The 144,179-nt window shown below is 35.3% G+C and overlaps 5 protein-coding genes across 8 annotated transcripts; 2 read left to right on the forward strand and 3 right to left on the reverse strand.

The window, feature by feature from the left end:
- The first annotated feature begins 3,043 nt into the window (after window positions 1–3,043).
- On the forward strand, window positions 3,044–11,486 carry LOC128209528 (uncharacterized). Its single transcript, XM_052913581.1, has 5 exons — window positions 3,044–4,336; window positions 4,553–4,690; window positions 4,929–5,194; window positions 6,931–7,176; window positions 7,964–11,486. The coding sequence occupies exons 1-5, from the start codon at window positions 3,241–3,243 to the stop codon at window positions 9,617–9,619; spliced, it is 3,402 nt and encodes a 1,133-aa protein (XP_052769541.1). The 5' UTR covers window positions 3,044–3,240; the 3' UTR covers window positions 9,620–11,486.
- Window positions 11,487–14,709: 3,223 nt separating this feature from the next.
- On the reverse strand, window positions 14,710–47,760 carry LOC128208794 (alpha-actinin-like). 2 transcript variants are annotated; one of them, XM_052912392.1, is made up of 22 exons: window positions 47,523–47,760; window positions 40,515–40,749; window positions 38,998–39,084; window positions 32,245–32,332; window positions 30,204–30,282; window positions 29,125–29,206; window positions 27,515–27,600; window positions 27,167–27,259; window positions 26,371–26,601; window positions 26,008–26,084; window positions 25,556–25,685; window positions 25,140–25,231; window positions 24,764–24,872; window positions 24,417–24,479; window positions 24,061–24,138; window positions 23,521–23,676; window positions 21,362–21,646; window positions 20,980–21,033; window positions 20,509–20,577; window positions 17,626–17,784; window positions 17,225–17,383; window positions 14,710–17,096 (listed from the first exon to the last, which is right to left on the reverse strand). In XM_052912392.1, the coding sequence occupies exons 1-22, from the start codon at window positions 47,625–47,627 to the stop codon at window positions 16,938–16,940; spliced, it is 2,676 nt and encodes an 891-aa protein (XP_052768352.1). In that variant the 5' UTR covers window positions 47,628–47,760; the 3' UTR covers window positions 14,710–16,937. The 2 variants fall into 2 exon arrangements, with proteins under 2 accessions (XP_052768352.1, XP_052768354.1); XM_052912394.1 differs by lacking the exon at window positions 30,204–30,282 and adding an exon at window positions 31,255–31,333.
- A 497-nt stretch (window positions 47,761–48,257) lies between these two features.
- Window positions 48,258–77,233, reverse strand: LOC128208793 (serine-rich adhesin for platelets-like). Of its 3 annotated transcripts, XM_052912391.1 has the most exons (7): window positions 77,036–77,233; window positions 59,119–60,466; window positions 57,097–59,037; window positions 55,830–56,770; window positions 55,423–55,585; window positions 54,964–55,132; window positions 48,258–52,261 (listed from the first exon to the last, which is right to left on the reverse strand). In XM_052912391.1, the coding sequence occupies exons 1-7, from the start codon at window positions 77,096–77,098 to the stop codon at window positions 52,078–52,080; spliced, it is 4,809 nt and encodes a 1,602-aa protein (XP_052768351.1). In that variant the 5' UTR covers window positions 77,099–77,233; the 3' UTR covers window positions 48,258–52,077. The 3 variants fall into 3 exon arrangements, with proteins under 3 accessions (XP_052768351.1, XP_052768349.1, XP_052768350.1); XM_052912389.1 differs by having other exon boundaries at window positions 57,097–60,466; XM_052912390.1 differs by lacking the exon at window positions 77,036–77,233 and adding an exon at window positions 65,064–65,113 and having other exon boundaries at window positions 57,097–60,466.
- Window positions 77,234–88,761: 11,528 nt separating this feature from the next.
- Window positions 88,762–90,315, reverse strand: LOC128208339 (uncharacterized). The gene is made up of 2 exons (XM_052911897.1): window positions 90,170–90,315; window positions 88,762–90,010 (listed from the first exon to the last, which is right to left on the reverse strand). The coding sequence occupies exons 1-2, from the start codon at window positions 90,313–90,315 to the stop codon at window positions 88,762–88,764; spliced, it is 1,395 nt and encodes a 464-aa protein (XP_052767857.1).
- Window positions 90,316–91,267: 952 nt separating this feature from the next.
- LOC128209194 (uncharacterized) lies at window positions 91,268–96,342 on the forward strand. Its single transcript, XM_052913119.1, has 2 exons — window positions 91,268–91,355; window positions 93,582–96,342. The coding sequence occupies exons 1-2, from the start codon at window positions 91,302–91,304 to the stop codon at window positions 95,187–95,189; spliced, it is 1,662 nt and encodes a 553-aa protein (XP_052769079.1). The 5' UTR covers window positions 91,268–91,301; the 3' UTR covers window positions 95,190–96,342.
- Window positions 96,343–144,179: the final 47,837 nt, after the last annotated feature.

Raw genomic sequence — 144,179 nt, forward strand, 5'->3', positions numbered from 1 at the left:
CTTGATAATGTCGTAGAGATCTGGTATTACACCTCGTTGGCCGATGGTATTGCGTATCAGGAATAGATTGAGTCTATAGTCAAATATTTACTTGGTTAAGTTATGTGTTTTCATGCGGCAAAGTTTATGGAAGAACATTAGTTTTCTTTCGTCAATATGGAGTATCATTGGGTACCAGCCAAGAAGCCCCAGTGCCATGTCAGTACGAGTTCGTGAGGGCATATTTTGGCACATTTTCGCTGCTAGCCTTAAGACGCGTTCTATTTTCAGAATGTCAATTTGCGTAAGAGTTGACCATAACTCCGCCCCATATAACAGTGATGGAACAGCAATCTTTTGCACTAAATCGGATAGAACTAGAGGGTTAACGTCGAAGTTCGAATCACGAATTGTCATTAAGGAAAATATTGAGGCTCGTCCTTTTCTTGCTCTTGCTTCAACAGCAAGGCTGCATTTGGACGATTTATGGAGAACTAGTCCTACGTGAGTTGCACTTTCTGATGAGCGAAGGACAGTTTCGTTAATCAGTACAGTGTCATTACAGCATCTGCTTTCTTTGAATACTAGATAGGCACATTTCGTTTCATTAAGTTTGTAGCCCCATTTATTGGCATACTCTGTAACAGTGTTGATCTGGGCCTGAAGTGATGATCTATTTGTACACACTAGCGTTAGGTCGTCTGCTAACGTCGGGTTTCCGGTTTTGATGTCTCCAATGAAGGACCCATATGGGGAGTTTTCTAGGTCACACAAGAGCTTGTTGATGAAAAGGAGATAGAGCCAGGTTGACAGTACCCCCCCTTGGCGGACGCCTTGGAGGACCGGAAATGGAGGTGAGGGCACGCCGTTTGCAATAACGATGCTTTCTATATCCGTATAACAGTTTATTAAGGTACGTAATGTCTTACCACGGATACCAAATTCGTGCAACTTAACAAACAGTGCTGCGTGAAGAACATTATCAAAGGCACCGGAAGTGTCCAGCAGGGCCACATGAGACGGTGATCCATATTCTGCATTTGAGGCTATTGTTTCTTGCAAATTAAAGGAGACTGTTAATGAGCCAAGTTCACGCTGATAAGCGTTCTGTTGAGGGTTTGGAAAATCTTTGCCTTGGACATTTGACCAAATGATAAGTCGATCGTGTACTAATTTTTCAAATACCTTGTATACAACAGGTAACAGCGTTATCGGTCTGTAACTTTTGCATTCATTCTTTGGCTTATTTGCTTTGTGAACAGGTATGATAATGCCCATTTTACAGTCTTTTGGAACGTATGACTTTGTTAGAATCATTGTAAAGAGTTTTTGTAGATACATGCGAATAATTTTTCCACCGTAGATAAGATGTTCATTTACAACTTTATCATGACCGCCGGACTTTCGCTTTTTGAGATTACGTAACAATGTTTCAATTTCTTCAGCGGTTACGTCGCACTCCAGTATATTGTCAGTAGTGCTGTCGCCCGAGCTCAAGAAACTTTGAACTTTGTTGTGCAGTTCTGTGTGGAAGTGTGTGTTAAGATTGTCTGTATTTTTCGGACGAAATACGTTTTCGTAATAATTGCTAAACGCCATGGATATTTCATTGGGTTTGCGCACTGTTATACCCATGGTTTCAATTTCATTTATAGTTTCCTTTTCTTTGTTTTGTTTCATGCGTACCATACTCCAAAATAGACGCATGTCGCATGCGGCCGCATCATTAAGCTCTTTGTAAAATTGTTCGTTGCAAGAGGCTATCGCTGATCTCTGAGTTTGTCTAAATATTCGCTTGAATTCTTTGTATTTGTCAAAAAATAAATCGCCTTTGATTCGTATGTTGCCGTTCGCTAAGAGTTCTTTCCTTGCGTTCCGCTGATTGGTATGGGCTGCTTTGACGGCGTGGTTCCAATATGGCTTTGCACGTTTGTTAAATTTGCTCCGGGGTAGCGCCTGTGATGCCCGTTCTATTGAATTGATTATATGACTATAAAGTATTTCGATATTGTTTTCATTCACTTGAATGTTTGTTATATCTAGACATTTTAAATATGTGTCTAACAAGTCTGAGTAGTTCGTTAGTTGACAAGGAGAACATTTATTCCATGCAATAAGACTTACACTGTTGACCTCGTCTGTGATGACGTCACACTTTTCAAATAAGTCCTTTTGCCATGTGCCGATGAGAAAGTAATCTAAGCGCTTAAGCGTTGGTTTAAATGTGTATGCATTATCGTTATTAAACTGGACAGAGGACATACAGTTTTATGCAGAAACTGTTTAAGTAGCTGTGTACGTGAGTTGCTGCCTTGGTGAATGTCGGAAATGACGTCAGCATTCATGCCCCCCCCCCCCGAAGATGACGATGCCTTCAGAAGTGTATCTGTTAAGAAGACCTTGAATGTGGTCCAGGCACTCTATATAATCTTGAATGTCATAATTTACAGAGGGCATGTAGACAAAAAATCAGATCGTTGATTTTCATATTTCCATTCGAAAATTAATGTTTTATAGCTTAAACCGTTACTGTTTCCATGGATTGTCGCAAAAATGGGCTCGTTCCAAGATAAAAAATAAAAAGTTGCCAAAACGCTCAATCTGTGAGAGTGCAGCTTTAAGAGATATTTTCACTTGAATTGTAGAGCTCTCCAAATGATTTGGGGAGGTCTCTATTTCAGTTGATGCTATAATAAATTCAATTGTAGCAATCTTAAATTGATTTGAAGAGGTATTTACTTATTTGAAGAGCTCTTCAAATATTTGAGTTTATGTAGATTTGGCGTTCCATAAAGAAAAGGCCCGGATTTTGGCATTCCAAAAGGTCACCCTCAATCATATTATTGCTTTCGATCCAGCAACACCCCGGTATTTCATGCTCGTTATGAAGTTAATTAAAGGTAGTACACCAACGTTCATGTCACGTTATGAAAAAAGTATTTTCAAATGATAGTCGTCGACAACAGAATGAAAGTTTAAATTTCCCGCTGTCGAACTTTTTTCCGGAATGAATTCGACAAAACTTTATCCATTACAAAGAACGACAACTCACGTAATGATTTCCTAACAGAACTTACGTTTCGCAACACTGTGATGCAAATAAGAACTGATGATGCATTTCAAACGCTCGATATTGTCAAAAATCCGCACTGGAGATTCAGAACAGTATTTACTCTCTCAAATTGTCACAATGTTTGATCATATAACCGATACGTAAAGTGACTAACGCAATTGATTTCATTCAACTTTTTCAAAACAAATATGGCTGCCATCGAAAATAATGGATTGATTATGGAAGTTACGTCCCATGGTGAACTAAACGTAAACAATGGGGTAAAGGATGACATTTCTGATTCTATGGTCAACAATGATCAGATTTGCGTTACTGATGAAGACATGTTAAACGATGTGTTGTCTAATACACAGGAAGCTTCTTTTCCAGATAGTGTACAGTTGCAGTACACCAACATTTCAGATGAAAATGGGGTCCTCCAGGATGGTGCAATATTAGAGGAGGCTGATGGACAAGTGGTCCATTTCATCACAAATGATGATGAAGATCCTTCAGATAATGCCCAACTAACAAACAATTTTGTTGATGGAAACACAGCAACCTTTGATGGAAATGACACAGAAATTATGCAAACACCAGATCAAAATGTCAATGTGCAGTTCAGTACATTTCAAAACCAACAAATGACCACATTTCAAGCAGCCCCGAGTCAAGTTATAATACAAAATCCCGATGTTACAGACAGTATCCAGCCTGTTCAACAAGTGTTACTGACTCAGTCTGTGAACAAACAAGATCCAGCTCCGTTAGGGTCAAGTTTAAATCCAATCAGAATAATCCAGCAAGGAAACCAGTATACACCAGTGCAGCAGTTGACAACAGACCAATTACAGCAAATCATGCATGTTGTTCAGCAGCAACAAGCAGCTAAAGCTGGTTCAAGTGTTCTTTATAATGCACAGACAAATACCAAAATTGTGTATCGAGTCATATATCCATCTCAATTACACAAGGATTCCGACAACACAGACAGTGCTACACTTGCAAATAGTTTACCAAAGCGTGTTTACAAGAAGAGAATGAAAGAAGAGGAAGAAAAGATTGAAGGTCCGGAATTATCAAAGGAAGAAAAAGAAATGAGGAAGAAAATGCGACCCAAAACTAGATCTGGACGTATATCGAAGCCCCCAAAGCACATGGTATCAGATTATAAGCATATTCATGTGTTAGATTATGATGAAGATTATGATGATGATGATGGTGGGTATTCTGATTTCAAGAACAGTGAAGCAGAAGATGGGGAAGAAATTCCTATTAGAACAAATGATGACCTTGTAACATATGGTAAGTGGTACACTTTTCCATAACAAGCATTTGGTTTACTTCAAGGACTATCTTGTTTGTATTACTTTCCTTAGATATACATTCAAAATACCAAGTTTATTATAACTTGTCACCAATGTCATGATATATCTTGAAAATGTAATTTTGTCAATTTTCTATGAACATGAAGTTCAATAGCAAAGAAATTCACCATTAACTTCAATATTTTGCCTTTAGGTTTAGACAGTTACAAGCCAAAGAAATGGAAGTGCATTACCTGTGGTAAGGCTTACATTGGGAGAGCAGGGCTAGGTCGACATTTGCGCATAAACCCCTCACATGGAGCCATTGATCCTGACGGTGACGGTGATATGGGTAACTAGCTTTGTTGTTCATTGCACACTATTTTAATTACTAAATGTCTTACCAGGTCCTGAATAATTGATACCATATGTTCTTGCAAGTATTTATATCCCTCCAAATGATATAATGTGAACTTAGTGGTCTCATTTATATAGTATTTTCAATAACTACATGGAAAAACTAATACATCACAAGCTCCAACATTAACAGTATATATCCATTATAGCAAGTAAACCTTTGCTTCTTACAGAACCCCCTGATCCAAACATAACACCACCAGACCCCCCAGATGAAAGTCAGCTGGGCATACCTGTGACCCCAAACGGTGGCCTCATTGCTGCCAACAGCACAGGCAGCTTCTCCGAGGACAGTCGAGACTCTGCAGTGAGTCTCACACACACCCAGACTCCCCAGCCTCGGGGTAGGGGAAGGGGACGGGGACGTGGCCATTGGAGGGGAAGGGGAGCATGGAGGGGAGTCGATGCTGCCACAAGGAGAAAGAACAAATTAAAGGAGGTTGGTTTTTTAACTAAAAAATGAGTAATGAATAAGCCCTGTGATTTATAAACAAGTTAAAAGCCTCGGTGCTACTAAGGATTAAATAATTGAAGAAAAAAATATAAGGGAGTATATAACTATGATATAGAGTCTCATGTAATGTCTGATAAATTTACGAGATCAACACGATGCTTTATGCTAGTGGACAGAGCATAGCGCTTTGCAAACAGTTTCTGAGAGACTGGAGAAATAACTATAGAAATACTGAACATTTGCAAATGAAATTTCACATAAAGAAATTAATGAAGCTCCTGTTTCTGTAAACGTAATAATAAATAAATGTGATGCAATTATTTTGAATGAAATCAGTATTTTGAATGAAATCAATGTTGTTGAGTGAAAAATCGCAGATTGGTACTGGATCGCTCATATTTTTGTAAAATGCACTTTTTGGTGTATGACAAAATAAAGTGAGGCAAATCATTATTGATATTTGCTCAAGTATCATTTTTGAAGACTACAATTTTCATATAAGCGTAAGCAGCTTTGTTGTTGCATATTTGGTTGATTGACATCATCACATGATGTTATAAATCTATGGTTAACATGTCAAAATATCATTTTTTATGAAAGTCCTGGTGGTCAGGTGTTAATCAACTAGGTTTTTTTCTTGACTTTACCGACGTGGGTTTGAGCACACTAAAACCAACTTCCTTTTTAATGCTGTAACTGTATTTTTTCTGCAATTTCGATATCATAGAGTAATATAATAATAATAAAATAAGTGTTTTCAGATACATAACCGGGGAAACTATTTAAACCCAAAACGTCTTAGTTAAAAAGTGGATATCATTAGTATATAAAGCAATGTACAATTTTAGGTATTCAGAGAGTCAGGTGATATGCAGATCTGTAATGTGCGTTGTGTGCGCTATATTTAGATAACACTTAAAGTAACTGTTGTTTATATTTTGCATTTTGTAATTGCGATAAATGCATTTTTTGGAGAAAAGGTAAGATGAGTCATTTGGATTTACAAACAAAAAATAAGTTTACATCACTAAAACATAATGGGACTATAAGACAATGGTTATTACATTTCAAAATAGAAACATGCTGCGTTTTAACCAGCAGTGCCTTAGCTACACTGAGGCACACCGAGGCAGCTGCCTAGCATAGCATAGCACTGGCATTCAAAAATTGCAATTCTTAGTTTTGAAGAGTCATCAGGCCATTAAATAGTAAAGTATGTTTACATTAACACTGATCCAAATCTAAAGAGATACTCTCATAGATTGGCTGCAAAATGCAAATAAAAATAACACACTTAAGATTAGTACATTAAGTTAACTGTTTTCTTATATTTCACAATTTACCAATATTCCATCAAATCTAATCAGCTTTTACTTTTTCTTTAGATTTTTTAACTTGCAGTTGGATAAATAATTTTTTACCCCAAAGTTACAGTGTTCTCAATAAGAACCGGCTGCCGGCCAAAATGGACGGTTCAAATGGCAATTGGGCCGGTTAAAATTTGGAAAAATAAACGAATTTTAAGTAAAATAAGAAGTAGCTATTTGATTACTTTACTATTTGAGACGGTTCAACTGAAACTTATTGAGAACCTTGAAGTTATTATTTGAAATTCTGTAAAAGAGATCATGTCAAAACAATCACTGTCCAACATGAATGCTTATTACAGCAAGAGGAAGAAATGTACGTTGAATGCAAGATATACATGTTTCTCATTCCAGATTGTGCGTGAGTGTACAGATGAGGAGCTGATGGAGATCGTGCTGCCTCACCTGGCCAAGGTGATCACACTCTGGGAGTTTCTCCTCATGAAGGTGGAGCAAGGCAGTCCCCCTGGGGACGTACATGTGGACAGTGTCTACCGAGAGTATGAGAACCTCCACTCTCATGTTCGCAATCTCTGCCAGAAATACCTCGAACTCATCCCGCAGTTGGAGCCTGTGCAAGATTCACAAAAAGTGCTTCAGGTGGGTAGAGGTCAAATAGGTTCTAAATATATGTTAAGTCAGAGCTTTTTCTATAGTACCCACGGGTCCAACTATCGACTCCCAAAGCAAAATATATGATATTTTTCCCAATCAAAAGCAAAAAAATCCCAATCAAAAGCAAAAAAAAAGTTGTCTTTTTTCTGAAAGTCTTTACCTGTACTGATTCATTCAACATCCTAATGAATAATGTGACGTAAATTTTTGGGAATAATTGAATTCAGAAATCATTGATTTCATCACATTCAGAGATCTATCAGTACGAAATATTATCTGTTATAATTTAATTTTATTGTAATAGATATATACACCCCAAAGATTGATATTTAAGCCATTTCAGGTCTTTTGAAAGGGAAAAGAAACTAATATTTAATAATTTCCTCATTCGCAGGAGACTGAAAAGCTTGTTCTTATAGCTGTAAAATTTCCCAATTAAGGCATATTTCTGACTCAAAGTTTCCCAAAATTTCAAGGGTCATTTTCCCAAAATGGGCAGAAAAAGCCCTGTAAGTTAATACTCGTATTTTATTAGCATCAACTTTTTGCTTCTGCATATATAGATTGAATGAGTGGGATTTTTTTTTATAGTCATTCAATGCGATAATTTTCGTTGTATGATATACCATGTCATGTTTAAATGTGCTTCTAAATAATAAGATTATCCATTTTGCAATTAATATTGTCTCTGAACTTTTATGTCATTTTACAAATGTTTCCCAGTGCCTCAGTTGACATTGTGTGTACGTGTAGCTATATATTTTGTTTCTAGGTTGACAACAAGGTGATAGCTGAGGCTCTAGGACTTGAAATGGGAACTCACAAGGTGAAGGCCATACAAGACAATGACAGTGAACTGCAGTATAGGTACAAGTTTCTCACTACCAATACAGAATTCATAAAACGCAGTGTACTGAAACGAACTGTTGAAGTCGTTTCACCAGAGGAAATGATCTCACCAAGCAAAAAACCAAAACCTACTGCACATGTGAAAACTAGGAATGTACTGGAGAAAACTGAAGCACAATGTGGTAAAGAATCTGACAATGTTGTCATAGTGACGAATAATAGAGGCTCTCCGAGTAAGGGTGTGACTATGAGCCCCATGATAAACAAATCACAGCCATTGACGTCAAATATTAAGGTACTTCCTCCCATGTCAGTAGTGGGGTTTGGTAATTCTAAGGCAGCTTATTCAGGGAAAACAGTGTCATTACTCTCATCTAATTCATCCACCTCATCTATCGCTTCACCAATCCAGTCATCTACCATTACCTCCTCACCACAGAAAATCATCATAGTCTCAGGGATGAACCAGTCTGGCCTTGGCTCCACAGCCCTCACTAGTACGCCAAAAGTTGTTGGCCAGAAATCTGTAGTAACTTCATTGACTACGGCAGTCCCACTGTCAGCTCCAGTCACCTCTCAACCAGCCGGCCAGATCATTACACTGACCAATGGTCAGGTGAACTCTCAGAGTGGGATTATAATCAATGACAATGGGTCAGCCACTTACACTGTGGCAGATCTTACTAATAATGTTCAAGATGGGAGGCAGAGTATTAACAGTGTAGCAGTGAATTCCGGGGTGCAACAGCAAGTTATTATCAAACTTCCACCAGTTACAAGTACTCAGCAGTTTCTGCAACCAAAACTAGTGCTACATGGGAATGAGATGAACATGTTGAATTCCATACCTCAGAGTGCCAGTGGGTTTGTGCAGCTCAATCCTGGACTACAAACAATTCTTCCTTCAGATGACACATTATCTGTTCAAAGTAGTCCGAACAGTTTGCAGTCCAGTGTTCTGTACACGTTTGCTAATGGAAGTGGAGCTGCAAGTTCTGACAAAGTAGTGCTTATAAATTCAGATACAGTGTATCTAAATGATACAACAGATTCCTTTCCAGTGCTTCAAACTGATATAAACGACTCAACATCACAGAATTCTTATACAACTAGTGATGGTGTTTTAGTAAATGGAAATAGTTCTTCTCAAAGTGACAACAAAAACCATATGGACCAAGAGTCAGGGTCTATATTGAACACTGGAGATTCAGAGCAGTTCCTTACAACACTTCCTTTAGAAGGGAGGGACCATACCGTGGAGTTTAGATCTGACCAGGAGTTTGATGGGGCCAACCTGGATGGTATTGCATGTAACGGTTCTACTGATGATATGGATCCTGGAGCTGTTAATGGCCAAGACGGGCTTGGGGATGATGAGATGGGACAGGTGGAGACAATGCAGGTCCCTGCCGCTAACATCTACCAGACAGAGGATGGGCTCATCTTTATACAGAATCCTGATGGCACAACACTGCAGCTTCAGGGATCTGATGGACAGCCTGTTTCCATGGAAACTGTTCAAGCCCTTCTTGGCATGGACATAGATACACAACTTATCACAGCTGAAAATAGCCAGTAAAATATTTAACAAAAGTGGCTGTGTATGTTCTTAATTTTTTTGAAGCATAAAATTTAAATGCTGATCTGTATTTTTTTCCTTTTTCATTTTTCTGATAAGTTCTTAAAAATTAATTTTCATGAGGCAGATATATGCATGTACTAAATGGTAAGGTTTATACAAACTTTTCAGATTAACTATTGTTTGTTCTTATCAAAGGAAGTATGGTGACTGAACTTTGCCCAACAATCCTGCTTTCAATTTTTTGCACTTTTGACAGCAAGGACCATGAACATAGGATGTCTTATAGTTTTACCTGCGGCATACTTGTTTAGTTCAGTGTCCAGAATGTTGTCCGATCAATAATATGACAAGCCTTTGTCCAATCATCACCAAATTTGGTCAGAATGTGTTTTGGCATAAAATCTCAGCCACATTGCTTGAGAGTTATCGACCTCTAATAATATAAATTGCCTAAAATCAGTCTTGTCCAATAATCACCAAATTTACCCCCCCCCCTCCTCTCTTTAAATTTATATATTACCTAGAATTGGTCTTAAAAGCCTTAATTCAACCATCACCAAATTTAGTCAGAATGTGTATGTGCATAATATCTTGGGACAAGTTGGCTAACAAGCCACATTGCTAGAGTCATTTGTCCGATCAATAACTTTAGAAGCTTTGTTTCGATAATCACCAAATGTAGACAATTGATTTATGGGTAGAATATCTTGGTAAGGTACGATAACAAGCCACATCTTCGTTGTCACTGCTGAGTTAGGACCCTTAAACTGGCTAAAACTATATTTATAGTGTCTGCTCACTCAATTTGGTGTCCTTAAAATAGAACAGGAGTATTTTGCGACATTTGGCGCTCCTGTTTTTTTGTATATTCTTGCAGAGAGTGGTTACAGTAGAGGTGGTGTTAAATAGTGAGACAGAAGTACAAAATTAAAAATATCTTTTGAGAAGAAAAAATATGGATGGACATATGGAAAAAATGGTGTTTTAATATATTATTATATATCAAACTTATTTGCACTGTTGTTGTTTTTTTTGTTAGTACAGGTGATTAGTTAATGGGTGCTTTTTGGCAAGGTGGAAGTCATTTATGATCATCATGTGTTCTTTATGCATAGATCCAGTTGTTAAATCAATTTGTACCATGTTTGAGGGCATGTTCTTTGTTTTCGTCCATATTGGATTGGTTACAAGTAGAATTGGCGTAAGCGGTTTATAACTACTGTATGAAATATTTCCCTGTTCAATTATACTGCATGCTATTTATTGAACGTTGTCCTTGGCAACATAACAGTTACGTCACCCTCAATGCTCGTGGTTGAAATTATACACTAGTGCTCAAGAATAGTCTCAATTACTCCATTAACTATTACTTCAACAGGAAGTGTATGGAATGGATACAGTATGTGTGTACCAAATTACACAGTACATTTATTTATTAGGGAAGGTGTATTCCAGTTCAACTATCAAAAAGATAATTTTTGTTACCTATTTAAAAATACAGTAAACATTGTTGGGATTTCAACCGGCATGTTTGCAAGAGCTAAATCTCATTTAGGAAAAGGGGTTTCAACATCAATTGTTCAGAAATGTTTTGCTTTTGTTGTTTGTATCCTTCACTGATTTGTCATGTTTTCCATGAACACATGTTTATAAATATAGTTTAAGTATGATGCAGTCATGCAAATGAGTAAAATATTTGTACAGTGTACTACATGAATACATTCAACACGGTGATCACATGATTTGTATTGCAATGAAGTTTTGAATATGTTAATGAACTCTTGAAATTGCATTCTTTTATTGTAAAATATACATTGCTTCCTATGTTTTAACATAAATGTAAGCAATAAACTATTTAAAGTATCATTTTTGTTCCTTGGAATAAATGTTAAGACTCTTAAATCGTCCTAACTTTTTTGTCAATGCTGGAGATTAAAAGAACTAAAAGATGCAAACCATTTCAGACAAGAAATTGTTAAAATATTCGTGGGGGAGTACCCCCAATATCCCCCTTCCAACATTTTAAACAGCTTAAATTCCAGTGGTGAAGGAGGAGTGAATGTCAAGTTTGGCCCCTTGGATGAGGATATAAAATATAAAGAGATATTTTTGCATATACATAATCTATAGTATTAACTCTGTTTGAAAGCACACAAACAAGGATGTTTTTCACAATCTAGTGATCTTAATGGGATAGTGAACATGATGATTATGGATGAAATACTCGGACAAGTTTGATGTATGGAAGTTTACATGACTTACCTTCCCTCCTTTATAAATGTTGTTTTCCTGTTATAAGACTATAAAAGGTTGTGTCTGCCGTCCAGGCTCGAGGTCATACTAAGAAGTTATATGACTCTAACAGCTTCTATCCTCTGTTCTGGATTAAGGTCATACTTGGAGGTCAATGGTTTAATAACTGTAATAGCTTGTTAATGCTGCCCTGGCTCAATATCATACTTAAAGGTCAAAGAATATATTACTATATAGCTTTGACCTGCTTTCCCTGGTCAAAATTATACTTGCAGTCAAATTTAATTTGACAAATAGCTTGTTTGCTGTCTTGGCGCCAGGTCATACTAAGAGGTTATAGGTTATATGTCTAGAATTGCTTGTGTTTGCTTTTCTGGCTCTATGTCATACTAAGAGGTCAAATGTTTCAGGACTAGAATACAATATGTCTGCTGTCCTGGCTCATGGTTATACTTAGAGGTCAAAGGTTATAGGATTATTGAACTTGTGTCTGCTGTCCTGGCCCATGGTTATACTTAAGAGGTTCGAGGTTAAAGGACTATAGCTTTTCTGCTGTTCAGGCTCAAGGTCATACTTAAGAGATTGAAGACTTAATGACCATATAGTGTGTGTCTGCTGTCTTGGCTGAAGGTCATACTTTGAGGTTCCAGATTATGACTATAGCTTATTTGCTGTCCAGGCTCAAGGTCATACTTATATGATATTGTGTCTGCTCCATACATTTCTATATGAAGAATTTTGAGTTATGTAAGTTTTAAAGGGGCTGTACTCCGTATGATGAAATAGCGAAAAAGAGAGAAAATTGTCGAAAACTGACATAAACTTGGTATCGATTTGTACTACCGGTATGCATTGAAACTTACTAACTGAAGTACCACATAGTTTACAATTAATTTATTTTTCGCATTTTTGGGGTATTTTTCAATTTAAAAAGATTACTAGGTATGTCTACCTAGTAGAATTCATTCCTTATGCGTGATTGCCTAGTCGATGTTATCACATGATATTACCAAGTTAGGTATATAGCTGAAATATTCCAACCGTTGAGAGAAAGCAGAGTGGATACTACACTGGAGTGCAATTTTGGCGACCCCAATTTGAACCCAGTCTCCGACTCAGATTTTTTTTTACCTTTTTTTTTTTTTACAATTGTGATATCAAAGAGTAAACAATTTTATTAAATAATTGTCCTGAGATTCGTTACAGAGATTGGTGCCAATCTGGTGTACAGTCCATGTAATTGCAAAATGTATGCACCAGCAAGTGCAAACTTGGATGTGGCAGGCATGAATCTGGTAAGCTGTTTAAAGGACTTAATATATCATTTCTGAATGTTCAATTTTAGGGTTAACCAAGATCATGGTCAAGATCACACTAAGATGTCAAGTAGAGCAACATGTTGCTATTACCCCTTTTCATCAGATTCTCTACAGCAAAGGTATTTGATGATTAAATTTCTTGGCATAAAAGTTTCCCAATTTGAGAGGGTGCACATAGATTGGGAAGACTATTTCTTCAAAAGAGTACAATGAATTATGTAAATTGGTCTGTTATGATAAGTCATTTAAAATCAAGTTCAAAGTAACTTGGCACATGTATTGAATGTTAAGAAATGATATCACTTGTTATGTTATAAGGTCATACCAAAATGTCTGTTAAATATCATGTTGGCTGATTCAAATCTTCTCAATTGTGCCTATGATTCCAGTGTGGAAGGTCATAAACTTGATGTCAAATTGAGAATGAACGCATGCATGGTGATTGGTTGCCGTTGATCAAAGGCTTTACTCTTGTAATACCACCATTCAGGTTTGCATAATTATTATGCAATAGAAATGTCAACTGCTTGCAAGACATGATATCAAGCAATAATGAATTATAACTTTTTGTTTTAAGAGTGCAGGTATCCTTTATTTATAACATTTAAATGAAAAAATCCTATCAGACAGATGATAAGGACTTGATTCTGTTATTCTGGGACAGAATACTTGTTTGTGTAACCAAACAGGCCCGACGCTAATTGAACATGCCCTTTGAGTGACATCTACCTTCAAAAATAGATTCTGGTTGTTTCATGTAAACAAAGCTCCATGTGAATACCATGAACTGTTTTAAGAGTTATGCCAAAGGTTTAAAAAAAATCCAGGACTTAGTAGACAATGACAACTACACTGTGACCATTCCTCTTTGAAAAAAACTGTCTTCATGTTGTCTGTAAGTAAAATGTTTGTTGGCCATATCTTAATCTCTTGCAGACATAAACTTATTAATCGTATCAATACAAACATGAGTTTGTCAGCATAAAGTCCAAGTGAAGTTTTATCAGGATATATATCTATCGAGCTACACACAAGTCATACCATTTTACTGGAAAAATAAAGTTGATTTTTTGTGTGCATAAAAATACTTTTTACTTTTTTATCCACAAAGTGGGTACAGTATCACAATGCTCAGGTCAAGTTCAATAGTCAGATGAATTGTCAAAGTAAGGCACAAAAAGAGTTGTGTCCCCTTTTCATTGAATGCAATTAGTTAACCTCTTGTTTTAGTGTAATAATCACAATTACACAGTTCTCGAAATTCAAAACTTTTTAATTTACTTGGAATTTCATCTATGGTTGGTCAGTGATGAGTGCTTCCAACGATGACACATTCAATTTCGTGAAATATATTTCCTCAATTGCGATGAAAGCTTCTGTTCTTTGGAGCTTCCTTAATTCGTGTTAATTTGTTATGCAATTTGTGAGAATGTTCTTTTATATGTTCTTAGTATTTGATCATGGAATATTGGCATATATGTATACATGTAGGAAGTAAACAAGAAAACACAAAAAAATATTTTATACATTTTTATTGTAATTTATTCCAAATTTAAATTACTGGTTAAGTCATGATTCTTTCATCCAATATAAAAGATCGGCTAATGGGTACCTATGTATTCAGGCATAAGCAATATGTAAACATGATAACAGCAGCCAACAGAACGCTATGACACTAAGAGCTTTTGATTAAACAAGAACAAGAATAACAAAGACTGAATACCGGTAGTATTGTAAGATAGTTTTTGAAAGGCACTTAAGAAATAAGTTTGTCTTAACATACATGTATATCTCTTTCGATTTTAAACTGAGAAATTCAAAGTTATAATAATAGTGTAAATATTCATTTTAAAATACACCTCATAGAAACATTGAATGCAGCAAACTTCACATGAGTCCCGCACTTTTTCTTAAGATGTTACAATATCTACAATGCCAGTGCACAATTTGGGCCAAGATGACAACATGAGCCCTGTCTGGTGCAAACAATATTTCATAAGTATTTTTTACCATGCATATCTTCACCCCTGTGCACAGAACATTTTTACTTTTTGCAAATTAAGACTTAAAACCTAATAACACACAGCAGAGGGTTGAAGTTTATAAGTTGTTCACTAATTACACAAAATGAAGTTCAGACTCAAAAACAAACAACCCTATCACAAACAGGAGGAAAGATGAAGAAAAGCCCTCGCAAACAAGCCAATCAATCAGCATCATAATGCCATACTTAGGGAGGCACTCACATTCAATGCCCGATACAAAATGGATGTGTACCCTGACTGGTGGGTTTGTGTGCAAGGGCTCATGTGATAGAATATACTACATCTGTATCAGGTACCAACAATTTCAGTCAACAAGTTCACACATAATGTCAGCATTTAACAAGCAATTAGCTGATGAAATGAATACCCTTAACTTCTAAATTCAAGAAAAGTCAAATATAAGTTTTAAATATTATCTGGTTTTGTTCAAATGTTAGTAACAAAAGTTTAACTACAAAGACTACAGTATAAAAATAAGTTACAGATGACACAAATTTGTACATTTCCTACAAGCAAGGCCTGCCTTCATTAAGTCCTGCACCAGTGTATAATCTCCGTATCTGGTGGCTTCTATTTACTTCCCCCAACACATATACCAATATCTAATAGATTATATGTAAGCTACGTTTATAGAAATACAAGAAGCTATATTTTGGCAGTGCTCATAGTATAAATTATTTACAAAGTGAATCATTTACAACTTAAACGAAATATTTATTTTGATCAAAAATGTATAAAAAAAAAATCTCCAATTTCTCCTACATTCATAAAAATAGATTTGGTATATATCAATTTCATTCCTCTGGTTATTACTCTAATTTGCATTAGCTTCACAAAGCAAAGTCAACTTTCCACCAGTTGTATGTATGTATGTATGTATTTAAAATCTCGGGCCCTACAATCATCTAAAAAAATAAAACTTATTTCAAGTTGGTTTGAAATCAACTCATCTGTGTTCTATTCCTAACAACTTGGGCCTGCTGGCAGATCTTGAATCAAGATCCTGAACCAGTCTACGTGTACACACACTGGGCAAGAGGGAGTAACCAATCAAGTGTTGTGGGTGAGTCAGTCGACTGGTTCTCATACCTGCAGCGTGGACAAGTCTCGTTCATAACCATATCTTGCCTGAGGTTTAATAATTCACCTTGTCACTGCAAAACTGTTGTTAAATTCTTGAAATGAGAGAAGAGCTGGGCTTTAATATTTTGTACTAGAAAACAATGATGGCGTAGAACAATGAGGTTAAAACTGGTTTGGAAGGTTACAAGTCAATATATATATGACAGTAAGTACCAATCCATGCATAGATTTGATATATACGGGCACCATATCTTAGTTACTTGCGAAATGGTGCTTTTGTACCATCATCTGTAAAACCTTCTGCAATATGAAAACATAAGCCTAGTATTTTCCATTCAAATTCCTATCTCCAGTCATTGTTCTCTTTCATTGCATAAATTAATCTCCATACAAAACTGTCCTAGATAAAATCAAGTCATGTAAAATAAATAGTTTTTTTCCCAGTATATGCACGCCAACACACCAGTACTACACGCAAGGTCAAACGGTTATGCCTTAAAAGTCACATGACACATTAAAGGGGAGTAACTCCAGCTGCACTTTTCTATGCTACAGAAGCCATTACAGACAATCAGTTCCCAGGAGACCCTGATACGGGGAAACGGGATATGGAGCTCACAAATCACTCTCGCCATACAGCGCAGTAGAGAAGCTCATGTAGTCCAGGGCCCCGGGTACTGCGTCTCGGCCAGAATAGGGAGCCATACGCTGAATACAGTACTCCGCCTGGTCTGGAGGCAGCTCCTGTCGCAGGATCTGGGCAGTGATGAATGCCTGCAGGAAAAAGAAAAAGTTGGTTAACATGATTCTGTTCTAGAAAAACATACCATCACACACAAGAACATCAATAAGTTGAAACACAACTCAGCTTTATAGAATGAAAGCTGCCAGGCATAGCCTACCTTGTCTCCTGCGAGGATCTTGAATGACTGCATGACTTGCTCAGCTGTGTCTGTGTCTGCGGTCTCCCGTGTCATGAAGTCTAGGAAGCACTCAAACGTCACATGGCCACTGTGGTTAGGGTCAACAATAGACATGATCCTCTGGAAGTCTGCATCACCCTGTAATTCATGTTTAAAATTAAGAGATGAAGTATTTTTACTGTAAACTTATGCCACCTCCTTTTTTAGTATTTCTGTTAACTTATTAGCTGTCGACAACAGACGACTTCCATAAATGCATCTTTTTAAAACTCCTCTACTACAATTTGAATGATGCATGACTCTATCAAAAACCTTGCATCAGTTATTTATTGCGGTTATTGATAGGTTATCTTATGCCTGGATAAACACTAGGGATGTACCTGTCTGTCATCACGGATGTTGTAGCCGAGGGAGACGAGGCAGGCCTTGAACTCCTTTGGCTCCAGGCGACGGGTGCGGTTCTTGTCAAAGTGGTTAAATGAAAGTCGGAACTCGTTCATCTGGTCTTCGCTGATGCCCTTTGAGTCTCGTGTCAAGATCTGTAAATAAAAATACAAGTTGCCTTATTACCACTTTATGTTTAAGCAATAAAATATTTTCTTAAATGCTACAGCATTCAAAACATGTATGTTATTTACAAACTATTCATTTATATTTATCTGAGGACTGTATACAGAACACAAAAGATATTATCATTACAATTCACCACCATCCACACATAAATTTTAAAAAACGAACTACTTGAACCGTTATATTATTTGTTAAATCTGTTTTCATTCAATGAAATGTTAAACACAACAATGTTTTTAAACAAACTGACAAAATATTTTTAACAAATGTCTCCATCTAACTGTAAACAGTCATGTTTACCACAGCTGGCTGAAACATGTGTATAGGGTAATCACAGAAACCTTGTAATGCTTAAACAAGTAAAATATAACATCTCCATGATCCCCTGCAACTGCACTACTGGATTTGTCCTCACATTCCTTTACAGGTGGTATTGATTGAAATTACTCATACCTGAGTTTCCTCATCATGGCTTAGGCTTGAATTAGTAATACTACTTAAATTGCTGTTTCCATCAATGTTGTAGCCCCCTCCAGTTCCATAAAACACTGAAGAATCATATTTCACACCATATCCATAGTTGACACTATCACTGACTAATTTCATGGTGCTGTTAGCATAGTCAAAGGATTTATTACTTAAATTCTCGCCATGGAACAGTGAGTCATTCTCATAATCATGGTTAACAATTATAGTGTCCATGGAATCATTCTGTCCATCAAGGGAACTATAATCATGAGATTTAAAAGCTAAACTGTCACGATTTCTACGAAGTCCATCTAGTATGGAGCTGTCTCCAAAGTCAATTGAGGTGTTTGATGCATTAATACTTTTTCTGATGGTCATATTCCGAAAGCTGAAAGAATTTTCCGTCCTGTTAAGAGAGTGGTTTTGGCTGGCAGCACACTGACACGTGCAGCGGCACTGTCGTGGAGGAAGAGGCGGCGGTGCTGACAACTCGTAGTCTGTTGTATCAAACATGCCGGAATACATCCTTAATACTTAAATCTTTGCCAGCTCTGAGAACAGTTCACTTTATGTATAAATAATATTTCAGCATTAAATTTTCACAATTCCACTGACTTCAATGCCACTCTGGTATTTCACATAGACCAATGTTAAAGCTCACAAAAATGCTTCTGTAGTCATCCAGTCTGAATTCACAACTGATGTTTACTCCCACAGTTGTCTGAATGTATTTTAGTGTTGCCCTTTCTCTAGAAACTGTCAGCTGTTTGAAACAAACCGTCCATATATACCAGTCCTAACTGAATGTGCTCAACTGTACTGTTATCAGAATTATTAATGATGCAATCAATAGAAAATAGCCTGTAAGTAATCTTGCCTGTGATTTTATCATTTAAAGGTTCATTTTCAATACCCCATTATCAACTGATCTAAATCAATTTCAAGTAAAAGATGACATGACAATACAGGACTTAAAACCATTAAGTGCATCCAAGTAAATTAAATTCATATGACAGTGATTAATTACAATGGCCCATTGTGCACATGTATGGCTCACACTACACCAATGTTGATCAGCCATAATTGGTCTTGCAAAAAAACAGTGCTTGCAATTAAGTGACAATGTTAAAAGATTTACAACACAAAATTATCATGTTTACTGAATAAGATCTTGAGTCACACTTTCATCAAGAAAACAATGACATAATCTAGAGGTAAAAAAATCTTATCTGGAAACCATCACAGTTGTTAAAAAGCCTACAAAGGTAATGCAAACATGTCACATCCTTTAATTACCAGCAGTAGTTGATCATTTTCACACTGTTCGGACATACAGCAAATTGCCTGCAGGGGCTCTACTCAAACCACTTCCTCCTTACAGCAAAAAGGAAATTACTCTTCAACAAGGTTTTTAAAGGGACTTAATAGATATAGAAATCTTTTTAAGATGTATCATGGCCAATACTCCCCCCCCCCCCCCCCCCCCCCCCGAAATATTATCGAGCAAACTCTTCCTGCAATGTTAAAATCAACAAGCTGATGGATGTATATCAATATATAGTTTTTGTCATTAAATGTTTTATTTTCACATCTTCTTTTGCTTTTAAATGATATTGAAATGCATCAATTATTGTCAGACATCATTCACTTGCTTCAGGCTCTTGCTTTCCTCTCTATTTCAACAATTTTCTAAACAATACATTCTCATTTTTTATATAGCATTCCTCTTCAATTTCTTTTTCACAATTCATTTTCCAAATACGACTGATTTCAGTTGATGACTCTTATTTCCCTTCTGTATACAGTGACAAACAATTCATTTACATAGCTGCCACAACCAAGACTCCTTTACACAACATTAACAGAAATCCTATTTATTAAAGATTTGGAGTTCAGTTTAACGTTACCATCATCCTAACTGAGATGTTCTTAGGGCAACAGCTGGCATTTATAACATTCACAATAATTACTGCCAACATATTCTTAAGAGCGGACCAAATGTATTGCTATGTACAAATCATACCGAGATCTCATTACACTTCAAGACACCACATTTGAAAATTATCTGTAATCTGAACTGCTATCCTCTTTCGTTATATTGTGCTTCGACACTTTTGCCATTGCCATCGTACTTAATGTTTATTCAAATAATATTTTTCAAACAAATATTTGATGACCTGAGTCATGGACACAAGATACCTTGTGCTTTATGCCATGCTACATACCTGGTTCTCCACTTCGTTGATGTTTCTGGCGATGGCCGTCAACAGCTGCTCCCAGCCAACACGCAGAGTCTGAAAACACATATCAGGTCAGTACGGGCATGTCCAATTGTGGCATTACAGAGGTTGGAATTAGCATAAGCATGAAATCCTTGATTGGTGAAATGTTTGTTGGGCTTACTCATGATTAAACTTTACTTAGAAAGGCTTTTCACAATTACTCGTACCAAGCAGTAGGTGGGATTGGGCTGTTTGACCAAGTGTTACATGTATTTCGAAGATGGATAACAGAAACTCTCTGATTACTTTTCAACTAGTGAACAGACATGAGACTGCTGCTAACCTCAGTATAATTAATTGTTCAAAGAAAACTTCACAAAGCATACATATCAGTCATAAATATTCTGCATAATTTACTGAAACAGTCTGGAATATATAGTTCAGAACAATGAATGTGTTATAAATGGTGCCTACCTCCATGGTGTAGTGAGTGTATCTGTTCTCAAAGATCATGGCCTCCTGAACTTCCTGAAAACAAAAACAGAATGAACAACCGCTATCCAGGAGTTTCACCTCAAATATTCATATAGAATGTACATGTAGCAACATATGAATATATTAAATGAGTATAAAAGAGTTCACTTTGTATTTGACATAACATTTTCAATATATTACAGTCATATTAGAGGTTTTCAAGTGTGTTAACATCTGATTTACATTTCAGTAAACCCTCTATTTTCTATATTTTCATTTAACTTGTAAGTATATAAATTCGGGCAAGGTAATAAGTGAAATTCTTAATTTCTTCCACCATTTTAGTAACACCTGCTACAGTTCTACCAAGCAATGGCCGTACCTGGTTGATTGTTTCAAGGTCATCCATGTGTGACTTGTATTGCTGCACGGACTTCTCGTATTGGTGAAGCTTGTTGAGCTGATCCTCCAGCGATCCCTTCATCTGGATTGTGATCGAAGCCACTGCGTCCAGCTGGTTCTCAATCCATGGGCCAACAACGTTCGCCTTCTGGGCAAACTCCCTACGCAGACGCTCATTCCGCTGCTGTTTGGCCATCTCTTCACTGAGGGTGGAGTCTCGCTGTGGCACAAGCTGGCGAACCTCGCCCCACTTGGACCCAATGTCCTGTGAAAATATGGTTACGGTTACCATATTGGATACTTCCAGAGGAATGTATTGTTAGGGAATTGCAAAAGGAAGTTATTTTTAACAGGCAACATGAGTGATCAAGCTATAAATCTTTAAATTTTGCAAGTGAAGAAAACAAAACCAATTAGTAAACAGGATATTTTTATTGTTAAAATGATTCTTATATAACTAGACATAGTAATTTTTTTTGCATCTAATCATTGGTCTAGCTTAACCGCTTTCCAGACAAGATTAATCTGTCAATAAGAAAACAGCATGCACATTATGAAACATTTTTAATGAGCAATGAAAATGGAATGTTCATGCAATAAAGAAGTGAAAATACTGGTCAGAAGAAAAAATGTTGTATTTGAATGACTCATATTGAAACAAGATAAAAGAATATATTGTTACTGTTAGTGCTACCGGTATTTTAGATCCATCAAAACCCATAATCTCATTTCTGGTAAATCATTTCTACCACCATATACACTTTATTAGAGTTTTATACATATAGGTTAGTACCCCATGTTTCCTTGGATTTATTTATAAGCTAGCTACACACTCAATAATCATGCTCTGACAAATTAATCAAACTACAGTTATCTAGAAAGTTATATTTCAAACAAAAATTAATTAAATGATTTTTTTTCAGAAGGAAGTACCATTTTGATATAAAAATAAAGCTAAGAGACAAGAATCAAGAGTCTAAAGATAAATGTAGTTGTAAATTTCAAGTGTGTTTACACAATTTTCAATCCTCGTATGCTTTGTTAAAGAAAAGTCATTGTGTTTGAAGCTTTCAAGGAAGCAGGCTCTTAGTATCTTACTTATAAAACCTGCTTAAGGTTAGACCGCAGGAGTATTGCATTGCATCATATTAAATAAGGTGATTTCTTATCCAGAGAAACTGTTCCCCATGTATCCAGTTTGAACACCGACCAAAGCTAAGCCTTAATGTTAGACTAAAACCCAACCATGTTTTGATTCCTCACTGACAATTTTACAGCCATTTTTACTATCAATGTTTGAGTGTTTCCATAGTTTTGGCTTTACCTTGTAGTGAGTGAACCAAAACATCACAATACTGATATCCATAAAAGCTACAGATTATAGTACACAACACAGAAGTAGAAACATCAAGCAGTTATATTTGTTTTCTTTGATATGAAATGCATTTAATGTGTTAGCTTTTTATTATTGAACAGACAGCTACTGTATGAAGCATTTAGGATTTGTTTGAATACTATAGCAACCTGATGTTTCTTTCATATTATTAACTAAGCGTTGCTGATATACTAACCTCCTAACGAAGCCAAGCATGAAAATACATACATCACATTTAAATATCAAGCTTCCATTATAACTAGCATTTCTCATGCTAGCATTCAACATGGGAAACTCATTTAAAAATGAACTTGCAGTTACTCATAAGTTATGTATGTCTAATGCTGCATTCAAAAAACTTATTACTTCATATGAATAATACATTCTATTAAATGGCTTATTGAAGAAATGCTTCCCAAACATCATATAAAAGCAATGCTAGCACATCAAGCAATGCACTGCCATTCCTAAACTACACAGTTCAATTATAAATTAAAATAAAAATCCATAATTTTAACATGAGTTAGGGCAAGGAGGAATCTCTTCAATTGAAAACAAAATTCAATTTTCACTACATTTAACTTTGCTAGAGCTTTGAAAGCGTATTATAATAATATAATTTTAATATAATTGTTCAGCTTTCATTGAATAACAATGGCACAAAAGAATTTAATTAAACTTGTTTAAGCAGTAATCTTTAACAAAGAGAGAGACCTCACCAGCCCAGGTGCCACATGTCCCCTCTACACACTTGTCTATCTTACCTGTGGGTTGACAGTGGTGTACGGGTTCTCTGGGTTGTTGATGCCAATGGAGGACGAGAGGCGCTGTACCTCCTGTGAGAGCCGCATGATGGCGTTATACTCCTTGTCAGCCTCTGGCAATGTTGACTTGAACTGCTCATGGGCCTCAAACAACTCCTGTAACAAAGAGCAATTATAAGATGAGTTACACAGTGAAAAAATAAAGGAATGTTTCAAGTACTACTTTCTAATCAATTAAAAGAAAAACATTTCATTTACAATGACCAATACATTGGTTATTTATAAATTGATTGCTCATTGGATTTTTCAAGTTTTAGGGCAGAAAATATCTTGATAAAATATTTGAATTAGTCAAAAATTAATCATTGTTTCAATATTATGATCTGCTGATTATACAGCCTTTAAACATGTTCTTTGTGGGTATGTTTGTATAATAAGTTATCACCCATTGGTTCCCTTGTTTTTTGTTCAGAGTAACAGCAGAGATCACAGATGGAGGCAAGCAGATCATGTGTTTGAATGATTATGTTGTATATGTACCTGTATTTCCTCGGTGGTGTGGACAATAAACATGTCCAGCAGATCTTCCTTAGCTCCATCCAGCCAGTTATTGAACGGCTAAAAAAGGACAGGAAATATGATAACATAACTTACATTGTTTGTTTTGCGAAACAAATGATCACTACAATATCCCAATCATGCTTGTTGGCACAATGTTACATTGAGAAAAAATAATGATCTTATGCAGTGAAAAAAACTGCTGCTATCAAAGAGTACTGCTAATGACACTATTAACAAATATCAATCATCAAGTTTTGATCTAAAAGAAACTTTCAAAATATGAACAACAACAGAGAAACAAAAACCAGTTAAGAGAATTGCAAGAGATGATTTACCGCTGCACGCTTGGCAAATTCCAGGTGAAGAGAGTCAATCTTTTCAAGAATATTCTCTGCTTCCTGAAATGAGAAAAATCAAAGAGCCACAGTGAGATCATTTTCCAGTTTCTTTTTTGTACTTTCAGGATATGCATGTATCGAAATGAATCGAAATATAAATTGAGAACAACATCTGAAATCTTTATTTGTTACAGGAATTAAAACTGCGGACAACACAGCCTACAGATCTTTCCAAAAAGGTAAGCCAAGTTTTCTTACAGCAACCTGCTTTCCTAATTTTTCGTAATAAAATTCAATGATTTTTTTTCAAATTATATCAAACTAATCAAAGGGAGGTAACGTACATCAAGAGCTGTGCGGCGCGATGCAGTGAGGGTTCCCAGTCTGTCCCACTGGTCACAGATCGTCTGGCACCTGGTGTTAACTGCTACAATATCATGGTACTGCAGGGCACTAAAAAAGTTCAATCATACATATTGCTGAATTGAGATTGTTGAATAAAAAGAGCACAGAAATTTGAGTTTATCTAATGAAGTCTTGCTAAAACAACATTTTTGGTCATTATGTACATCTGCTCTTTGAACAATATCCAAGTATATTAAATGAGTTTTACCATGGATCCCTTAATCCCAAACCCGCTATATATAAATAATTTTCCTCATTTAAGAAACACACAATTCTGAAAATTCAGCATTGTTTTAATGCATGATGATTCCATACTTGAGTTCCTGTGCGATGGCTGCTATCTGCTCCACTCTGTCCTGATGGGCTGCCAGGTCACTCTCAAATGCTTCATGCTTCTTCTTCATAGCCTGGAGATAACACAGTTACATTGATGAAACCAGAGGGACACAACTATGTCATAATGTAGACCAACCCCTTCAAATAACTTTCATTACAGTAGATCTATTGTCTAAATTTTATTTCACTAAGTGAACTGTTATAGCATTACTTTAGCAAAAGAGCTACATGAAAAGAAAGTTAACAGCAGCAGAAATCATAATAGTCTCTTGCCTACAATAAAACCCTAAAGAACTCATTTGTGTATTTTCATATCCTATTAAAGCAGTTAATATGAAAGAGTGGGGACTGAATTAAAGCAAAACAGCATGGTTCCTGTAAGAGTAAGTATGTACCTTGACATCATTGAGCCTGCATCGTTTGAAGTCCTGTGACTGGAGCATGTCCTCCTTACCCTCGGCCCAGTCCTCGTGGATCTCACATCGGTGACGGAACTTCTGGGCCAGGTGATCCAGACGCTCTAACCTGTACACATGAATTAGTATTTGGGGATATAGTAAAACCTCATGACATTTCAAACTCTTGTTTCAGCTCAGTCACACAGACCGTATTTCTTTCTCGATAAGTTCACATTTTACATGTTACACACATACATATGAATGTACATTAAAATTAGTTCAATAAATTGTCAGTAACTATTCTTAAACAGCTTTTTTATGAACAAATATCTTGGTAATTGTCTTTATTCATCTCTGTTTCATTTCCTAAACACCAATGTTTTTTTATTAAAGAACAAAAGTTTTTATCGAAAGATATGATTTCCATAACAATGGAATTCAGAACCCACCTCTGCAGTTCTGAGAGAAGCCACTCTTCAAAGCCTTTTTCTGCTGTCTCCAGTCCCTTCCATGCATTTGCGATATCCTAAAGCACAAACAGTGAAACAGGATTAAAACATAAGCATGTTACATAATAAACAGTATAAAGCGATGATTTACACAGTTAGTTTGTCCTTCTTACTCTAACAACATATTAATGGTACGGCAAGTATGTTCTGTGAATTCGGATATTCATGACAGATTTTTTTTTTTTTTTTTTCAATAAAACTTTTCTGAGAATCAGTGACATGAGTGAGACAAGATCATAGAATGACTATCCAAGGTCTACTATACCAGAATAGAACAATAATGTCTGGCAGTAATGTACTTACAGACACCATTTTTCCCTCCGTGGGGAGGTAGGCTGGCCTGTTGCTGAGGCGAAGGCGTGTCTGGAGCGTGTTGAAGCTGTTTTCTAGGCGTGCTTTGTCCTCCAACTTTGGAGGCTTGTGTTTGCGGCGGTAGTCCCTGAACTCATCAAGTTTACGCTGGGTACCGGGCAGAGTGTTGTCTGTTGTGCGGTTTTCCAGCCAGGGGGTTGTCTTCTTGATCCATGCCAACAACTGGAGGTTCAATAATTAGTTCAATGATGTGAGGTTCAACATTGGACTATATTTGCTGCATATGTTTTCATGTTGTTGTTTGTTCAAACATCAAGTTAAAGACCATAACTCTTAAATCTTACTTTAAGTGTCTGTTTCCATGCACATAAAAAAACATTTTTGCTGCTTCTCAATGAATTATGTGAACATAAATGCAGTGATTCATTTTGAATTTGCTTGAATGCATCTTTTGGACTCACTCTTTCAAAACAATTGGTCCTCGGCAAAATATTGAGAGTCCCAGGCAAAGATTTGCGCACATATTACTCAATGAATATGCATCCTGCATATAACAGCTCCTCGGGATATAACTTTTAGTATTGGACTCGGGGAGAGCAGCGAAATGAGTCTCTGTTCATGTACAGTTGGAAATGGACAGAAGCCACCATAGCACAGACATACTAACTCTGTATTATATATTATATAGACCGTTCTGCTACTCCGGGGACACAATAATGAAAGACAATGGTATAACTATCACAATACAAATCATTTCCTACACAAACATTGTACACATGATACGTACGTCGCTGGCAAGGCGCTCATACTCCTCCATGAGTCGCTCATTCTCCTGGTTCACCTTCAACACCTTACAGATACGGTTAGCTGCCGTTTCCGCCTGAAATATTCAATAAAAGTTAATGTAGAGATTATGCCAACTTAAATGTGTTTTTTTGTAATGGGTTTTAATTTTGATTCACTATTTTAGAAATTTAAAGGAATGAAGCAATTTCACAATTTAAATAATACCTAATCATCAGTAGTTTTTAGTTACAGGTGAAAGCATCTTGGGACTTCTTAAATGAGGAGAGTTGATTTTTTTATAATGGTATGCCTATCTGCATTTTTTTTTTCAAAATACATTGTGGTTTACCTGTTGGGCTCCAGAGAAAGCGTGGTAGTATGCGGAAACGTAGGTCATCACTGACCTCTCATCTGGCTTCACTGAGTTTACCATGTCTGAAACACACAACATAAACCACTATTGGTCTTCATTCATGGACATGTATATAAACCCATCGGTCTTCATTCATGGACATGTGTATAACCACCATCGGTCTTCATTCATGGACATGTAAATAAACCACCATCGGTCTTTATTCATGGACATGTAAATAAACCACCATCGGTCTTTATTCATGGACATGTATATAAACCACCATCGGTCTTTATTCATGGACATGTATATAAACCACCATCGGTCTTCATTCATGGACATGTGAATAACCACCATTGGTCTTCATTCATGGACATGTATATAAACCACCATCGGTCTTTATTCATGGACATGTAAATAAACCACCATCGGTCTTTATTCATGGACATGTATGTAAACCACCATCGGTCTTTATTCATGGACATGTATATAAACCACCATTGGTCTTCATTCATGGACATGTATATAAACCACCATCGGTCTTCATTCATGGACATGTAAATAAACCACCATTGGTCTTCATTCATGGACATGTAAATAAACCACCAATTGGTCTTCATTCATGGACATGTATATAAACCACCATTGGTCTTCATTCATGGACATGTATATAAACCACCATTGGTCTTCATTCATGGACATGTAAATAAACCACCATCGGTCTTCATTCATGGACATGTATATAAACCACCATCGGTCTTCATTCATGGACATGTGTATAACCACCATCGGTCTTCATTCATGGACAAGTATATAAACCACCATTGGTCTTCATTCATGGACATGTATATAAACCACCATCGGTCTTCATTCATGGACATGTAAATAAACCACCATTGGTCTTCATTCATGGACATGTGTATAACCACCATCGGTCTTCATTCATGGACATGTATATAAACCACCATTGGTCTTCATTCATGGACATGTATATAAACCACCATCGGTCTTCATTCATGGACATGTGTATAACCACCATCGGTCTTCATTCATGGACATGTATATAAACCACCATTGGTCTTCATTCATGGACATGTATATAAACCACCATCGGTCTTCATTCATGGACATGTAAATAAACCACCATTGGTCTTCATTCATGGGCATGTAAATAAACCACCATTGGTCTTCATTCATGGACATGTGTATAACCACCATCGGTCTTCATTCATGGACATGTGTATAACCACCATTGGTCTTCATTCATGGGCATGTAAATAAACCACCATTGGTCTTTATTCATGGACATGTATATAAACCACCATTGGTCTTTATTCATGGACATGTATATAAACCACCATTGGTCTTTATTCATGGACATGTATATAAACCACCATTGGTCTTTATTCATGGACATGTAAATAAAAAACCACCATCGGTCTTCATTCATGGACATGTATATAAACCACCATCGGTCTTCATTCATTGACATGCATAATCAACATCAGCATCATTTTGGATATTTTAGGTGATGACCTTAAACAAGCAATTGAAGTTCTTTAAAAGTTTCACTACAAGAAGAGTTTGTTGCGACAAGGGCTGGTTACCTTCAGCGTCCAACATGCGGGGGATATCCAAGTGTTTCTCTGCAACATCGAAAGCTGTGTTCAGGTTCTCCAATGGATTGTCCTGCAATTAAAGAGGTAAGAATTTCAATCCAATTGAGGTCTTTATAAACATCACTTTTAGAATGAGATTGAACCTCAAGATATTTATTATAAGTGTTTTTAAAGACATTGTTGATTAAGCTGTATTAGGGGAAAGGTACGGTTATAAAGGCTTGTTTTTGCAGTATTAAATGAGTAAGACATCTCAATCATACAGAGATAACAAGCACTTTCATTTATCTGACACAAACATTACTGACTAAGGCTGTATAGCTGATAATTTTGTTAATCAATTTAAAATAATTAGGATAACTTTGTAATCAGCTAAAGTTCAAAATATCTAACAGAGGTGGAAAAACCTAGAACATGATTAACAAATTGTGCATATGAATTACTATACATGAATAATTATCACTTGCAATGCCTGTTCTTATTTCATAACTTCCTCAACCTGACTTCCACCCACTTCAAAATTGACAGGATTGGTAATTGAAAATCACAGATTAATCGGAAATATATTTCAGAATGTTGAAGTGGTTGAGAGTCAGGGGGAAATACATGTAATATCAGTTATCTGGTCAAACAAGGATGCATATTTCACACACAATAATTTTTATATAATTTGTGGGGTTCATGTCAGATCGTACCTTCATTATTTTATGTTGCTTGGTTAATTTCTGACATTAACCCCACAAATGAACTTATTGTATGAATTTAAATTTTCTGTAGGTCAATGCATCAGACAAATAAGCTGTTGAACAATTCCCACAAATTATCTTATTCTATGAATTCAGAATAGGTCAATGACTCAAGCGAATAAGCTGTTGAACAACTCGCATCTCTACAAGACTATGACATGCTAAAAAGCTGTTCAAAATAACATATAATTGCATGATTGAGATTGTTTCTTCTAAAATAAACCTAAAATCCCAGGATGTAGAAACTGTGAAAGACTTTTCAGTGTATTTTTCCAGAAAGCATTGGTCCAGTGGGAAGGCACCAGTCGATATCTGGCTTACCTTTGACAGTTTATGGTAATCTATGAGCTCCGGTCGGTGTCTGTGAATGAGGGCACAGAAGGCCAACCCATCCTTAAAACTGAAGAAAACAAGCACAACATGCACACACCAGGCAAACAAACGCATTTAAAAGGAAGCAAAAGTCAATTGTAGGAAGTATTTTAACCATTCAAGGCAATTCATGGAGCATAGTGGAGTTTTACTTTGGAATCTGTACGAAGTTGGGAATATCCATAAACCCAAGGACATAAAGCTGAACTATTTTTGGTAGAAATAAAACCAATATGCTTAATGTATTGCCTTTTCCTGCTAAAATCAGCACAACAAAACAGCAGGCCCATAAACACAATTAAAATGGCCAACACCTCCATACAGGTGTGAAGCTGATCTTCAAGCTGGTAACACTGTCAGTCTATTTCAAGCCATGTGCATGGAGATGCCAGCGCATTGTCGTATTTCTAACTAATCTGGATAAAGCATGCTAAGAAGCCCTGACGTTGAGTGCCTTCTACTGTGAGGGCTTCAGGCACCTGATTTCATCTTAAAGCTGCAAACTGACACATCCAATTATTGCCATATCAAACAGGTAAGTGTTTTTTTCAAATTACAGATTATAAAAATAAGGCGTTCTTGATATCACTGACTTGCATATCATGGTAAATGTTTCATATGCACAGTCATCTGTCAGGACCAGAATTTTTTCATGCTTAAATTATAAGGATGTGCTCAAGGACTTGTTACTAAAATAATTTGCAAATTCAAGGCAAAATTGGCCGGTATTACATTCATTTTAAATCATTAAAAAAAACCTTGAGAATTCTGTTTTGCCAAAAAAATCTGTGAGCACATAAATATTTGAGAACTACTCAAAATGCAATCATGCAAATAAAAACTCAAAGTAAATTTAACTCCCATTAATGATATCAGACATGTTAGCTTGGAACAAATAAAGCAATCTGGTTCCCTGCAAAATAAATTTGAAAATAAAATTCAAGCAATGAATGAAACTAGAGGCCTAGGAAGACTCGTTGTTGGCAGCGTGCGTAATTACCCTCGAAAGTTTGTAGATGTCGAGAAGTTCTGGTCTATGTCGGTGAATGAGGGCACAGAATGCCAAACCATCCTTCCAGCTAAAGCACAACAACAAAACATTAGTAGGACATTGTTTTATATATTGTGTGATTTACTTCAAATGGCATAGTTCATTTCAATCATAATTTAACCACAACAAAAAGACTTGTTTCTATAAATGATAAATCATATCAATGTTGATGGATGGTGTGACCGTGTTAAGTCTGACAAAAATGTGGACAGTATTGCTGGACCAAAAATCAATGGTCAACACAAGTTCTCTGGCCTGGCTAGCTAAAATCATCCAGCCTAGCCAGTGGACAGTTCAGTGGACTTTTTTATTTCACAATACTTTTGACAGAAGTATCTTAACAAGCATTTTCTCTTTGTTAAGCAGTGTTTTAGCGCTCAAGGTTGAGTGAACAAGATGTTCAGTAACCTTGAAGTAAACCCTGCCTGGACTGAGAGCTCTCACTTGAGATTGCTCGAAAAGTAACATTGTGATGACCTTGACATTTAGAGGATGCTTAAGCTGTATAACAAGGACAGGCCATAGACAAATGATTTATTTCTTCAAATCGAATGCTATCCTTTATTGAGCTTGTTGTGGCTCAAAATTCATTGCCAAACTTTTCTCCTACATACATAATTGTGTATACCTTTTGCAATTACTGTCATTACAACAAGCATGATGAACGTCAACAATTACAGTCTTCTATAATTTTCACTGTACATCATGTTAGTTATATCTTCGTAAATAGTTTTGAGTAGGTTTATTAATAGCTTCACAGTCAGGGTCTTGCTTAGATGCCTTTTTGTCATATCTATGCAACATTCATAGCCAGTACAGCTTGAAGAATGCTTGGTGAAATAATGTTTGATATTCCCAAAAAACAAAAGTGTGAATACATGAGATTCACTGCCAAGTTTATCGCATTTGTGATCTAAGAATAGAGCCAAGACCACATACCTAAGATGAAAGTTCTGTACATTAACATTTTTGTATGGAGCTGTCTTGCGCTGACACCAAAGTAGCAGCCCCTCTTTTGCAGTCAATTCTGAAATAAACAAAAAGCAACATATAAACAATGTTTACTTAGAACAAAGAATGCACAACACACACCTATATGATAAAAATGGAAAGGGCTGGCATGACCATAGTATCTATGCAAGATTCAAATATTCAGATAAGACATTATCATAGAACAAAATGTCAAGTATGACAGTGCAAAAGATAATAATTATTATATCTTGAGGAAACTAGTCTTTTACAAAGTACTGAGTTAACAATGCAATAAAGCTTCATGGTAATGAAGCATTCCAGTCTCAATAAGTATTCAAAGAGTAGAAGTTTGGTACTCATGATTCATTTTCTACCTTACATCTCAACACTTGCTTGCCAAACTGAACTAATTATAACCTGTCAATATTATAGATAGGAGACTATCGCTCCCAAGGTACCAATGCTATGCGATTTTTTCTGTCAGAATTTACAAATTGGCATTCTTTCAGCACTGAGAAAAGCTAGTGATCAGCAAGAAACACAAGAAACAATACACCTTTATACAACACAGCATGACACAGACAACATGCTAGAGAGAATTGCACTGGCAAATCAGTTTTTTTTGTTGAATGTCTTTTCTAACTCTCAGAAGAGCCATATTGACTTCATATCGAGTTATAATTAAACATATCAATTTCTGCTCATAAGTTTAATGATTTGATGTGTGTTTGAGTAACACAGATTATAATCTTAGCCCAGTTACTAAAATTATATCACTCAACGATATTTCTTTTATTGTAAATAGAAAGCCTTTGAGATAAAGCAACCAACTGGAACATTTAAATGACGAATAAATTCAAATTTTGAGCTCACTGACGATAGAATTATTACACACCAGTGAAGACTGTACACAAGATTTCAAAGACAGGCTGGAAATACCCAATGTTGTAATGTCATCTAAATATTGCCTTATTTTGTTATTGTAACTTTATCTCTTACGGAAATTAATGTTTTAATATCTTAAGATTTTAACAAAAGCAACTTGTTTCAGTGTTTCTTTATGGTCATTGTCACCATCGTGACAAGAGGAGATGACAATTGAGTGTATGTATTGGACATTGGCCGAGTAGGATTTCCCAGTGAACAGCCAGGCCACAAGGCCGATGTTGACAACCCTGTGAATTGTTGTCACTTGACTTGCATTTCATGTTCATGTCAGGGATATTTCACACATTTGACAATGTACTACATGGGCTATACACAGATGAAATAGTAATAAAGGCTTTATAGTGAACATATTAGTCTCAACATTCTGTGAGGATCTGTATAAATTTAACACCATACATACATCAATACTAGAATACTTTAAATTGGGATGCTGAAACAGAATTTAACACCACCTCAAAAATGTACATTGCTTTTCCCCCCAATATCATAGTATGTGCAAAGGACATTTAAACCTTATGGTGACACATATATCACAAAGTGTCTAATCTAGTCAGATCACTTTGCATTCCTCCCATACAAATACCACAGAAGCTTGAATGTAAATTGTAATGATATTAAAATGCCCTAAATAGATACACTCAGTAGTTTGCTGTGGCCTGTAAAGAAAGAGGTTGCTTCTTGCTATTATGAAAATTTGGGGTGATCCTTATAGATTGGATGTTTATCACATTTATTCACAGATAATTTGCCACACAATCATCAATGATAAGTGCAACTATTTGCAGGAGATGGGTATAATGATTGTTGGAGATGGTAATCTTAGCACCACATTCACTGGCAAAAAAGTGGCCAGAATCTGCTCATAATTTATAATCTTTTCCATATCAGCAAGAATGATTTATCTTGACTGAAAGTCTGAGGCAGAACAATTCTCCAGCTTTCATCATAGTTTGGCCCCACATAGCTAACATGAGTGAGACTGAAAATGGACACCTGGTTTGTTACATTATCTATGCATAAACCCCAGCCCCACAGCAGGCAGAGTGGCCTTGAGGATAGACAAGGTCGGGAATACACTGGCTGTGAAAGACAGTCAATTAACATTGTTGTTCATTTCAATAACAGGCTTACAGGTATTGCAATCATTGACAAAATGCTTGCTCCATTCATGAGAATGGAAGCATAATACTACTGAGTTGACATAATAATACATTCAAATTGCAGCTGAAAACACAAACACAATACCTACAAAATACTCCAAATGCCATAGATCTGCACTTGAACCTTTAATACTGCCCTGCAAAACTAGAGCTATCACAGAAGTTATGGATACCCCAAGTTGCTGCCTGGACAAAGGAATGGTTAAATGTTACATTATGGTAAATGAACAACATGACCATGTGCATTTTAAAACATTCTGTCATTGCTATGTCAGTCAGACATAATACTTTTTTTAGACCATTTGTCACTAATTCAAGGGCTGTAACTCTGGGGTATGATAATGGTATCAAGTAACAGTATGGGCTTTGTATCATCATGAATAAATCTCAAGGCAACTGTATAAGCTATTTGGCAGTTTTTTATTGCCTAACACCTTTGACTGCTGAGATGACCAACCTTATGAACCACACTGGCAGAATAAGTGAGGAAAACTGGCACACTGTCATGAAATATGTATGTCATTATCATTTCCAACTGTGAAGGTATCTAAGAGAAACCACAGAAAAAAACATGTGCTGGATATTTTCTTAAGCAATCTTATCTACAGCATGTATAATAGGGCAGATGTGGGGCAGGGGTTCAAATGGAAAAGATGAATACATCTCACACAGAACATACACTTTACAACTACAGCATTTTCACTGTAACATCATAGATTCACTTGTTGACCTCTAGATGCTTGGATCAGAAGCAATAACAGATTGAAATTTGAAATAGACATCAAGAGATCAAGTCTATCAATTTCAGGCATCAGAGTTCACTCACTTCAAGTTCATTTTCTCAATGTTTGCAATACCTGTATGAACATCTTATTTTTTACTAAAACAAAGTTTTAACTGCCTAAAATAATCATATGATTTATGTCTGGAAAATGACTAATATAATATTTATGAAGCGGTATCATCGCTCAGTTGTAAGTTTGACTTAAATAAGGTGACCAGAAATATTCTTATTCAAATTGTAACCATAAGTAGATGTCTAATGATACCATTTACCTACAAGCACATGTGAAAAATAGGTGAAAGATCTTTAACATCCCAAAATGATTCAAAACACCAGATGTATTTATCTAGGGCCATGAGAAAACCTTAAGCCAAAAATACTACAGTGAAACTGCTTTCCCTCGAACAAGCGGTCGCTCGAGAACCGGCGTTCCCTCGAGGTCGGAGTTTGGTCCCGAACTTTTTTCCTTCTATTTTCATATAAAGTATACCCACGCTGCCTCGAAACCTAATTATGTCGAGCAGTCGAGCAATATCCTCGGTCCCAAGTACACAAATCGTGCACAAAACCTTATGGCTCCCTCGAGGTCATAATTTCACACTTTTTCCCGAACGCGTGTTCCAAAATAAATTTTCGCAAGTTGTAAAAATTGCAATGACAGTTGAAAGGCAATTTGATAAGGTGTGAAAAACCGTTTATCACTGTTAACGCTTGACCGATATTAGTTGATATGGGCATTTGAGATGATAATTATGAGAAGTTAATGACGAGAAGTTAATGACGAGAAATTTAAATGAGTAATAAAAATATGAATAAAACACTACCATATCGATCCAACATCGGAATATCTGAAAAGAATTCCTTCTTGTCACTTTGCTTTGCAAAATGGCAAATGAGAAAGAACTTACAAATTGTCGAACACCTGAGCAATCTAGTGAAGGACCCATGACTGGGGGGGATGGCTAGATAAAATACACTGAGAGATATTTCATATCAAACTGGAAAATTGAAAATCGGGTCGTTCGAAACATCGGTTCCCTCGAGGTTTTGGCTCGGTCCCTGGCGACCTCGAGCGATCGCAGTTTTACTGTACTTTAAACCCGATTGATATAACCTATCTTACTTCTGTTCTATATGCAAAATGCTAATGGTTGAAATAATTTTTGAAGCAATGGAAAGGCAGTATTTTTGTTTAATATTTGTCTTTCAAATTCCTATTAATCATAATTTGATGTATCAATTGCATGTGACATGTCTTTATGTACCAAACACATGTGCTAAGTAATTTGAAAATCACTCTATGCATGACAAATTGACAGCTAGGACACAACTATGTCTCAGTGCATATTATGCAGCATTGCATAATGATTCAACTTTTATGTGTAACCTTGAACTCTGAGGAGAGTCACTCGACACATCACCTTTATGTTCTGAACATAATTATATGCCAAATTAAAAAAGAACCCCTCCTTGAATGACAAAGTTACAGCCCGGACACAACAAACAATCCTACAGATGTATGTATGCTGTTCCAATATACTAATCTTGTTATTGTGACCTTGACCTTTGAGGTAGGGATGTTGGTCTTGCACACGACACATCATCTTTATGAACCAAGCACATACCGGTATGCCTAATATTTTCAATTCCCCCCCCCCCCCTCCAGCACAAAGCTACAGCCCTTGCTCAGAAAACTGGACAAATGGACCAAGGAATTTTAATATGCCAACCTTTAGGGGCATAAAAAACAGACATGTTGAAATGATAAAGCATTCTTAATGTTTTCATTTTTATTGCTTTATTTTCTTACTACAATAGTCATGTTCAAAATTCAGCAGCAGAGGCAAGAGTCCATTTGAAAGGGGCCTGCCTTGTCCGTAAACAAAAATGATTTCAACCATATACATCTATTATGAGGTCTTTATGAAAATTATTTAACATTTACCAAGCTGCAGCAGGCTTGAATGCTTAATTTCCATCAAGACCTCCAAATAAACAATAACCTATACATAGAGTTTGAATACTGGTAAGGCCTAAAAAAAAAATGTTGTTTTTTTTTTATTCGGCTTTATATAAGAATATCATTTTCATCATTGGAGAATGGTGTTAAAGTTATCTTCTGTATAAGCATTTAAGGTTTAAACTACATATTGAAAAGCAATTTAAAAAAAAAAAAAATTTTTTTTTTTAGTTTTTTCATTTTTTTTTCAAACTGACTATAAAAACGATAGGGTCGGCGCCTATTCCGTAGGTAGGGTCAGGTAACCCGCACCAAATGTATTTTTTTTTTAGGCCTAAAAGATGCCTGGCATAAAACTTGTAAAACATGGAACAAAAACTCAAAGAGGAATACATAAATCAATTTATAATTCTCTACTTCAGATGTAAACCATCCCATTATAAAACACCTGCACAGTTTGTGAACTTAGCAATATCTTCAATTATGATTCAAAAATGATTCAGAAGTATTCAGCATTTGACTCTCCTAAATATAACCACAAACCTTAGGCCAAAAAAAGGGTAGGCAGGCCTTTTATTATTTGTTGTTTTAGTAGGCTTTATGAAAGATTGTTCTTGTCATCATTTGGGAATGGTGTTTAAGTTATCTTCTGTTTAAAGGTTAAAAGATTTTGAACTACAAATTAAAAACATACAATTTAAAAATTACAATCAGACTATAAAAACAGTACGGTTGGAGTCTATTTTGTAGGTAGGGTCAGGTAACCCGAACCAAACATGTTTTTTTGTGGCCTTATCATTCCCTACAATTAGCATTCCACAGATCAGGTAAACTCTCCTATTGAAAATCATTACTGCAGTACAGAACATTAATTAATAAAATGAATTTGAAGTAAAATCTTTAAACCTGGGTCATGTAAACTGAGTAAATAAACTAGCATTTTATTTCAAAATACATCTTTCATTCATCATTTTAAGCAACCAGGTAATGGGGAGATTAAGTCATCCATTCAAATCTGAAGTTCACTACAAAATAATGGAGACAAGTTATGCACACGTAATATTAGGAATAAAATTTGCATTCCAAACACGAGTTTCAGTTTCACATGGTTGTATTGCAGCTACTTTTGACAGAACACAAAGAAATGAGAGGGAAATGATTAAATTTAAGAAGAATCAGAAATAAAGCAGCGGAAATAGCAGGAGCACTTGGCATTCCCCAGTAGCATAGAAGCCCCTATTGACTCTTAATGATAAAACCTGTGCTAAACAACTTAAAGGCAAGGCCTAAAGAATCTATCATAAGTGTGAGGGTGAATGAAAATTCCGGCCCATATAAGGAAGATAATCTTACTTCTATGGAGAGGAGGGGATATGAAAGTAAGGTAAAATAATTGTGAAAGTATTGACTTGTCGCCTATATGTCAAAATGGTCCTATCGGGAAGCAAACAGTGGCTCTGTGTCACAGATAGCCTTGTGGAGAACGCTGTCGTAACTGTACACCTCTCACATTACTGGCCAAACAAACCTGTCAAGGCTACTCGAGTATTCTTCGTGCAAGAAAGAAGGAACAATCAATGCCTGCATTATATCTGCACATAATTTCAATTTTTCTCTTTTTTATACCAGAAAATAGCATTCAACAGCAGTTGCATGTCACAAAATCAATCCAATGCAATTAAGAAATAAAGTACTAAACATTCAGAAAATATTCTTGCAACAGACCAAATGTGCTATACAAGTGAACAATGTACTTTTTGGGGGTGCAATATTTCTCTCAATAAAGCAGCTCAATGTTCAGCATTGTATTACATTATGTTATACCTGCTATGCAGTGGTTCAATGCTATATTGCTCATGTGGGCTTACCTTCTACTGTGATATCTTGGATGGCAAATCGCAAAATTATGGTCCAGATCATACCCAAGGTCATCTTATTATTACCATCAACAATTTCTGAAAAGAAGAGGACACATGATCATACTTATATGAATGTTAAAACTGACAATAAGTTATGTGAATTACTCACAGATGTGGAATCTTTTACAATAACTTGCAAATCGTATTTTACTGTATGACATTGTAGAAGTGCCATTACATATAGCAAGACAAGAGTACCTGCAGATGATGCAAAAGCCTGTCTTTGACTGACTTGCAAAGTAACGGGAATTCCTTAACTAAGTTGTATTTGTGAACATGGATACCAGCTTCAAAATGATCATGAGTGGGTTTCAAGTTGTGGCCGATTTTGCTCAATATAGTCAAAGCAGTTGTGAAGACCAAGGCTCTGGCAATGCCTTGATATTTTTTTTTCCAAAAACAGACAAGTATGAAACAGGTGCAGTTAGTAAGAATATTTTATGAGAGCATTTATTTTAACTTTAACAAGGATACTATCACTGTTTGAAGCATCAGATTCATTATATTCTGCAATCTGTCTTTCTTGCTTTATTGAACAATAACCAGTAGCTCAAAAGTATAAAGTTTTAAGAGTGTCTTCACCATTGAAGACAACTGAATGGTCTCATGAACAAGATGGCACAATTTAGAAACATTCACGTTTAATGATGGGTAATTATTGGTGATTTTTTTTCACAAACTGTTTTATCTTCCCTTGATATTCTTAAGCAATTGTCAGATCTATGTTTACATTTTGTAATCAAATATTGCTTCTTACATTAATTTACTATTCCTGTCTGGTATTGAATTCACAAAGTATGCTTTCAAGTGTTTATATAGACATTAGGAGTTTTAAGAGCAGATAAACTATCATATAGGGTATTAAGGAATGTATCTGCTACTACTACTACTGACTTGTTGGCTTTCATTGAAGACCAATGTTACGTTATTGTAGTAAAAACAGGCATCCTTTGCAAACAAACTTAAATTACTTAAAAGATTAAGAATTATTAGGTTCTTTACTTGGGCACTTATATCATTCTTTCTCAGTTTACAAGGAGCATAAATTGTATTATTCTCTTTCAGTAACAGATAGATTACTGCAGATGGAAAGAGACCCTACTATTGTGGAGAGACTCTGTGTCAAGTATTTAAATATATCTGTCAAATAATTCACGTACCCTTAAATAAATTTTACCATCATTAATAGACAGTTGGGTGTCTCTTTAAAATGTTTACTATCATTTAGATCATTCAATATTGTCAAGATATAGCTTTAAGCAAATATCCTTATGTTTATATTTATTTGACCTGAATATTTAAGGCTGTCAGTATTGGAGATAGATCTACAGAATTTGTGATGCTTCCAATATACAAAAACTGGTTATATTTATATGTATTGTGTGAAAAGGCTAAAACTTTAGAATCATAGATGTATTGATAAATCTCAATGACAAAAATGTTGTAGTTGACAACTTGACACTCACCTTCTGCACCAATAGAAACCAATTTAACTCCTTTACTAGCTATATAGTCCAAAGCTTTGTTCACATTGGCTATTTTATGGAATCTCATTCTGCCCCTGTCAGGTTTCGGTAATTGTTCACCAGAAATCACTTCAAGTAATAGCATCAGCTTCAAGCCATTTCGAAAGTCCTCTTCTATGTTTTCTATTTGTGTACCAGCTTTCCGAAGATGTGAATTGCACCATGCTGTGAATGTCTGAAATATTAAAAGTGCACTTTAAAATGATGGTAACAGACTTGAGACAATACATTTCCATTGACCGAAACATCAAAATGTATACATGTGTTGTGACATTTACTGTTTCATTGACCTAGATAACGCCAATGATAAAGTATGGAGAATGGATGAGTGTTTTTGACAAGATATTATCTCCAAATGGTCACCAACACAGAAAATATAATACATGCTTACATACCCATCCTTAGATTACAAACTATAGCAAGAGAATACAGTTGACAACAGTAATAACATGAAAGCAAACTTTATGATCATACATAAAGGTACATGGTCCCTGTCCAAAGTGAGAATAAAATGTAGTAGCTCCAGAAAAGTAAACTCTGCCCAAATGATAATGATGATGATGAACACATGGTGCTGGTTAGCCAGTGTGGATAAATAAAAGACCATAATTAAATGCCCAGCTACAATGATTTAATGCTTATGTCACTTACTACCAGTCTAACATTCTCTTGTGTTTCTAATTATTTACAACAACAATAGCAATTCATCAACTTAATATAAAGACAACCAGGAATGTTGCTTTCCAGTAGTCAACATATTATATCAAAAATAGTATTCATAGATATTAATGCCAGTACTACTTGACTCATCAGAGCAGTGTTCTGCCAAGGATTGAAAAAGATGGGGCCGAATGGCCCAGCAGTCATGAAAATTAGGGGCCATTTTCAAAAGTGAAGGGCCATGACCTTTTCCAGGGGAAAAATGAAAACTTTTAAATGAAAGTGTTTTATTTACCCATTATATACATGGTGTAACATCCACGTTAATGAACAGTTTCACATGTCAATGTGTTGTTATGCTTTATCAGGGATGTGACTGACTGATCGAGGGGCACTTTTGGGGTCAAAAGCACACTGCCGTAGAAGAAAAACTGGCTCAAAAGCACACTAGTATCTTTTTTAATCAGCTAAAAAAAAAAAACTTTTTTTTTATTTATTTCTTCTTCTTTTTTTTTTTTGGGGGGGGGGGGGGGGCGCAAGGGCGCGTCCTTGGCAGAACACTGTCAGAGAATGCCATGGAACAATCAACATTACTAGATGAAAGAAGCGAACATCAAATGTACAATCCTTTAAGAAGTTCTGTATAATGTATCACTATATGTTACAGATTGATTTTGGTGATCAACTAAAAAAGAATGGGTGTCCTTTGGCTGCAGGCTGAGGAAGCCTGATTTATTTTCTTTGTAGCATTGAAATTGGACACAAACTTATTTGGTGTTGTTTGGTGCCTTTGTCAGAAATGATCTTCATAAAATTAATGAACAGAATTGCTGAATATTTGAAAAATCCGCAATTGTCATTGGCCCTCACAAAAATGCAAACACCAGGTAAAATATTCAAAATATCCAAGTGCAATTTTGTCTTTTTAGCTCGTTTTCATCGTCAACAGGGGGAAATAATCACTGAAAGTACAACGCAATATTAACTTTATTCTATAATATTTGTGTCAATGAGGAAATAACTAAACTAAAAGAAATCTCAAAAACAGAAATTTACACATTGAGCCATTGATGATGGCAATGTAGGTTGTTGGTTATGCTACAAGTAGATAATAATTATTTTACAGGAATTTTAGAAGCTTTTTCTGGAAGGCTAGATGAACATGTATTTTCAGAAAGAATATCTATACCTATTATATGTACATTTTCTTTTCATCTGACACACAGTTTTTAAAAGCAGTAAGACTTAATGGCTATAAATATGACTGCAATCTCCACACCGTGAAAGTAATAGGTTTGTCAGATTGAAGTGCATTATGCCAGAGAATATTACAGAAGCATCCCTGTGAGATAAATCTGTTTTGGCTGAGTAAGCTATTTATATATCTACAGGAATGTGGAATACCTGATTTATACCTGTGTATTATAATACATACAAAACACATGGGCCTTAACATGAAACAAGTTTTCAAATAATGAAGTGAAATTTAACTGATTATACAACAAAAGCCTATTTTACTACTAAGGAAATTGTTCCGATGAGAAATGATTCATGCAGGCACAATCGGGGACAGATTTGTTCATTGCTGTTCCATCAATTATACCCTCAATAATTCATTTTAATGATATAATAACAAATTGATCATGAAAAAAATGGTATGGCAAAACAAAAATTAATCATGTAGTATTACAGAGGGATATGTACTTATGCAACTTACTGTAAGGAAGTTCTAGGAACAGATTTCGAGACAATTATGTGGAATAAAATATTTACATTGCCATTAACATGCACCATTGATACAACAATAAGAACCTTCCAGTACAAATACATTTATAGGCTTATACCAACAAACAGATACCTATATCAATGCAAGCTCACAAACTCCAGCTTATGCCAATTCTGTTCAGAATATATAGAGACAATGGAACATCTTTTTGGGGAATGTAGACTTGTACAAAATTTGTGGAACAATCTAAATAACCTATTCTTGTCAATAAATATCCCAATTAGTCTAAATATTAAAACCATAAGTTTTGGATTTTTTCAAAAATCAAATTTTAGTCGTCTCATTAATTTCTTGATTGTGTTGTTGAAATATTTTATATACTTTAATGAAGCTTAGAGATATTACTCTAACTTTTACAGCTTTCAAAAACTACATAGGTTTGTGATACAAAATCGAACATGAAATTGCATTCATGAATGAAAAACTAACAGTCCACAAGCAAAACTGGCATACATTAAAAGAAAAATTACATTAAAGCAACACCCTCTAGTACAGTCTTCTTTTTTTTCTTTCTACCTTTTCGTAGTTTATAAACTCTTTATTTACTTGTTAATATTTTTTTTTTCTAGTTTAAAATTGATCTCTGCTTTTTTGTCTTCTATTTTCTTTTTTTATCAGTTTGTTTAACAATAAAAAATGTCTATTCTTTTCTGTATCGACACCACCCTCACTTCTTAAATAAGCATTACATAATAAACTCCATATGTTATACATTACGTATGTTTATGATCAATTGTATTGTGTAATGTGGAATATTTAATAATAAAAAAAAGTACATATCCCTCTGTGGACAGAGGGTGAAAAATGAACAATGACATAGTGCAGTGAAATAAAACACCACCAACATATTCTTTGCAGAGTGGTTCTTGGCATACACAGATGGCCACACATCACTAAACTACAAAATGGCCCTACCGGTATATTACTCTTTTTATTTCTAATTTCATTCCATTTAGGTCTGGCATATATCTTTTAAAAAACAGCTCAATCAATACAGAGATGTATCTTAAAAAATCCTCACTGGTTGGATATAATCATATTATGACTAATATTATTAAATTTCTAAATAACAAGCCCATTTTACAATCTGTCTGCCCTGAATGATGCTGTCTGGGTGTAAGCAGTAGCAAACATTCCACTATCCACATTAACCACACAATATAAACCTGCTCTTGCTGACAGTGTTTCCCTTATTGATTCTTATGGTATAGTTTACCTTAAAAGGCCACTAACATGCACCTTATTGAACATGCCTCTATATTTAATCATACAGGCATTACAAACTTAAACTAACAAATTCAAAACTTATTATGTAATAAATCTAAATACTTTGAATACTTGAACTTAAATATTTTTCTTTCTGAAATGTTGAATATGAACACAGTATCAGTTACAGAGTGTATTATATTTATATCCTAAAAAGATAATTAAATCAATACAGTTTCTTAAGCTGTTTAGATGTATTACATAGTGAAGAGGAATGTTTGGTATGCCTAAGGTAGATAGCTGACTACTGATAAATGTATGTTTCAAAATTTAACAATTTTCAAAATAAAGCCTCTACTGATTTGATGTTAAGAAGCTGCATGCGAAAATTGAATGGTAAACTTTAGCAGATAAAGGCAAACTTGAATATTTTTTCATGTATCTTTTTATTCCAAAATAATACAATTGTGTGTATTTTGCAGTTTAGATTTATCTATTTTTGTGATGATTATCAAGCAGAATGTTCTCTATCAGCTGACTTTATCTGCCACTCTGTTGGAAGTGCTACACTACATTCAAGGTTGATGAGTTTGTCATGGTGTACCACATCAAAGGAACTGTCAGATTAGCAGCCATGTGGAGCAAATTGTCTGGAACTACATGTATATAATTGTGTACTTACCACAATCATACACACATGTTAATGGCATGGAACATGTACACATGATTATATTTGTGTGTTCATGTTTACACAGTCCTGAAAGTGTGTCAAAGTTGACAGGGCATCATGCTCGTTCATTCTCATGAGTTTGAGAGTACTGGAACAGGTGCCCCTTCGGAATCTAGCTCAATAGTTCCTTTTGGATGCATAGTCACTAGCAGTGGTCGAAATAAGCACAACCCCCAAGCCCTGCACTGGTAAAATGTCTTCCGGCCTAGCTCAAATTCTGAATTTTATATAGCAATAGTATAAGAATTCGGGCTTGTTCATCCGAAAGTCTAATTTCAACGACTGCACTAGTGCAGTTTTTTTACATTAGTAATCTCAATAATAATTGATTTGAAAGTTTTGTATTTTCAATTTTACGTCAATGATTTTATTTGGTTTGCAACTAAGTACTAATTTTAGCCAATATGAGCCAGTGGGATTGAAATTCCGCCCCACTCCCTTCCTAAAAAGGATCTCCTCCAGCCAGAAAAAACTCCTCTTTAATTTTTTTGTTTTTTGTTGAGGAGCATTGACCTCTTAACATTTAGCAAATGTAGCAATAAAGTGCTATTCATTGATATGTTGATAGGTTTGTTGAATAAAGGGTTTGAAAACAAGTTGAACATTATAAGAATCATTATATAATAGTATTTTTCCCCCCAAAAGCACTCTTTTTCCCCTAACAAAGGGCCTGTGACCATTCCTAAAAAGTGAACATAAACACTGAGCCATTTTTTTTTTGGAAGCAATCTATCAGTAAGCTTGCTATCACCACAGATGAAATAGTTTCTAGCTCCCTAGTTGTGCAAAAAGTAAAAAAATAATTGTTAAATAAATATACTGCTCGAGCAACAACAACAATAATAAAAAATCAATTTAAAGTAGTTAAAGAAACCCCTACATCATTTTATTAGAGTGTGATGCCATGTATTGCGGGTGAGAGCTAGCAGACAACTGGCAGGTATGTGGGTGGGAGGCTGCCATGTTTGGGCATGCCGTATTCCCTTACATCTCTACCTGGCTGCCTCCAGCTTCACCAGGTATACTGCTACCTGCTGCCACTAGATTTCTGTCTTGTATTATCCACAGTAACAATAACGAGGAATATTGGAATTATGCTTCTTGTTATTACCTTGTGTAATGTCAACCAGTCAGGTTTTCGTTACTGTCTTGAGAAGAGGTAATATTCCCACAACGATTAATGAGTTACAGTAGCTGCTATTTATAGATGCTACAGTTCTTCTATCTAAAATTGCATACAATACAGTTTTCTTCTCCAGCAGATTGAACTACGATCAAAATCATTTCTTGATGAATGCCTTTCCTCAATCAATTAAATAAATTTAAGTTATTGATGCTGCACTTTGCATTTGTACAGTTTGTCCAAGCATATTCCATGTTCAAAAGAAAGTAAATTATTTTTGAAGAACTTATTTTACAAGTGACAACGGTGCCAAAGTACACCAAAATAGCGCCTCCATCAGATTGTCTTACTTGGTCATTATTTGGTAGAAAATAGAGTAAATTTCCATGTGTTTGCAATATAATACAAGAATATACATATTTCATTTATCTTAGTGACCATTCACAAATGTTTGACTGGTAAATGGTAAGCGTTCTAGAAGGAACAAGACGCATATAATGTCTCGGGAAGAAAGTTTTGCATGTTACATGTACAATCCATCAAACACCAGACATTGTGTCTGAAAGGACAGTTTGAAAAGTCACAGATGATAGTCATATATTCAACATTGCCTAAGGTGGTGTATTTCAGTTATGATAAGTATCTTCTTGTCAAGTGTTTACAATATATGTAGGAAAAGGTTTAAGTGTTGTACATTGAAATGCTCCTATCACTACAAATCACAGTGTATGTTGATGGATGATAAAACTGCCAGATTTAAAATATGATATGACAACCTATTAATCTTGATACTGACCTATCGTAACATTTGAAAAGAGAAATAATAAAAACATAAATATAAGATGAATCAAGATAAATAGACAGTTTAATTTTACTAGAAAATTCATTTTCTCTAAATAATTTATAAGTTTAAGAAAGGACATATACTTTGATCACAATTCACACTCTGGTCGGACATTCAGAAATGACTGAGCTACAAGATGGCGACTTCAAACATCAAGGAAATCGTAAAATAAAAAATAAAACATATAGGCCTATATATAAATGTTTAAGAAATAACATACACACTAATTACTGTCTTGACTGAGACTCTAGTCAGATTTTCATAAAATGTATAGTCAAGGACACTGCATGAAAATGAAGAGCATCTCTATATTTTTCCAGAACACTATTTGACACACCAGGCTACAAAACTACATAAACTAAATCTTCGTAAATGATGTTTTTGTCATGCCGCTTTAACCCTGAAGGCAACCCCTCCTACAAATATGGCCGCCATGAAAAATGACAAGCCGGCATTTTAAAAGCTCGTAATAATGGGTGAAACTAGACATTGTCACGTACTTTTCTTAGCAGTTAAGTAACTCTACAGGCTCTTTACGAATTTCTATGCATGTACAATTGTCGAAAGGAAGTGTGATTTATATTATAAATATGACAAACCTTTTTTTGTTGCTTTTCCCAAGCCGGATCTAAAAGTTGCTCGCGATCCCATTCGTCTTCGGGATCCATATAATCATCGGAAGCAGGGTATCCATCGTACGCCATGATTATGGCTATTACAAATCACAGTTTATCCGTTAAGTGGTCCTACAGTGAATAAATATAATTCAAAATAAAAGAAGAGGGGAAGTCCAACCACCCCAACAGAGGCGACGTTATCACGTGACCTCAACCGGAAAATCTCGGAGCGTATCGTTAGCTCGCTAGTGTCAAAGGTCAGCAACTACTACTGAAAAGACTGTACGCGAGATTTACACCTTGACGATAATGATCAACTAATTAACGGCATATGGCAACAATTGCACTCTTATCTCAAAATCATTATGCATGATTATTAATCGAGCAGATACATATCCCTGTCGATATAATAAACGAACACCAAGGATAAACCGTATGTGATATTTAATCTTAATCTTTACAACTTTCCCACATTTCTTGATTCCATCTCTGCTATATCATACAAAAAGGCTGACTGAGACTGACATCTTGGATGCTATTTTCGTAATAATGTTAAGCTAAACCAAATGGGTTTATTTGGTTATCATTTCTTCTTTATTTCCTTTAAAATACGTTTATTAAAGGCACTCACTTATTCCCATTATGTTTGTCAACAGTTACCTCCCTTGATGACCATTGTGGTTTGCAGACTGAACAAGAATCCAAAAAGACAGAACAGACAGTATTTCATTTTTTATTATTTTGTTCATATTGTTATCACAAAGTCAAAATTACTATAAAGACATAAATTCATTTCTCTAAAATACAATATACAAACATTTAACAAATACCATTACAACAATTGTTTCCAATATCTACACTACAGTACAACAGGGAGGGGTAATGACTGTCTTACTTTGTGGAAAACAACACATTCTGTTTCCGCAAATATACCGCAACAATTTGACTATATAAACAATGTATGGTGGCTGCATATTAGACTTACAAAATAAGATACATTCACAGTAATTAAGCATGTGTAAATGTCCAAAATATATGCAATTCTATAACTGAGTTGTTTCTTCTACTCATTTTTACTGCTTACAGTATGTTCCAAGTAGGTTTCAACACTATTCATTGTTTACAATTATGATTACAAGATATGTTGTATTTCAAAGAATTTAGAAATGATCAAATGTGTATTTTGAACACAAATCATATATCTTGGCAAAACTCATGCTGCTAAAAATGATTGAAAAAATATTTGGGCCATGTAAATACTGCAAATATTTTTAAACAATAATCTAGGTAAGTTAGATAGCTTACACGGAGATGATGGGTTGAAAAATGACATGAATTATATAAGAGAAACTATGCCATGATTAATATAAACAATAACAACATAAAAGAAACAAAATGAATCAATCTCAGATCAATGATTCTATGAAATCATGACAGCCATAACAAGATATCACAAATAAATACTTTTAAAAACAGTAAGAACATTTATTATACTGGAACATTTGGTATAGGACAACAGTAACTCTAATTTAGTTCTATTAAATATATATATCTATGGGAAATGTCATGTAACAGCAGAACATGATAGTTATTTTCTACAAACTACTGTAAAGGCATACAAGCACCAGGGTGCCTATTCATACACATTGTAACAAAGGGGGCAGATGCAAACAATTTGGTATGCTTTCCTAGCCTCTTTATATACTATATACACATATTTTTGTGTATATTGTATAGGCTTGGAAAACATAAAATAGTTTGGTTCTGTCCCCAGCTCAATGTTACAAAACCAAATATGGTAAATGCGAAGTTCTGTGCACCACAAGATTGACAATATTGACAATATTCACAATACTAGCTAAATGAATGCAGAAAGGTATATACAATTTGAGTTATTTTGACATGGTAATGTGCAGTATTTATTGATGAACACATGACCAACATGATTCAAAAGGCCAACAATCCTTCACAAACATGGTACAAACTACATCATACAGTTTATTTCCATGCAGGTTCTACAGTGCAGCTTCAACATTTCTTTGGCCAAATTTAAAGGAACAGTTTAAATATATAGTAATTATTGATGGACATATATTATCCACCTTAAAATACAACACTTATGTATGTCTATACATTTTACAGTTATGCTCACTACCTTAAATGAAAATACAATTGAAAAATTCATGCATAATCATAAAACTTAGGTTTCAAACATTCCAAAAAGAAAACTTATTCAGTAATGAATATAAAGAATAGAAGTAAAGTCACATTAAGCAGAATAGTTAATTAATTTAAACAACAGAATAGTTAATTAATTTAAACAAATACAATTTTCCTTTCATTTAATTCATACATAATCTACAAATGACACATTTGAAAAAGGGGGGGGGAGCGGGTAATATATTTAGTTGACAAAATACAATTAGTCAATGTGTACCGTGTTCTTCCTATTTTAATGGTTAATGGATATCTTTTTAATGAATGCATGTAGTGTCATATAAACATCATTAAACCCTAGAATACTGTGTCAGTGTGATACATGTGACTGCTACACTGCAATAGTGGATCAAACTGATAAGACATGTTTCTTGTTTATATACCTTTAAAACTTAATGCATGAACAGAAAGCAACTAGAGTTACGGTACCACACTAGTGACCACCACACGGCACAGTACACTTTCACACAAGATATTATCAATAGTTACGGTAGAGTACATAACAATTATCATTATTATTATGTCAGGCACTAGTGCACTGTATGGTGATGCTGCATAACAAGAATAGGAAAAGTCCCTCTCAAACTGTTCACTGCACAAACTCAGTATGCCAGACACTACTAAACTTCATGGTTACAATGTGTACCAAGTTCCAGAACAATCCCAGTCGTCAAAATTAGCACAAGCCTGCAAGCCCTGCACTAGTAAAATATCTTTTTGGCTTGCTTAAATTCTGATTTTTATATAGCAGGGCTTGTTAAAAAATTTAATGCCAAGCAATATTATAAGAATTCAGGCTTGTTCATTCAAAAGTCTAATTTTGATGACTGCAATCCCTCTTAAATTCTGGATTCTGGACGTAGTTTGCCCATATATAGATATAACGTAAAAATTAGTTTATGGGCAGATGACTCGTCAACAACTTTGCCACAACCGCACAAGTTGTGAAAGGCACAAGTTCACTTCATGGTGATCATATGAACCAAGTTTCAAAACACTTGCCCTTAAATTGTGGAAGTAGTTTGCTCACAAACCCCTATAAAGTCTTAAATTGACTAGAACTGTAAGCCATAGGCTAACGAATACCCCCCACCCCTCCATGTCTAAGATGTTTGCCCTGGAGTTAGGCCGGACAAAGCTAATTTTGCCTACAAGGGGAGATAACTCCAGTCAGGGTCATGTGACCTGTACCAAATTCACAGAGGCGAAAGTTTACAACATGGCCATTAATTTCTGAAAGTTTGATAAAGATTTGTTGAATAATAACAAAGATGAATCCCGGACAGGGCTTATTTTGCCTACTTTAACACATCAAGGGGAGATAACTCCAGTCAGGGTCATGTGACCTGTACCAAATTCACAGAGGCGAAAGTTTACAACATGGCCATTAATTTCTGAAAGTTTGATAAAGATTTGTTGAATAATAACAAAGATGAATCCCGGACAGGGCTTATTTTGCCTACTTTAACACATCAAGGGGAGATAACTCTGGTCAGGGTCATGTGACCCGTACCAATTTCACAGAGGCGCAAGTTTACATCATGGCCATTAATATCTGAAAGTTTGAAAAAGATTTGTTCAATAACGACAAAGATGAATCCCGGACAAAAAAAAACCGGACGGACAGACGGACAGACAGACAGACGGACAACCCGATTCCAGTATACCCCCCCCCCAAACTTTGTTTTGGGGGGTATAATAATTAAATGAAAGGGTGCGTTACTCTTGAGCAAATTGGCCATGTTTCAAGATAAAAAAAAGTCAGACCGCAAGATCCTGTAATGATGATCAGGTGCACCAAGTTTGAAAGGAATCCGCCCAAAACTGTGCAACAGCCATATGGGGACCTTCAAACTTTGTAAGCATGGGCAAAATTTGATAGTTTACCATAACTAAAATAAGATATATAAATAAAGACTAACAATTGTACCATTGCATCATGTGGTTCATTTACATCAGACCATTGTGCAAACTCAATATGAGATTTACAATAAGCCACATTCATCACATTAAAACACTAATTTATTTCACATAATGATATAAAAATACTCAAATCTGAATTAAATTTACTTGATACATTGTGACAAAAATGATGATATTGAAACAAGAAAAGATACAATATTTATGTCGAATGATTAAACATTAGTGATTTTACATGATTGTGTAAGAATAATTATCTATCCTCTATTAATTTATGAGTCATAACAAATTAATTTTATTTTTAATTTAATCTTAGATTTGAATCCCTCAATTAGATAAAAATACACAGATGCAAAAAAGTGCCAGTGCCACACATGGTAGGATATGCACAAGCCAACTCTCACGATGGGTTTTTGAGTACACGTTTTAGTTTAATATCATACACCTGTCTACAGAGGAAGATGGTCTCGGGGTCAGCGTCAACCGGCGGGATGCGGTGGTGGGGGTAGGGATCCTCGTGTGTGGGTACAACGCTGACACGAGGAGGCTGGCTGGACCGTACTCTCTCAACTTCTGCCATGTACCTAAAGTGAGAATAAGACAAAAAATATCATTCTTTTTAAATAAAGTACCATCTAATGAAAATCCTGACTTTAACTAGACTCAATTTGCTGACATGCTACAAAGAATTACCTTGCATAGCCTTACAAATAACCATCAAAGATATATGATACAGAATGTTATTATTTTATTAATTATTTTTTAACCCTTTCATAGATATCAAATATATTTATTAGGGATGCAAACAAATATTCGAATATTCGATCAAACGCTTGGTATTCGAATGTCAAAATAGGTATTCGAATATTCGATGTTTTTGTTGAATTAATAAATTATCAAACTTTTTGCCTACAACTGTCATCTTCATCTGTCTTGTTTTTACAACGATGGACCCCTAATGCCATAGGTATGAACTTGATGACACTATACACGCGTCATATCGGATATATCGCCGGGAGCTATAAACAGTCCCCGTAATTTTGCATTTACTGGCTGTTAGACAAATGAAATAAAACACATTCCAATTATTTTGGGAACATTTAAATGACCATGCCAATTAAGGGTTTAAGAGATCAGCCTTTATACCAATGTTTTGTCTTCACTGCTAATCAAGCTTGGCGATATTGCTCAAATCGCCTTGATGATATGAAGGACATGTGCTAGTTATGTGCTTTAAACTGTTTCCATGTTTTCAATATAACGCTCTTGCGTACAAAAATTAACTGTATGGTTTAACTTTAAGGATATATGTCCTGTATTGTTGTACAATACCTAAGGTAAAAGCGACGTTTAGTCATGGTGTCGTATTCTTTAAATATATTTCGTAAACATCAATCCCAGAACGAGGCTGCAAGTCCCATGTTGGCGCATATCGTCATTTAACCGGGAAAACGCAATTCCCCGATCTTATTTTGCATTGTGTACAAAAATGAACGCAGAGGAATTGGTACAATTTTTTTTTTTGTTAAAGATATATCGCTTTTTCTTGGGATATATTTTGAATATGGGGAAATTCAGAGGCTAATTTGTGGAACTATAAGGGTCTGTCGCGTGTACCGAATACGACCAGGAAGGGTAACAGGGTCCCCGCTATTACGTAAGTGAATAATAATAGTTTACTACAATTCTACAGGTTCATTTTGGTGTTCGAATATTCGATCGAAAAAATTACCGAATATTCGAATATCACTTTTGCCATTCGTTTGCATCCCTAATATTTATGCATGTGGCAAATGCTAAAAATATGAATCACAGAGTTTTTTTAAAATATTCATATAAAAGATTTTTTTATAATTGAAGATGATACTATTGCTTGGAAATAACTTTGCAAACTGTGATTGTCAAGCATGATCGCAATGCCATTTTTCACCAAAATTATATTCAGCCCGATACAATGTGCCCTATTTCTCTTAGCACCCTGACACTCTTTTGCAGCACCCTTTCCTTTTTAAAACCTGGCTAAAGCGATTACAAATATTCTGAAATAAGTAGAACTAGAACTCCACGAGTCGGATGTGTCGCCTGACGAATTATTTACTGTCGACATTATAGCTGTAAGATTGGCATTTTATTCATTTATAGACAATGATGTTGCCATTTAACCCTCAATCAGATATGCCTACAGAATAAGTTTCAGGTTGAAACCTCCTATAGTTTACGAGATATGCCACGGACAAAACCTAAGCAAGAAAATTAACAAAGGGCAATAACTCTAAAAATATGGCAGCAAGAGTAACGGTTCTTGTGCACTGCACTTGCCCTCAATGAGATCTATCTAGCTATGAAGTTTCAAGTTGATACCTCTTATATTCTTCAAGATATGCCCCGGACAAAACTTTAAGCATGAAAATTAACAAAGGGCAATAACTTTAAAACTAAGAAAGCAAGAGTTACTGTTATTGTGCACTGCACTTGCCCTCAATGAGATATATCTAGCTATGAAGTTTCAAGTTGATACCTCTTATATTCTTCAAGATATGCCCCGTTCAAAACTTTAAGCATGAAAATTAACAAAGGGCAATAACTTTAAAACTAAGAAAGCAAGAGTTACTGTTATTGTGCACTGCACTTGCCCTCAATGAGATCTATCTAGCTATGAAGTTTCAAGTTGATACCTCTTATATTCTTCAAGATATGCCACGGACAAAACTTTAAGCATGAAAATTAACAAAGGGCAATTACTTTAAAACTAAGAAAGCAAGAGTTACTGTTATTGTGCACTGCACTTGCCCTCAATGAGATATATCTAGCTATGAAGTTTCAAGTTGATACCTCTTATATTCTTCAAGATATGCCCCGGACAAAACTTTAAGCATGAAAATTAACAAAGGGCAATAATTTTAAAACTAAGAAAGCAAGAGTTACTGTTATTGTGCACTGCACTTGCCCTCCATGAGATCTATCTACATATGAAGTTTCAAGTTGATAACTCTTATATTCTACAAGATATGCCCCGGACAAAGCTTTAAGCATGAAAAATAACAAAGGGCAAAACTCTAAAAATATGGAAGCAAGAGTAACAGTTCTTGTGCACTGCACTTGCCCTCAATTACCACTAATAGTTTAGGAGATATACCCCTGACAAGCGAAAATGGGAAGCGGACGCCGCCGCCGCCACCGCCGCCGCCGACAAAAGTAACCCCTATATGTCGTCTTTTCAGGCGACACAAAAACTAACTTCCTTAACATCAGCATATAACCATAATAATCTGCCATTTCTCACTACCTGCAGTATTCATTATATGTGAGGACATATCCCTTATCCTCGATACATGCAACACCAGTCTCATCCCGATGTTTGGCAGCAAACACCTCGTTTAGCAGATGCTCAGGGCGACGCCCACCCTCAGCATGCTCCGGCCGGTAGAACCACAGGACGGACATCATCATCTCACCTGAAGGGTATGCAGATGATGCAAGATGTTACACAACTTGCAGGCAGATAAATACAAGATGAATAATATACTTTCAGTTTTAAGTTTCTAAACTAGTTTATTTTCCCAGCTATAACATTAATCCATTTATTATGTTGCATTTAACTACATTACATGCACTCAACAGCAGACCCAAGATTTGCACCACCTATGGAATCAGGGACCTGACAACCCCATTTTTTTTGGACAAGTTTTGATAATACATACACCGCTCTTAGTTATAAAAAGGGTTGGGATATTTGCTGCTATACCTGTGGTTGGTTCCTCCCAGAGGTTGGTCACCTTAGCAACGTACGGCAGGTCTCGATCCTTTCTGCCTGCACACACGAGCACGCAATCCTTCACCTGTACGGAGTCCCCGTCCTCGTGGACAATGCCCTGGTAACACTTCCGCTGCACTGGCTGACCATCAAACTGCAGATATAATTATGAAATCAATGCTTAGGCTATGACATTGTATTTGGTACACACCATCAGTACTAGAGAAAAGAACCACTGTTTAACAATTATTTCAGATAATTGTAATAAGTAATCATCAACCTGTCTCTATTTCATATAATGACAAATTTAAAACAAAATGAGACTTTAGAAGTTTATATCAACACTGAATTATCATCTACAGCAGACAATTTTAATGAGTATAAAGGCAGTTACTCACAATGTTTATGACTTTCTTGGATACAGCCTCCCCATCCCAGATCCACCCATGGTGCCACACCTTCACCTCTGCCCTCTCCTTATCCCCTATCCCAATCTCCAAGAACCCCGTCTGACTTTTTGGTTCCTTAGGTCCACTGACTGTTCGTTTAGATTTCTTAGAACCATCCTTTGGCACTATTGGAACTTTGATTTGTTGTTGTTTGTCTTTTTTGACTTTGTTCTCATTAGTTTTATGTGAATGACTGCTAAATTTTACGTTTTCTGACTTTTTGTCCTTTTTTGTATTTAACAAGGAAAGTTTTTTAGCTTTCTCTTTCAGAATTTCAATGTTCTTTTTCTTCTTTTCTATACTAACAGGCTTGTCATTTTGAGTGGAAAATTTAACTTTTTTCTTTTTAGCCTGATCAATAGACTTGTCTTTTTCCCTTTTCACAGGCTGATTGTTTGAGTTTGTCTTTTTGATGAATGTAGATTTTACAACAGAGATACCAGCCTGTTCTAAGTGAAGACAAGGAGCAGATTTTACAATGTCCTCTCTACTTCCAACATCCACAATTTCATGGTCAGAGTGTGTGGGGGAACTAGATGCCAATATTGACACATTAGTTACCTCCCCTTGTGACAACTGACACATCCTAGATAGAGCCCCTGGGCTTGATGCCTGGCTTTGGGGGAGACCACCTACCCCTTTACTAGGTTCCCCGGGATGGCTTGCAGGCTTGGAAAGCTGGTGGGTGAGAGAGGGTGGGTCATGTGGGGCCAGGGTTGTGAGTGAGACAGGGTGAGAGTTGAGGGGAGAGTCATGCGTGACCTGAATTGGGACTGGATGATGCAGGAGGATAGGGCTCTCAGTGGACAGCGGCATCTGGGGCTGGTGGATCAGAGTTGTCTGCCCAACTGTATGGTGGTATGTCCCACTACTGTAGCAGCTCCCACACCCTGAAACACATATGCATTGCTGATTTATTTTATGAACCAACCATATTTATTGTCATGTAAATATGGTTAAACCCCAATGTTGTGTATAATAAATATGCTGTATAATATATGGATAATGAGCACATTTAATGTACATGTATGACATTTTTTTTCATAAATCCTAGCAATTATCTCCTTTAGTAAATTTGGAGTCACATTAATCCATTTTAAAATATAAATGTAACTGGAAAAAACTAAAAGAAATGGAATATAATTACTTTAATATGCCATTATGAGTATACCTTGTCTCAATCTCTATAAGAAGTAACTAAAACAAAGCATCTTACCACAGTGGATGTAAGAGCCATGACTATGGGGGTAGGTGACAGAGTATGTGTTTCCATATCTCTGGCAAGGCAACACCCCACCTAGGCTGCAGTTCTGGCATGATGTATGAAACATTCCGCTGTGCCCACAGCTGCAAGCTGAACACTGAATGCGCCCATGGGGAACTAACTGGCCAACATATGGGTTTGAGTCCAGCACCGACACATGGGATGGTGAGGAGTACGGGCGGACCTCACAGCTGGCATGAGCGGCTATGAAGTGGTTACTAGAGGATTGGATCTGGGCAGGTGCGTTAGAGGTGTCTTTGTCTACAAGCTGCTTGATCCTCCACACCTGGGTGTTCTGGGACGGCTGGCTTGGGTAGTAAGTCGACTGGCAGCACTCACACCAGCGTGGAGACGGCATCGTGTTCTCAACTACAGTCTTTGATTCAACTGCCACATGAGTCCTGGCAGCTCTGAACAAAGCCCCTTTTTTCGCCTTGGACTGATTGTTTTCACAGTTACCATCAGTGTCAGTACTTGTTTCTGCTTCAACATCTACATTTTCACTTGCTAAAGACTCTGAATCACTTCCGCCCGAACTCTGATCACTTACAAATTCCCCCGACAGTTTCTTTTTAGTTTTAACAAGTTCCTTTGCTCTGGCTAGTCTAGCAAGTGCTGCCTTTCTCTTTTTCTCTGCCTTTTCTTCTACAGATTTAGCTACAGTTACTTTTATTGCTTTCTTTATCTTATTGATGCTTTTTTTCTTCACTTCCGTAAATGACATAAGTTTAGCTTTACTAGATTTTGACTCAATTGAAAGCTCTCTTTTATTTTTAACCATACTATTTTTAACACTTTTCTTTTCATTGAAAGATTTGGGCTTCCTGCCCCTCGATGATACATTTCCCTCAGTTTCTCTAATGCTTCTACGTATAACAGATTGAAAAACAGATTCAAAATCATCAGCACTTGCACTTCTTTTCTTTTTAGGAGATATTTCTTTTTTTGTTGGACTGACAGGGACTTTGAAACTTTCAACTGACCCAGTAGAACCACTTTTGGGTTTGCTGTAGAACTTACTAGAATTCAATCCATCTTTTTTTGTGTCAGTAAAAACGGCATCTGAAGATTTCCCCTGCACATTCTCTGTAAACCCTATGTCGCTAATACTTACACTTGGAAATAACCTTTTTTCAGCTGGTGACATTTTGATATCAGAATCTGACTTTGAGCGTTTTTCTAATTTAGGTGTTCTTGGAGCTTTTTCACACAATATATTTACCAGAGTTGCTGCATTTAAACTTGCCTCTCTCTTAGTTCTTCTACAAGCAATAGGAAGTTTGTTCTTTCTTTGTCTCATGATTTTTGCAGCTTTCTTTTCTTCTGGTGACTGGTTTTTTTTGTATTTCTTTACTGTAGATTTAATCCTCTTTATACATTGTTGTTCCTCCTTTTTCATCGCCGATTTTGATTGTTGCTTTTCCATTTTTGCACCTCCACCAATTTGTTCTTGCTCATTCTTTTGATTATCTTCTTGTTTAATACTAGATTTCTTCTTCTCTTTATCTTCTACTTGTTTAATACCATATCTCTTTTTCTCCTTATCATCTTCTTGTTTAACACTTGTTTTCCCTTTCTCTTTATCATCTGCTTGTTTCATCCCAGAAATCTTTTTCTCTTTTTCATCTACCTGTTTCATACTAGATTTCTTTTTCTCAGTATCATCTAATTGTTTTATACTAGGCTCCTTTTTCTCTGTGTCATCTGCTTGTTTCATATATATAGGCTTCTTTTTCTCTTTATTAGTTTTGTCAGTTTCTGATTTATTTAAACATTGTTTTGGTATCTTCTGAATTCTCACTGTACTAACTCCTTTATGACTATCATCTGTTTTACTAGGTGACTTAGGTTTAGTTTCAGTTTCATCATTACTCTTTTTCATCTTTTTACTACCTAAATTTACCATTAAAATGTCAGTATCTTTTACCTTTGGCACGGCTGGAGCATCATTACTCTTTTTCATCTTTTTACTACCTAAATTTACCATTAAAATGTCAGTATCTTTTACCTTTGGCACGGCTGGAGCACAGCCAGCAGTTATTTCCAAATCCTGTTTTTCATCTTTTAAACAAATGATACTTGTATCTTCACTAGCATTCTCTGATTGAGCATTAAAGTCTTTACTTTCAGTTTGTGGGCATTTGTTTTCTTTAGGGCACTTAACTGACAAATCAATTGGTTCAGAATCTGATTGAATTGCGCTTGATGGAAATTCATTTCCTTTGTTCTCCTTTTTGACTAGAGAAGAAGTGTCAGTTTCACTAAATTGAGGAAGGTCCGGACCAGCTGTGTCCAACACAAGACTTCTGGCCGCCCCAGAATGACCACCCCTGGACATGGTTTTCTCTGTTCGTATTCTCTCTATGATATTTTCTATTGAACTCTTCTTCTTGCTTGTGGACTTCATGGAGGGTGGTGTGGCAGCTGGAGAAGAACCAGGGCTGGTCTTCACCTTCTTGGTCTCGGAAAAAGCTGACATACTTAAGTCATCTGCCTTTCTCTTTCCCATCATCAAATTTTTCTGATTTTCAAACAGCCTGTTAGCTACTGATTGAAACATAGATTCATGGTAGGTTATCACATTCTCTGTCACTTTTCTGGACCCAATAGGATGACTTGCTTTGTAACATTGGCTAGATGTTAGTTGGACAACTTGAGATTCAGTGCTGTCATTTGGTTTTAAATTACCATGGCTGTCCTTTATTACACTGCGTTCTTTGGTCAAAGTAGCAAATCCAAAACAGTCAGTATTATCACTTTTGGTAACTTCTTTGATATCCCTATCAATGTCACTCTCTGATTGTAATGGGGTGATGTCTAGTTTATTTTCTTGTTTGTTTGAGAAACAAGATTTTTCATTATCATACAGTTTATATGAACTGATTGGTTTTGAAGAACACAAGGCCAATGGGTCTGAAGATTTAGACAAAGTCAAACATACTGTCGTTGAACTGGAAGTTGTAGACACAGATGACAATAAGATTGATGATGATAATGTTGTTGATGTTGAGCACACAGCTGAAGACATCAACATGGAGGTAGAACTTCTCTCTGATGCAGAGGAGCAAGATAATGCCGATGAAGAAACTAGTGATTTAACGAATGGTGATTTTGTGGCTGTTGTTGAACAGTTGCGTACAGCACAAAAAATAGAATCAGATGCTGATGAAGGAAATGAAGTGGATACACAGGAATCTGTGCCAGCCAATGGGATGGATGTTACAGGTACACTTGAAGCTAAAGGTCTGGATGTGACTGTTCTAGGATAGGCAGAAACTTCTGATGTATTAGAAGGAGTTGCCTTTGTGTCTATTTCTGTGTCCTGGAAAAAGAAGAAAAACATATTAAAAAGGCATTGTAACAGATGAATGAAATATCATTTATGGAATATCATTTATTTCAAGTTAGCAAGCATAACACAATGCTTGGCACAAACAATGGCATTTTATACAGTTTTCACATTTTAACGTCTCCTGCTTTGGTACAAAATTAATATTTGATCTGTATGTAGTTGGGCTTTTTTGAACCAAAATGGGAAAAGTGTATCTTTATTGAATCTGCTTGCTCCAACTTTTCTTGTCCAAAATCTGACAAATAAAGATCACATTGGTGTGTCCTAATGACAGGGAAAAGTTAAATGTCTGGTTGTCAAAAAGAAAATGTTCTTGCTATTTTACAGCTTTTGTCTATATTAGATTAAGTGTCATTCTTTTTCTTGTTTTATAGTATACTAGATAAGTATTTACCTAATTGTGCCATAGACTTAGAAATATCAGTGTGCAGTCAATACTATATATGAAAATTAAAGGAGAAAACGACATGATTTTGTGCTATTCAGAACGCTATTAAAGTTCATGATAATGAATAATTGGTAATCAATACATCCATGCATAACAATCGTTTTGAGAATGCTATAGTAAAGAGAAAAGACAAGTAGTGTTTTGCCATTTTCTACAATCATTCAATCGTTTACAACATGAACATATCTCAACAATGATAAGATAAAGTGTGATAAAGCAAACCTGGACCATTATATGAAATCAACAGTGGGAACAGATGTGCTTGTATATATAAAAAATTATATTAATGTATAAAAGATGACTTAAATTTCTGCTGTGTGGCTATCATTTTCTGATATTTATACCATCTAAAAAACTTCATCCAGAATTCAATTTGATACATCACAACTTAAATATGACTATATGATCAACATAATAATGATAAGCTATTACAACAGTTTGATTTCTGATAAGATTATATCTACCATATTGATACATCCATTTAAGTAATCTTACAATCATAGCAGTGTTGCCAATTTTAATCATGAGTGACCTACACAGGAATTTTTAAAGAAAATATTTGCCTACAGGGCCATATATCTGCCCATCTGCCCCTCAAAAAGTTCCTTTAATTCCCCAAACGCAGAATAAAAAATGCCCTAAGGCTAAACTGTTTAAAAAATTAATAACTACGAATTCTTTCAACGGCAGTTAAACAGATATGAATGTTTAAAAGTGCTGCATTATTTTAATAAAAGGTTACAGAATGTAGAATCATTAATGTTTTAAGTTTAAGTTTTAATTCCCCTATTGGTTAAAAATTCCCTTGCCCATGGACTGGTGCCTCTGCCCTGGCCTAATATCATTCCAATAATAGTAGCAAATGTTTTCCTTTATGTTAAAACAAACCTACACTGGTTATTTATCATACACAGCAACATTAATATTTACCAACTTGACTAGATCATCAATAACCTTGAATGATCTGACACTTCCCAGTTTTTACAGGTAAGCCTATCTACTGGTAATACGCCATAAAATATTCCAATCTTAAAACCTGATACAAGATTCATGTCCTGTTACATTTCCTCCATATTGTTTTTTTCCTCCAATATTCAGAATAAAAAAAGCATATCCACACTATGGATGCTTTAAGCAAGATATGCCCAATATATCACTCGTGGATTGTGATAGATGCCCATGTTGTGTTCAGTAAATTGACTTTTCATACCCTGATGATGTTCACATTATGAGACATACAGTTGAGTGTCATTACCAATATTCACAAGTAAAGCCTCCAATAAACCAAGAGTCTATTTGTCCTTTACAGTATTCCAATGAGTTCAATAAAGCCAAGGGTTCACATTAAATCCTGTGTACCACTGATCACTTAATCAGATTTCCAACAGCATCAGAGATCTTATTGCCTCCATTCCCCCTCTAATACAAATACTGCTTTCTTCCACTTGTTTTCTTTCCTTGGATCCTTTACAGCAAACTGCATTCAGTTTACACAGCCATGAAACAGCACTGCCTGTTGACTTCATATATGTATGAACAGAAAGGCAACATTAACATACTTACACAGCATAATTTGATATCATTGTTTTTGGTATTTTTTCCTCCACCACTTAACAAAAAGACAGAAACTGTAGCAATGCTGATGACAATTGGAGAAGAAATCCGGCTCACAAAATCAATATTGTAACTGCAGAAAGCCACTATGGCAGGAGTCTCATTCTGTCATCTTAAACAGTCAAAGTGAATAATCATGACTTGTAGATTATTATCATTGTTTTAATAGTCCACTAACAGTTCTCATCCTCTGAATTAAGTATTGATTGTTATAACATCCTCCTGGTATAAACAAGTAAAACACCACACAATCAAGATAGTGATGATGAATAATATCAGAAACAGGAATTAAGTTTATGATTTTTCTGTTTACAGCGGAAACCCACATAGAAGTTTGTTCAATGTAATCAGTAACAAAACAAGTGGGAAAACATAGATCTGAGCCAATGTAAAGTAAACCACACTCAACACAGATTTTAAATCCTGCAATAATTAAGTTGATAAAATCACATATTTAGAGACAAACTAACTACTGTATACAATCAATAGTATCCCATTTTCCCTGGCTCAAATAACATGATGTAAAACATAGTAAATGTTTAGTTAGCATGTGAAACTGTCATAAAGCTCTAGACTAAAACATGTCTTCATAACAGTTATCTAATAACTTTACATCCTAAAATGATCTTGCAACAAGCAATGTTTTACTAACTTTGATCAAAACAATGTATATTTAAAGAACCTTTTCAGTATAAGTATGCTACCTGGAAGTTGGATTTGTTATTGATTCCAGATGCTTAAGTATCGTTTTAAAGGAAACTTCCTGAAAAAAAGCCTCAACATGTTTTTGCATTGCCATAACATCATGCAGTCAATATTATTATCAATAAGATTATCAGGCCAAAAAGCCCCAGTTTTGTTACTGAAGACTGAAGTCACAATAATAAGAAATGTGTCCATGTCATAACAGCTTTGAGCTGTGAGCAAGACTTGACCATTCAAATGTGTTTATAATCTTATAAATGTATGTCAAAAGTCACTGGTATTCCCAGTGATATTAGTGTTGATTCTAGCCAGGTTTAAAGAAGGCGGATTGCTGCAGAAAAGGGACATGGTGCTAAGGGTGAAAAGGGAACATTGCATCAAGCTGTGAAGATCTTATATTACAAATTTGACAACATATAAAAGAAATGTGTTTAATTGAAGTAGTGGTTTCAACTGACAGAATTAAATTTTGTATGTATTCATATTATATAGTAGGCTTTAAAAAAACAAAGGAAACATTTTATTATCTTAAGCATTCAATTAAAAAACAGGCAGAATGACTTGCAAGCTGGTCTACATTAGGACAGATAGGTGCAACTGAAACAGGGCAAGGTGCAGCATACTCCTATACCTCAAACCCTATAGTGGTATATTTAACAAAAACCTTGCTATTTTAATTTCAACTGGCTGAGTTAAGGCAGTTTAAGTCCACGCAATGCAAGGCGCCTACATCAGTTTCTGAATGTCTTTCTGAAACATTCACTTGCTCTTGATTCACTTCACCCACAGGGGTGGAGTTCTGTGACTAGTATCCAATCAGATTCAACCCCTAAATGTACTTTATTGTTTTGCAAACAGTAACAACAATGAAGCTATATTTGAAGTCTCTAAAGTGTTCAGTGCAATTTTGTAGTACATAAAACATTAACTTTTTAAGTCATTTCTTAACTTAAAAGCAATTGTTGTAATTTCCTAAAATAACCAGAAAAAAACATAAAACATACAGTGTGTATTTTCAATCAAATCAATGACAATAAGTGAGGTCCTTAACTTAGGAAAATGATTTACGTCAAAAAATGGTTTAAGATGTTACATAAATGCCGGCCCAGTTTTCACAAAATCAAGGACCATAACTATTGTTTTACAGCAATTAATGGCAGGTACACAACATTTACTTTCAATGTTGAACACTATCCTTACCCAGTCTTGATTAAGTCTATGCGAAACCCTTTTGAGGATCCATTACAAACATTTTCCACTTCATTTATCACTTAGTAAAAAGCCATAACTGCAAAAAAACGAGCAAAACCTGAACTGATATTTATAAAATATCTTCATGAACTTGAGTCAACATAAAATTGTCATCCTTTGTTTAAATTTCAATGCCTTAAATATGTATTAATAACTGCAGTTTGCAATTCTAGCTTGATACAACATTTTTTTTGTAAATACTTTATATTGTTTCCTTTGCCATTTTCCATCATTTTAAATGTTGGTTACTCATCTTTTATTTGTGAAAACATGTTACATTATTTTGCCATTGTTACTGTCAATGTTTTATTCATCTGTACCACTGAAAAATCATGAATTACCCACTTTCTGATATTGAAATTAAAGAAATATATAATTGCTTAATGTGTCATATGGTTATCTATCATGTTTGTGAGCAGTAAATATAACACATTAATAATGCACTAATTTGTAATCCATACATAATAATGTTATAAACTGAGGAACTAATTTAACCATGCAAAACAATGAAAAAAAAGGGATTTTCCAATAAACATGAATAATTCTTACCAGGGATATTCTAAACATTTTCAAGTGTAAGTGAATTGTTGTTTCATACAGATAATGACATTAACATTAGTAATAACTAGATTCTTAGTATAGTGACATTATGATTCAGACAAAACAAGGGCTGTCACAAAGACAGTGCTCGACTATTTCACCACTTTTAGCCTGAATTTCTAAGTCACATAATAAAGGGCCATGTTGACAATGACAATTATCTTACTTGGTCAGATGAGTAGGTTGGTTTGAGTATAAATTATAGTTTCAATGCAATATATCATGTAGTTGATGAAACATTGACTTCTGCCCGTTAACATGCAAAACCTTAATCAGAATTTCTAAGTAAAATGATAAATGGCCATTACTTGAATAATATCATATATGCAAAATGGAGTTTAATTAAAAGTAAATTGGATCGTTGGAAACTCTTAGTTTCAATGCAATATGAAAAGAAATTACTGAGATATTAACCGGTGTTAAAATGCAAAACATTAACCAGAATGTTGAAGTCGCACAATAAAGAGACATAACTTGAGTGAATGTGTCTAAAGTTTCAATGCAATACATGATGCATTTGCTGAGATATTGATTTAAATGTGCTTACATGCCAAACCTAGTCATTAACCAAATAGTGATGCCAATACCAATGCCAGGGGGAGTAGTATAGCTCTCATATTCTTCGAATAATAGGGCTAAAAAATCATCTTAAACATGACAACATGGAAATTTTGAAACAAAATCAGGAAATATCTATACACCTTTTAAAGATGTGGAATGGGGCTTAAAAAGACAGTAGGGTATTGTGACAGGAGACGCTGACCAAAGATACACTTGTCCCAGTGAAAACAAAGCAAGTCTTTGTATAACATTAAAGGAAGCAGTCATTTTTTGCCACTCAAAGACTTACAGGAAAATGGTAAAATAGGGAAAGTTGTTACAAAAAATATTTGTCTGTCCAAAACATACGATCAAAGTGTCCCATGTCCAGATTGCTTCTGCTCCTTGGATTGATTTTCTTATGTGTTAAAGTATGTCCATTTGTTGATGAAAATCTGATTGCCTTTTAAAGAAACTAGCTCGTTTGTCATGAATTTGTCCCATATGTGTCAAAACACATATTTCACTAGAATTTGCAAAACCTGAACTGATATTTATAAAATATCTTCATGAACTTGAGTCAACATAAAATTGTCATCCTTTGTTTAAATTTCAATGCCTTAAATATGTATTAATAACTGCAGTTTGCAATTCTAGCTTGATACAACATTTTTTTTGTAAATACTTTATATTGTTTCCTTTGCCATTTTCCATCATTTTAAATGTTGGTTACTCATCTTTTATTTGTGAAAACATGTTACATTATTTTGCCATTGTTACTGTCAATGTTTTATTCATCTGTACCACTGAAAAATCATGAATTACCCACTTTCTGATATTGAAATTAAAGAAATATATAATTGCTTAATGTGTCATATGGTTATCTATCATGTTTGTGAGCAGTAAATATAACACATTAATAATGCACTAATTTGTAATCCATACATAATAATGTTATAAACTGAGGAACTAATTTAACCATGCAAAACAATGAAAAAAAAGGGATTTTCCAATAAACATGAATAATTCTTACCAGGGATATTCTAAACATTTTCAAGTGTAAGTGAATTGTTGTTTCATACAGATAATGACATTAACATTAGTAATAACTAGATTCTTAGTATAGTGACATTATGATTCAGACAAAACAAGGGCTGTCACAAAGACAGTGCTCGACTATTTCACCACTTTTAGCCTGAATTTCTAAGTCACATAATAAAGGGCCATGTTGACAATGACAATTATCTTACTTGGTCAGATGAGTAGGTTGGTTTGAGTATAAATTATAGTTTCAATGCAATATATCATGTAGTTGATGAAACATTGACTTCTGCCCGTTAACATGCAAAACCTTAATCAGAATTTCTAAGTAAAATGATAAATGGCCATTACTTGAATAATATCATATATGCAAAATGGAGTTTAATTAAAAGTAAATTGGATCGTTGGAAACTCTTAGTTTCAATGCAATATGAAAAGAAATTACTGAGATATTAACCGGTGTTAAAATGCAAAACATTAACCAGAATGTTGAAGTCGCACAATAAAGAGACATAACTTGAGTGAATGTGTCTAAAGTTTCAATGCAATACATGATGCATTTGCTGAGATATTGATTTAAATGTGCTTACATGCCAAACCTAGTCATTAACCAAATAGTGATGCCAATACCAATGCCAGGGGGAGTAGTATAGCTCTCATATTCTTCGAATAATAGGGCTAAAAAATCATCTTAAACATGACAACATGGAAATTTTGAAACAAAATCAGGAAATATCTATACACCTTTTAAAGATGTGGAATGGGGCTTAAAAAGACAGTAGGGTATTGTGACAGGAGACGCTGACCAAAGATACACTTGTCCCAGTGAAAACAAAGCAAGTCTTTGTATAACATTAAAGGAAGCAGTCATTTTTTGCCACTCAAAGACTTACAGGAAAATGGTAAAATAGGGAAAGTTGTTACAAAAAATATTTGTCTGTCCAAAACATACGATCAAAGTGTCCCATGTCCAGATTGCTTCTGCTCCTTGGATTGATTTTCTTATGTGTTAAAGTATGTCCATTTGTTGATGAAAATCTGATTGCCTTTTAAAGAAACTAGCTCGTTTGTCATGAATTTGTCCCATATGTGTCAAAACACATATTTCACTAGAATTTGCAAAAACTGAAGTAAATTTGTTTACTACTTGGTGAGACTTATCAACCTCATTTTTCTGCTAATTCAGCATTTCAATATTCAAGCTCGGTGTTTCTATGCCTTTGTTTGATGTTGGCCTCACATATTTTTGAAAGTGCCCCCTGTTTTTAAAGTGAGTGCCCTCTGTTTTTAAAGTGAGTGCCCTCTGTTTTTAAAGTGAGTGCCCTCTGTTTTTGAACTGCTAGACTAGGCACTGATTCACCATATGAACAGCCCTCTGGTCAACTATATCTCCATTCCAATAATGGGTCCAACTTTATTTCTCATACTTATTTATAAAATTGCTGCGAATATATACATTCTTTTATCCGTTTATTCATCTATTATTGCGTAGTTTATCTACCTACCGAAACCCCAGAAGATTACAAAATCCAAAGATCATTTGGTGCAAGTAGAAAACCACTATCCATACATGAACATCGGAATAAACTGTAAACATATCACACAATAGAAAGTATAACTAACTAGGGATGGTAATTGCAGGGCAAAATGGTATTGCAATTTATCATTATGCGATATATGGAAATATCTTAGGTAGATACATGTATTGCAATATATCACAAAAGAGATGTCTTTGACATTTATAAATCAATTATTGTTAATATTTTACATACGCCTTTAGGTAATTCAAAACAGTCTTCCCAAAACGTGCCAGTCATCTGGACATGTCCTGCAAATTTTGTGCGGGAAAATGACGGTCCAGATGACCGACATATTTTGAGACGAATAAATAGCGAAAAGTTACATGAATTGAAATGTCTCTAAAACCTGTACGCTGATTATTTGCCTAAGAGGTAGTTAGTCGATCCCATACTGATATTGACGTCACACAACATTGCCAAAAATCATTCATTTCCGATATGCAATCATGATGTTGATTTGGGGGGATAAACGAGTAAATACGATTCACCGGTAACGGCATTTTATTACAACTGTTTTGATCGGTTCTTGGTTTGCAACAAGGTACAATCAAAAATGTCAGCAATCGATATTATTCGTCTACAGTCAAAATTGCGGCGTTTGGTGGAATAACCGGAAGACCGAAAAAACGAAAGCACCTAAATGGCAGCGGTGCTTAAATATTTTTTGCGAGACTTAGTGTATTTATTTTTATTAAACAACACGTCCATGTGTTTATATGTTGTTGTTTTTTTTAATCAAATCAGGAAATCATTAAAACAAGTTTATATTCATTTTTTTTACTCTTTTTGTATACTTTGTAATGACATATTTGTTCGGACAGGCAAATATTTTTGCCGACAGACAAAATCTTTCGAAGTGCCTGTCCGGTGGACAGGCAGAATTTTTACAATTTCGGGATGACTGTTCAAAATAAACTTATCAATCATGAACACTATGAACAATTGAATAAACATTATCATTAAAAAAAGCTGTCGTAAGACAGCTCGCTCTACTGTATATGTTGCTTTGACTTAGATATGAATACTACAATGATACAATGTGTGCCTGCCAAAACAAATAAAAAAAGCAAATTTAAAAATTAAGAGATGCAGCAAGGTGACGAAACCAGGTGAATGACAGAAGAACTTCTGCCTTTGTTGTGAGATTCAGTTTCAACTTTCTTTTTCGATTTTAAGTAACAGTGACCTTGACCCTAGGGGTCCCAAATGCAATTCCATGGAAATCCTGCATAAGCTCTTCCTACCTGTTTGGTCACAATATAGCTCCCCTAACTTATTCAGTACCAAACAGTTATCTACTTTTAGTAACAGTGACCTTGACCTTGACCCTAGGAACCAAAAAACCCAATCCCATAAAACTCTTCCTATATACCAAGTTTGGTCACAATATGTCAACCCTAACAAAAGTTATTCAGTACTGATAATTTTTCTATTTTTAGTAATAGTGACGTTTACCTTGACCATAACTCTCGGGCCCCAAACACAATCCCATGAACGGTCTCTTTAAACTCTTCCTGTTGACTAAATTTGGTCGCAATATGTCAACCCTAACTTAAGTTATTCAGTACCAACCATTTTTCTATTTTTAATAACGGTGACCTAGACCTTTACCTGAGGGGCACCAAACAAATCATATGAAAGGTCTCCATAAACTCTTCCTATTCATCAAGTTTGGTCACAATATGTCAATCCTAAATAAAATTATTTGATATCATAGGTGAAACCTGTTTAAATATACAAATGTGCCTGTTAAAAGCCGAAACAAGAGGGCCATGATGGCCCTAAATCGCTCACCTGAGTAAAAGAGTTTAACCTTCGTTATCAATATAGCTTGTTTCTCAAAGAAAATGGAACAAGAGCTGCCACAGTATGTGACGAATGCCCTCAAATGTTACATTGACCTATGAACAAGAACATGAAAAGTTGATCTTGCCTTTACCTGTCAAATACATAAAAAATACCACCCATACTTGACAGCCTACACTCTTATGTCCTCATATTCAGCATTCCATTGTGAATAAACACTTAGTGTATATTTCACCTTAGAGGTAGGGACATGGGTCTTGCACACGACATGTCATCTTGGTATGTCGAATATATGTGGCAAGTCATTTTAAAGTCTGTCCATACAAGAGAAAGTTACAGCCCAGACACGACAGCCTATACTCCATGTACTTATATGCAGCATTCCATTGTGAATAAACACTAAGTGTGACCTTCAACTTAGAGGTAAGGACACGGGTCTTGCACGCGACACGTAGTCTTGGTATGTGGAACACATTTGGCAAGTTATTTTAAAATATGTCCATACAAGGGAAAGTTACAGCCCGGACACCACAACCTATACTCTATGTCCTTATATGCAGCACTCCATTGTAAATAAACACTAAGTGTGACCTTGACCTTTGTGGTAGGGACACGGGTCTTGCACGCGACACGTCGTCTTGGTATGTGGAACACATGTGGCAAGTTATTTTAAAATCTGTCCATACAAGAGAAAGTTACAGCCCGGACACGACAACCTATACTCTATGTCCTTATATGCAGCACTCCATTGTGAATAAACACTAAGTGTGACCTTGACCTTTGAGGTAGGGACACGGGTCTTGCACGCGACCGTCGTCTTAGTATGTGGAACACATGTGGCAAGTTATTTTAAAATCTGTCCATACAAGGGAAAGTTACAGCCCGGACACGACAACCTGTACTCTATGTCCTTATATGCAGCACTCCATTGTGAATAAACACTAAGTGTGACCTTGACGTTTGAGGTAGGGACACGGGTCTTGCACGCGACACGTCGTCTTGGTATGTGGTACACATGTGGCAAGTTATTTTAAAATCTGTCCATACAAGAGAAAGTTACAGCCCGGACACGACAACCTATACTCTATGTCCTTATATGCAGCACTCCATTGTGAATAAACACTAAGTGTGACCTTGACCTTTGAGGTAGGGACACGAGTCTTGCACGCCACACGTCGTCTTGGTATGTGGAACACATGTGGCAAGTTATTTTTAAATCTGTCCATACAAGGGAAAGTTACAGAGCCGGACGGACGGACGGACCGTGCGATTTTAATATGCCCACCTTCGGGGGCATAAAAAGAATCAGTCCCGAAACTTCAATTCTATAAACAGTAGGGATGGCAACGAGGACCAGAGTACTCAATCAATCATCAGAGTACCCGAGTACCGAATCACTACTACTCAAGTACTCGAAAGAAAGACATATTGTTTTATAAAATTCACCAAATACACAATTTACAGACTTAAGTATCAGATCTGGCGCATTTCCAAGAAGACAATTTACGGTCCCTCAAATCCACGCTGGGTACACAATTGATCCTAATCAATTAATTGACAGTTGTTGTCTGAGTTGCAAACTGTCAAAAAAGGGCCCTTATTTGCAAATAGCACTGATGTCAATTAGCAAAGTTTTGATAGCAGTACATTTCCTCCGAATTGTTTTGTTTAAGAGTTTTCACCAAAACAATGGACGTTGACGAGCGAATTAGTACCGACCGCTACGAGCAATGATTCCTGAATGGGCGTATTTTTTGCAATGATCACAATTGATTGGTTGATATCTTAATTCAGGAATTATGCCTATTAATGAGGTAAACAACAATATTTCAGTATGAAAAACTGGCATTTTAAATACTACTTTGTAGTCCTAGTAAACAACTAAACAAATTTATAAATAATTTTCGTTCATTGTAATTCTGAATGTTGTTTATTATTGAGTGTAGTCTCGATCATCTAGATGCTCGAATATGATCTGAGTTTTACATTCCATTTAAATTGTAGTATATATGTATGTATAAAATGAAATGAACAGGACAAATTAAGAGCATGAAACAACATTTGTTTTCTTTTTATTGACTTTTCTGTTAAGGTACATAATGACAGTCTTATTTAAAGATGAAAATGGCCGATATTACGACCAACGCCCAAAGTCCAGGAACTATACATGTATGTACACAGACATCCCTCCCAAACCCAACCCATTCACCAACAAGCCTTCAGAAAACCCTGGCAGAAACACTGGTGTTACCCGTAGCAACTGTAGAAAAAGGCCTCCAGTATTTTTTATTTTGTTTTTCGATGGAAAAATCTAAATATTAGTGAAACAATCAATAGATTATAACATCAGAACTAAAGAACAATTTGCCAAATTAAATGAAATTTTATTTGTAATATATAAGTATTTTATCAACATTTTTTCAGCATGTTTTTGTACTCATAGTCATATTTTTGTTCTTAAATATTTTAGTACTAAGTGATGATAAAATTTCAGATGCTGCCAGACCGTATGACAGACACCTTTCTCAAAATCTCAAGATGACTTAACAAATTACAGACATTACGAACCATGGACATTACGGACCAGACATAACGGACCATATTTTGGGACATTACGGACCATATTTGGGGACATAACGGAGCATCTAGAGAAACATAACGGATCATGATTTACAATGTTATGTCACTATTGATTACTGTTTATGGCAGTGTACACCTACAGAAAATAAGCCTAAAGTAAATTTCTTTTTAATAAAATAACCTGTAAAATAATAATGTCCTTGATGAAGGAATTGTGAAACTACTACAGTTAAAAAAATGTAAGAAAACAAAGAAATATTTACTTGTCAACATCCTTTGAGTTGTAAATCCCCCGTACCTCTGAGCCATATAAAATAATTCTTAACAACAGGTTCATCAAACAAAGAAAGTTTTGTTTTAATATCTATATTGACAAGAATAAATATAGATAATAAATGGTTATATATATATGCTTTCAAAGCTTGTTCATTTAAAGTATTTATCACCAGTGTAATGGAACTTAATTCCTTAAGCTTTATATAGGTAACAGAATTCACTGACAATTTCAATAACATCACCATTAATAGACCAATTGAATGTAAAAATGTTTTTCTTTTCTTAAATACACATAATTTAGTTTTATTTACATTTATCTTTAAACCCTATTTGCATGAATATTGATATATAGTGGCTAGTTGTAATTGTAAACTTTCTGCACTGGTATTGAATAACACAATATTTCGTCAGCAAATTATAGTAGCATAAATATTATAAGCAAGAGTAAGTCTTCTTCCGTAAGTCTTCCTACCTTTTTCTACTAAATTTGAGAACAAAACAAAAAGTGTACCAGTGAATCAATTGCTTTAATAAATACACATTATACTGACAACATTTAATCAGTAATCAGTAATCATCGAAGTGTGAAAACCCATCTTGATGGCGCACTTTCACTATCGTCAATTAAAACAGATATGACATGCCAGAGTTTATTTCAGAAAGCAATCAAGCATATAAGAATATATAAATCTACACATTCACAAATGTACAATAGTTAAAACAAATGTAAAATTATAAATAATTTCCCGTGATGTCCGCAAATATGGTATCCCGGAACAACCTGTTTTCGACCGCCTAAGGATTATTTAAATTTCAATCATAAATAAATGATAATAAAAGATAAATGTTTGTGTGTACCATTTATAAAGCAATCATTCATCTACGAAAACAAAAATAAAAATCTCTTTCAATCATCTGTTGTTTACATTTTGCATCCAAAATGGCTGTAAGTAAATGTTTACATATATACCATACAGTCACTTTATAGTTACTTATCACCACAAGAGGGGAAAAGGAATGCATCATCCCTTCTAATGGCTTTCACATGGGTACAAAATGATAAATTCACCCATTATGAACCCTGGTATCACTGGCCCAACTCTGAATCAGCACCCAGTCTTCGTCGTAACTGGGTTGCCCAAAGCCCGGGACAAGAAAATACCATTTCGGACAAGTCAAAATTCCCAGGTGGTTGCCCTAATGGGCAAGTGCATTTTTCCGAAATTTAAATCCCTCATTTTTCCGAAATTTAAATCCCTCATTTTTCATAATTTATTCAACAACAATTCTCAAATCCTGAATTAACTTTCTAAATATTGGCTTTCGTATATTCGGTTTTGATGCACAGAAATCGTAAATGACCCAAAATTGATGCATCATAAATTTAAAGTATGTGTCAGTTTTGACCCAGGAGAATTTCAGTGTAAGAGTCGGTATCATCTGAAAGATTAGCCTCAATGCATGATCTGAATTTAATCTGCAAGAGCCTGAAGTGACAAGTGATTATTGATCTGGAATCTGATCTGTGACCATGTTAATTAGCAGCACTCAAACTCAATAACGAAATATTAAGTCCGCCCATTATGCAAATTAACGGACACCTTCCGCTTTTTCGCTAAGTACGATGATTTTGAAAAACAACAATGCTAAGATCTATTTTGTTAATTTATTTTAAGTTATCTCGGGTTAATTATCTTATAAGTTTTTAATGTGTGACAGAAAAATAAACATTTTTGTAGCACATGGTCTAAAAAGTCTGGGAAACAGGTGCACGCTAGCTTCCTGTCAATTTTAATGAAAGTGAAAGAAGAACTGCGTCAATCATTGTCAGTGTTAACGTTACAGTTAAGTTCTATAACAAAACAGTATTGTTTAACAGTTATGGTAATGCCATTTATGAAAAATACAATGTTGCAATATTGGCAATAGGACAGTTGAATGTTTTTGTCTACTTCCGGGAAAAAAGAAAAACGTTAAAGTGAAACTGAAAGTAAAAGTAAGAAAGATGTTGTTGCAACTAAACAATCGCTGGTGCATATTGGAATTTAACAAGGATGCATTGGGTTACATAACGAACATGAATTAAATAAATAATAAGTTCGTCAGAGTCAGAACATATTTTTCCAAGTTTTGACTCTGGGATATTTTTAACCATCTAAGAAAAGGAAATAAGACAAGGTATATATTCTATTAAAAGTACTATTGATTATTTTTCGTCGTGCTTGAGATTTTTACAGAATTAACCGTGGATCAAATACAGCAGATCTTTATAAAACACTGGAAATTGTTATTATTTATTAAGTTATTGAAACGATTTAATGAAGTATAGATTATTATGCCTGCACGACACATGGACGCTCATTAATGAAATACTTCTTTCGATCGTGGTTTTGTTACTAAAGGATGAATTTTAAGTATTTTGATGATTCTGATGAGGATGAGAGATGACTGAAGACTTTGTTTTCAATTTGCTGTTATCCTTGAGGGAATAAATTAACACTACAATTTGATTTTCGTTGTGTTTTTTAAAAAACTATTTTGGGCAAGTAAAACTATTTTGGGGCAAGTGGTTTTCTTCAGTTACTTGCCAAAAAAAACAAGTGCTGAAAAAAATTTAAGGCAAAGACTGAGCATCTTATGACCTGCCTAGGCTGCAATATGTATAATTTTATGATAACTGAGAGCCCAGTTATAATTCAATATAGTTACCTGTACATAAATTCCATTAATTTTAGAATAAGCAATATAACATATTTTGATGCACTTTTTATGTTGTGCACAATACTTAGAAAACGATAGGGCACAGGTTTTAGGCTCTGGTAGATACGTAAAATCTGGTAAACAAAAACGACACCATTCAAAAAAAGTATTTAACACGTGAAATCATTCTAAATGAATGGTTTAATTTGGCATTAATTAAAAATGACTAATTGGTGTTGTTTCAAGTACAAATGAAGTTTTAAAACACTGGCATTCCCATTCTGTTTCAAATGAAGTTTTCTGACAGTTCTACTGTAATGATTGTATGTATGTATGTATGTATTTCTTTAGACCTTGCGGTCAAGGATAACCCGTGAATGTGCAAGCACTTATTTCCAACGGGGTCCTTTGTTTTTGCTGAAGGGACAGCACGCTAAAGTGACAGTGGTTGGGTGGGATACAAGGAAGTCCGGGTGTGAAACCCTAGCTCTTTTTCGAAGAGACATGTACGTGCTCAGTGTAAAGCACGTACCCCAAGGGGTACAACTTTCCTGAGTTAAACCAGTACTGAGTACACCACTTTTCCAAGCACTACCCTTTAAATGCCGAGCGCCAGGCAAGGGAGCTACTTGTACCAACTTTTAACGCCTTTTGGTATGACGCGGCAAGGGATCGAACCCACGACCTCCCGCTCCGTAGGCGGACTATTAACCACTGGGCCACGGAGACGGTTAACAATTGGAGCTTATTTTTACGTGAAGTGACACAAAACAGAAGTGTTTTACCTATTTTCAGGGGGCGGTCGAAAATAGATTGTGGTAGAAAACAGGTTGTTCCGGGATACATTATAAAGTTTAAACAACCTGCAAGTAAAATTATAAATCATGGTCGGTAATGACCCATATATTGTATGTTATAATGTTTAAAAAAAAACTGAGTAAAATTATAAATCATGGTCTGTAATGTCCTGAACTATAGTCTGTAATGTCCAGAACTATGGTCTGTTATGTCTGGTCTGTAATGTCCATGGTCTGTAAAGTCTGTGACCCGACTTAACTACAACTTATACTTACCAGTCTAGACAACAACTTTAATGACACTGTCCAGCCAGGTAGGAGGGTGTTATTTATTATTTTTTAGTATGTACAATATACATCATGTCAATTTCTAAAGTTTACATTTATTCAGACGGAGCGTCCATCAAACAGTTTTTACGACCTTATGAATATTGATAAATTTTATTAACCACCCTGTCAGTATTTTCGGCGAATTCTGAAGCATCGCTAATTTTGCATGCAATCATTGTTAATACTTCGTCTAAATTCAGTAAATTGCATTAGTTTTTAAGATTAAGATTAATTATACTAGGTAAGAGCAATTATGTTAGTGGAAACGTACCATATCGACCTGCATTTCGATGCTGTTTCCGGGATCACACTTGTTTTCATCGTTTGTCGCCATTTTCGTAGGGATGCATGTTGAAAGTTTCGCATTAAGGGTCAACGATTGAAACAATCTGAATAAAATACACCCTCAATAAAATCACATTTTAAAAGTTTATTCGTATGTTGTAGAAAATGAATATGTCGACTTAGATATCAGCAATAAATTCGCAGCTAATAATCTTATTTATTGCAGCAGTCAATGTTTTCTTCATCCCTTGGTGCAATCTTCTTCACGTTGACCTCCCTTTACATATAAAAACAAAAACAATATGAGACCAATTATTGCTCCCAGACACCACATTTCACGTGTCAGCAAAAGGTGATTATTTTTCAAATATGCCGATCCAAAGGTTCAATCAACATGCTGATAAAAGCTTAAACTGAACAAAGAGATATTTAATTATAAATAAGTTTTGCCCTATGGCAATGCGTCTCGCATATGCAGTATATTTACAAAAATGTTTATTGCGTGATTCCATGCGGACACGGCTCGAATGCGCATGCGGATGATAATGACGACACGTATGTACTAGTAAATCTGTGTTCACGCACGCAGATTTCGGACTTCGGATGCATGGGATGCAGACGACACATAGCATACCGCTCTTTAGGCCTCTTCTTATTTCTTATGAACATACCAGGCTCGGGCCTTAAGCTTTGCTGAAAGTTGGCCATGTTAAAATGCACCAAAGACGCATTAAAATATACATTGGCACTATGTTGAAGAGTGATGTGTAATGTGGCTGATTCTACGGGGAAATGTCAAACATGGGCCAATGCGAAAACCTACCAAAGATTCGCGGGGCAAAAATGAGCCAAATGCCGGGGCGAAAATGTAACATATAATAATGCATAACATTTTCACCCCGACAAGCATTGTCGCATTTAATTGTGTCAAGTGGCAGAGCAATAGAAGAAAATGCGACTATGCGAAAGGGCGAAAATGCGACTATGCAAAATGGCGAAAATGCGGCAATGCAAAATGGCGAAAATGCGGCGATGCAAATTTATCTGATAAATCAGTTGCTAATTGGTTAGTTTTGTGCATTGTTTAAATACTAGATTTCAACCATTTCATTGTTTGTACATTATTAGTCCCAGCTAAATGTAAACATTTTAATCGAATGAATTCGTTCTCCCAATGAACCATTCCTGTTGACAATATTTTGATAAACAATAGTAACCGAATATACCGTGTTATGGAAGATAGTTCATTGAACGGCAAATTTAATATGCTGCAAGAAGAAAATAGAAAAACAACATCATCGACGACCCTAAACTGATAAAGGACTTTAAGAAGTATAGTGGCGAGATCGTCAACATTTTTGTCAGGGTGTTTGTGGATCATAAACACAATTTTGTATATAAACAAGACACACATTGTTTAGGCGTCATTGACACTAAACGAGAGACACATTGCTGAGGCGTCATTGACACTAACCGAGAAACACACAGTTGGGGCGTCATTGACACAAAACGAGAGGCACATTAATTGTTGAGGCGTCATTGACACTAAACGAGAGACACACTGTTGGGTCGTCATTGACACAAAACGGGAGGCACATTGTTGGGGCGTCATTGACACTAAACGAGAGGCACACGGTTGGGACGTCATTGACACTTAACGGGAGGCACACTGTTGGGGCCGAACTGACAATAAACGGAAAACACACTGTTGGGGCTTCATTGACACTAAACGGGAGGCACATTGTTGGGGCGTCATTGACACTAAATGGGAGGCACATTGTTGGGGCGTCATTGACACTAAACGGGAGGCACATTGTTGGGGCGTCATTGACATTAAACGGGAGGCACATTGTTGGGGCGTCATTGACATTAAACGGGAGGCACATTGTTGGAGCGTCATTGACACTAAACGATAGACACACTGTTGGGTCGTCATTGACACAAAACGGGAGGCACATTGCTGGGGCGTCATTGACACTAAACGGGAGGCACACTGTTGGGACGTCATTGACACTAAACGAGAGGCACACTGTTGGGACCTCATTGACACTAAACGGGAGGCACATTATTGGGGCGTCATTGACATTAAACGGGAGGCACACTGTTGGGGCGTCATTGACATTAAACGGGAGGCACATTGTTGGGGCGTCATTGACATTAAACGGGAGGCACATTGTTGGGGCGTCATTGACATTAAACGGGAGGCACATTGTTGGGGCGTCATTGACATTAAACGGGAGGCACATTGTTGGGGCGTCATTGACATTAAACGAGAGGCACACTGTTGGGACCTCATTGACATAAAACGGGAGGCACATTGTTGGGGCGTCATTGACATTAAACGGGAGGCACATTGTTGGGGCGTCATTGACATTAAACGGGAGGCACATTGTTGGAGCGTCATTGACACTAAACGGGAGGCACATTGTTGGGACGTCATTGACACTAAACGAGAGGCACACTGTTGGGACCTCATTGACACTAAACGGGAGGCACATTATTGGGGCGTCATTGACACTAAACGGGAGACACATTGCTGGGGCGTCATTGACACTATACGGGAGGCACATTGTTGGGGCGTCATTGACACTAAACGGGAGGCACATTGTTGGGGCGTCATTGACACTAAACGGGAGGCACATTGTTGGGGCGTCATTGACACAAAACGAGAGGCACATTGTTGGGGCGTCATTGACACAAAACGATAGGCACATTTTTGGGGCATCATTGACACTAAACAAGAGGCACATTGTTGGGGCGTCATTGACACTAAACGAGAGTCACACTGTTGGGGCGTCATTGACACTAAACGAGAGGCACATTGTTGGGGCATCATTGACACTAAACGAAATCACATTGTTGGGGGCATCATTGACAATAAACGAGAGGCACACTGTTGGGGCGTCATTGACACAAAACGAGAGTCACATTGTTGGGGCGTCAATGACACTAAACGGGAGGCACACTGTTGGGGCGTCATTGGCACTAAACGAGAGTCACACTGTTGGGGCGTCATTGACACAAAACGAGAGTCACACTGTTGGGGCGTCATTGACACTAAACGGAAGGCACACTGTTGGGGCGTCATTGACACTAAACGAGAGGCACACTTTGGGGCGTCATTGACACAAAACTAGAGACACACTGTTGGGGCGTCATTGACAATAAACGAGAGGCACACTGTTGGTGCGTCATTGATACTAAACGAGAGGCACACTGTTGGGGCTTAACTGACAATAAACGGGAGACACACTGTTGGGGCGTCATTAACACTAAACGGGAGGCACATTGTTGGGGCGTCATTGACACTAAACGAGAGGCACATTGTTGGAGAGTCATTGACACTAAACAAGAGACACACTGTTGGTGCGTCATTGACATTTAACTTGAGACACATTGTTGGGGTGTCATTAACATTAAACGAGAGATACACTGTTGGTGCGTCACTGACACAAAACGGGAAACACACTGATGGGGCGTCATTGGCACTCAACGAGAGCCACATTGTTTGGGCTCCATTGACACAAAACGAGAGACACACTGTTGGGACGTCATTGACACTAAACGAGAGGCATACTGTTGGGGCGTTACTGACACAAAACGAGAGACACACTGTTGGGACGTCATTGACACTAAACGAGAGACACACTGTTGGGGCGTCAATGGCACTAAACGAGAGGCATACCGTTTGGGCGTCATTGACACTAAACGAGAGACACACTGTTAAGACGTCATTGACACTAAACGAGAGACACACTGTTGGGACGTCATTGACACTAAACGAGAGGCATACTGATTGAGCGTTACTGACACAAAACGAGAGACACACTGTTGGGACGTCATTGACACTAAACGAGAGACACACTGTTGGGGCGTCAATGACACTAAACGAGAGGCATACCGTTTGGGCGTCATTGACACTAAACGAGAGACACACTGTTGGGACGTCATTGACACTAAACGAGAGGCATACTGTTGGGGCGTTACTGACACAAAACGGGAAACAACTGTTGGGACGTCATTGACACTAAACGAGAGACACACTGTTGGGGCGTCAATGACACTAAACGAGAGGCATACCGTTTGGGCGTCATTGACACTAAACGAGAGACACATGTTGGGGCGTCATTGACACTAAACAAGAGTCACACTGTTTGGGCGTCATTGACACTAAACGAGAGACACATGTTGGGGTGTCATTGACACAAAACGAGAGGCACATTGCTGGGGCGTCATTGACACTAAACGGGAGGCACATTGATGGGACGTCATTGACACTAAACGAGAGGCACACTGTTGGGTCCTAAATGACAATAAACGGTAGACACACTGTTGATGCGTCACTGACACTAAACAAGACAAATATTGTTGAGGCGTCATTGACACTAAACAAGAGTCACATCGTTGGGGCTTCATTGACACAAAACGAGAGGCACATTGTTGGGGCGTCATTGACACTAAACGGGAGGTAGACTGTTGGGTCCTAAATGACAATAAACGGTAGACACACTGTTGATGCGTCACTGACACTAAACAAGACACATATTGTTGAGGCGTCATTGACACTAAACAAGAGTCACATCGTTGGGGGTTCAATGACACAAAACGAGAGGCACATTGTTGGGGCGTCATTGACACTAAACGGGAGGCACATCGTTGGGGCGTCATTGACACTAAACGAGTGACACACGTTGGGGCGTCATTGACACTGAACGGGAGGCATACTGTTTGGGCGTGACGAAACTAAACGAGAGACACACTGTTGGGGCGTGACCAACACTAAACGAGAGACATACTGTTGGGGTGTGACTGACACTAAACTAGAGGCATACTGTTGGGGCCTTACTGACACTAAACGAGAGACACACTGTTGGGGTGTGACTGACACTAAACTAGAGGCATACTGTTGGGGCCTTACTGACACTTAACGAGATACACACTGTTGGGTCCTAACTGACACTAAACAAGAGACACACTGTTGGGGTGTGACTAACACTAAACGAGAAACACACTGTTGGGGCCTTACTGATACTAAACGAGAGTCACACTGTTGGGGCTTTATTGACACTAATCGAGAGACACACTGTTGGAGCCTTACTGACACTTAACGAGAGACACACTGTTGGAGCCTTACTGACAATAAACGAGAGGCACAGTGTTGGGGCCTTACTGACACAAAACGAGAGGCACACTGTTGGGGCCTTATTGACACCAAACGAGAGGCACACTGTTGGGACCTTACTGACACTAATCGAGATACACACTGTTGGGGCCTTACTGACATTTAAAGAGATACAAACTGTTGGGTCCTAACTGACACTAAATGAGAGCCACACTGTTCGGGTCTTACTGACACTAAACGAGAGACACACTGTTGGGGCCTTACTGACACTAATCGAGAGGCACACTGTTGGGGCCTTACTGACACTAATCGAGATACACACTGTTTGGTCCTAACTGACACTAAATGAGAGGCACACTGTTGGGGCCTTACTGACACTAAACGAGATACACACTGTTGGGGCCTTACTGACACTAATCGAGAGGCAAACTGTTGGGTCCAAACTGACACTTATCGAGATACACACTGTTGGGGCCTTACTGACACTAAACGAGATACACACTGTTGGGGCCTTACTGACACTTAACGAGATACACACTGTTGGGGCCTTACTGACACAAACGAGAGGCACACTGTTGGGTCCTTACTGACACTAAACGAGATACACACTGTTGGGGCCTTATTGACACTTAACGAGAGGCACACTGTTGGGGCCTTATTGACACCAAACGAGAGGCACACTGTTGGTGCCTTACTGACTCTAAACGAGAAACACACTGTTGGGGCCTTACTGACACCAAACGAGAGTCACACTGTTGGGGCCTTACTGACACTTAACGAGATACACACTGTTGGGGCCTTACTGACACTAAACGAGAGGCACACTGTTGGGTCCTTACTGACACTAAACGAGATACACACTGTTGGGGCCTTACTGACACTTAACGAGAGGCACACTGTTGGGGCCTTACTGACACCAAACGAGAGGCACACTCTTGGGGCATTACTGACACTAATCGAGATACACACTGTTGGGGCCTTACTGACACTAAACGAGAGGCACACTGTTGGGGCCTTACTGACACTAAACGAAAGGCACACTGTTGGGGCGTGACTAACACCAAACGAGAGGCACACTGTTGGGGCCTTACTGACACTAAACGAGATACACACTGTTGGGGCCTTACTGACACTAAACGAGATACACACTATTGGGGCCTTACTGACACTTAACGAGATACACACTGTTGGGGCCTTACTGACACTAAACGAGAGGCACACTGTTGGGGCCTTATTGACACCAAACGAGATACACACTGTTGGGACCTTACTGACACTTAACGAGATACACACTGTTGGGGCCTTATTGACACTAATCGAGAGGCACACTGTTGGGGCCTTACTGACACTTAACGAGATACACACTGTTGGGGCCTTATTGACACTAATCGAGAGGCACATTGTTGGGGCCTTACTGACACCAAACGAGATACACACTGTTGGGTCCTTATTGACACTAATCGAGATACACACTCTTAGGGCCTTACTGACACTTAACGAGATACACACTGTTGGGTCCTAACTGACACTTAACGAGATAAACACTGTTGGGTCCTAACTGACACTTAACGAGATACACACCGTTGGGGCCTTACTGACACTTAACGAGATACACACCGTTGGGGCCTTACTGACACTAATCGAGATACACACTGTTGGAACCTTACTGACACTAATCGAGATACACACTGTTGGGTCCTTACTGACACGAAACGAGAGGCACACTGTTGGGGCCTTACGGACAATTAACGAGATACACACTGTTGGGGCCTTACTGACACTAAACGAGATACTCATTGTTGGGGCCTTACTGACACTAATCGAGATACACACTGTTGGGGCCTTACGGACACTAATCGAGATACACACTGTTGGGGCCTTACTGACACTAAACGAGAGACACACTGTTGGGGTGTGACTGACACTAAACTAGAGGCATACTGTTGGGGCCTTACTGACACTTAACGAGATACACACTGTTGGGTCCTAACTGACACTAAACAAGAGACACACTGTTGGGGTGTGACTAACACTAAACGAGAGACACACTGTTGGGGCCTTACTGATACTAAACGAGAGTCACACTGTTGGGGCTTTATTGACACTAATCGAGAGACACACTGTTGGAGCCTTACTGACACTTAACGAGAGACACACTGTTGGAGCCTTACTGACAATAAACGAGAGGCACAGTGTTGGGGCCTTACTGACACAAAACGAGAGGCACACTGTTGGGGCCTTATTGACACCAAACGAGAGGCACACTGTTGGGACCTTACTGACACTAATCGAGATACACACTGTTGGGGCCTTACTGACATTTAAAGAGATACAAACTGTTGGGTCCTAACTGACACTAAATGAGAGCCACACTGTTCGGGTCTTACTGACACTAAACGAGAGACACACTGTTGGGGCCTTACTGACACTAATCGAGAGGCACACTGTTGGGGCCTTACTGACACTAATCGAGATACACACTGTTTGGTCCTAACTGACACTAAATGAGAGGCACACTGTTGGGGCCTTACTGACACTAAACGAGATACACACTGTTGGGGCCTTACTGACACTAATCGAGAGGCAAACTGTTGGGTCCAAACTGACACTTATCGAGATACACACTGTTGGGGCCTTACTGACACTAAACGAGATACACACTGTTGGGTCCTAAATGACACTAAATGAGAGGCACACTGTTGTGGCCTTAATGACACCAAACGAGAGGCACACTGTTGGGGCCTTACTGACACCAAACGAGAGTCACACTGTTGGGGCCTTACTGACACTTAACGAGATACACACTGTTGGGGCCTTACTGACACTAAACGAGAGGCACACTGTTGGGTCCTTACTGACACTTAACGAGATACACACTGTTGGGGCCTTATTGACACTTAACGAGAGGCACACTGTTGGGGCCTTATTGACACCAAACGAGAGGCACACTGTTGGTGCCTTACTGACTCTAAACGAGAAACACACTGTTGGGGCCTTACTGACACCAAACGAGAGTCACACTGTTGGGGCCTTACTGACACTTAACGAGATACACACTGTTGGGGCCTTACTGACACTAAACGAGAGGCACACTGTTGGGTCCTTACTGACACTAAACGAGATACACACTGTTGGGGCCTTACTGACACTTAACGAGAGGCACACTGTTGGGGCCTTACTGACACCAAACGAGAGGCACACTCTTGGGGCATTACTGACACTAATCGAGATACACACTGTTGGGGCCTTAATGACACTAAACGAGAGGCACACTGTTGGGGCCTTACTGACACTAAACGAAAGGCACACTGTTGGGGCGTGACTAACACCAAACGAGAGGCACACTGTTGGGGCCTTACTGACACTAAACGAGATACACACTGTTGGGGCCTTACTGACACTAAACGAGATACACACTGTTGGGGCCTTACTGACACTTAACGAGATACACACTGTTGGGGCCTTACTGACACTAAACGAGAGGCACACTGTTGGGGCCTTATTGACACCAAACGAGATACACACTGTTGGGACCTTACTGACACTAATCGAGATACACACTGTTGGGGCCTTATTGACACTAATCGAGAGGCACACTGTTGGGGCCTTACTGACACCAAACGAGATACACACTGTTGGGTCCTTATTGACACTAATCGAGATACACACTCTTAGGGCCTTACTGACACTTAACGAGATACACACTGTTGGGTCCTAACTGACACTTAACGAGATACACACCGTTGGGGCCTTACTGACACTTAACGAGATACACACCGTTGGGGCCTTACTGACACTAATCGAGATACACACTGTTGGAACCTTACTGACACTAATCGAGATACACACTGTTGGGTCCTTACTGACACCAAACGAGAGGCACACTGTTGGGGCCTTACGAACAATTAACGAGATACACACTGTTGGGGCCTTACTGACACTAAACGAGATACTCATTGTTGGGGCCTTACTGACACTAATCGAGATACACACTGTTGGGGCCTTACGGACACTAATCGAGATACACACTGTTGGGGCCTAACTGACACCAATCGAGAGGCACGCTGTTGGGGCCTTTATGACACTAATCGAGATACACAGTGTTGGGTCCTAACTGACACTTAACAAGAGGCACACTGTTGGGGCCTTACTGACACTTTACGATATACACACTGTTGGGGCCTTACTCAGTGCTCCAGCCAGGATTTGAAAAGGGCAGGGTGCTTGGTCCAAAAAGGCACTTGTAATGCGCTTTTAATGAGCCTAAATGGGGCACTTGCAAAGTTCAATATTTTGATATTTTGGTACTAGAGCTCTACTTTCATTACTAATTGTTATGATATCCAAAGATGTAGTTATTAAGTCATACTTCTGTATATTTATTATTTTCATACTAATTTCTGAAACATAACCTGACTATATGTGCAGTAATATCAAAATTGGTAACAAACTGTGATTTAAATAGAAGTAAAGAATCATGCTTTATTCGCAGTTTAATCTATGGCATATCAATGCGCAACTCTTTCAACAACAGTGTTATGAATGGGAGAAGTCACTTCTCCCAGTTTTCAGCCTACTCTCACTAGGCTGAAAACTTTGGGAGAAGTGACTTCTCCCTTCAGTCAATTTAGGGAGAAGTGGGGAGACTTTAAGGAGAAGTGATACTTTCGTAACACCTGATACAAAAACTATGCCATAACACACACCTCAGTTTATATAGTTTATATTCACATTCAAACTGATTGCTATAACTATATAAAATGTTCATAAAAAATGTATCATTTTTGGCTCAGCAAAAGTGTATTTGTCAATGTCACATAGTTTATCTCCAAATAGCATCTTAAAATGAAACAAAAACCAAGACAGCTAAGGATTTGAAACAATCAAAATGACTAATAAATGACCTGTCAATATAGTAGGGGGACGAATCTTATTTTGGTACGTTCGGGATAGGGTACGAATGTCACATTCAGCTATGCTGTTATTTACTTGTCTCTGGCTAAATAATTTTAAATATGCTGACATTTAAGAACCAAATGACATTTAAATCACTGTCCTTGATGAAAACTTTACCAATACATAATGGGAGGTTGAGAAATTAACTCGGAAAATTGTTCTGACAAAATGGCGATCTCGCCGATATTTTTGACATCGTAAACAGGAGAAAAATACTGTAAGTATTAAAACTCCACATAAAGCAAAAAAAATAATATGTTTTTGTGTTTACAAATCAATTTTTTATCATGAACATTTCACGAAAACCAATTAAATATTTGGTGATACGTCATGTTATTGATTTTCTTAGCGCCACCTTGCCGATGGCCCGAGATGGCTATGACCGTCTGCTTCAAAAACATCAATGTTTAAAATGTCTGGCATTGTTTGTTCAATACATATATCAATTACTTTTTAACTTCATCAATGCTTGACACGATTTTTCATAATTATGTCGCCTTTTCTATCTCATTTTAATGAACGTATATCATATTATCAGGTTCTTCTCAATGTACATTCTGATTGGTTAACTTTCAATAGCTCCGCCTACCGGCGATGTTTTGGTAATTGGATGACACGGCCCAATTATCGGATTAGGGGATTACCCTATGGCTAATTGCGATGTTTTGACTAATGGGACAGTGGCCAAATACTCGCTGATTGACAGATTTACAATGTGTTAAAATTTTGGCGAGGTCAATGTCGCTTTGATGACACAAATGGGCGATTTATTTGTTTTATTTATCATCAAAGGCGGCTCTGTCAATGAAAAGGGCACAGCGGGGCGTTTGAAAAGGCAGCAGGACGCCATAAAAGGGCAGCGGGGCGCCCCGCCACGCTAATTATGCTTAGCTGGAGCACTGTTACTGACACTTAACGATATACACACTGTTGGGGCCTTACTGACACTTAACGAGAGGCATACTGTTGGGGCCTTACTGACAATTAACGATATACACACTGTTGGGGCCTTACTGACACTTAACAAGAGGCATACTGTTGGGACCTTACTGACACTTAACGATATACACACTGTTGGGGCCTTACTGACACTAATCGAGATACAAACTGTTGGGGCCTTACTGACACTTAACGAGAGTCACACTGTTGTGGCCTTATTGACACCAAAAGAGAGTCACACTGTTGGAGCCTTACTGACACTTAACGAGAGGCACACTGTTGGGGCTTATTGACACCAAACAAGAGGCAAACTGTTGGGGCTTATTGACACCAAACGAGAGGCACATTGTTGGGGCCTTACTGACACTAATCGAGATACACACTGTTGTGGCCTTATTGACACTAATCGAGATACACACTGTTGGGGCCTTACTGACACTAAACGAGATACACACTGTTGGAGCCTTACTGACACGAAACGAAAGGCACACTGTTGGGACCTTACTGACACTTAACGAGAGGCACACTGTTGGGGCCTTACTGAACGAGAGGCACACTGTTGGGGCCTTACTGACACTTAGCGAGATACACACTGTTGGGGCGTGACTAACACTAAACGAGATACACACTGTTGGGGTCTTACTGACACCAAACGAGAGTCACACTGTTGGGGCCTTATTGACACCAAAAGAGAGTCACACTGTTGGGGCCTTACTGACACTAATCGAGAGACACACTGTTGGAGCCTTACTGACACTAAACGAAAGGCACACTGTTGGGGCCTTACTGACACTTAACGAGAGGCACACTGTTGGGGCCTTATTGACACCAAACGAGAGGCACACTGTTGGTGCCTTACTGAAACTAAACGAGATACACACTGTTGGGGCCTTACTGACACCCGACGAGAGGCACACTCTTGGGGCATTACTGACACTAAACGAGATACACACTGTTGGGGCCTTACTGACACTAAACGAGAGGCACACTGTTGGGGCCTTTCTGACACTAAACGAAAGGCACACTGTTTGGGCGTGACTAACACCAAACGAGAGGCACACTGTTGGGGCCTTACTGACACTAAACGAGATACACACTGTTGGGGCCTTACTGACACTAAACGAGATACACACTGTTGGGGCCTTACTGACACTTAACGAGATACACACTGTTGGGGCGTGACTAACACTAAACGAGAGACACACTTTTGGAGCCTTACTGACACTTAATGAGATACACACTGTTGGGGCTTTACTGACACTTAACGAGAGGCACACTGTTGGGGCCTTACTGACACTTAACGAGATACACACTGTTGGGGCGTGACTAACACTAAACGAGAGACACACTTTTGGAGCCTTACTGACACTTAACGAGATACACACTGTTGGGGCTTTACTGACACTTAACGAGAGGCACACTGTTGGAGCCTTACTGACACTTAACGAGATACACACTGTTGGGGCTTTACTGACACTTAACGAGATACACACTGTTGGGGCCTTACTGACACTTAACGAGATACACACTGTTGGGGCCTTACTGACACTAAACGAGAGGCACACTGTTGGGGCCTTATTGACACCAAACGAGATACACACTGTTGGGACCTTACTGACACTTAACGAGATACACACTGTTGGGGCCTTATTGACACTAATCGAGAGGCACACTGTTGGGGCCTTACTGACACTAAACGAGAGACACACTGTTGGAGCCTTACTGACACTTAACGAGAGGCACACTGTTGGGGCCTTACTGACACTAAACGAGAGGCACACTGCTGGGTCCTTACTGACACCAAACGAGATACACACTGTTGGGTCCTTATTGACACTAAACGAGAGGCACACTGCTGGGTCCTTACTGACACCAAACGAGATACACACTGTTGGGTCCTTATTGACACTAATCGAGATACACACTGTTAGGGCCTTACTGACACTTAACGAGATACACACTTTTGGGTCCTAACTGACACTTAACGAGATACACACTGTTGGGTCCTAACTGACACTTAACGAGATACACAATGTTGGGGCCTTACTGACACTTAACGAGATACACACCGTTGGGGCTTTACTGACACTAATCGAGACACACACTGTTGGAGCCTTACTGACACTAATCGAGATACACACTGTTGGGTCCTTACTGACACCAAACGAGAGGCACACTGTTGGGGCCTTACTGACAATTAACGAGATACACACTGTTGGGGCCTTACTGACACTAAACGAGATACTCATTGTTGGGGCCTTACTGACACTAATCGAGATACACACTGTTGGGGCCTTACTGACACTAATCGAGATACACACTGTTGGGGCCTAACTGACACCAAACGAGAGGCACACTGTTGGGGCCTTAATGATACTAATCGAGATACACAGTGTTGGGTCCTAACTGACACTTAACGATATACACACTGTTGGGGCCTTACTGACACTAATCGAGATACACACTGTTGGGGCCTTACTGACACTTAACAAGAGGCACACTGTTGGGGCTTGTTGACACCAAACGAGAGGCACACTGTTGGGGCCTTATTGACACTAATCGAGATACACTCTGTTGTGGCCTTATTGACACTAATCGAGATACACACTGTTGGGGCCTTACTGACACTAAACGAGATACACACTGTTGGGGCCTTACTGACACTAAACGAGATACACACTGTTGGGGCCTTACTGACACGAAACGAAAGGCACACTGTTGGGTCCTAACTGACACTAAATGAGAGACACACTGTTGGGGCCTTACTGACACTTAATGAGAGGCACACTGATGGGGCCTTACTGACACTAAATGAGAGGCACACAATCTGTTGGGGCCTAACTGACATTAAATGAGATACACACTGTTGGAGTCTTACTGACAGTAAACGAGAGGCACACTGTTGGGGCCTTACTGACACTTAACGAGAGGCACACTGATGGGGCCTTACTGACACTAAATGAATGGTACACTAGCTGTTTGGGCCTAACTGACACTAAATGAGAGGCACACTGATATGGCCTAACTGACACTTTAACACCATCAGATACTTAACGAGAGACACACAAAGTCACAATGTTTCGATTTGATTTTACCTGTCTCATAAAAATGACTTACAATTACCCAACCACATTTTACACAAACGAACCTCTGTGTGTTATTTATCGTTTTATAAACACAGTCAAATCATTCCTTGATAACATGGAATTGATATCGAAAGTGCATAACTGATGTTATGAGCCGTTTGCATAAAAAACACTTGTGTAGGAAAATATTTGGTTTGAAAATGGTAAGAAAATTCATACATTAATTCATTTAAAACATATTTCAATGTTTGATTAGGGGCCAAAGTTATTGACGCAATATTCTAATTGGTTTAAAATATCCTGTTTAATAGTATCTATTTATTATATTGTTTATTGATAACAATGGATGATTCCGAAACTACGTTTTTAAGGCCATTAAACTATAACACAGGGATTTTAGACATTTAATTTTGCAACTAGTAAGTGGTTTTGTCATATATTCCATTAGAACAGATCGGACATTTGTTGAGTCTAATATATAAATACATCGTCTAAACACATTTATTTAAATATTTGTCACGTGTATGCACGTAGAAAGTGCAAAAAACATAAACGTTGTATTACATTAATAAGGTATGAAGTACAGTATTGTTGCTTGTTTAATGTATAAATATAAGTATGTTTAAAACGCACTAATGTTGCCCTATTGGAAACAGTATGGTGACAGAGGATGAACACTATCAAGAATAATTGGTAAGAATGCCATCACGAACACATAATGATTCTTTGACATTATACATGTCATATTATGCTTAACGCCATGATGTACAAACAACTATTCGACGAAGTTATTTTACAGAAGGTCGAATATTTAAGGTGTTTTTTTTAAAACGAATATTGTACGTATTCAGCAATATCACGGCTTTGTTTAAGTTTACACCTAGCATTGATTGACATTGTATACAGGCAGTAAAATGACAAACTAGATAAGCATTGTTTAAGTTTACGTGTTCAAGTCAGAAGTGTATGGTTTAAATAACAACTGTTAGAGCGTATCAAAAATATGGCACTTGATAACCACATTCGGAGCTCCTCGGCCATTTTATCGAAAACAACCTCGGATGTATGCAGGTACATCAGTTGAAGTAGTTCGTAAAATTTTGAATTATATCATTAATTAAATGTAATGTTTTAGAGTTGTATTTATTGATCTAAGTTTAAATTGATTGCCAGAGAAGTGTATAATTGCAAACATAATTAAGAATCCCAAGAGTTAAGTCACAAAGTTTAACTGGTAAATAAAATTACTACGCGATCTACTTGCAGCGTACTTAAAGGTACCACTTTTTGAGTATGTAAACCGTCCAAATACATCCGAGGTTGTTTTTGAAAAATATGGCCGAGGAGTTCCGAATGTTGATAACCATTGAAATGTTCAGAGCTTATTGTAAAAAAACAAGTATGTGCATAGTCCGATTCTCTAAATTATGGTATTTAATTTGAATTTACGTACTTCACCCACCCGTTGGAACATCTAATTATTAAAAAATAATTATTAAAGATTTTGAAAAAGTTAAACTTTGAGGTATCCATATGTTTTATAAGTACATGGAATAAACAATACTAACGATTCACGAGTTTTGATAGATTGTATATGTAAGGTAGCTCATGTTTCAAGCATTTACCCCACCCACCTTTTACCCACTGATTTAGATGTAAAAAGATTAGAACTTATAGCTGATGATAATGTTGATATCGCAAGAGATACTGCTGGCGTTCAACATTATCTTATCCAGAACATGATCTTGTGAGGGTATGTTAAATATAAAAAATATATTTAAATCCATAATGTTCCAATATCATTTTAGTTAAGATCGAATTTTCGTGCAGCAATTCGTTTTAAACTACATATGTATCTATTTAGCATACATTACCAACACACAGTTTACAAGTGACTATTTTACTTTTAGTTAACTGTGTATGTGTTAATATTGGCAAAAAGTCTAATATGGAGACCATATTGGATTACATGTATATTAAGTACATTAAATGTATTCGTTTGATACCAAAATACTATGAAACCGCATAATATCAAGCGGAAGATATATGTCTAACTATTTAAATGCTAGAGTTGATATGCAATCTCCCCATTGAGGCAATATCGGATTATGTCACTAACCCCCCCTTTTCTCCGAATTCAATCACATGACAAGTATTAATGCAAAATCCCATGCTTTCCTAAATTAGTGCATGGTTGTGTTCTACCATATGCACCCACCTTGCAATCGGCCTGTTTAAGCTCCGATAAGAAAATTCCCATGCAAAATATTTTTTGAAACATGCAAAACAAGTTATATTTTATATTTTTGATTAGACCAACCACCATGTCACGTTCAACACATTTAAATAAATAGTATTACTAGTAGTACCAGAATGAAGCCATTTATGTAGTTACTCAGAATATCATCTAAAAATATTTATGTTTTCAGGCCCGTACATTTGCTATTCTTGCTGTCATCGTTTTGGTACTTTGGTATTTTTTCTGGCAATCAACTCATGGAGGCGAAACAGATGTCAACTTTAGTCTTGAAAACAATGCACCAACAAAAGACAACGTGTTTGATGATAATAGAAGCGTCAGCGATTCTAGTGATAGTAACACTGTACATAATGAAGTTACGACCAAAGACTTTGTTTTATTAGAAAATTCTCAAAGCACTAAGGATGAAACTACATACAATGTTGATTCACGTTATTCGAGAAATTCACAAGCAAGTGATATAACGTCCAAAAATATTGTGAATGAACCAATACATCCAACTAAGGAAGCACAGACAGATACTGATCTAACTGTGGTATTTGGAAAGACTGAAGTTAATACACAATGTCGAGCAGTCGTTGATATAAACCTTAATGAAGACTTTTCACCAGAAGGCCACGAACAATTGAAGGGAACAGTGAGTGCCGCGAACAAAGAAGAAGCAACAAAGGAAAGTGGTATTGTTAAAGTAAATAATGAACATGACGGTTCAGTACAAACTGACGATCAACCCAATGGCAAAGAAACACTTTTGAGCGATAATGGAAAAGAAGAAACGGTGCTTCATTTTATATGGGTTGAAGATACACCATCAAAGGTCCAAAGTCCAAAGTGCAGTTCCGAAGATACCTTTGTAAAAGGGAAAGACTCTTGTCAGTCGGATACCAGTAGTATATTTCACAAAATTGAAATGTATGCGGGGAAAAGGACTATTATCTATGCATACATAGAATTATTGTTTATTTTTCTTACGAATTTTGTTTACATATGCAAACTAGTAATGGCCATTGTTTGTATGGGGTTGCTAAACTTCTTAGGCCTTGTTGAAATTGTCTGTGATGGCCTTTCCAAAGATGCAGAATTATTGCACCCGTTTCTAGATCATTTCGCTGAGATATGTCTCAATGCATGGGACACAGTTATTTCGTATACCATTATAGTTTTGTCAGACATCATTTTTGTATGCTTAGGTGTTTCAGCGATGGTATTTGCTTTAATAGAAACCAAGATCTTGAACTATCGCATACCAAAGAACCCACACGTCATTGTAGCAGCATTTGGAGAATGGGGTCGCAACAATAAGAGTCACTTGGTAGGTTTGACAATTGCTTCTTTTCCCTACTTGTTCGTTCTTTACTTTGTATCCGGGTTTGTGAGAGGCGTGATTGCCGCGATATTGGGGATGATTGTGACTGTACTGACATGGCTATTGTGTTGTTTTGGCCCTCTAGTTTTAGCTCGAAAGTATTCGGAAGATGTTTACATTGGGTTGGTCTCAATATGCGACCGTTTATATAGTTTAATGAGACGATCCAGTTTCAAATTAAGAAACGGCTTTGAACACATTGTAAAGCCGAAAGCTATCGTGGAAAGATTGCGACAATTATTGTCCGATATTGATACAAAGTTGCTGTTGATATATGACCAATGTTTTAAAAGTCTTGAAAGATTCATAAGAACTTTGTTAGAGAAACTATCGAGCCGATACTTCCTGAATGACCAGGTGCATGGCAGAAAGCCACACGAAAGGAAAAGTAAAAAGCAAATTTTCTGGTAGTATATATATACAACGAAACGTCACAAAAGTTGATTGGACTGTGTTTTTCGTATAAAGTCATTCATTTGATTTGGAGTATTTGGTACATATTATTTTGACTCTATCAATCCATCACGCTATTTGTTTCCATAAATTCTTTGTTTGGTTGATGTTTGTGCATTATTGACGAAAGGGACGTAAAAATTGGCCAGCCAACAATATCATTGTAGAATAAAACTATTGATTAAAAATTTGATTAAATCAATCTTTATGAACAAACAATTGTATGAACTGATTAAAGAAAAAAGAAACAACAGGATAGAACAAACGTGTCTTATACTGTTATTACAAAATTTTGTACACATTTAATGGGTATTTAATAACTTGTTCACATCCTCATAGGCTACATTTTTAAGCTTGATATACTAACATAATGACTTGATTAATCAAAGCTCAGATATAAGTTTCGGAGAATGTTTTGCTCATTTCAAATAATCTGATTTTTAAAAAATAAGTTAACTTGAACATCCAATAACAATAAATAACATGCAATACCTATGGCTGTATCATTGTCTTATTTCCTCCATTTTCTTCATATTAATTTTAGCTTTCAATTGAACTATTTTGTGAACTAGTGTAAGTATGATTAGTGGTTAAATAACTATTCAAATCAATATTTCCGAGTTAAAGTATGAAAATGATTAGTATTTAAAGCGATATGGTATTATTTTGCAATAAAGCAAATAACGTGATATCCACATTTCATTGTGACATCGTGCGCTTTAGTTAACACTTCACTTTAGGATTTATGGGATGTTTGTTATTGTGATAAACTGGTGTTTACGAAATGTCAAAAAGGTTAGAGAAGCCAATTAGATAACATGCATTTCGATAAGTTTACATTAGTTAAAGATACTGGGAATGGGACTTTAAACATATAGGATATTTCTAGTTAAATTTAGTTAAATAAATGAATATTACTCTGATTTCTATGCTAAATCAGTTAAAGCATTTTGAAGTTCTAGTATGATTTCGAAAATATTTCATTTTTATTTATAATGAATCGATTTTTTTTATAATTTACTTAAGATGCTTCTGTTGTACTTCTAATATTCCCCCCAATACAGTAAAGTTTGTCTATTCAGACCATTATATTCTTGCTAATTGTTAAGTATACAATTATGTGAATTTTAAATATCATAAATGTGTTGTTTTTTTATAATAATTACCATTAAACTTGTTATAATTACCTTTAAGTTCTTTTCTCATTTATGTTTCTGTTTTTATTATCGTTACCCTTATTAACTGGAAGTGTATATATCAAAAGCTCGTGTCACACTTAACTCGTAACTAAATCTAAAGTTTATAATTGTTATAATTACAGTATCTGAGATCAAGTTCGTGGTGACCTTCAGTTAAAAATCGGTCTACATTAAATATCTGAAGAACGCGATGGCTCAGTGACCTCAAACTTGGTAGTTGATAATATTGCTCAGTAGTGGTCATGACCAGCAGATGAAAATATTAATTTTGAGGTTAGTGTATCTAAGTTGAAGTTGGTGGTGACCTTAAGCTGAACATCGTTTTCCGATCAATATTTAAAGAACGCTATGGCCAAAGGACACACAACTATGTAGACAGGTTGGTCATGACCAGCATATGGACCCTGTTGTATTTTTAGATCAGTGGGTCAAAGGTCAAGGTCCATGTGACCGTATGTTGAAACTACGCACTTTCTTATTATACATTGAACAACGCTTCGACCTAAACTTCGTAATTTTAGAGGTCCCTGTAACATTACCAATACCGTTACTATTTGGCGTCAGTAGGTCAAGGTCGTGGTGACCTTGAGCTGAATATCAGATTTTGTTCAATTACATTAGATGCTTATATCCAAGTAACTTACACTTGGTATGCTTGTGAACTTCATCTGGATCATTTAAGTCATGTTTCAAAAACATTCGCGTTACTGCGATGCTTTACATAAAAAATAGTTTGGTCTGTTTACAATAAAATGTTAACGTAACTATTTGTATGTACATGTCTTATTTCATTATGATGACTTCAAAAATCTGTATGTACATATATTTAAATTTATCATGAACGAATATCAAATTAATTCAACAAATGTTAAGATGACATTCGAAAGTACAACACACGTTTCAATACTTATATCATACAATATTATTCAAACTGTGAAGTTGTATCCATTCCAATGTTATCATGGTTAAAACAGCTGTACTATCTTCATTACACATTAAGTATACAGAATGTGAGCTAGGTTTTGCAAACGCTTCATTCACAACAATACCGATATACAAGCTTTTTAATGGAATATAAATAAAACAAATGAATATGTGAAGCAGGGTATACAATTGCTAAATACCCTTATTCAAACAAAAGTGGGTTCTTACTGGATATCGTGGGTTTAAGGGTCAATTTTAAACTGCGGCAGAAATATATATTGCTCAAATCCCACAAAAATATGAATATCTATATGGACATTTAACAAAATGAAACAGCTCTCCTAACTTTGTAATGCTCATTGCCGTTCTTGCTAATACAGTTAACGATCAAGTCAAAACAGTAGAACTTTCAGGAAAATTAATGGAACACATAGCTGTGGAAAAGTATTCATGTATATAGACAATTAATATCTCTGTTTCCTCTTGACTGAAACGACAGAGGAATGAAACTTCATGAAAAGGTCTGTTTCATACAATGACATTTTGATACAAAAGGCACAAACGTTCTCTCACATTATTCCTGTACACTCCCCTGGTGTGTCATTACTGGTGATTGCGTAGGAGGAAAACCTCAACAATAAAGCATAGCAGAATTTCAGTCGCAATAAACGTCATATATCCCTGTATTAGACAATTATATATAAACTAGTTAATACGAAAACGTATTTTCATCTTCAGAACACACCATACATATTTATATAAAATGAAATTCGATTTCCGACTCTAATTCAAATATAAGTATATACACCATCAGAGTTCTAGGGTTTTAAAACAAAGGCAAATGATGAACAAAATGTATTCATGTCACTGCATATGTATCTAGATATTCATGTTAAAATTGTAGATACGTAAAACGCTTTTTTGGAATAAGGAATTAAATTTAACTTTCAACAGATTTTCATGAAAGGTAAATATTTGCTTTAAAAGGTAAATATTTGTATTTTCTTCCTGCCTTCTAGATAGTCATAGCAGGATATGAATAGTCAATCAATATTATTTTTTTATATTAACATTTATGTCCTTTATGATAAAACAGCATGGTTGCTCTCTTAGACGTGTCAGTAATAACACCCGTGATAGGTCAATACGCACACTTGTGAACAATTGAATAACTAGCAGACGTTCGTCATATCTGTGTGTAATCCGCTAATTGATATGCATGTTAGAAATTGTATTAAATCGAAACCGCAACTAAATAATTGAAATACATAAATACTAAGTAGTAGTTCCTCAATGTCCGCAAACATTTGCTGATCCTCCATATTTAGACGTTGCTTAAATATCCTCCTACGTATATGCCAATATTGTAGGGAAAGGGAACAATTCCAGATAAAGTGCGATATACTTTTAATTGTGATCAATGATGTTTCTGTACCATTTTAAGACCTGTTTAATGACAAAATATGCAAAAATGACAGACTGTTTTAATAACAAGCTTAAGACAATTGAACAAACCAGTAAGAATATATGACATTTTAATATAATGGCTGATGAATTCCCGACGACCACACGATGCTTTAATTAAAAAGAAATGTATGGAAAATACCAACGGAATTCCAAACTGGTCCACTGATCGCAGACAGGTACTCGCTCAAGATTTTGTATTATGCACTTTTTGTGTTACAGAAATGTGGCCAATCATTAGGAGGATAAAACTAAGACACTTAAAGCTGGAACTCTTCAGCAAATGTTGATATTTGCTCAAATATCTTCGATGAAGACTAAACTATCTTTTCTACTATAACTGTATTTTTTTCGTCAATTTCGATATCATGGAGTAAAATAATGATACACTAATTGTTTTCAGATGAATTACCGGGAAAACCTTTTAAAACCAATAACCGTATATTAAGCAACAAATAATTCTAGGTATTCAGAAAGTCACGTGATATGCCAGTTTCGTAATGACATTGTGCGCGTTAAATTAATTTTTTTCTTAGATTATAGTTTCGTTTTTTTTTTATTGCATTTGTTATCATTTGAGGCGTCAAAAGGGTCAGAAAGGTTAGAAGAAGTCATTTAGATATACATACAAAAAAGTTTACATCACTAAAACATAATGGGACTTTAACTTCCAGTTCTAATCTAAATTTACATATTTCATCTGGAAGGAAGTCATGCTTTCTTTAAACTTCTAATTAAAACCTACATCAATTTTTGTCAATATTTTTGACAATAAAACGACACTAGCATATGACGACTGGACTGGAAAAGCTAGTGCTTGACGACATATAATCTATATTTACACATGACTATTGATCTATAACTGCATTGATTATGTACATATTCTATGTAGAATTGGTAATACCACTACGTTCCGGCATTGTTTCAACAACACAGGATGCACGGTTAGAACAAAAGACAGCAACGAAGAATCACTATGGATTACTGCATGGTAGATAATCAAAATAAATACCAGAAACTCCCGGCTGTTGCATATCATTAAAACTATTGGAACATATAAGAACTTTAGCGGGAACATGCTGTCTACCGATTTAAGTCATTATTTCTATTCATAATATTTGGGTGATGACATACTAGTACTTTAAAATTTATTGTCGAATGAAAAGTGCTGACAAAAAGTGAAAAGGTTAAGAGCAAATTAAGTTATCCGATGTTCAAATAAGGTTTTTGTTTTTAAATGCCATTGGCTGTTATGTGAAATGTTGGTGCTGGATTACCCCATTTATTGTTCTATCTATTGAAGGGTATTGCTATGTAAAATACATGATCGAAAATACACAACAGTAATGTTGTGGCGGTTTGTATTTTTTTCGAATGAAATCGTAAGTGAAATTAGCGATTTTTTTGTATTTATCAAGGTCAAAACCGCATCGTAGCCATACTTTTTACCAGTATGACATTAACATATTTTTACTCTACACATTAAAACCTTTTTAATGCTATCAAACAAATACGGGGTCACCGGGTACCTATATCTGAAAAAACAAGGCAAATCTCAATCTCAGCTCGTTATACCACATAATTGTATAGCATGATTCAACATTTCATATATTTTACTCTTTTTTAAAAGAGATAATTTTGATTAATATATAAACGTTTTTCTACAACTTGTACATGAGACCAATTTTATTATTTTGAGTACAAACCTAATTTTTTTGCGCTATAAAAATCTTTAGACTACTAAGCAATGAGTTTTATCATCATAATGCATATGAGAATGCACTTAGGATAGATTTTTAAGAGAGACAAAAATGAATGATTTTGAATCATGCCGTCTTTTAATGTGAAAAAATCGGTAGAGTCTGTGTTTGAAAAATGCTATTCATGGCTTCGCTTGAATTATTGCCTTTTACCTATGGTCTTGTTATTCAACAGAAATAGAAAACACCAAAAATAGACAAAACACTTCAATTATTATAAATGTTTTCAAATCTTGGAATAGTAGAAATAGCAAACTTCAAATGTATTTGACATTTATTTAATGCACTTAGTCTACTTGATAAACTTCAAGTTAAAACAAACAAAGTTAGTTGCCTGAAAAGTTCGACAAAATGAGAAGTATCACTAAAATGTAAAAAAAAAACAATAAAAAGAATCAGGGATAGCCGAAATCGTGATTCCATATATAAATATAACTTTTGCCTTATAAATTACCATTTAACAATTACTGTATCGTTCTCAGATTTTGAAAATGTAAAATGTGAAAAGGAACAATAAACAATTATTGTTACGTGCTTTCAGTCTTTTATACGACCTTTAGTAAAATTACTTGGCGGAATGTTCTCGTCAGTCATTGAAACAAAACACGATCGCAATGCCGTTTGCATCGAGGAGATGGTCAATTTGCTCTAACCCAACAGCGACTTCGAACAGTAGGTTTCAACACTTCGGAGAGTTTCGTTTGAAAATGCGCTGTTCTGCGCGAACGTCAAAAGAACTACGTATTAATTAGTCGGTAAAAGTGAAACCAATGCAATTTTTGCATAGCGGACTATAAGCCTTAATGTCATGTTTATTCAATATTAATATGTATTGCAACAGCAAAATTAAACTAACGCTGATATATAATTGTATAATTATACTGTACGTTTTATATAAAATATAATAATACAATAATTCATCATCGTAGGAACATTTATTTATCATTGTATTTTTAATGAATAGTTAATGTTAAGCAAACCAAAAAGTAGTCATAAATCATAGAAATTTGATGTCACCGATGCTATAAGCTTTTGGGTTTGAGATATTAATATTTTTTGAGCTGTGACGGGGTCTATGACCTCCGTTCAAAACTACAGAAAAGCACCGTATACGACCGTTCACATTCGTAAGGTGTTGGACAATTGAAAAGCTTGTTTAAGCTGAATCGAAACAAGATTTAAACGCTGGGAAACGGTATAAACGAGTTGTAAGAGCATTACCGACATGTTTCGTTCTTCCAGTTGTCTTTCAATGCACTCTAACTTGGGCAACTGAAAGTATTTAGAAGAAACCGATCCTTGTGTACCTTTTGCCATTTCCAAGTGTTTGAAAGGGAATCCTGCACGTATTTTGCTTGTTATACAAAAAGGTTTTATTTGCATTGTTCAAAAATCATTTAAATCTATGAATTCTCATACAATGAGGACGGGTGTGTTGAATATATTGACTAAGTCGCTGCAAAATGAAAGCCTCGAGTGGATAACCACGCCTTTAGACTCTTATATACCATAGCTTATTTCAACACAATTGCATTTCCCAAAGTGTAGAACTGGCGCTGTAACAGACGCACCAGGCTCGAAATCGCCCACACTGTACTCCAGCTCTGAGGATGATAATTATACGGCAGTCCTCAGAGGAAATAAAACACAGAACACATATATTTAATAGCGACAGATACGCTTGGTGTTGAGTGCTCTTGCACTCCATTATGTAAGCCAATGGAATTTCCGGGATAGACATCTTATTACCATATTTTATGCTACAAATGTAAAGGCATTACATTATAATTGAATTGTTGCATGATTTATTTGGATGTTGTGACTGTCAACGGACATTTTTCGGCCATTATTCGTTAAGCCGTCTGAAATAAACCTGACTTTCTGTAAAATTAAGTGAATGAAAATAAGATATTTAGTGGTCACTATCAACTTAAATCAGAAATTCCATTGGTTATTCTAAAAATTCTAAAAATAGTCAAATGAAATAAAGGAGTATCGGAAACGAGCTCTTTAAATCTCTGAATGTTTAAAAGTTGAATTTTTCATTTCCCCCAGATCATCTTTTAAGGGAAAACACAACTAGTGACACGCTTAAAATAGTAAACACATTGTTTTTAGACTTGATTGGTTTGGTGAAATGCGGTTCTCCTTTGATTTTCTTCCTAGTGTTGAAACCTACTATCAAATATTTAACTTCGAGTCGTGCTAAAGTGATGACCAATTAGAGGACGATGTATACATAGAGGGATACTTCTGACTTACTCAAGTTAATGCATATTTTGATAGGATTTACCTTTTGCGATTTTTTCTTTATTTAGGATTGTTGGGATAAGAGTAAGGTTAGTGCACTTCAACTGGTTTAAATCCCCACTAAATTTACATTTTACTGACTGTTCCAAGGCGGTACCTAACAATCCTTGATAAACATACCTAGTTTTTTTTATAGATAGTATGTATGCACTGTGCTGTTTGTGGAGTTTTGTGCTGTTCTTCCATGTTTCTTGTTAATGAATTTTTGTTTTTATGCTCTATGTCTTTGGCGTTTGCCCTGTGCCATTAAACAGGGTTTATGTTTAAACTTTTTGCTACTGAGCTTGTTTCTGTAGTTTTTCGCATAAATATTACTAGTGAAAAAAGTAATACAGAGTTGTATTATTTTTCATTATGTGCTATTAGTTTGTCAAATATTTATATTGAAATCATATTTTACTCAAGTTGATATTTTTATGTTAAGTAAGAGCGTTTAGTTCCATTTTGATAGAACCATATAACTTGCAGGACAATCAATGTAGTACATATCTATAGAAAAGTGTTAATGTATAGACAATAAATATCTCGGGTCCCTCTTGACTGAAACGATTGTGGAATGAAACCTCATTCAAAGGTCTGTCCACCAGCCATTTCATACAAAGACATTTTAATACAAAAGGCACAAACGAACACAACTGCTGTACAACTCGCCTGGGGTGTCATTACTGGTGACTGCGAAGGAGGAAAACCTTAACCTCAATAAAGCATAGTAGAATTTTAGTCGCAATAAACGGCATGTCAGCCTGTATTAGACACTTATATATGAACTATTTGAAACGAAAACTTCAGAACACTTCATACATATTTATTCAAAATGAAAAAAAGATTCCGACTTTAAATTAAATACTAATTTGCATGTCTTTCTATGACGTTAGTGGTGTAATACTTTTGTATGTTTGTTTGCTGGATGAATTGTTTAATATTCAGCATGTAGTGCGAAGGTCCTCTTTGTTCCTTTCTTGTAGCCGTTTTGACTCGGTACCAAGTTGAAGATTTGTATACACGCATTGGCTCCTTCTTTAAAACATCCGTTTGCATCCCTCAGTGAGACGATTAGTTTGTTGACCGACCTAACATAACAAATATGTACAAACGATTCTTCTGTTTAATCCTTGTTGTTTAGTACCGCCTCCGTTTCATTATTGTTCCGAATTTTTCCTTATGGAAGTGGCCCTCGTACATCAACGACTCCATATTATCAAGACGCATATTACGTGTTTACTAGTTAAATTCACCTGTCACAGTTCTAGGATTTTAAAACAAAGGCTAATGATGAACAAAATGTATTCATGTCACTGCATATGTATCTAGATATTCATATTAAAATTGAAAATACGAAATGACGTTGTTTTTTTTGGAAAAGTTCAACTTTTTAATAGATTTTCGTGAAAGGTAAATATTAACTTGAAAATACGAAAGAACATTTTTGGAAGAATAATATAAAATCCAACTTTCAAAAGATATGCATGAAAGGTAAATATTTGTATTGTATTTTCTTCCTGCCTTCTAGATATTCATAACAAGATATAAACAGTCAATCAAAAACTAGTTTTTTATATAAAAAAATATATCTTTTATGATAAAACAACATGGTTTCTGTCATAGACGTTTCAGTAATAAAACCCGTGATTAGTCAATGTGCACACATGTGAACAATTGAATTACTTACAGACGTTCGTCATATCTGTTTGTAATCCGCTAACTAATATGAATCTTAAGAATTGTATGAAATGGAAACCGCCATTGAATAATTGAAATACATAAATACTAATTAGTAGTTTCTCAATGTCTGCAAATATTTACTGATCCTCCTTATTTAGACGTTGCTTAAATATCCTCCTACGTATATGCCAATATTGAAGGGAAAATGAAACAATTCCAGATAAAGTGCTATATATCATTATCTGTGATCAATGATGTTTATATACCATATTAAGACCTGTTTAATGACAAAATATGCAATAATGACAGACTGTTTTAATAACAAGCTAAAGGCAATTGAAGGAACCAGTGAGTATATAACTAAGACAGAGTTTCATTTAATGTCTGATAAATTCCCGACGACCACACGATGCTTTAATTAAAAAGAAATGTATGGAAAATACCAACGAAATTCCAAACTGATCCACTGATCGCAGACAGGTACTCGCTAATGTTTTTGTAAGATGCAATTTTCGTGTTGCCGAAATAAAGTGTGGCAAATCATTAGGAGCGTTTAAACTTAGACACTAAGAGCTAGAACCCTTTAGCAAATGTTGATATTTGCTCAAATATCGTCCTTGAATACCAAAATATTGTTTATACTACAACTGTATTTTTCGGCAATTTCGATATCATAGAGTAAAATAATGATAAAATAAGTGTTCATATGATTTTCCGGGAAAACGTTTTGAAACCAATAATGTTTTAGTTACAAAATACACATTATTAGTATATTAAGTAAGTAATAATTCTAGGTATTCAAAAAGTCACGTGATATGCCAGTTTCGTAATGTAGTTGTGCGTGCTAAATTTAGATTATGCTTAGATTATACGTTCGGTTTTGTTGCATTTTGTAATTGCATTTTTTATCATTGTGGGCGTCAAAAAGGTTAGAAAAAGCCATTAAGATATACATAAAAAAGTTTACATCACTAAAACATAATGGGGCTAACTTCCAGTTCTAATCTGAATTCAAATATATCATCTGGAAGGAAGTAATGCTTTCTTTAACTCCTAATTAAAATCTACATCAGTTTTGTCTCTATTTCTGACAAAAGATAGACAATAGCATATGACGATTGGACTAGAAAAGCTTGTGCTTGACGTTATATACCGAATGAATATTGTCTAAAATTGGTGAAAAGGTTAAGAGAAACTTAAGTTATCCGATGTTCAAATAAGGTTTTTGTTTTAACATGCCATTGGCCGTGATGAAAAATGTTGTTGCTTGATGACTCCATTTATTTTTCTATCAATTGAAGGGAATTGTTATGTAAAACACATGACCTAAAATACACAACATTAATTTTGTGGCAGTTTGTATTTTTTCGAATGAAATGGGAAGTGAAATTAGCGATTCTTTTCTATTTATCAAGGTCAAATACTTACCATTATGACATTAACATATTCTTCCTCTAAAACCTTTCTTATGCTATCAGACAAATACGGTGTCACCGGGTACCTATATCTGAAAAAACAAGGCAAATCTCAATCTCAGCTCATTATACCACATAACTGCATAGTGTGGTTCAACATTTCATATTTTTACTATTTTTAAAAGAGATCATTTTGATTGATATAGAAACGTCATTCTACAGCATAAAATGTACATAAAATCAATTTTATATAATTTTGAGTACAAGCTTAAGGGTTTTTTTGCGCTAGAAAAATCTTTAGACTACTGTGCAATGAGTTTTATCAGCATAATGCACATGCGAATGCACTGAAGAGAGATTTTTAAGAGAGATAAATATGAATGATTTTGAATCATGCCATGTTTTAATGTGAACAGAAATGCTATTCTTGGTTTCGCTTGAATAATTGCCTTTTACCTATGGACTTATTATAATAAACAGAAATAGAAAACACCAAAATAGACAAAAACACTTCACTTATTAAAACTATTTTCAAATATTTGAAATGTAAAAACAAACTTTAAATGTATTTGGCATTTATCTAAAGCACTTTGTTTTATTGGTAAACTCCACGTAAAACAATGTTAATTGCCTGAACAGTTAAACAACACAACGAGAAGCAACACTTTAAATTGAAAAATAAGATGAAAATAAAATCAGGGATAGCCGAAATCGTGTTTCGACTTATACATATTGGTTTCCCTAACCAATTACCATTACACAGTTACCGTATCGTACCCACATTTTAAAATGTAAAATGTGATAAGCAACCACACTATTGTTACGTGCTTGGCAGTCTTTACTTCTGATTGTAAATATACTTGGTGAAATATTCTCGTCAGTCATTGAAACAAAAAACAACAAATCTCAATGCCATTTTGAATAAAACAGTCCAGTTCAACGATTCGGAAAGTTTCATTGGTAACTGCGCTGTTCTTGCCAACGTCAATGGAACTACGATCTAATTGGCCAGTAAAAAGGACACTAATTCATTTTTTGCATTGCCGACTATGAGCCTTAATGTCATGTTTATTCAACATTGGCATAAATAGCAATAGCAAAACTAAACAGCGTAAGTAAATGTATTGCTAAATATATTTTAATGAACTGTTAAGCACACCAAAAAATAGTTGTAAATCCTGGCAATGTGATGTCACCGATGGGTTTAGAGATGTCCGTAAGTTATTGCGGGAGTTGTGACGGTGTGCACGTCATCCGTTCAAAACAATTCAGCAATGAACAACGTGTACGATCGTTTCCTTTCGTTAGGCGTTGAAAAAATGAAAAACTTGCTTCAGCTGAAACGAAACTGATTCGAACCTAGCTTTAATCACTAAGAAACTAAACATTACCGACATTGTTCTTTTTTCAAGCAGTTGTCTTTCCCTGCACTCTTAACTGGGCAACTGAAAGTATTCAGAAGACACCGATAATGATGTACATTTTCCATTTGTTTGAACGGGAATCCTGCACGTATTATGGTTGTTATACCAAAAGTAATCATAATTATGCATTGTTTAAAACTCATTTAAATCTCTATAAAATGTGGTCGGGCGTGTTGAATATATTGACTTAGCCGCTGCAAAATGAAAGCCTCGAGTGGCGAACGATCCCTTTAACTTTCTTATATACCATAGCTTATTTCAACACATTTGCGTTTCCAAAGTGTTTCCAAACGCTCGAAATCGCCCACACTGTACTCCAGCTCTGAGGGTGATAATTATACGATAGTCCTCAGAGAAAATAAAACACAGAACACATCTACTTAATAGCGACAGATACACTTGGTATTTAATGCTCTTGCAGTCCATTATGTAAGCCAATGGAATATCCAAGTTAGACATCTTATTACCATGTTTTATACTACAAATATATAGGTATTACATTATAATTAAAAAGTTGATTGATTGATTTGGATGTTGTGACTGTCAATGGACATTTTCCTGTCATTATTCGTGAAGGCGTCTGAAACCAACCCTGACTTCCTGTGAAATGAAATGAATAAAAATCAGATATTTAGTGGTCATTATAAACTTAAACCAGAAGTTCCATTAGTTATTTTTAAAAACAGTCAAATGAAATAAAGGAGTATCGGAAACGAGCTCTTTAGATCACTGAATGTTTAAACGTTTAAGAATTTTATTTCCCTCAGATCTTCCTTTAAGGGTAACCCCAACTAGTAAAACGCTTAAAATAGAAAACACATTGTTTTTAAACTTAATTGTTTTGGTGTTATACGGTCCTGCTTTGATTTTCGTTCTGTTGTTGAGACCTACTATTAAACATTTAGCTTCGAGTCGTGCTAAAGTGATGATCAATTAGCTGACGATGTTATACTTCTGACTTACTAGTGAAAAGAAAGTAATGTAGAGTTATTTTATTTTTCATTATGTACAATAAGTTTGTCAAATATTAATTTTGTAATTATATTTTTCTAAAGTCGATATTTGTATTTAAAGTAAGAGCGTTTAGTTGCAAGCCAAAAGAACATTTCGTTTTTATATATCGAAATTTCCCAGCATTTATATATATTTCTTTTGTTTTATTATATATTCATTGTTATTTTCCTCCTAAATGAAGACTTAATTTCAAACCTTGTTAAGGCGAGCTATGGCTTTGTCTTTGAAAGACTTTACCGTACCTCTTAAAAGCTAGCACTGTTGCTCCGGCTTGATTCTTTTAGATTATAGGTACAGATGTTGGAATCCGGTCCTAGAGTACTTGGAATTTAATTTATCAGTTTTATATGTTTTCTTTTAGGCGTTTTTCTTCATTGTTTCCAAGCTGATGCGTGCTCTGATGAGGCGTATGTATTTTAATTTCGTAATTATTGATAAATCATGGGACAAGTTTGAGGTAATTGACATGCTTTCTAACAGTAAGCCCTCAATAGAGGTTGTAGTGAACTATTGTTTCACAGACCGTTCCAAGGCGGTTATCCCATCATTTAACGGTAAGAAATTTAATAAGAGTATATGTGTTTTTGTGTGTTTGGATTTGCGTATGTGCTATCAATATGTTTGTGTCTAAAGTTCATTGTTGTTTGGCCGTTTTCTTGTGCATTTTTAAATTTCGACTACCCTGTAGTGTTCATTGTATTATTACTACCTTCAAGGTCGATCATTATAGTCTAAACGAATGTTCTCAAGTTCCTGTTGATCATATCTATTGACGCCCTACAATAAATCTAATAATACAGCATATGGTGTTTCGTTATATTGTGCATGGTTATGGTATTCCTTTCAAAATGCTGCACTGACTCAGGAATTACCCAACAACATTAAATCACTTATACTTTTCTTTTGACTTGGCATGAAAAGTTTAAAAATTCGATTAAAATTAAGAAATGACTTCATATGTTTTATGAACACCGGCAACACCTGGGAGGATATATGAGGAAAGCAATTCAAAGTTATAATTGAATGTTAAATGGGTTTTTGTTTTTATAAAAAATGAACATTTATTATATTTAAAATAAATTTCAAATGATTGTAAACTCAACAATTAGCAAGAGTACAATGGTCTGAATAAACAAACTCGACAGTACTGTATTGGGGGAATGTTAAAATAGGGCCGGTATTACATAAGCATCTTAAATAAATATTTCAAAATATAATAATAATAATAATATCATATAATTTATGTTTTCAATTACTTATAAAAAGGAAGATATATTTCCAAAATCATTTTGGACTTCAAGATGTTTAACTACCTTATCATAGAAATAATAGTAATATTAATCCATGTATCTAAATTTAACCACGCATATCCTATATGTTAAAAGTCCAAGTTCCAGTATATTAATATTTTAGTAATGGAATCTTAGAGAAATGCATGAATTGCGTGTATATCAAAATGACTTCTCTTACACTTTTTGATTTTTTAACCCCCAGTTTGAAACTATGTATTTTGGTGAACTGCATCTGCTTCCTTTTAGTACATGTTTTAAAAACACTCGCGGCGTTTTTGATATTGTGTATCAAAATAAGTCTTGTCTGTTTGCATTAAAATACACGCTATATTAGCGTAATTATTTGCATGAGCATGTCCTACTTTACTACGATGACAAATGTGTTATTTGGCTTTTTTCATGAACGAATACCGAATTAATATATTAAACTTTAACACATGTTTAGATTAAACAAGAACACCAAGTCTCAATACTTATATCATACAAGAGTATTCCAACTGTGAAGTTGGCTCCGTCCAATTCTATCATGATTAAAGCAGCTGTAATGTCTTCACTTCACATAACGTACCAAGCATATGGCCGAAGTTTTGCATACACGTCATTCACAGAAATACAGATATACACGCTTTAATATTTAATATAAATATAATAGTATGATATGTCATAGACACAGCCCCATAAAATAGTTTATAGGTCCGTGAATATGAGAAGCAAAGAATACAGTTGTTAAATACCCTTCCTCAACCATTAGTGGGTTCATATTGGATATTGTATGATCAAATGTCAGTTTTAAACTGCGACTCAAATATATTTTTTACTCAAATCACAGACAGATATGAATACAGCTACGGATCAAGTCAAAACAGTAGAACTTGCAGGAAAATTAATGGAACACATAGCTATGGAAAAGTGTTAATGTATAGACAATAAATAACTTCGGTCCCTCTTGACTGAAACGGCAGTGGAATGAAACCTCATGAAAAGGTCTGTCCACCAGTCATTTCCTACAATGACATTTTAATACAAAAGGCACAAACGAACGTGCTTTCACACAACTGCTATACAACTCGCCTGGTGTGTCATTACTGGTGACTGCGTAGGAGGAAAACCTCATCAATAGAGCATAGCAAAGTTTCAGTCGCAATAAAAGTTATGTCAGCCTGTATTAGACAACTATTTATAAACTAGTTAATACGAAAACGTATTTCCATCTTCAGATCACTTCATACATATTTATTTAAAATGAAATACAGATTCCGACTTTGAATACAATATTAATTTGTCATTCTATGACGTTAGTTATGTAATACTTTTGTATGTTTGTGTGCTAGATGAATTATTAATTATTCTGTTTGTCATGCTTTAGTCCTCTTTGTTTATTTCTGGTAGCCTCTTGGACTCTGTACCAAGGTGAAAAGTTTTTAACAGACATTTGCTTTTTCTTAAAAAAAAAACCCGTCTGCGATCTAAAAATAAGAACCATAAGCAAACGATTCTTCTGGTTGGTCCTGAATGTTTTAGCTCCGCCACTTTTTCATTTTTTTTCACTTTTTTCCTTATGGAAGTGGCTCTCACGTATCAACGATTCCTAATATCAAGACACATATTACGCGTTTGCTATTTAAATTTACCTCTTTGAGTTCTGGGAATTTTTGATAGTCTAAAATAAACGTTAATGGTGTATTCACTTCATATGTATCTACATGTTTATGTTAAACTTGAAAACACTAAAGAAAATAGTTTTGGAACATGAAATTAAAATTCAACCTTTAGATATATTTTTATGAAATCCCTGCCTTCTGGATTATCATACCTTAACATTAAGAGTCAATCAAAAATTATTTTGTAATACAAACATTTATATCCTCTATGACATGGTTGCTGTCTTAGACGTTTCAGTAATAAAACCCGTGATTAGTCAATGTGCACACATGTGAACAATTGAATTACTTACAGACGTTCGTCATATCTGTTTGTAATCCGCTAACTAATATGAATCTTACAAATTGAATGAAATTGAAACCGCCACTGAATAATTGAAATACATAAATACTAATTAGTAGTTTCTCAATGTCTGCAAATATTTGCTGATCCTCCATATTTAGACGTTGGTTAAATATCCTCCTACGTATATGCCAATATTGTAGGGAAAGGAAACAATTCCATATAAAGTGCGATATATTTTTTTATTTGTGATTTATGATGTTTCTATCATTTAAAGACCTGTTTAATGACAAAATACGCAATAATGACAAAATGTTTTAATAACATGCTACAGACAATTCGACGAACCAGCAGGTCTTATCTACATTTACACACTGTTCTCGTTTAAAAAAGACAAAAGTGTCAACAAACCAAACACAAGAAACATGACATTTACTATTCGTATTTTGGCAATATAATATGCAATATTTGCGTCAAATATCTCATCTATAAGAGAGTTAACTTTCGTACTATTAATCTCCTTCTGAGGTTTCTACGCTTGGTTTCTTTTATTTGGCGATCATATTCATAGTTAACACTTAAGTCGCGGGGAGCCGCCGACACAATTTTTATTAATGTCTACATTCTACATGATGATCAAGGTACCTTACGCTTGTGCCATAAAAATAATGTTGAATAACATATTGCATGAAGGTTTAATCTAAATGTTCGATATCAATATTTCTTTAACTTCGTAGTTCTAGAGTCCAAGTCAAAGACAAACATTTCATTATTAAAGCACTCATACATTGTGAAGATTTTATTCTTTCATGCTTTTCGATGAAATATGGAGTTTTATTGGAGAAATAACAATATTGAAAATATCACTGGAAACTGGGTGTAAAGGAGTAAATAAATCCATTGTAGTAACTTCCCCTTGATCGAAACGAAACCGAGAAAATGTTGCGAATAAATAATTTGAAATTTACAGCTTTACCACTCCTAAAAATGTGTTTTTCTATGAGACTCTTGAAATAAACGATCTTTCACTTAAATCAACAAATATCCTCTATAAACTTCTACCTCTAATTTAAATTTGAATGTTTCTCCTGGAAGGAAGTTATGTTTTCTTTAAACTACTAACTAAAACCTTCATCAATATTTGTCAATATTTCTGATAATTGAACGACAATAGCATATGGACTATACAAGGTAGTGTTTGAGGACATTTGCCCATGTTTACACATGGCTATAGATCTGTAACTACATTCATTATGTACTTATTCTATGCAGAATCGATAGAAAATATATGAAAACCTCTATGTTCCGACATTGTTTCAACAAAACAGGATACTCGAAGAGAAAAAAAAATACAGCTAAGAAGAAACACGATGGAACTGCATCTGAATCAAAATACAGGTCAGAATTTCCCGGCTGCTGCATATCATTAAAATATTGGAACATAAAAGTACTTTTGCGGCAACATGGTGTGTGCCAATTTACGTCGTTATTTCTATTCACACTAATTGGGGAGCAAGCAATAGGGTATTGCGATCGACATTAACGAACAATACATAATCAAAGCGCTGAAAGCGCGGAGGGACGGTGGCCCCGAGATAGTAAGCAATTTATTTAAATGATGACAGGAATTTCAGAAACAAATTGATAGGAACACACAGGGAAATTGAGAGGTGGGGTTCATATGTTTCACAACAACGTACAAGTTGACAGGCTTCAATTTTATTAGGCGTGATATATACATATAGAACATATATATACAGTGCAAGATAAAAATAATGTATGTAGAATATTTTTGAACATTTTAGGGTTGGGACGTTTGTTATTTCGAAGTAGTTGAAAGGGAAATACAGATACACAAGTTGATATGAAATGTATGCTTTTGTATATTTTCATGCAGTAAGTATGCATAATATGGTCATTTTTTAAAACTCACCCAGGCATGTATGCTAAAAGATGTAAATATTGTTCCCAAGGGATAAGTTTCACAATGGAAATGAACATCACGTTAATGTTGAACAAGAGCTGTCACAGAGACAGCGGGCTCGACTATTCAGCCGCTTTTCAGTGCAAGGATTGAAAGGTTTTGGCGAAACATGCATTGTTCATGGTTAGATAAGATTTTAATGCAATTCATGTGGTGAGATATTATCATAAATGTGGTTACATGGAAAATTTCAACCAGAATGTTTAAGTCTAATAATAAAGGGCAATTATTTGCAAATTACAGTTATATTTCTTGGTTATTCAATTACATTGAGTGGTTAAATACCATTCTATAAAGTCTCAATGCAATACATCGAGTAGTTGCTGGTAAATTTACCTATGTGTGCTTACACGCAAAACCTTAACAAAAATTTCTATGTCGAATAATAAAGGGCAATTATTTGCATTAAATGAAACTAGAGCTATCTCACATGGGGAAGTTTGATGGTTGAGTACAATTGTATGAGTCTCAAAGCAATCCATGAAGTAGTTGCTTTGATATTTATATAATGTGTGCTTGTTCACAAAACCTTAATCAGAATATCTAAATCGAATAATAAAGGCCAACATTTGCATTAAATGCAAAGTCAAGTTACCTTACTTGGTTAATTTATAGGTTGGATGGTTGAGTACCATTGTATCCAGTCTCAATGCAATACCTCAAGTAGCTGCTGAGATATTAACCTATGTGTGCTTGCACGCAAAACCTTAACCAGAATTTCTAAGTCGAATAATTAAGTCCTATTATTTGGATTAAATGCAAACTGGAGTTATCTAACTTTGTTGATTCAGTAGGTTGGATTGTTGAGTACCATTGTATCAAGTCTCAATGCAATACCTCAAGTTCTTAATGAGAGATTTACCTATGTGTGCTTGCAAGCAAAACCTTAACCAAGGTGTGACGCTGACGCCGACGCTTGGGTGAGTAGTATAGCTCTCCATATTCTATGAATAGTTTAAAAATTGATATGAAAATACCATCTGCATGCAGACAGAACATGGAAACAAACAACATGCAAATGAAAAGTGTTTTGTACAAACGAGTAGTACAATGTTTTATTTACATATCAAAATCAACGTCATGTAGCAATACATTCAGTTAATGTCGGAAATATGTATGTGAACAAACTATGCATGTTTTGATGAGGTTGGCAATAAACACATGTGTAAATGCACATGAAAAATGTATCAACATTATCAACATATACACTGAAAGAACATGTACAAATGTATGAATGAAACATTTATGTGTTATCAGTGTTTATGCACCATTTTCAATAAAAGTTTCAGTATAAAGCAACAACTGTTATAAAAAATGTGGTAATTGCAGCATTGCTATATTATGATAGATGGTACAGTGCAATTGCAAGCATGTTTAGTTGTGGAATACAAATGAGTAAGAGATGCTTATGAGTAAGAGCTGAGCATCGTTAATAAATATTGTTTGTCGTTATTCAGTAAAATATACATCGAAATTGGCTGATGAAATAAACAGAGCATCCGAAAAGTTTATGGTAAGTTTGTGGTACATCTTGAATTCAAAACAAGTGACAGTTTGTGTGTGCTCCTCCTCATAATGATTTCCATGGCAACAGGGCAATGGTCCATTTAGAACGTCTGAATGTTCTTCGAATAGTGGCTTGAAGGCATGTTACATCACAGCTGAGTACATCAGAGCTGAGTAAATCAATATCATGGTGGCATTGACTTCCTGAAGGCTTCAGTTTTCTGAAAGTACATGTACCACATACATAGTCATTAATATTCATTGCATTATAGAATTAGGAAGTGACTACAACACAATTTTTTTGGAACTTAATAGAAACTTCTATTTTTATTTTATGTGTGCTGAAATTTGTAAGTATTTGTTCATTTTATATGCACACACAAACAGGTCTAGATGAACAAGAGACGTCATTTGAAGGTGAAATGGTGGGAACTGATTCAGTTCTGAAAAATGCATGCAGTTAAAGTATGATGGAAAAAGAAATGCAATGCAATGTAAAGCATTGTATAAAAATAAATATTAAGTAAAACCTGATCTGTTGGTATCTGAATTACATGCAACACGTCAACATTTAATGTTGATGAAAAATATACCAAACCCTAACAATACATATATGACTGATAACTGTGGTCTTGAGCCTATTTAAGCAACATTTTTTCAGAAACAGACTTCAAAACTTCCTGTAGTTCATCTTTAGGCTATATGCAACACATACTGAAAGTTTGGAAATGATATGTTAAACAATAAATGAATGAGACAAATATTAGCACCTGTGGTATTTTCATAAAAAGCAGAAACAGCCATTTCCCTCAAATGGTAAGCTGCAAACCTTTGAAGAGCCATTATTTCCATATGCATCGGAATAATTTGACCAAGTAAAGTTTTCCTTGTAGCTTTCAATGGTGTCTATAGAACAGCACCACAAAAATGGCATGCCTGCTCTTTTAATATTTTTTCTAAGCAAAATAAAGTTTTTGAACTTCTTTTGTGCTTAGAGTTTTATATAAATATGAGGCCTATGCTCTACTGGCTGGGTTTGTGTGGTCAACATCACTGTTTTCGAAAAGAACCAGCCGCTTATGGGTATCTCAATACTCAAAACTGAAGACAGTATCATGTTCGCAAGCATTTATTAAACATTTTTTATACTATCAAGGCCCATAATCTAATCATTTCAAGGCCCATACTCTAGGCATACATGGGCAGATCAAGCTGGTTTTCGAAAGCAACCCAGCTCTAATAGATATCCAAATACTGTACAAGTTTCATCAAGATACAATCAAAACTGAAGACTGTATCGTGTTAACGAGCAATTGTTTACTGACATATATACTGATTTTTTTTAACTATCAAGTCCCATAATCTAGGCATGTATGGGCGGATCTGGCTGGTTTTCAAAAGAAACCGAGCTCTTGTGGATATGTAGATACTGTACAAGTGTCATCGATATACAATCAAAACTGAAGGCTGTATCGTGTTAACATGAATTGTCTACAGATGCGCGGACGCACATACTACGTACAAATTACCATCGCATAAGCTCTACTGGCTAAAAAATGACATAGAACCATACTGAAATGCTTCAACTTGTCAAAATTTTGCTTTTCTTATCCACTTATTAAAGTTATATACAAAGGTAACAGAACTGTTCAGTTAAACAAAAGAAATTTAGTGATAATGTGTTTATAGACAGTCTAAACACCACTTTATGCCAAAGTGTTTGCTTCCGGGACAAATGGCGCAACAAAAGAAATGGCAAGAGAACACCAAAACTGAAAGATTCATGACAACTGCTACTGTTTTCATGTATGAGGTGGCTACATGATGTAGAAAATGCAGAGATAGCATTAATATGCCCATTTTTTACTTTAAGTATCTGTTTTGAAGGCAAGATTTGGCATTAATTTCAGTACAGCACTTCACCAATGTCTATAAGTTGCTTATTTACACCTGATTTGCTATAAATCTCACTCATTTGATCATTTACACACAAACAAGTACTACAGAGTTGACTTACATCTTCATTCTTCTGAAATATTGGATTCAGAGCTGCATCTCCTGGATTCAGATTGCAGGACTACTGCCGGGAGGAAAAAGGCGCAGCTAACTGGAGCTTATAAGCACATCATGATCTGCAAGCAAGACACAAAAGCAATGTTTTACACCTATAAAACAATCTGCCAATACTGTTAAAGTTTGAAAAAGGCCTGTAAACACTCATTTGAGGCATACAAAACCTTTTATGTGGTCATAAATGTGATAAATATGCAGAAAAGCTCATGAATTGAAAGATTTTCAGGACAAATTTTATGAAATATGTAGTCTTTTGGACATTTTCCTATCAGTTTTTAACAATTCAAAGGTTAATCTCATCTTATTGAGTACCCAGATGCATTTTGAAAGCATTAAAACCAGACATGCTTAGAACTTCTTCTTACTTGGAGACGGTATTCCTTTCTCTGAAATCCTTGCTGAGAGCCGGTATGGAAAACCACATGAGACCACATTTTTACCAGCACTGGTTCTTGTCCTTGAAGATTCCCCTGTGGCTACAACAACCAGGCTGGCTATTGAAATAAACAATACATTAGGGTTTTAAGACATTTATAATGTATTGAGGTTGATTTTTTAATGCATGAAGGGAAAAGGCTCTAATCTTTATGAAAGCGGCACACTTTTTATTTCTTTTGCCTTGAGAAATGTCAAGTTTTTCAATGTATAAACTGAATAAATAAATGAATATATATGAATGATTGATAGAATGAATGAATTAATTAATGAAAGGTGGCATTATTTCTTTAAAATAGGGATCTCATTGTGTTGCTGTGATTGTTGAAGTAATATTTTCTTGTCCATAAGCTGAAAATCATATGCACACTAAATAAAACATCATTCTGCGTCAAATGTGCAGTAAGTTTTGTTTTATTGCCCTTAATGTACTGCAGCTCCCAGGGTGATAATTATACGGCTGTCCTCAGAAAAAAAGCCCAGAACAGTTCTATTTAATGGGGACAGATACGCTTGGTATTTAGTGCTCTTGCAGTCTATTATGTAAGTCAATGCAATTTCCAGGAAAGGCATCTATTAAATTACCATGTTTTATGCTACAACTGTAAAGGCATTGCATTATAACTGAGTTGTTGCATGATTTATTTCGATGTTGCGACTGTCAACGGACATTTGCCGGCCATTATTCGACCATAAAGCCGTTTGATATTACCCTGCATTCCTATGAAATAAAGAGAAGAAAATTCAGATGTTCAGTGGTCATTATAAACTTAAACTAGAAATCCCATTGGTTATTGTAAAAATAGTCAAATAAATGAAAGGAGTTTCGGAAACGAGCTCTTTAGATCTTTGATTGTTTAAAAGTTTAAGAATTTATTTCCCCGATAACGATTTTTCCAGAGAAGTAAGACCGATCATCTTTTAAGAATTATCACAATGAGTAAATCGCTAAAACAGTATACACATTGTTTTTAGACTTGATTGCTTTTTGTGTTATTCGGTCCAGCTTTGTCCTCCTTCCTTGTTGTGAGACCTTGTTAAAAATAACGTCTCTCAGGATCGTGCTAAAGGGCTGATCAATTAGCAGACGAATGAGAAATAGAAGGATACTGCTTACTTGGAATGTTCTCAAAAACTCAGTTCCTGTTAGTCATATTTATTGACGCCCTAAAATAATTCTAATAATAACACATGGCGTTTCATTACCATTTTAGGAGTGAACAAATCCGTAGTGAAAAACAACAACACATGTGTAACTCAAACATTGAGGGTAGTCTGAGTATTGGAATATCCGACTTGAAGGTTTTTACTTGGTTTCACTCATGATCTATCCATATGGTGACGACCGTCATTATATCTAGTCTGATTTGCCCCTTCCATCTTAGAGCCGTAACCTAGACACGAGAAGTCTAATGTATGGACCAAACCCTTAATATTACAATAAAAACTTAAAGAACTGGCCAAGAAGTCAAACCTTTAACAATGACATTTTTAAAGGCATATACCAGCGTTGCCTTTAGTTTCAATCATTCAGATTAGAAACATTTACTAGTAATTTGACTAAATTTTAGCCAGTTAAAAGTAACAAGACCATGTAAGAATTTGAGAACATTTAAACATTTTTTTTTTTTAAAGACTATTCCAAAATATTATCCGTCTGCCATTAAGCAACCGCAGAAAGCTTTTTTCATTACTCTTTCAAATATAACCAATACAAACAAATTTAAACGTAGTCATGAACACCAAACAGTGGAGATAGACAATGTGTTTTTATAAATTGCGAAAACAACTAAAAGAAATCACATGGTGTGTGAACTGCATATTGGTCAGATGCACGAAGCATGTCTATACTTGGAAATATATAAGGTATGTAGCGATATTAACATGCAAACCACATCACCTCGAGTATACATGTACACCTTCTGGGAGAGAGAATCCTTGAAAGTCACGGTACAAACGTAAAAAATGCTTTAAGGGAGATTATCAAGGATGCACGAAGCATTTAGTTTCATTATCCATTATTGGTGAATTAATTAAAATTTCTCAGTTATTATTCTACGGCATGATAATTATTGAAATAAACTCGGACGCACGGTTCAGCTTGTTTTCATACTCACGGCATACTTCGCTTAAAATCTCTTTATGCCAAGATTTGTTTCCATCGTCGTACCCTGAAAAAAAAGGTTGAGCTATTATATCAACAAGTGGTGCCACTAATAGCTCTTTAATGATCAGGATTTAGGTCCTTATGTTATGTTAGAAACACATTCAGATTGTGAAGGACTCTCGATGAGGAAAGTGCGGTATATACTGCCATGTTGAAAATGTTTCACGTTAAATGTCAAAGTTTGTATGTATATCACCAGGCACCAGGCTTGAGATTTTTTTTACAGTCATTACATTTGCCCTCAATTAATTTATGATACTTTCAAGGGATCTAACTCATTACGCAGTAAATTATAACAACCGAGTTTCCAATTTTGATAGTGTTATTTAACCGTCTCGTCTCGCTGAGCACACAACGTAATAATTTCACAGATAATTTTTGCAGACCCGGATTACGCAGTATTTTCACAAGCTTTTATTCCCACCCTTCCTCACCGAATAGATAGGCCAGGGTGGATATTCAATATACATTTTAAGTTAATCTTATGGTCATACATCATAGACTTCATTCACACTTTTGATCAGTTATTAATAACAAGTAATCCGATTAGCTACATCGTTCTTAGATCCAATTAAGACCAATATTAAATACCAGTCCAGTTCGTTTTAACCTATCATACCTAATAGAGTCCTTTCATTTTTTTTTTGCTTAAAAGTCATGCCTGTTTGTTTTCATATTATTTTAATTCTTTAAATGCATGTTGTACATATTTTATTGTTCACACTATCAGTCATGCTTTTTACTTTTTGCTATACTGTTATCTTACTATTTGTCTTACATCATGCATTTTGTATTATTTGATTTGTTCTGTTGGAGAGCGTTTAATTTACCTCAAACTTTGTTTCGGACATGTATATTGTTCGTTTGTAACGATAAACGTTATTTAATTTAAATAAATGACAATTTTCAATTTCATATTTCCAACATTGAGCCTTAGAACATGTTTTCACTGTTTCCTGTGACTAATTGCGCGCATATCTCTCTATGGTAGACGAATACGCTATGGTCGATTCCCGATTGATTGTATTTCCTTTTTCAACGTAACAAAACACGTATGTTACCGTTACTGTGGACACAATACATGACCACTCACAGGGAAATGTGTCCTTATAATGTTATGCTATGTGATACATAATTACTTTAGAGATCTGCCGTTGTCATTGTGAACTATTATCGTGTTCTCAAGTCCCACTGGTTTGAAACTCCACGAAGGCATACGTGGACATGTTTATTTTTCATTAAACATTACACATGTCCTTAATTATTACATACATTTGTAATTAGTAACGTGAACAGAAATCAAACACATACGTTTTTTAGTCGATTTAGTCGGCCAGGAGTTATTTTTATGGCTCTAACTGCACCACTGTTTTGAAAGAAAAGGGTTATTTCAAATGTTTTTTGTTTAAAATTAATTTCTATTTTCGAAGAGTCTATTTCATGTTGAACATGTTTTAAGCCTTCTTTGAACGACACAGACGTATTTGAAACATATCTATCAGCCTTAGAATATGTTTGCACTGTTTCCTGTGACCGTAGAAATATAAATTGTAGATTGGGAATTCAGTTAAGCATGTGGTCTTCCAATAATCATTCCCCAATATGCCCAAATATGTTTAAGATGTAGGCCCAGATTATTGTAATAAGGTCATATTAATATAAATAGACCAGGAGTGTCTAATATATGTTGATTCACAACCTTCGCATTTTTCTCGTACAATGTGAACTCAATTATCTTCAAAATCGTTAAGAGCTAACAGACAGAAACATTTCTATATGAGCTCGAACAGTCAAATATAAAAGAGTAAACATGTTTTATGGTACACACTGTGATTAATTTCAATGAGTAATTTGACTATTTCCTGTTATTCCCGAAGGGTCAGTACTATATTTTTAACGACGTGACCGACAGTTATATCATACATCGATTTGTCGTCTTCTTCTGTCTCAATTCTCAGGTCGTCTGTTCGACATTCTGTCGCGTGTTTGTGCCGATTTAACTCCTTTCAATCTTTGTCTTCCTGAACGAATAATGACTACAATAAGCGATGTTAAATTTGTCCATTGCAATGATTTTATTATTTCCTGGATTTCGATCGAAAATATTTTCCCAAAAGCATATCTATATTCTTATATTCTATTATCACCGACAATCGAATTGGATTGCATTTTTATTTTGTAAAACGAAATTTACAGTAAAAATACAATGTGTATTTATTGTTCAATAGATTTAGAGGTTGTGCATATTTAATAATTGCAAAGGCAATTCTATGATGATTTATCGTTAGAGCGGACGTAACTTACGGGCGTAACAATCTGATTTGCACTCCTCTCTCTGAACCGACAGTTATTTGGTTTGTAATGTTTGAAGAGTGATTAAGGGGTAATCTCTCACATTTTTTTACCATTTCTAGTCCGGAATTGCGCAGTTCTGGCGTATTATATTACTTTTTATCTAAAGAATTGAAATAAAAAGTAAACTTGGACGATTTTCTGAATACGCTGGTAATTGCAGCCATATATGAAATATAATTAAAAGTTAGTTTAATGAATCCGAATATTTGAAATGTAGTTTGGAGTAGTTACTGACCTATTCTTGATAATGTTTTACTTATGCTGGAGTCGGGCTCCAGAATCTAAAACAAACAATTCAAAACTACAAAGAGAAAATGCGATAAGTACTTCATACACAATCTTTTATGTGGATCCTGGTCAAAATAGGGAAAAAACTCAGACTGTATGAACATCTAAGTATGTAAAACCAGAATTGCAATGCAATTATTGAAAATACAATTGTCTAATCTTGAATCTCTTGTAAAGCCGGAACATTCACGATTATATTTCTCCTGGAGTTTGTTGTCTGTCTATAGACGAAATAGACCGTATTTAATTCCGATGATGAAAACCAACAAAGGAATAATTGAAACGGAACTTGACCTAATAAAACTCCATTGATGTGAAGGACAATATAAGGCTGTCATCTATGGTTCTATAGGTCTTTTTATTTCATAGGTATTATCGTTGAAGACATTAAGATCAATTGATAATCTATTACTGGTCACCAAACGCCTGCTATCACCCCCCCCCACATTAGCTCTTATTGCAAATTTCTATTAAATGAATTAAAAAGAATTGTTCCCAAGATACCGAAGAACAAATCAATGGCGGGCCACCGCCGCTCTAGAGTCTCTGGGTCGCTTATATGTCTGTGCATTGAAGGAATATGTTTCCTGACACAAGTGTACAAAAGTCGAAACAGTTGGTGTGTCACATAAAGAACGATTAATGATCCCCGCAGAAACTGAGCGTGCATAATAAAAACCTGTTTGGCAGATATTTATCATTTGTACGACGATCCAGACAAAACAAGTTTCCATTGCTACTAAAGAAAGTAATGCTAAATATATGTCCTTCTTCATTGTGCTTTCGCCCGAAGCCTTAACCTACGCAATTTCCATTGCCATTATGAATACGGACCAAAAATAACATTGAATAAACCTCCAACTAATGTGATAAAACCATTGACTTAATATTAATTTCGTGTCAAAAAATTAGAGCGTATAATAAAATTCGATATGATATGATCAAACAAACTAGTAAAACCTCTAATAATGGTTAGTCAATTAACATTAGTATGTTACATGAAATGCAAAAAGTAGGGAGTTTTTTTGTAAATGTAGATCATACTTAGTTTTTTTTAAAGTATTGAGCAAGCTACGGTTAAAATAGGAACATTAATTGATCATAAGTGCAACATGGTGAACGTATATATATCACGAGTCGTCGTATAATACACACACTTTACTTTTTTTTCTGGACCCTGTATTTTATTACTTCTTATAACATACTTCTATAAAATCATACTGTATCAGAACAAACCTGCTTTTGCATGCCCAAGAATTAAGTATCATATGCATGATAAAAATCATGAAATAATTAAAAAAACATGCATTCGAATCCAAGAGTTGTTCATGATTTTTCTTGTAAGATGTTATTCTAAGTTATTTTCTTATACATTATAACATAACATCTAATAATAGCCCTAAAATTATCTGGAATTGCCTTTAATAGAATTTGTAAACGACGAAATAACAGCCAACACGGAAAAAAGCAATGAAAACATGTCCATAACATAACATAAAACGTTTAAAACATTCAAAGCCAATTTAAGTTATACATCACATTGTCGTAAAAAGACATGGTCATAGAGAAATTTTACAGAATTTCTTACTTATTAATAAAAATGGCATTATTTATCACTACCTTAGGTTTTTGATCGTAATACAGATGCAGAGTATATGCAATTACTAATATTTCGTGAAGTTGTTCTAGAATCTGATGACATCGAAGTTATATTTTTTGTTTGCAGGACAATGGAAAAAATGATGTTTAAAGTATTCATTCCTTAAATTATTACAATTGGGACAAAGTAGTAGGAAATGATAGTCATTTTTAATGACATTCATGTTGCAATAAGTACAAATTCTATCTGTTCTTGGGATATTATGAGGTCTTCCCGTTTCAAACAATTAATCGTTAGAGGAAACCCGAAGTGCTATTCTAAATTTATATGTTTGTATTAAGTTTGTTTTCATACCAACGACATGTTTCTAATATGTTTAATTCATTAATATCTTTATTCCAAGATTGTTTAAATATATCAATAATTCTTTGCTTTATGAATTGGATGGGGATTATTCGTTTATCTTAAGGGTTCCATATACCAGACATTCTAATTTCATCTAATACATCTTTTACTTAAAAGCCCAATTTAGTCGATTGTAGATATTAGTGTTAGTGTTAGTGCAATTCTTTTCCATTGCATAAGAATGATTGGAAAGAGAGTAATTATTAAATTTCAATATTCTTATCCAGTACTTGGTAATCTTTACTTTTCGTTCTACTACTATTGGGTGTCTGCTAATTCTCCATATAACGAAGAAAGATTGACATAAAGGATTTTCCTCATAAATTTACAACGAATATATGTCTTCAGCTGGGTGGTATCTGAAAAGCTCTGCACCACAGTTTAAATTGAGACAATAAAATTAACAAATTATGTAAGGCATACATGGAGTGCTGTGTTACGCGTTTCTGTGTTCTATGCCAGTAATCATTCTTAAAGAAAGTTATACCTAAATATTTGAAGCTTCAATCGTTTCTTTTTTATTTTTAAAGGAAAGTTATAAGTAGTTTTTCTACCTCTCTTAATATCATTACATTAGTTTTTGCTGTTTACTTTTAGTTTCCAAAAGGCCACAGTATACTTGTTGATCATTTAGCATCGATTGTAAGGCTACTTGTGCCTGGGCAAAATGATCGCGTCGTGAGAAAATAAAATTAAAACATACTAATAGTAGTATATTCAGTTATAAGTTTGTAAAATATATGTAATCTAGTGATTTCATCGAACCATTTTTCGTATAGATAAAACAACAATACAATTTTATTTTCGAAGCAAGGGTTTTGGCAATAACTGAAGGATATGAATACAATCGATCGTCGATTTTCCTTTTTGAAAGCCAAATTGATTTTCTATGAGGTTTTATTACTACTGCTCCAGTTTGTAAGTCCATTTGGTACATCCAACCAAATGTATTGGACATGTTAATTAAGTAATGTATAAGGTTGCTTCCTTCAATGACAGGATCCTCGTACAAAGACATTCTGGATCGAATAATTAACATACTATTTATTCCCTGTATGTATTGATGTATCTTGGTATTGCTACGAAAATGGTATTTTAACTTTGTATATAGAGAACTAAAAACCTCATTTGAATTTGAATATTATTTAGAAAATATCGCGTCAAGAAGACTGAAAATTGCTATTACAAAATTACGTATTTGTTCCCATAATCTAAGAATACATACTGGTAGATATGATAGACTGGAAAGAAACTTGCGTCATTGTCAATTATGTGATTCTAATGAATTAGAAGATGAGTATCACTTTATGTTTAAGTGTTCATTATATGTTATGTTAAGACAAAATTATATTAAACGTTATTACAGAGTTAGACCTAGTATGTTTAAACTTGTTCAGCTGTTAAATACACAAAATAAATCTGAAGCATTTATGTTAGGTAAATATATATCGGAAGCATTTAAGATTTGTAATACTTTTTTAATGAATATATAAACCATATCATTAATTGTTCATCGTAATAAGTAGTTTTTTTTGTTTTTTTACATTATCATTTAGAATATTTAAATCACGTTTTACCCTTAGGTTATGATATTTAATTCTATTGTCGTCATGTATTTAATTATATATTGAAAATGATTGTTCCATCATGTATACATATACAAATGTCAAATAAAAACCTTTTACTAAATTTGATGATTGCAATAACACTTTTTTCAATTCATCCTTTGTATTGCTTAGTTTAGTTTTAATGCTGATATGTTTATAGGAAAACATAACACACATACTGTTAAATTTACGTGTTATAAAATATGTTCTGTTCTGTATACTTTTTAGTTTGATAGATTTGTGATTTACAATTCCGTTTCATCCTTAAAAAAAGTTGATTATAATATTTATTTAATATTTCACACTACACTGTATAATTGTAATTGTAATATATTTAATATGTATATGAAACACAAAAAACTGTATAGTTTACGTGTAATAAATTCTGTTCTGTTCTGTTCTGATATTGCCTTCAACCTATGTCACTCGTGGATAAAATGAACAGATTTATAATAGTGGTTTATAAACATGCAACATGCTCAAGACTTTGAGATGAAATTACTGTGACAAACTGAGAAATCTTCACACACTTTCAGTACCATTCGGCATTACATGACTGTACTCATACATTGTAGCCGGTCAACACTTAAAGCGTTTTGATTTCATTGTAAAAATGTAAATAAGCATTTAGTAATCATCGGATTAAACCTGTCCGTATCAATCCTATTTTAAACCGAAAGTATCTAGTTCCTCGACGGCTATTAAAATGTAAACACAAATATATACATGAATCTTTTTTATTCACAACGCGTTCATTTTGAAACTATTTGCTATTCTGTGTTTATTATTGCGCATTAATTCGTTAAAAGTTAAAGATGTAACGTTGATGTGCCGATGGTAGATTCCGATTTACGGTTATTTAAGGTTGCAGGCCTAGAAGCCTAAACATATTTATGTTGAAATGCCACATAATATTACTGACTGCTTTAGTGATATAGTAACCTTAATAAATTCACACATTGTAAATGAGCACAATGAAAACTGTGCTTGTATGCATGTCTTATTCAGAAAAATGCAGCAAAAGAAAGAATTAATCAATTCTTATGTTATAACTGCATGATTAACACAGGTATTAATTATAAATGTTAAACCTTTGATAAATAATGATTGAATAAATGAATATACATTTTTTCATTCAAATAAACATGTGTACATTTGTGTTTAGTATTGATACTTATATAGTGAAGTAAGAAGACTGCTTATGTTATTTAAATGATGAGAATCAATAAGAATCCTATGTTTAGAGTTATTCTATTGAAAATTGAGTGTCAGATCAAACTATACCACTGAAGGTACTTCAATGTTTCTTTTCGACTATAAAAGCATTGATTATGGTTACATGTTTTATTTCAATGAATGTTTATAAATAAAGTAAATGATTTAAGCTGCATTTTCCAAAATAATCATGTCTTTAAGATTCCTAAGATTTATGCAGAACATTTATTTATCTCTAAAACTGAAGATGTTATCTGATCAAAATGTTCTGGCTGCAAGACTGACCAGGGCAGAGTTATTAATGGCCCCTTCTGACAAAAATTGGTCTTCTCAATTACATGCATAATAAACACAAAGCTGTGAGGTGAGTCTTCGAAAACTGACCAAAATCCAGAAACCTGGCATAAACTAATTATCGCAGTAAATCCAATATCGTCATACGTCGATCTTTTGGCACTGTAAATTAATATTTACCACAAACTTAATTTGATAAAGTACCCATATCCTTAATTCAGTAGACGGACTTAAGTATTATATATATGCACTTAAGAGAATAATATCATTTCTTATTCATACAAGACACCTTAAACCCACAGAAATACATATCATCTAATTGGATAAATATTTAATGTACCTCATGATTCTTCCTATTATCTCGTGTGTGTTAATCCTAAGTATGATAATCTGTAAAATCGTCTGTTTCAGAAAAAAAAAAACATGTTAAGAACATCGTCCCGCCCAAACCCCCCGGGAAAACCGCAGATGAGCGGCAAAGATTTAAGGAATAGCAAACCAAACGGAATTGGTATTGAACAAATAGCCCCCTGCAAATACATCATACTTTTTTAAATTCCAATACATTATGTATACTAATCAGAGATAATGGTGGGTTGTGATAGAAAGTCATTCGCAAACTAATACTTATCATAAGGATAATAAAAAAATCGCATGAAAATCAAACTTAAATATTTATATGCAAAACTACATAAACAAGCTCAGTAGCCAAACGTTTAAACATAAACCCCGTTTAATAGCACAGGGTAAACGCCAAAGACATAGAACAAAAAACAACAACAATAAATCACAAATAAGAAACATGGAACAACAGCACAAAACTCCACAGTGCATATATTATGAATTGAATGTGTGGATAAAAGTCCTGACGCAACTCACAATGAATGTTTTAAAGTTTTAATAATCTCCACAATATAAACACATGTATATAGTTCTATGGAACACCCATATAAATGATTTATACAGTGTCATCAATCATTCTTGTAGCACAAATGTTTAAGTATTTTAAATTTGTAACACAAATTATTAAACACACTTATTAAAGTGTTCCTTAAAATATATATTTGTAACGCAATGTCCTTACTTAGTTAACACACAAAGTCTAAACTAATGTAAATGAATACCATACAAATTCGAAGTCCTTAATTAAAGTGACCCTTAGGCTTTTATACCCAACATATTGTTGTTTTAAAAGGTGAAAAATGAAAGGAATCTTTGAAATGTCTCACTCAGGCTTAGCTATAAAAACTCTAGCTAGGCCTGTTGCTTAAAGATTATCTAGAGCATAATATAATAAAGGTGCTAATCATAGGAAAAATGTAGACACAAGAAATAACAGTTTGTTTAAGAATGAAGAGCAATTTTGAAACCCTTTAAATGTAAAAAGGAAATAAATACAATGTATCAAATATTGCAAATTATTTAAAGGTTTTATATTATAAAGAATATCAAAGAATCCCTCATAAAATAATAATCATTTTCATACCAAATATGATGAGTAAATCCAAAATTTAAGAAGTTAAAGTACTTATTAAACGAAAGACATTATTATTACTATTATTCAATATTTTGCAACAAAATAAAATGCAAAAAGAATAATCATAATACATATATAACACTATGTGTGTTTATAAAGGATTGTTAGGTACCGTATTGTAACGGTCAGTAAAATGAAAATTTAAAGGGGGGTAAAACCAGTTAGCGTGCACAACCTTACTCTTAAAAACGTAACGTTCCGTCCAAATTATTTTGAAAAAAGAAAGAAAAAAGACACACTCTCGTAAATATAGAGCACTTCAACAGTGTCCTTTGAGTTATTCTTCCTGTCCCCCGCGACGCGATATTTTCGTAAGCGTACATGGGGATCTTCTTAGCCGCCTAGCGAACGGACTTGTTCGGACTTGATGTCACCTGCCATGCCAATGAATGCTATTGTTGAGCTCTTATCTTCCTTATTGACTACTATTTCTGTTACAACGGGTTGCAATTAAGCTCAATTGTGACAATAACAAAAAATGATTATGTTAATCATGAGAATCTTAATTAGTTTCTTTGAACATTGGTCTTGTGTTTACAGATAGATTAAGACTGAATCAATGTTACAGCAGTTGCAATAAGCAAACACTGCCTCGCATGTTTTGATGTTTTGACGCACAAGCAATATTTTACCCTGTAATTTAAACGAAATAATACATACTCATTAGAACCTGCGATGTAAAACGTTTTCTTTTTCAATGATTCTTAGTTCAATGTAGCAGGACTAATCTACACTATGGTATTTGTGAACAGGGCGTATATAAAGAACATTTTTAATAATCATTGTCACATTCCAAGAACATACGATCACAAAAGGTATAATCCATATACTGTTTAAACAGAGCAGTATATCACATAGGAGAGAAATGCACACACATAAATTATGTTAGAACGGACAGAAACATACAATACACAAACTTACCAACCATGCCGAGTTGCTTGGTCTGCCCCGTCATCTCATACAGAGCCCGTGTCCCTGTTGTCCTAGCCAAGTCTGAATTTTGAAAAAACGTTGATATTTGCTGTCACCGTTAATGGGATTTAATTGAAGACAGGTAGTCGAAGGGGAGTGATTTAATTGTTTTAACCGCACGACCCTTTGGGTAGAAATATTGGTTATTACAGACTATCGTACATAGTGTTGTCTTTGTTCTTCGCTTGCTGTGAGTAGGTTTTCCTTTGAAATATATTAACGTCTTTTGAAGTGTACATTTAAAGGAAAATTTTGCAGATTGAGAATTCAAAAAACAATGATGTACCTGTAATTCTTGAAAAATGTTACAGAAAAAGTGTTAAAGCTGAAACTGTTTGTCAATATGACATTATTGCGATATTAACACAAGAGAGTTTAAAATGAAATATCCATATAATTATGTTTAAATTGTTGGCCCAGAGTATTGTTCAATCATGGCGGTGGATTTAAAAACATCAAATGTCCTTTCATGTAGACTGTCAAATAAAAAATAAGACTAAAATATATAACTTTGTCTTGACTATGTAAATGTTAAATAATTTATCTGAGACAACAAATAAATAGCCCAATATATGTGATCATTTCTCATGGTACGAAGCTTACTTGCAAATGGCCTTTCCGGGTTTCTCGATTTTATAAATGAAGATATCGATATTTGGGATATACAGCGATTCTAAGGAATTATAGCTGGACTGGTCGTCTGTTTGTTATTCTGTCGTGTGATCAGGGCGCTGGAATAATCATAATTACAACTAAAACATTATAACAAGAAGCACTTTTAAAATGTTTGCCTTTAACGTCGCACGAAGCTTCAGATGTGATAGGAAGAACACACAAATGTTTTTACACGTTCTGAAACCCTTTAACCAACCGCTTTTATATATATATATATAAGTGATTTAATATGAGTATGCTTGTCCGAAAATATTTTCATTCGCAAAGAAGCGGTTGGTTATATATATATACGAGCGCATAGCCCAAAGTTCGTGAAAAAGCTTGATAAAATGAAAACAAGATGTTTTCATTTTATCAAGCTTTTCCACGAACTTCTGGCTATGCCCTCGTACGTTTAACCTTATTAAAAGTATTCATTGTTGTATTTTCTTCAAACTTATCATAAACATATATATGATTGTAATGGCAATTATTTGAAGTGTTATTATTAAATGTTGTGATTAATGTACCTCTACTTTCTTCCGATACAATTATTTGTATTCAAGGGTACGCCATATTAAAGGCCGTAGTAATCTTTATCTTTAAAAACAGGCATGTATAAAAGTCAGAAGTATTTTTAAAAATATAAAGTTAAACCTTCTGTTTAACCAGAACATTCAAACACTTAAGATGCATGTGCATCAAAGACATGTCCATGATTCCGGACACGAATGTCGAACAGTTGCGTCAGAGACTCTGCCATACATTCAGCTTCATCTATTGTTGCGATACAATATACTTAATGCTTGCCGGCATTTATCATATGTCTGACACTTAGAAAAAGCGTACTGCCTACGCAACTTTCATACTCATTACACACACGATACCAACACAACATTTCATAATTATCTTATTGATGTGATAAAAAACATGACATGTTATTAATTTCCCAGTTATTTAAGAGAATTAGGACGTATAATTAAACTCGTAATTTATCATGATCAAACAAACTATTAAAAGCTATAGAGATAATGAAAAGTCAATCAATTGATTTTTGTTGGTTACGTTTATTACAAAAAGGATTTGTTCTGCAAAAAGCAGAATTTGATATCATCGTTTATTCCAACGCCAAAAGTATTCTATCTTTGAAACATGACGCATACTCCGGTGAGAATAGAAAACGTACTATTGTATGTTCCTGTAATGGCTGGGTTAAAAGTAAATAGCCTGCACTAGCCTAGATAAATACAACTATCGTTACCAATTAACATAACGTTCTTTAAGTATGTATGATTTAATGTTTTGTTTGTAAGAAATACTGCAAGGCTTAAATAGAAAAGTACGCATTTGAAGAAAAATAAAGCATTCTGATTGTGGTAGGATCTTATGTTAGTGAAAAATGATAACCGTGATAGATGATGTTAGTTTATGGCACTATAATTGCATCATTAAATACGATTAGTTGCATAACACATTAAACAATGTTGATAGCATATAACATTCAATAAATGATGAAAGTACACTAACATAGTTTTTGGAGCAATTAACGGCATATCTGTATAACACAATGAAGTTTTGGTTGACAACAATTGAAATATAAATGTAAGAAATAAGTAAATAATACTGTTTATATATGGTACTAGTAATTAATAACAGCCGCTCTTATCTGGTTAGCAAAGAAAATATATTTTGCTAAACTATATACTTTGAATTGCAGCATAGAAGATATTCAAATTCATACAGTGTTGGCCAACAGCAAAAACACGGTTTAAACAATAACATCTTAATACGCTGTATTTTGGACAGACAATCAGAAAGTGATTCGGATTCTACCTTGTTGAAATTGCACGATACACAACCTGCCCGTCTCAAATGCTAGCCTATCAATGTAAGTTCTAAGTCTTGCAAGGGCATGTCAACATTTATTTCATGGATAGTTTCTACGTATATCTTCTCTGGTAAAAACATAACTCTTCTAAATCTATATGAATTATTGCTATCTGCGTACCAGCTTTGACAATATGTATTTTTTAACTTTTTTTTTACCAATCTCTTTTTGCAGTTATCAATATTTTCAGTTCGCCAAATATCAGAGAAACGGTGTGCAATCATAACTTGTGTGGCCAAGGTTTTATTTGTATAATTATGTTTTAGCAACAAAATCGTAAGTCTGAAATACGTTATAATTGTTTTTAACTAAACTATCATCTCCTACAGCAACTATTTTCTCCCAAAAATTTAATAAATTAATTTTCCTACATATTAGCAATGGTACTATTCCTCGTAAGTTTGCCGTATAATGGAGTTAAGTTTTATTTTATTTTTAACTCTGCAAATATAGCGGGAAAATTTGACATCAACATTTCTACGTCCTTGCTTGATTCATACCCAAGATTCATGAGCAGAAATTAAGTACTGAGCCCACTAAGACATTAAAAGGTTGATTATCTGATGAACAGCAAGATCAGTAGTATTTATCATATCGTAAATAAACTAGCATAGATCAATAACAATCGCATTTGAATCAAATTGATTTGTGCAGATACATTCTTTGAAAGTGTATTATCAAACAGTTTTATCTCGAGAGCTTTTGATATGTTTATTTTGATAATCACACATTTTGGTAATGTATATGAACGGATTATGTCAAATCGAAGCCATCAATATCTGTATTTCTTGTAGCATTTACCCGTTCTGAAGTATAATACCCCCTTATTCACTTTTAATTGCTTATCAAAAAGATGGCAGCTGGACGCAGCTTCAATTGTTTCAATTTTAAAAACTTTATCATCCATTTCCAGGAAAGTTTACCTCCGAACTTACAAATTAAGCTCTAAATAACGGTGACAGATGATCATAATCAACGCTTTAATATATAATAAAAATATATACGAAAGGTATTGATGGCGAAAATGTTTTGGCAATTTCAACATCATTTAGTCTTATTTATGAATATTGGGTGAAAGTAAATTATGTAATTATCTGTAACCAATATGAGAAATGTTGTGTACATTCCCTATGAATAGATATACTATGTATTTTTTACATGCTGTTTTCTACTACAGGAAGGACTATGTAAAAACAACAACAGGAAATTTCACATTTTTTTCAATGAAAGTGATGGGTAATATTAACCCAGACATAACAGCCACCGCACATAATAATGATGAGAATACTCGCCAAAGTGATGCCTTACGAATATGATTTTTTTGCTAAAAAGCTCGTTGTTTTGTACAAATATGAACGCTATCAGGGGCGAAAGGCAAACATAGACGACTAAGGGGTGTAATACATGTCACGTTATACTGGTTAAAGATATAATCTGGCGTTTACATTGCTTAAAAGTGTTTTTTTTCATGTCTGCATCCTTCATAATTCTGAGGGAGGGGACATACCCCCGGTCCCATCTCGAATGACATATTCAGAATAGAATATTGAAACAATACATTCGCATATCGATAGCTTACTCATGTGTATGTGCGTACAATCCATAATGCTACAGATACGCCCCCGCATAATGTATCACATTTCAAAACGAAATTCGGTCACACATGTTGAAAGGATATAGACCATACATGCGTTGTGTTCCGATCGAGTAGCTTTTTTCAGAAAAGGTTGCAAAAACAGGTATGGTTTAGCTTGTAATTCGATATCCTTTATAACTTTCGTTAAACACTATATTGTTGTGTTTCCACGACACCAGAAGGAAAAACGTCTCCTACATTCTGAAACAAAATCGAAATGAAATACAGGATTGGCGAAAGCGTGTTTTGTCAACATCAAGAAATACAAATTAAGTATGTTACGGTTAGAGCAAAAGGGTGCCGTACACAGTATTTTTCTGTTCTTTAAAGTCATACGCAAATGCAACAATTTGTATCATATATGGCGAATGCTCAAGCTATTTCAACGCCTTTTATTTCTTAAAGAGTAATAATGACACTACATACAGAGGAAACTGGGTTGCAATCCAAATGAGGTGATGATTTCACGTCAGTCTCAGAGACGAAAAGCTAAAACGTTTCTTTTTATTTTGTTCCTATGAATTGTTCTTATAATCGATGATAATTTTGTCTAGTGCTTTCAAACAAAAGTCTGGCAAACTGACCAATATGTACAAACGTATACAATTTAGATAAGGTATCAATCACCCGTCCATAATATATGAGCCTTTCACTACAGCTGGCGTGTAATGTGTGGCGCCCCATAATTCGTCACCGGTTTACATTTGGATGTTAGACTTCTGAGTTTGTACTTGTAACTTTTCTTGTATCTTTGAATAAAGTTTAAGTAGATTACCGAACTGCTCATGGAAGGTCAGGTTGATGACAGGGTGACTAAAAACATACTGCCGAACCTGGCTATTGGTAACGCCCGCGTAATGAATAATGTGTAACCTAGAGCAACCTCAAACACCCGTTTAATTGTCTAGGTCAGAAAAAGACTCAATATTTTTAAAAATAATTTGTTGGTTTGTTTTGATATTGACAATGTTGCATATGGCAACCTGAATAGCAAGTTCATTTGAAAGTCAGAAACGATCTAAGTGTAATGACAATATTAAAGTTTTGTACAACGCTGATGACAACGTAACATAGGCTTTGACATTGATTTCGTTTTATCTTTCTTTGAAAAAGATAACATCTTAACATGAGAGATACACTGTGTTCGAGAAATTCGCGACGAGGCCGACAGTGTTTGCGCTGATGCCTCTCACTCAGCGCCTGTGGAAGTCAGTGCCCCACACATGGAGCTGGAAGATACCAAACTGCTATTGTAGGTCAGGTTGATGACAACGCAATCACGCCTATCACTCCTGATGGTTGCTAACGCCTGCAGAATTAGCGATTGATATCCAAACACATACTGTAGCTCACTACGAAAGGCAACACGTGGTTTTGCATGATACGGCCAAGTCTACGCAGTGTCTATGCCTCTTATAAAATAATTCAAGCAATGTTTTAATATCATTCAGACGATTAAAATACGTTAAAATGTAAATATCATTGTGTAAAGTTAAGAACAACACCATAACAACGTAAGAAGTGTGTACGTATAACACCCTCTCTCCAATTCCCTTTCTATACACTAAGCCGTCCAATCTATATTCATAAAGTCAAAACAACCAAGTCTGTCAATTAATTTTTCTATTAAACGAGAGCAAGGCTGACTATCAGATCTTAAGCAGACTGCCTAAACTCGGTCCGTAGACCTGAAGATTTAAACCCAATTATATTCTCTCAGATTTTAACTTCTTTGCTGAATATAACCCACACTCCTAACCTGAAACAGACTCAGACTCTGACTCAAAACTACCTTTCTTTTCTTCCTCACTATCAAGTTCCGGATTAGTGTATTATACCTCCCAATTAACCCCAATTGCAGTTGACCATTCAGAACTGTTTCGTAATCCCCCTAAATAGTTTAAAGATATCATGTGATACATTTTACCTCATGTGACAATAATCAATGTATTTTACTGGCTATCGCCACAAGAAAGAGCTTTTCAATCAATTGTTCCAGTGACGTAAAATTTAACTAGACCCCCCCCCCTTTAGTAGGATTTTAGTAAACAAGGTAATTTAACTAATTTCTGGACAGTACTTCGAATAGCTATTAGCGATTGACCTTAGCCGTAGCCGATTGATCTTCGATGGTACCATGTAACGTATGAATTTATCAAAAGGCAGGCCCTTTGATCATTATTATTCAAGTCTTAGGGCCATTCTTAGCATGTGCTTAAGCGATTGACTGTTCCATCTCTTCTCAGAATATCTAATCGACACTTGCCGGTAACGGTAAGGAATATCCAATGAAAATAAACGCTATGACATTTTGACCACTTAGTAGCTAAAGATAGGAATGATGACCTAAACAAAGATGAATTAATATTGGCGAGGGTCATTGTGCTACATTCGTTGACAATAATCTTTGGATGAAACGTTAAAGCATTCACCAATCATCATGATAGAATACAATATTTTAATATAGTACAAAATGTATCTTCAGAATACTTCATTAACTCAATCAGTCATAAGAAAAACACACCGATAGATATTTGATGTTTAACAGACTCCGTCATATCATAGAAATGATTTTAACACTCTTTTCTGCTTCATTAGAGCTGACTGTTTAATGTTGCATCCAGCCACCCTTCTAAATAAATCTGTGATGTTAACGCAAATAAACTAAGACATCCACGAAACAGCGGCATGAGGTTTAAGAACGGATGTCAACACGGTGATCGGCATTAACCAAATCCGCTTTCATGTACATCCGGTTTGCATAATACATTTCAGTATATTATCAAAACTTATCTTGATACTATGGTTTCTATAATATTTTCATTTTTGCAAATTGCTGCAAACATATAAAAATCTAGAAATGCTGCGTTTCTTTTATTTTGATAATGTATCTGATACAACTTTTGTATATTACATATTTCAAGAGGAAAATATCCTACCAAATCAATTAGAAAAAAAATAAATTTAATAAAATGGGCAACATAAAAACCTAAACGCTTACATTATTAATGCTTGTGCTATACTATATTTATGTATCTTATTTACAAATCATTCGTCAATATTGGTCTGTAACAAACCCAATAAGACTTGCGACAAACATGTTACGAAGATAATTACTTTAATCATTCACGTTTAGTTTGACCACTGAGTTAGGAAGAATGAATAAAGGTAATTTCTAACGTATAAAGTACCATTATTATAGCGCATATAGATGCTCGCTGACGTAAAAGTACGATGCGATACGGGGCTTACCTTCTACCGTTGCATCAGTGGCGTTTTGGCACTTTATTGATATTTCATTATCAAGCGACATTGACCAGGTTCGCAACAAATTTCGATGTAATATATACATATTGACCCTCTTTGAGGGGAACAGTGCCTCTTAACAACCTGAGGCAACACTGCACATGTCGATCGAGACAGTGTTTTCCGACAAGATGCAATGTTTCCCTAAAAGGCGGGCAATATGTATATTCTTACAACTCATATATTGCGCAGTCCGGTATGTATGCATGCATATTAGGTTAACCTTTCAACATAATCAAATGGCAAAACAAAGAGTTGGATTCCCCCTCAATACAATAATAGTCAAATACTCAAAACCACACTATTATCATTTTTGGTTATGCTGCTAACTACTCCACCAACTTAGCCGTCTCTCCTGTAATTACCTAAATCATTGTTGTGAATCAAGGTAGTTGGACAAAAAACCCCAGTCCATTTGCTTTAAACCACTAAACAACAGTTTTTAGTCTAGACAACAAGTGTGCCTCCAGATCATTTTGCAAATTGTTTTTGAACTCTTAAGTATGAAACCTTCACAAATGCAGTATTTTTAAATAAGAGTTGACAACTGTTTCAAATATTGTCCCTTTTCAATGTACAATGCTCGTTTTACTGTGTGTACATGAATAAATGAACGTTGATCATGATGTGACTCATATTAGGAATACTATTATTATAGCGTGTTTTTTGTTCCTATTAACTCTACAATATAAAAAGAATAACCTAGTGTATGACGCGTTTCGAGAAAAGATCATCCTCTACCATATATAGGGCAATATCCGGTATACGTAAGTCCATATTCTTGTTTCATCTCAATATGAACATTTCAGAAGAATATCGTATAACAGTCACATACTATGTTATTGTATTTTTTATGACTATTGCATGTTGGACGTATTCGGTGCGTGTCATTCACGAGGGAGCTTTGTATTCCAATTGTAAATTGATTATCACACTTATTTGCCATTATACTTGAAACAGTACCCGACGTTTGGCAGTCAAATATGGTCTTATATTATGCAAGTTTCCAAGTTTATTTAATGCAGAGACCCATCATTTCAACGCCGGTGTCAAAGCATCCAATTATCGTGTCGTCATATTCCGTGGCTCGCACCTTCACACGATATTGACACGAACGGTGTGCAAAAACAGAAATAGAATAATAAAAATGTGAAGGATTTCTTCAGTATTATTGATTTGACTGTTTTTGTTGTACAGATAATAAAAAAATATGTTGTTTTTTTACTGAAAGTGATCAAATTATTATATAACAATCAATCTGATTTCAATATTATCCAATTCTTCAAACGAGGCAAAATGTTTTGCTACTAAAACACTAAATAAATTAAATAAAACTAGAAATAATCCCGTCATAAAAGCTACTGTATCAAACTATATACAAACTCTGTAATTTACCTGTTTTGAATAACCAGTAATTATTTTGATGTTGAAACTAGTATTAACAATAAAGGTTTCTTCGCTTCTAAAATAAAGGCTTGACCTTTTAACACTTTATAACTGTATTCTGAAATGTGAAATTTAAAAATGTTTTGAGATATTTGAGGAGAACCTTTTTTTTCAACAGCGTTACGACGCACTCTCTACACACAGTCCTTGATCGTTAATGGTACTATGCATTCTGGTTTCTATGGCGATATAACAAAAAAGCTACGTCAAATTAGATATATGTTAGAATTTGAAAAATAATATCGTACAAAAAAGATTATGTTGATCTCAACTCTTTGTATAAAGCGGGAAAAAATGACATGAACCATTTGTACGTCCGTCGCTTGATACCCCAGCTTGTTGACCAGAAATTTAGTACTGAGATCACTAAAACATAAAAAAGTTTGATTTTTTGATGACCAGGAAGTTCAGTGGTTTTAAATATGTCATACACTTTATGGAGTGAATAATCGTGTAAAGTGAACAAGATTGATTTGTGCAGATATATACATTGTTTGAATGTCTACGATTAGTTTTCTTTATGTCGACAGCTTTTGATATGTTTATTCTAATATTCACACATTTTGTCTATAAAATCGCATCCATTTATTTCGGTGTTTCCTGAAACATTTACCCGTTCTGAAGTTTATTACCTCCTTATGCAATTCAAATTGTAATTGTTATGCATATCAATACGATGACAACTGGCTTCAATTGGCTCAATTTGAAAAACAACAACATTATATCATCCATTTCTAGGACATTTTGTCTCCGAACTTTCAAATTAATCTCTGAATAACGGTCACATATGTGAATGATAATAATAGACACCAGTGTTCACCAGTGTTCATAATTAATGCTTATCTATAAGAAAAGCTTCATTAAATTACGGTTTGAGTGAAAGTAAATACCGTAATTATCTGTTACCATTGCAATAAATTACTCGTCCGAAACCAAATCTAGAGCAAGTGAACGTCTTTGGAACTTGAATATGAGAAATGTTGTGTACATTCCATTTGAATAGATATACAATGTATTTCTGACAACTGTCCAATGAGCTTAAACACATTAATATGAATTCTGGTATCTTATTATGTTGTTTAATCATATAGTTTAAATATACTTGATCACGCATAACCAGCTCCTACTAGTTTCTACTTTTGTGACAACATGTTTAGGAAAGACAACACATATGTGAACAACTACAACAGGAAACTTCATTTTTTTCTATGAATGTGAAAGGTAATATAAACCCAGACATAAAAGCCCCCGCACAAAATAATGATAAGAATACCCATGTTTCGCGAAAGTGATGACAGTTATCATGCCATACGAATATGAATGTTTGCTATAAAGCTCGTTCTTTTGTACAGATATGAACGCTTAATCATAGGCACACCTAGACATACTTTAGTACGGAAAATAAAGATGGCTACGGGCTGTAATACATGTCACGTTCTTTTAGTTAAAGATTGAATACTGGCCTTTAAATTGATTAAAAGTGGTACTATCATGTCTGTATCCAATGAAACCTCAGGAACAGGACATACCTCCGGTCCCACCTCCTCTTACATATTCAAAACAAAATATTGAAAGTCATTCACAACTCGATAGCTTACTCATGTGTATATGCGTACACTTCATAATACTACAGATACGCCCATAATCATATTGCATCACATTTCATAACGAAATCTGGTCACAGGGTAAAAGACCGCACATGCGTTGTGTTCCGATGGAGTAGGTTCATTCAGAGAAGGTTGCAAAAACAGATATGGTTTATATTGTTATTCGATATCTTTAATGACATTTATTAAACACTATATTGTTGTGTTTCTGCATTGAAATCGGATTGTAATACAGGATGTGCAATAGCGTGTTTTGTGAACATATAATAAATACAAATAAAGTAGTTTACGGTTACAGCAAACAGTTTCCGTACACTGTATTTTTCTGTTCTTTGAAGTCATACGCAACTGCAACAATTTGTATCATATATGTCGAATACTCAAGCTATTCAACGCCTTTCATTTCTTAAAGGACATAATGGCACTACATACAGAAGAAACTTGGATGAAATTACCTATATCAAGTGATTATTTCACCTCTCAGAGAAAAAAACGCTTAAACGTTATTTTAAATGATGACACAGGAAAGTCTGGTAAACCGACCAATATGTACACACATATTTAGTCTGGATAAGGTATCAATCGCCCGTCCACATTAGCAGAATATGCTGTTGACCTTTTAAGTGCTGGCGTTGTTACTGCGGCTTGATTAGTTCATTTGCAGGCGTTAGCTGTATATGTTTAAGCTTATATTTTCAATTTCATAGTTATTGAAAAAAATGGAATAAGTGTGAGGTTATATGCATATACACTAGCGAAACCCCCGTTGGCCGTGCAAATGGTCTATTTGTATGCAGAAAAAAATAATATAAACAAAATCAATTTGCCATTTAGACATGCTATTTATGCTTGTGTAACGTTGCATGTCTCTCGTTTATTGTTTGTCTGGCCTTAATTGTTGCGCATTTGAACACGATATTGGTTGAGTTTGAACATAAAAAAGAACTTTAAGGAACACATATATCTGTTTAATTATTGTCAAAGAATTATGTTGCCATGGCGAACATGAGTATGCAGACATTTCTTAGTTTTCATTTCATTAATTTTCTCACAGCTAAGATATTCCATAAAATAGTTTATGTGTCTTCAGAAAGGTGTGTTTCATGTCACGAGTTATTTAGTAATATGTATGAATAAAAACTTACAGTATGGCTCGGAGCTTCCAATATCAATTAAAGATTTAAATATATAACGTTATAAGGATGTATCATTTCTGTCAATGAACTGTAGAACGTACTTTGAACTTTATGCAAATTTCATTTATCATATCAAACATTTCGATGAAATGTGAGCGATTGATGTCGTCATGCGCACTACGCGTACGTAATACTTCATCTGTACACTCGTGTGTTAGATGCCGCAGTGTGAACGCATCGCGCTGTACTCTGCCAAAGTCATGCCGTAAGCATAGAAAAATATATGGTTTAACACTATACCATCAAGGTCTGTATAATGAAACACCAGCCTTTCACAATAGTCTCTCTGTCTCCGGAACATCGTTTGGCTCATTAGATCAGTCATTGTCCAACTTTACATGTAAAATAAAACATATGAAAGGCTAATTATTTATCTAAAAAAAAGCAAAACAAATGTAATTTAAATGATATTAATAAGTTTCATAAACTTTCTAGTATGAAACTAATAGAGTAAACACGTGAAAGACACGTGAAAGACAATCCTAGTAATACAAAGAAATCAAAATCAAAATAAAACGCTGTTTAGAAGTACAAGTCAAGGGCCGAAATGACATTAAACTAGAGACACAAACACCCAAACACCACACACGTATAAGACCACAAACAGACCACTTAAGCATCAAGTTAGCTTTCCCGTTAAATGATATGGCACGTTCACTATATTTGGAATAATACAATGCGAGTAAGTGAAAGTGAAAAATACAATATCTCGTGCATGGTTTATCATATCTTTGTTTTGTGTAATGGACCATGTAGATATCTTGCATCAATATACATTACTGAGTCATTAACAACACATTAACTGTTTAATGAATACAATTTGAAACTGATATTCAATGCCTAGAGCGCTATGAGCAAACATTTCTCATATGATGAGGCAGCGTTAATATCATGCAAATCACATCGGCTCGAGCATGCTTCGACAAATTCAGGAGAGAATCCGTGAATATCACGTTACGTGTAATAAACACTTACAATCGGAGTAAGATTTATTTATTTATATAAAGGAATTTTGTACGCTTAACTGGCCATTTCGCCGAATTAGATCATGACAATTATTTTAATATCTAGTTTTCATATGTTGGTGTCCCCGGTATACTGGTGGTAGTTTCCAGAGCATTCTTGGCTTTAACGGGATATTCCGTTCCTGTATTAAAGAGTTACTTGGTCAGTATATTTGTTTTAATCTACGAAAAAAGAAACACACCCTGTTGCCGATATTAACTTTGTTTGCTATATTTCTTTGTTATTATTTGATTTATTTTATTGTTTTCATTTCCAACTTAAATAAGAAAAAACAAACTGACATACGTCTAACTGTACCTAATTACCACAATCAGTCATAAGGAAAACACAACGTTGGCTATTGGATTGCGCGGTTCAACAGACTCCGTCTTATCATAGGAAAGATTTTAATACTCTTCTCTACTTCATTAGAACTGACTGTTAAACGTTACAACCAGCAACCCGTCTTAATAAATTTTGATGTCAACGCAAATTTACTAAGAAATCCAAGAAACAGCGGCATAGGGATTAAGAACGGAAGTCCATACGATTGTCGGCGCTGACAAAATCCGCTTTCATGTAAATCCGATTTGCTTAAGACTAATGTTTTAAGCATCCCAGAACATTATCAACACTAATCATGGATACTATAAGTCCATGTAAAATTTACAAATTGTTGCAAACAAATAAAAAACTAGAAATGCTGCGTTTCTTTTATTTTGGCACAGTATCTGATGCAACCTTTCTTATCTTGGATACTTCAACATGTGAATATCCTACAAAATCAATTGGAAAATATTATAAAATAGATTTCAACGCTTACATGAGTGTTGTTTGTGTAAAGTTAAACCTAATTTATGTGTCTTTTGTATTCGATTGTCTGCTGATGGGAAGTTGAACATGAGGTTGTGAGTGCCTATATCTGTCTGATTTTCCAAGGGTTCATGGAACTCCTCGGCTGTCGTTTGTCTTGCCTGTGAACGAGTCATTCGTCAATATTGGCTACATTGTCTGTAACAAACCCAATAAGAGTGGTGACAATAAACAAGACGAATATATAAAAAATTACTTTAATTATTAACTTTGCTTTTGACCATTGAGATAGGAAGAATGAATAAGGGTGATTTTTCTAAGTTATAAATTGTATATCTCACTTTACGTGTAAGTACGAGGTAATACGGGGTTTACCTTCTAACCTTTCATCAGAGTCGTATTGGCGCTTTGTTTTTATTTTGGTATCAAACATCATTTGCGATGTTTAGAACAATTTCCGATTTAATATACACATGATTTGCCCCTTATTGAGGTTAAATTGCTCAGCGCTGTATGTATGAATGCATATATATATATATATATAAGGTTAA

Source organism: Mya arenaria, chromosome 11 (genome assembly GCF_026914265.1).
Source record: "Mya arenaria isolate MELC-2E11 chromosome 11, ASM2691426v1".
Lineage (NCBI taxonomy): Eukaryota > Metazoa > Mollusca > Bivalvia > Myida > Myidae > Mya > Mya arenaria.

What these genes read in the sequence shown, in the direction of transcription:
- LOC128209528 (XM_052913581.1), top strand. Translation starts at nt 3,241, where the DNA reads ATGGCTGCCATCGAAAATAATGGATTGATTATGGAAGTTACGTCCCAT. An exon ending in TGATGACCTTGTAACATATG is followed by an intron (nt 4,337 to 4,552) that starts GTAAGTGGTACA and finishes TTTTGCCTTTAG; the next exon opens with GTTTAGACAGTTACAAGCCA. An exon ending in ATTCACAAAAAGTGCTTCAG is followed by an intron (nt 7,177 to 7,963) that starts GTGGGTAGAGGT and finishes TTTTGTTTCTAG; the next exon opens with GTTGACAACAAGGTGATAGC.
- LOC128208794 (XM_052912392.1), bottom strand. Translation starts at nt 47,627, where the DNA reads ATGGCGTACGATGGATACCCTGCTTCCGATGATTATATGGATCCCGAA. An exon ending in CCAAGATATCACAGTAGAAG is followed by an intron (nt 32,333 to 38,997) that starts GTAAGCCCACAT and finishes TGTTTATTTCAG; the next exon opens with AATTGACTGCAAAAGAGGGG. An exon ending in CTTCTCTCAGAACTGCAGAG is followed by an intron (nt 25,686 to 26,007) that starts GTGGGTTCTGAA and finishes TCATGTGTACAG; the next exon opens with GTTAGAGCGTCTGGATCACC.
- LOC128208793 (XM_052912389.1), bottom strand. Translation starts at nt 77,098, where the DNA reads ATGGCGACAAACGATGAAAACAAGTGTGATCCCGGAAACAGCATCGAA. An exon ending in CCAAGAAAGTCATAAACATT is followed by an intron (nt 55,586 to 55,829) that starts GTGAGTAACTGC and finishes TTATATCTGCAG; the next exon opens with TTTGATGGTCAGCCAGTGCA. An exon ending in ACATATAATGAATACTGCAG is followed by an intron (nt 52,262 to 54,963) that starts GTAGTGAGAAAT and finishes TTCTCACTTTAG; the next exon opens with GTACATGGCAGAAGTTGAGA.
- LOC128208339 (XM_052911897.1), bottom strand. Translation starts at nt 90,315, where the DNA reads ATGAGTATCTCGTTTAGTGTCAGTAAGGCCCCAACAGTGTGTATCTCG. An exon ending in GTCAGTAAGGCTCCAACAGT is followed by an intron (nt 90,011 to 90,169) that starts GTGTGTCTCGAT and finishes TATCTCGTTAAG; the next exon opens with TGTCAGTAAGGCCCTAACAG.
- LOC128209194 (XM_052913119.1), top strand. Translation starts at nt 91,302, where the DNA reads ATGAGCCGTTTGCATAAAAAACACTTGTGTAGGAAAATATTTGGTTTG. An exon ending in AAATATTTGGTTTGAAAATG is followed by an intron (nt 91,356 to 93,581) that starts GTAAGAAAATTC and finishes TTATGTTTTCAG; the next exon opens with GCCCGTACATTTGCTATTCT.